General features: G+C 46.5%; 1 protein-coding gene across 1 annotated transcript; it reads left to right on the forward strand.

The window, feature by feature from the left end:
• The first annotated feature begins 55,728 nt into the window (after positions 1 to 55,728).
• On the forward strand, positions 55,729 to 121,645 carry slc6a4b (solute carrier family 6 member 4b). The gene is made up of 13 exons (XM_070888341.1): positions 55,729 to 56,059; positions 63,304 to 63,438; positions 68,311 to 68,530; positions 70,949 to 71,087; positions 76,293 to 76,427; positions 90,782 to 90,885; positions 92,196 to 92,323; positions 94,823 to 94,935; positions 103,519 to 103,650; positions 104,695 to 104,794; positions 105,969 to 106,069; positions 118,444 to 118,611; positions 121,565 to 121,645. The coding sequence occupies exons 1-13, from the start codon at positions 55,729 to 55,731 to the stop codon at positions 121,643 to 121,645; spliced, it is 1,887 nt and encodes a 628-aa protein (XP_070744442.1).
• The last annotated feature ends 251 nt before the right edge of the window (positions 121,646 to 121,896 follow it).

Consider the following 121,896-nt stretch of genomic DNA (forward strand, 5'->3'; position numbering starts at 1 on the left):
CCCTCCGAGCTCCCTCTCGCTCTGTCTCCTCTTCTGCGCATGTCATGGTGACCCTTGATTTGCAGAATCGCAACAATCGAGCGTTGTCATGACGTTGCTAAGGACGGCCACACTTTACGACAGAAGGTCAGAAAAATTTAACGCTACCACCCATTTTATTTCGCTCGCAGTAACGCCCATTTTCAAAAGTGGTTTGAGAATGAGCAAGAAGCCGGCGATCTGAAAACCCTTTTTTACCGCCCACGCAAGAAATATCGCCCAACCACGAAAGTGGAGGTTCTAGCCCCTATAGTACTGTGCACAATTTTGGTCTACTTATCTAAAGAAGGATATACTTGCCTTCGGGGCGGTGCAACAAAGGTTCACTAGATTAATTTCTGGGATGAGAGGGCTGCCTTATGATGAGAGATTGTGTAGAATGGGCCTATACTCTCTGGAGTTTGGAAGAATGAGAGATGATCTCATTGAAACATACAAGATTCTGAAGGGGATTGACAGGGTAGATGCTGAGAGGTTGTTTCCCCAGGCTGGAGTGTCTAGAACTAGGGGGCACAGTCTCAGGATAAGGGGTCGGCCATTTAAGACAGAGATGAGGAGGAATTTCTTCACTAAGAGGGTTGTGAATCTTTGGAATTCTCTGCCCCAAAGAGCTGTGGACGCTGAATCTCTGAATATATTCAAGGCTGAGAGAGATACATTTTTGGAGTCTGGGGAATCAAGGGATATGGAGATCGGGCAGGAAAGTGGAGTTGAGGTCGATGTTCATCCATGAACTTATTGAATGATGGAGCAGGCTCGAGGGGCCGTAGGGCCTACTCCTGCTTCTATTTCTTATGTTCCTATATAAAATTCTTACAGCGCTTGACAGGAGAGAAGCTGGGTGGTTGTTTCCCCTGGCTGGGGAGTCTAGAACTAGGGGTCCTAGTCTCAGAATAAGGGGTCAGCCATTTAGGACTGAGATGAGGAGAAATTTCTTCACTCAGAGGGTTGTGAATCTCTGGAGTTCTCTACCCCAGAGGGCTGTGGATGCTCAGTCATTGGATATATTCAAGACTGAGAATAATAGATTTTTGGATATCAAGGGAAATAGGGATAGTGCGGAAAGGTAGAGTTGAGGTAGAAGATCAGCCATGATTTTATTGAACGGCATAGCAGGCTCAAGGGGCACATGGCCTACTCCTGCTCCTATTTCTTATTTTCTTATGTTCCTAACACCATTGTGGAATCGCCACCACCAGCACAAGGACTGCAGTGGTTCAAGAAAAAGCCCCACCACCTTCTCACTAGGGATGGGCTATATCTGCAGCCTAGCCTGTGTTATTCACATCTTAAAGAAAATAATAACAATTATTATTAAAGAGAAACCTTGCTGATTTATAGACACCTCTGACCTCTAACCTCATTCTCTCTTCATCAAAGCTTTAATTGTCTCTTGATGTTATTGACACTACTTAGGCCATTACTCGTCCAAATGTTCCTCTCTTGATCCATTAAGCTCCAAAAATTCAAACCTACATAATTTTCTGCCTTTGCTTTTCCTCACTACATTGAACAAATCATTACACTGTCTCTTGCTCATTCTTTCCTAAGTCGGCATACCTAAGGAACTCCCTATCACCTGCAGTCTCTCCTTCCTGCTACAATCTGCAGGTTTTTAAAGCCAAACATTGGCATTACTTAACTAATACTTCTTGGTTTATCTCATCTTCTCTCCTATCTTTTCAACCTTGATGGTGTCCTATACCATGGGCCTCAGCCTTTCCATTAGGTTTCTCTAGTTAAAAAACACTTCCCTAAAGGACTCATAAGCAACCTCAGACATTTGGTCATTACTAATCGTAACATTGGTGAATAGAAAAGTCTGTTCTCTTCCTTTTCGGAGACCGTGAGGTAATACATTTTTGGAGGACAAACAAGAAATGGAATATACGTTGAATGGAAACACACTGGAGGGTGTGGATCAACAAACATCTAATTCTCTGAAGACATGAGTGGAGATAGTTACAGATGTAAAAAAAAGCCAATATGATATTGGGTTTATAAATAAGGGCATAGAGTACAAGTAACATAGAAACATAGAAAATAGGTGCAGGAGTAGGTCATTCGGCCCTTCGAGCCTGCACCACCATTCAATAAGATTATGGCTGATCATGCAACTTCAGTACCCCATTCCTGCTTTCTCTCCTTGATCCCTTTAGCTGTAAGGGCCACATCTAACTCACTTTTGAATATATCTCACGAACTGGCTTCAACAACTCTCTGTGGTAGAGAATTCCACAGGTTCACAACTCTCTGAGTGAAGAAGTTTCTCCTCATCTCGGTTCTAAATGGCTTACCCTTTATCCTTAGACTGTGATGATATATTTGTACAAAACACAGGTTAGGCCACAGTTTTGGGTACTCCATTATAGAAAGGACATTAAAACTGCAGAAATCGTACACTATAGATTCACCAGCATGATGCCAGGGAAGAGAAACCATATTTATGAGGAGAGACTTGAGATTTTGGGACTATTTCCACCAGAGCAGGTAAAGCAAAGATTTGATAGTGGTTTATAAAATTTTGAGGGTTTTTGCCAGAGGGAATAGGGAAAGACTATTTCCCATGGTTGAAATTCAGTGACAAGTTTCTTGGACAGAAAGAGACTTTCAAAACAAGTTAGAGTGAGTAAATAGAAATAATCCAATAAACAACGGCGCAGAAACCGCTGGGAAATAATGACGAGTTCATGGTGCCCGCCATGATTATGTGTTTAAAAACCCAACGATTTGTGGCGATGAATAAATAATCCATGAGTTGCGAATCACCACAAATTGCTGGACGATTTGTGCCTCTCCGCCATTAGCCTCGCAAAAGTGGAAACTCTCCTTCAACCTCCCAATGAGTGTCAAAAAATTGCTGGATTTTCATGTAAATAGGAATTAATCTCACCGCAGATATTTAGGGTTGGTAATTCATGTCATAAAGACCCTGTTAATGATGTGATTTTTGATCCTGACATGAAACTCATTCTTGGAGGCCACAAAAGGAACAACTGAAACTGTGGAGTCTCACTCCTGAAAGTAGCAAATTGTTCTTGGAGTTTTAAAAAAAATTACTTTTTTTTTCTGCCTCTTTTTTTCTTTCCCTCTTAATCCAATCTTTCTGTCCCTCTCTTTATTTCTCTTTCTGTATCTAACTTGTCTCTAATTCACCCTATTTCCTTCTTGATTGGTTGCTCTGATTCTTTCTCTGTCTTTACATTTCATTGATTCAGGAGATATACCATTAGACCCGAGTTTAGGAGGTCCCAGATGTCCCATTGACTTTGCTGTGCCATTACCAATTCACATTTCCAGCAGCTTGCGGTGCAGAAATAATACAATCTGAAGGGTGAGGAAATAAATTCAATTCAAGACGCTTGCTGTGAGATATGCCGCTCCAGCAATTTCTCAGCCAATAACAAAAAAAAATTATTGGCTTAAATAGTTATGGCAGCAACAGAGTCTGGAGTGATGTGTGTGGCATGCATGATGTGGACCTGCCTGGGCTCATGTAACATGCAGGGTGAATACATATGTATGAAATGTATGAAGGTTGCACTCATCGAACAGCTTGAGAGTCACTCTGCAACATTTGGAAGGGACAACGTTTTCTGAGTAGCAACTGCATACGTTGATAGGGGTAGAGAAGCTGGTAAGGGAGACAGGGTGACCATTGGCTGACAGGAAAGGAAGCAACGGGGGGGGGGGGGTACAAAGGGAATCATCTTTGGAGCTGGATTTGTCTAATAGGTTTACCTGTTTAGATACCAATTTTGTGGACAAAAAGAGCAAAGGGTAACCATGAGTGACTACAAAGCTCGAGGAGCAAGTAGTTATCCTTGGGGGAAGCAGTGCAGATGGAAAGAATAGGCGAGCATGGTTGTGGGGGATTCTATAGTCAGAGATAAATAGTTTCTTTTGTTCTTGTGATCCAGAGTCCCGAATGCTATGTTGCTTACCAGGTTCCAAAGTTTGGGACATCGTGAAGTGAACACCAAAAGTTCTAGAATGGGAAGGTAGAGGTCGGGGTTCATGGGCAAACCAATCACATAGCTAGGAGTAAGTTTGAGGTTCTGCAAAGCAAGTTCAAGGGAGTCAAGGATGATGGGGAGCGAGCAGGGAAGTGGAGTTGAGGGCAAGATCAGATCAGCCATGATCGTATTGAATGCCAGAGAAGGCTCAGGAGGCCAAATGGCTTATTCCTGATCCTATTTCTTATGTTCTTATGTAGTTAAATTCTACATTAAGGAGCCTAACTTCTAGGATAGTAATCTTTGGATCACTCCCAATGCCACGCACTGGACCTGACAGGGAGAGAAAGATTCGTATTGTTTCTTTCAGGTTTGGCTGTGGTATAAATCCTTCCTGTAGGGAGCTTCTCTGACTTGGAGTTCCAGCTCCCTGTGATTCAACGGCTCTTTAATTTCTATCTTCCTTTGAGCTGACTGTTGTTTATATTCTCACTTCCTTTCAAGTAAGTTGGTTTCTTTAACCTGGCCTTCTTGAGCTAACGGATGGTTAAATTCTGCCTGTGAGACAGATTCTTCAGTCTGCAGCACTTGCTGTTTTTGCTTAATTTCTATTTATGAAGCAGCTTCTCTAGCCTGGAGCTCTTGGGCCAGCTGTTGTACAAACTCCTGTGAGCCTGGGCTGGGTCCTCGGTTGATTTCTCACTCACAGAATACAGTAGTGTCGCAGCAAAGGCTGCAGTCATGGGTTATCTACCTTTAATATTTGTCATGACCAACCCGTTCATTGCCTCCTGCTGTCCCATTAAAGCAGGAATGGGGTACTAAAGTTGCATGATCAGCCAGGATCATATTGAATGATGGTGCAGGCTCGAAGGGCCGAATGGCCTATTCCTGCACCTATTTTCTATGTTTCTATGTTACTTCCCTTTCCCCAGCTGTGTATTTATTTTCCATTACTGATTTTATTTGTTAAGGTGCAGGGCTTTCTTTTGGATCCAGAACTTAAAGAAGGGTAACTTTGAAGGTATGAGGCGTGAATTGGCTAGGATAGATTGGCGAATGATACTGAAGGGGTTGACTGTGGATGGGCAATGGCAGACATTTAGAGACCACATGGATGAACTACAACAATTGTACATTCCTGTCTGGCGTAAAAATAAAAAAGGGAAGGTGGCTCAACCATGGCTATCAAGGGAAATCAGGGATAGTATTAAAGCCAAGGAAGTGGCATACAAATTGGCCAGAAATAGCAGCGAACCTGGGGACTGGGAGAAATTTAGAACTCAGCAGAGGAGGACAAAGGGTTTGATTAGGGCAGGGAAAATGGAGTACGAGAAGAAGCTTGCAGGGAACATTAAGACGGATTGCAAAAGTTTCTATAGATATGTAAAGAGAAAAAGGTTAGTAAAGACAAACGTAGGTCCCCTGCAGTCAGAATCAGGGGAAGTCATAATGGGGAACAAAGAAATGGCGGACCAATTGAACAAGTACTTTGGTTCGGTATTCACTAAGGAGGACACAAACAACCTTTCGGATATAAAAGGGGTCGGAGGGTCTAGTAAGGAGGAGGAACTGAGGGAAATCCTTATTAGTCGGGAAATTGTGTTGGGGAAATTGATGGGATTGAAGGCCGATAAATCCCCAGGTCCTGATGGACTGCATCCCAGAGTACTTAAGGAGGTGGCCTTGGAAATAGTGGATGCATTGACAGTCATTTTCCAACATTCCATTGACTCTGGATCAGTTCCTATGGAGTGGAGGGTAGCCAATGTAACCCCACTTTTTAAGAAGGGAGGGAGAGAGATAGCAGGGAATTATAGACCGGTCAGCCTGACATCGGTAGTGGGTAAAATGATGGAATCAATTATTAAGGATGTCATAGCAGCGCATTTGGAAAGAGGTGATATGATAGGTCCAAGTCAGCATGGATTTGTGAAAGGGAAATCATGCTTGACAAATCTTCTGGAATTTTTTGAGGATGTTTCCAGTAGAGTGGACAAGGGAGAACCAGTTGATGTGGTATATTTGGACTTTCAGAAGGCTTTCGACAAGGTCCCACACAAGAGATTAATGTGCAAAGTTAAAGCACATGGGATTGGGGGTAGTGTGCTGACATGGATTGAGAACTGGTTGTCAGACAGGAAGCAAAGAGTAGGAGTAAATGGGGACTTTTCAGAATGGCAGGCAGTGACTAGTGGGGTACCGCAAGGTTCTGTGCTGGGGCCCCAGCTGTTTACACTGTACATTAATGATTTAGACGAGGGGATTAAATGTAGTATCTCCAAATTTGCGGATGACACTAAGTTGGGTGGCAGTGTGAGCTGCGAGGAGGATGCTATGAGGCTGCAGAGCGACTTGGATAGGTTAGGTGAGTGGGCAAATGCATGGCAGATGAAGTATAATGTGGATAAATGTGAGGTTATCCACTTTGGTGGTAAAAACAGAGAGACAGACTATTATCTGAATAGTGACAGATTAGGAAAAGGGGAGGTGCAATGAGACCTGGGTGTCATGGTACATCAGTCATTGAAGGTTGGCATGCAGGTACAGCAGGCGGTTAAGAAAGCAAATGGCATGTTGGCCTTCATAGCGAGGGGAATTGAGTACAGGGGCAGGGAGGTGTTGCTACAGTTGTACAGGGCCTTGGTGAGGCCACACCTGGAGTATTGTGTACAGTTTTGGTCTCCTAACCTGAGGAAGGACATTCTTGCTATTGAGGGAGTGCAGCGAAGGTTCACCAGACTGATTCCCGGGATGGTGGGACTGACCTATCAAGAAAGACTGGATCAACTGGGCTTGTATTCACTGGAGTTCAGAAGAATGAGAGGGGACCTCATAGAAACGTTTAAAATTCTGACGGGGTTAGACAGGTTAGATGCAGGAAGAATGTTCCCAATGTTGGGCAAGTCCAGAACCAGGGGACACAGTCTAAGGATAAGGGGTAAGCCATTTATGACCGAGATGAGGAGGAATTTCTTCACCCAGAGAGTGGTGAACCTGTGGAATTCTCTACCACAGAAAGTTGTTGAGGCCAATTCACTAAATATATTCAAAAAGGAGTTAGATGAAGTCCTTACTATTAGGGGGATCAAGGGGTATGGTGAGAAAGCAGGAATGGGGTACTGAAGTTGCATGTTCAGCCATGAACTCATTGAATGGCGGTGCAGGCTAGAAGGGCCGAATGGCCTACTCCTGCACCTATTTTCTATATTTCTATGTTTCTATCAAGTTGGCTCACACAATACAAGTGAAGCTTTTCATTCTACAGGATTGATATTGAATTTTTTTTGTTTATTTCAGTGCCTGTTCTGTTCCTTATTTGGACCCAAGGGCCATAACTCAGCTCTCAGATTTCTAAACTGTTGCTGTGGAACCCCCACCCCTTCATCATAGGGATCTCTAAATAGTGCCGTTTTACCACTTACACAGCTGCTGCCTTAGTTAATACTTCAACGTATCAACAATCGAGAATTTAAAAATTGTACAAATACTGCAATCTTCGATTCTTCAGTAATTGTACAAGCAATGCATTTCAACTAAAAGTAAAAAATGCTGGAAATGCTCAGCAGGTCAGGCAGCATCTGTGGAGAGAGAAACAGAAAACATTAACTCGGTTTCTCTCCCCACAAATGCTGCCTGACCTGCTGAGTATTTCCAGCATTTTCTGTTTTTATTTCACATTATCAGCATCCGCAGTATTTCATTTTTGTAAAACATTTGCCCATATCTGACTGGACTTATGAACTTTTCTTCGAATCTATCCAATCTTCTCTGGCCTATAACCTCTCTTTCTCAGAGCGTGCCTGTTTGTCTGAGATTGTCTGCAACCTTCTGCCTTAGACTTAGAAATGTAAGTAATGCAGGCCTATGTCAGGGAGCTAATTACACACCAATTGTCTAAATTTGATGCAAACAGTTTTACATTGAGTTACACTTCACAGCTTGCATCAATGGAAAGCTAAAGCCACATTGCAAGGTTGCAAACGGCATATAAACAAGCCCTTACATCTTCTTGTAAGAGCATGCTTATCCTGAGATGAAAATAACATTATTGCTCTCCTGCATGATTAATGAGTAATTGAGCTGTGACTGATGACATAGACCCAAGCAAGAGTAGGAAGAGGACCAACAGAGGGAGCTGAAGGTGTAATCGAAGTAGGTTGTAAGGGGCCCAAAATTGATAAAGGCTTCCGCCCACCCAAGTGCCACCCAAAGGACCGCCAATGGCCACCGAGGTCCCTGGCGGTTCTTTGGTGGGATATTCATGAAGAAGGTCCCTCGAAGGTCAGCGGGCGGCAAATGAGCAACTTGTTATGTCTATAAGCACTCTAGTAATGACTCCACGAGGTAAGGTACTGTCCTTGACCTTAGTCCATTTATTACAGCTCCTGAGTGAGGGTACAGCATGGTGAGCTCCTTTTTATACCTGGTTACCTGTCGTGTACAGGTGACCCCTAGGTCTCCACCAGTTGCACCCTCTGGTGGTACAAGCATAGAGTATACAGTGTGAAGGTATATCCAGTAGTCTTATGTAACTGTACATTGAGTGTACAAGGAGTATACTTATGTTATACATACACAACATCACTCTCCCCTAAGTCTTGTGCCACTGGCCTTTGCATTGTGTGCTCTGGCCCTAGACTTGAGTGTCAAAGCCCTTGCACCTTGTCTATGCTTTGGCTAGACTCTCTCCCTGTTGACCCCCAAGTCCTTATTGCCACAACATTGGGAAATGGACAGCAGTGGACGGTTTGAGGTTACAGTGGGGGTTGAGTGGATTCTGGGTGTGATCCATGTGTGTCCATGGCTACATACATCCATTCTCCCCCCCCCCCCACCCATACATAGACCATGTGTATGGCTCAACACCTGCATGTGCATACATGTACAGAAAGAAAGAACCAAAAAAAACATCGGATTAATTACATCACTGTTTGGGTTCTGCAGTAGTGGAACAAGTACATTTTACATAAGGTACATACGTGGTATTATAGTCTTGCCCCTGGGTTGTGTAGGTGCAAGTGGGTGAGGACGTTAGTTCCAGAGAGACCGGACTGTGTCCAGGTTGTCTGATGGCACCGCTTTGCCCCCTACCAACTGGGTGGGCTCGGATCGCTCACCTGGCTGAGTCTCAGGGCCTTTGCCGTTGCCTAGTGGTGGGCAGAGCCACAGGAATGTGTGGCCTCCCTGTCCTCCTTTGAGGGCTGAGGTGTCTCTTTGCTGCCCTTCAGCGATAGTGGGAGCCTGGTCATCCCAGGCCCCATTGGGAGAGCTGGAGGGTGCTAACCTCTTGTTCCCGGTGCTGGCCCTGGTGGCCAGAGAGGTAGAGCCGATAGTGGTGCCTTTGCCGTCCGCTGATCGCTGGCCCTGCAGCTGGTATGCTTCCTCTGTGTGTAGCCACGTTCCCTGGGGCATCACATTGGTCCCAGAGGCGCAGGCTACATGGTCTGGTCGCCCGCTGGACCTGGGTGCTTTTGACGGGAGGTTGCCCTTGGTTTTGTCGGCATGCATGTAGAACCCGGCATCGCACATCATCACTTCGTTTACTCTCACAATACATTCGTTCCGACCGCAATCGCCTGACTTATCAAGGTTAGTTACATTTGCAAACCTGAATTTGTCAGTTACATCTCTTACATATGTATCACCGGCATCGCTGTATAAAGAGTGGAGCTGTCCCTTTAATTGTGATGGGTTGCCAGTCTCCTTTAAGAGGGCCTTGCAATCTTTACCCAAATCCGGTTCGCTGCTCGGCATCATGTATTGCTCCATCAACGCTGCCCCTTGTGGTCTGGCCGCCGCCATCGTTACTTCAGGCACTTCACCTCGTGGTTCGGGCACCATCTTCTTTCTCTCCACAAGGTAGGCTGCGGTGATCTTTTTCTCCCTGGGTTCTGTCATGGAAGCAGGGAACTTGCCTTCTGCGCCAATTTTCTTCCTCTGGAGTCCTGCCACTGGAGCCCAGAAGTTGAGGTCGGGTCGTTTCGGCTGGATCATCTCGCAGTTGGATTGAGCAGTCTGGGTCGTCTCCTCGCAGTCGAGTTGAGCAGCTGGTTTTTCAGGTGCTGTGCTGGATCCAACTTCGGAGCCGCAGCGGACGTCGATCGCTGGAGGTTGGAGGTTTTCCCAGCTCCAACAGATCTGTTTCATCCATCTTCTTCCCAATAGCGTTGGACCATCCCCAGCAACGATCCACAAAGGTAACTTGTGCATCGCGGGACACCTGGACATCCACGCTGCCAACGACTGGGATGCTGTCGTTTGTATAGGTGAGCAGCTTCATTTGGATCAGGATCATTTTATGTCATTCGACTGGATTGTCCCAGTTTCTCAAAGACCGCCTGATTCATCAGTGACTGGCTCGCCCCTGTGTCCATCTCCATCGTGACTGGAACACCGTTGATTTCGACTTCCCTTTTCAACAGGGAACTCTCGGTGGTGCAGGTAAACACTCCATACCCCTCATCGTGGGACTGAGCTGCCTCATGGACTCTCTCTTCATCGTCGCTGGAGTCCGGATGATCGGCCAACTCTTCATCGAATCGGTGAGTACGATTTCTCTTGCACATTCGCTGGAGATGGCTCTTGGTGTTACAGCCTTTGCATGTATAGTCTTTATAGTGGCACTGGTGGGCTCTATGATTTCCTCCACAGTGCCAGCAGCGTCAGGGTTGCCGGACTCGGAGTTCTGTTCTCTTTTCCCTGAGAGAGACTGCTTGCCGCAGCCCTGCCTCTAAAAGGCACCAGTCAGTTCACAGTACATGCCGGGTTAGAATCCTGGGGGTGAGACATCCGCTTGGAATCGCAGGCCGAGATCATGAACGCCTGGCTCACGTTAATTGCCTTCTGCAGAGTGACCGTGGTATCCGCAGAGAGCAGTTTGTGGAGAAAGCCCTCGTGGCTGATTCCAATAACGGAGATGTCCCGCAGCGCTTTGGTGAGGTGGTCGCCAAAATCACACGGTGCAGCCAATCGTCTGCGGTTTGCAGCATATTTTGCAATTTCTTGACCTTCGGGCTACTGGTGGGTGTAGAACTGGAGTCTGGCTGTGAGGATGCTCTCTTTACATTTGAGTTGTTCCTGTATCATTGTTATGAGCTCCACATATGTTTTGGTTGTTGTCTTTGCTGGGGCTAGCAAGTCCCTGACGAGGCCATAGACGGTGGGCCCACAACTGCTGAGCAGGATAGCTCTGCACTTATCAGCCAGCGAGATCGGGTGTCTCCTGCCAGGTCGTTCGCAACAAAGAAGTGTTCGAGCCTTTCCACAAAGACCTCCCAATCTTTCCCATCGGCGAATTGTTGAAACGTGCCAAGGTTAGCCATTTTCGCGTGGAGATTCATAATCTCGTCGCCAGTTGTTATGTCTATAAGCACTCTAGTAATGACTCCACGAGGTAAGGTATTGTACTTGAACTATGGTGACCTGAGTCCATTTATTACAGCTCCTGAGTGAGGGTACAGCAAGATGAGCTCCCTTTTGTACCTGGTTACCTGTTGTGTACCAGTGACCCCTAGGTCTCCACCAGTTGCACCCTCTGGTGGTACAAGCATAGTATATACAGTATGAAGGTACATCCAATAGTCTTATGTAACTGTACATTGAGTGTACAAGGAATATAACTTACGTTATATATACACAACACAACTTACGTTACCAATCTGGGCGGCAGCCGACGGGAGCTCCCAGTCTTAGTGGCAAAGGCGCTTGCCACCAAAATGCTGCCAAGGATGGAGTCGGTCCCACGGAAGGTCGAAGAGCTGGAAAGAAAAAGCATCAACAAAAAAAACAAAAACATCTGACGACCTTCGGAGGACTCCATCCAGGTAAGTCCCTGTAAAGAAATAAATTGCAAAAAGTTCACTAACCTTTTTTTCAGCATCTTCCTACTTACCGCCGGGGACAGACCAGCCTCCAGCCAGCGGTCCACCCCCGTTCTGCTGCCGAGTCCCACCAACTCCCGCCCGCATGAATATCGCATCTCGGCGGGCGGGAGGTCACTTGGGCAACTCGACCGTCCGCTGACGTCGGCGGGCGCTTCCCTCCCACCCGCTCCAGGCCACGTCGAAAGTGGCACTGGGCGGTTCGACCAGAGGAATGTCAGCGGCAGTGGGCGGTAAGGCCATCAATTTCGGCCCCAGGGTTTTTAAAGGTGAGGTGAGAGGTCGGAAGGGAGTTCCAGAGGGTGGGGTAAAGTTGGCTGACAGCTCTGCCACCAATTGCGGAGTGCAATGAAGGGGGAATGCACAATAGATCAGGGTTGGAACAGCAGAGGGTGCGGGCAGGGATGTAGGCCCGGAAAAGATTGCAGAGTTAGGGAGGAGCAAGGTCATGGAGAGATGTGAGGGAGAGGACTTTGAGATCAATGTACTGAGATGACAGGAAAGAAATGGAGGTCAGCATGAATAAGGGATATGTGAGTGGGATTATTTGTAGGGCAGGATGCGGGCAGCAGAGGTCTGGACGTGTTGCAGTTTATGTAGGCTGGAACTCAGGAGGTCAGCAAGGAGAAAATAAAAAGACCAATTCTATACTTTACAAATACAGAAACATGTTGGAATATTGGAAAAGCCCAGGCAATTGTTAATAAGTATTTTATAATCTATTTTGGAATTTTCCTGATAAATGTGCACAGAATTTATGCAATATCCATGCTTGCAGAGAAGGTGTCCTGGCCCTGGCCAACATTTATCCTTCAACCAACAACACAAAAAAAATGTTAACTAGTTCACAGAGGCACAGATGAGGATTTCAGCAATGGGGGTGAGGTAGGGTTGGAGACTGGCGGATGTTGCAGAACTAGAAGTAGAGAAGCTTGGAGACAAACTGACAGCAAGGGCAGAGGTGTAGGAACGGGTTCCCTAGCTGTCTTTTGGCCAGGCAATGGGTCGGACACAGAGGAACCCAACAGAAAGGAGGATAAATTAATGGAGGTAGGGGAAGAATGAAATTGACTATCACAATGCAGAGGCACAATGTAGGGGTACCTGAAGAGCTCATCAAAACTAATAACTCATCCAATACTAATCCAATAGCACTGCAATTTCCCAGCTCCCCCATACGCTGTCAGTATTTCAGCGCAGCTCTCTGTACAAACCGGCACACAAGTGAAACAAAAAGAATAGAGATTTCTTATTAATGTTGTGAGAGTTTTTGCCTCGGGAAAAGAAGAGCTTTAGCACAGGCACCGTGATCAGATTTCCATCAGTTTATTGTTCCTGAATTTTCACAATTGTCAGTCTCCTTCATACTCCAGGCAAAGTAACGTTTGATTGACAGCAGCTCACTCACATGGTAAGCACAGCAATTTAACAACTGTCCATTCCCATCATTCACTTGGTGGGAAAGGAGACTCAATTAAAAGAGACAAGAGACAAGAGCATTTGATGCCATCAAGGTAAGCTTGGCTTGGCTTACCTTGACTGCATCAAAGTCAATTGTTAAAACTTATTTCTTGGGTTAAAATCAGGTGAAGCAACATTGACTTAAATGCAAATAAAAATCAAGAGAGATGTAAAACGTGCTGCCAACTCGCTATCACCTGTTTTACACGAGCGCACAAAGTGAGGATAGACTCCATTTTGTTTAAGTCATGTCAGATGACCTACTGATGTGGGAAACTGTGCTGCGTTCTTTATTTTGTATCATTACGTGAAGATAAGTGGGATCGCTTGCACTAAATTAATCCGATCATACCTGTTCCTCTGTATGGTCATTTGCTGTGAAATAAAACAACTTAATGATGCGTATCAAGCCTTGCCCCACCAGGTGTTTATCTGGTTCACCATCAGAGAGACTGAAGAGGAACATGTGCAAGAGCAGCATTGGCAGAGACCTGGGAGTCAACCTTCTGCCCTGCTTAGGAGTAGCTTGTGGCCTGACGGAGATCATGTGTTCAAATTCCACTGTGGCAGATTGTGAAACTGAATTTAACAAATCTAGTAATAGAAACATAGAAACATAGAAACATAGAAAATAGGTGCAGGAGTAGGCCATTCGGCCCTTCTAACCTGCACCGCCATTCAATGAGTTCATGGCTGAACATTCAACTTCAATACCCCATTCCTGCTTTCTCGCCATACCCCTTGATCCCCCTAGCAGTAAGGATACATGGGCTTGCATCAAGAAAGCTGCACAGTTGTTGTCAAAACCCAACTAGTTCACCAATATCCATCAGGGAAATAAGCTAGCCCTACCTGGTCTTCCTTACATAGAGTCATAGAAATTTACATCACAGAAGGAGGACATTTTAGCCCATCGTGTCCGTGCCGACCGAAAAGAGCTATCCAAACCCACTTTCCAACTCTTGGTCCGTAGCTCTGTTGTTACAGCACTTTAATCATTTGGAAAGAGGTGACATGATAGGTCCAAGTCAGCATGGATTTGTGAAAGGGAAATCATGCTTGACAAATCCTCTGGAATTTTTTGAGGATGTTTCCAGTAGAGTGGACAAGGGGGAACCAGTGGATGTGGTGTATTTGGACTTTCAGAAGGCTTTCGACAAGGTCCCACACAAGAGATTAATGTGCAAAGTTAAAGCACATTGGATTGGGGGTAGTGTGCTGACGTGGATTGAGAACTGGTTGTCAGACAGGAAGCAAAGAGTAGGAGTAAATGGGTACTTTTCAGAATGGCAGGCAGTGACTAGTGGGGTACCGCAAGGTTCTGTGCTGGGGCCCCAGCTGTTTACACTGTACATTAATGATTTAGACGAGGGGATTAAATGTAGTATCTCCAAATTTGCGGATGACACTAAGTTGGGTGGCAGTGTGAGCTGCGAGGAGGATGCTATGAGGCTGCAGAGTGACTTGGATAGGTTAGGTGAGTGGGCAAATGCCTTTGCACTGAAGTATAATGTGGATAAATGTGAGGTTATCCACTTTGGTGGTAAAAACAGAGAGACAGACTATTATCTGAATGGTGACAGATTAGGTAAAGGGGAGGTGCAACGAGACCTGGGTGTCATGGTACATCAGTCATTGAAGGTTGGCATGCAGGTACAGCAGGCGGTGAAGAAAGCAAATGGCATGTTGGCCTTCATAGCGAGGGGATTTGAGTACAGGGGCAGGGAGGTGTTACTACAGTTGTACAGGGCCTTGGTGAGGCCACACCTGGAGTATTGTGTACAGTTTTGGTCTCCAAACTTGAGGAAGGACATTCTTGCTATTGAGGGAGTGCAGCGAAGGTTCACCAGACTGATTCCCGGGATGGCGGGATCGATATATCAAGAAAGACTGGATCAACTGGGCTTGTATTCACTGGAGTTCAGAAGAATGAGAGGGGATCTCATAGAAACATAAAAAATTCTGATGGGTTTAGTCAGGTTAGATGCAGGAAGAATGTTCCCAATGTTGGGGAAGTCCAAAACCAGTGGTCACAGTCTAAGGATAAGGGGTAAGCCATTTAGTACCGAGATGAAGAGACTTCTTCACCCAGAGAGTGGTGAACCTGTGGAATTCTCTACCACAGAAAGTTGTTGAGGCCAATTCATTAAATATATTGAAAAAGGAATTAGTTTTAGTCCTTACTACTAGGGGGATCAAGGGGTATGGCGAGAAAGCAAGAATGGGGTACTGAACTTGCATGTTCAGCCATGAACTCATTGAATGGCGGTGTAGGCTCGAAGGGCCGAATGGCCTACTCCTGCACTTATTTTCTATGTTTCGATGTTTAAGTGTGTCATGTATCTTACATTATTATATATAACTGTATCTCAACATGCTATACATGACTGTAATAAGATATGACCTGTAACCACCAGCATACCTTACCACCAGGGGTGCACTTGCAAGAGACAGGTATATAAGGACAGGTCTCAGGCAAGTGCAGCATTCCAGAGCAGTGAAATAAAGGTGCAGGTCCAGAGTGACCTTGACTTCATTACATGCCTTGTGTGAATCTGGACTGAGGGGACAGGACTTTACAGTGGCGACGAGTTACGGGATTACAGAATCCACAGAATGGCGAACAATGGATCAGATGAAAAGTACAATGCTAGAGACAATTGGGAGGACTTTATAGAAAGGCTCCAGCAAAGCTTTGTAACCAAAGACTGGTTAGGAGATGACAAAGCAGACAAGAGAAGAGCCCATCCCTTGACCAGCTGTGGCTTGAAAACATACGCTTTAATGAAGGATCTGCTGGCACCTGAGAAACCAGCAAGCAAGTCGCTTGAAGAATTGAGCACACTGGTAAGAGACCACCTGAAGCCAGCGAGCAGCCGACACATGGCCAGACACAGGTTCTACAACTACAGATGCTGTGTGGGCCAGAGCATACCCGACTTTGTGGCGGAACTTCGGAGGTTGGCTAGTTTATGTGAGTTCTCCGATGAACTGAGGAGAGAAATGCTGAGAGACTTTTTCATTGAAGGAATAGGCCATGCAGGCATATTCCGAAAGCTCATAGAGACCAAGAACCTGACCTTAGAGGCAGCAGCATTGGTTGCACAGACATTCTTGGTAGGGGAAGAAGAAACGAGGTTGATTTACAATGCAGGTATGACAACTAATGAAATATCGGAACAAGAAGTTCACAGCATTAAACAAGCTGCTACCCCCACACACAGACAAAACCGGGAGAACAGGCTCTTGACAGCAGGCAGTCGCGCCAGAAGCCATCAAAGGCCACAGGAACGGCTGTTCACACCTCATCAACCCACAATGCGAGCAATCAACTACAAACTGAGAGAAGCTCAAGAGAGATCAGCCAGACGCAGCTCATTCTTTGCAAGCAGTCTGTGCTGGAGGTGTGGGGGTGGGCACTCATCAAGGCGATGTCGATTTCAGCAGGTGTTTGCAGGATCTGTGAATATACAGGGCATTTGGCCCGCATGTGCAAAAAAACGGCAGCTCGGCTGGTATACAAATCGGATGGGTTGGAAAGCGGACCAGAAGACGGTGGGGACAGTACCCGGCACACCGATGTACAGCGGGTCAACACGATCAATGGCTGCTGCTCCTACAATAGGACGCCTCCTATAATGATGAGGATCCTACTCAACGGGATACCTGTCAACATGGAGCTGGATATGGGAGCGAGTCAATCTCTCATGGACGCTCAACAATTTAAACAACTGTGGCCGCATAAAAGAGACAGACCAAAACTCACAAGGGTCAACACCAAACTAAGGACCTATACCAAATAAATCATAGCAGTCCTCAGCAGCGCCATGCTCTCTGTCACACACAAAGGGACAGTGAACCGACTTCCCCTGTGGATTATCTCCGGAGACCCTCCAGCACTGCTGGGGAGAAACTGGCTGGCAAAACTAAACTGGAAATGGGATGATGTCCATGCCATGTCATTAGAGGAATGGACCTCCTGCTCAACAGTTACAAAGCGATTTTAACATCTCTTTCAGCCAGGTGTGGGCACTTGCAAAGGGGCCAAAGTCAAAATCTACATCACACAGGATGCTAGACCGGTCCATCACAAGGCCAGAGCTGTACCCTATGTGATGAGGGAAAAGATTGAACACGAACTAAACAGGCTTCTGCGGGAAGGCATTATATCACCTGTGGAATTTAGCGACTGGGCAAGTCCCATCGTCCCAGTCATGAAGCCTGATGGATCCGTACGAATCTGTGGGGACTACAAATCTACCATAAACATAGTCTCCCTACAGGACCAGTACCCGCTGCCCAGAGCGCAGGACTTATTTGCCACATTGGCTGGAGATAAACTTTTCTCAAAACTAGACCTCACATCTGTGCATATGACGCAAGAATTGACCGAGGAATCCAAGCTACTCACCACCATCAACACACATCGAGGCCTTTTCATGTACAATCGATGCCCATTCGGAATCAGGTCGGCAGCTGCCATATTCCAGCGCAACATGGAGAGTCTGCTCAAGTCCATCCCGGGGACGGTTGTATTTCAAGACGACATACTTATCACGGGCAGGGACACCGACTCCCATCTCCGTAATTTGGAGGAAGTACTAAAGCGGTTGGATCGGGTAGGCCTACGAGTCAAGAAATCCAAGTGCCTGTTTCTCGCACCCGAGGTTGAATTTTTGGGCAGAAGGATTGCCGCTGATGGAATCCGCCCAATAGAGTACAAAACAAAAGCAATTCGCCTGGCACCCAGGCCCCGGAATGTCTCAGAACTGCGCGCCTTTCTCAGGCTACTCAATTACTTTGGGAACTTTATGCAGAACTTAAGCACGCTGCTGGAGCCTCTTCACGTGCTACTCAGGAAGGGGTGCAATTGGTTTTGGGGGGACGCCGAGGAACGCGCCTTCAATAAGGCACGCAACCTTCTGTGTTCCAACAGTGTTTTGACTTTCTTTGACCCAGGTAAAAAGCTAGTTCTCACATGCGATGCGTCAGCGTATGGGGTCAGGTGCGTTTTGCAACATGTCAATAGTGCGAGCAAATTACAACCCATAGCTTATGCCTCCAGGTCACTTTCGCAGGCGGAGCGCGGGTACGGAATGGTAGAGAAGGAGGCGCTCGCGTGCATGTACGGTGTCAAAAAGATGCACCAATACCTTTTCGGGGCCAAGTTCGCGTTAGAAACTGACCACAAGCCCCTCAACTCCCTCCTGTCCGAGAGCAAGGCAATAAACGCCAACGCCTCGGCGCGAATTCAACGGTGGGCACTCATGCTGGCGTCCTACGACCAAACCATAAGGCACAGACCAGGCACAGACAACTGTGCCGACGCGCTCAGCAGGCTACCCTTAACGACCACGGAAGGGTCTGACGAACAGGACTGTTAGATAGTCATGGCAATCAATGCCTTTGAGTCCACAAGTTCGCCCATGACGGCTCGCCAAATCAGAGCCTGGACGGCCAGCGAGCCCATGTTATCCTTAGTAAAAAGATGTGTCCTAACCGGTGACTGGGCAGAGGCTCGCGATGCCTGCCCCGAGGAATTAAAACCCTTTCATAGGCGCATGCATGAGCTATCACTACAAGCAGACTGCCTGATGTGGGGCAGCCAGTAGTCATGCCTCTGCGAGGCAGAGAGGCATTTGTCCGGGAGCTCCACCGCGAGCACCCGGGGATCATTCTCATGAAGGCCATAGCCAGATCCCACGTCTGGTGGCCTGGTATTGACGCGGTCTTGGAGCTCTGCGTCCGAAGGTGCACCATTTGTGCCCAACTCAACAATGCCCCCAGGGAGGCTCCACTGGCGGCACCATTCAAGCCAGCCTCCAACGGCAGAGGGAGAGAGCAGTGCAAGTCATTAAACAAGGCATGCTTAAAATCCAAGGTCCCACGCTGCAGGGTCGCCTGTCGTGACTGCTGTTGGCATACAGATCTCGTCCGCACTCAGTGACTGGGATCCCTCCCGCGCAACTGTTGATGAAAAGGACTTTAAAAACAAGGTTCTCATTAATCCTCCCAGACATGCACGAAATCGTTGAGGCAAAGCGCCGTAAGCTGACTGAGTACCATGACAGAAATTCGAGGGGGAGATGGAATGAGATAGGGGACAAAGTGTTTGTACTAAACTATGGCAGGGGCCCCAAATGGCTTGCAGGGACAGTAACGGGCAAGGAAGGAAACAGGCTACTGGTAGTACAAATGGACAATGGCAAAACCTGCCGGAGGTATGTAGACCAAGTCAAAAGCAGATTTACCAATAGCACTGCAGATCCAGAGGCAGACTACAATGTGGAACTCGCACCACACCTGGTGGACAGCCAGAGGGAACAACCTGAGGAAAGGGTAATCCCAACAGACAGCCCAGGCGAGTCAACAACAATCACACCAATCGAAACAGACAGACCAGGCGAGATACCAGCAACCACACCCAAAGAAAAACAGACACCAAGGCAAACAACTGAACTACAACTCAGACGCTCCACGCGAGAGCGTAGACCACCTGAGAGACTGAACCTATAAAGACAATAAGACCTTGGGGGAGGGTGATGTCATGTATCTTACATTATTATATATAACTGTATCCCAACATGCTATACTGTAATAAGATATGACCTGTAACCACCAGCATACCTTACAACCAGGGGGTGCACTTGCAAGAGACAGGTATATAAGGGCAGGTCTCAGGCAAGTGCAGCATTCCAGAGCTGTGAAATAAAGGTGCAGGTCCAGAGTAACCTTGACTTCACTACATGCCTCGTGTGAATCTGTGCTGAGGGGACAGGACTTTTCAAAGTGCATATCCAAGTACTTTTTAAATGTGATGAGGGTTTAACACCCTTTCAGGCAGTGAGTTCCAGACCCGCACCACCCTCTGGGTAAAAAAAGTTCTCCTCAACTTCCCTCTAATCCTTCGACCAATTACTTTAAGTCAATGCATCATCGTCATAGGCAGTCCCTCGGAATCGAGGAAGACTTGCTTCCACTCTTAGAATGATTTAAATGGAAATAAAAATCGGGAGAGATGTAAAACGTGCTGCCAACTCGCTATCACCTGTTTTACACGAGCGCACAAAGTGAGGATCGACTCCATCTTGTTTAAGTCAAGTCAGATGACCCACTGATGTGGGAAACTGTACCGCGTTCTTTATTTTGGATCATTACGTGGCTGAACAGTCTAATACGAGAGTCAAATTCCTTGCCACAGGTGGGACAGACAGTTGTTGAGGGTAAGGGAGGGTGGGACAGGTTCATTCCGCTGCCTGCGCTTGATTTCGGCATGCTCTCGGTGATGAGACTCGAGGCGCTCGGCGCCCTCTCGGATGCACTTCCTCCACTTAGGGCAGTCTTTGGCCAGGGACTCCCAGGTGTCGGTGGGGATGTTGCATTTTATCAGGGAGGCGTTGAGGGTGTCCTTGTAAAGCCTCCTCTGTCCACCTTTGGCTCATTTGCCATGAAGGAGTTCCGAGTAGAGCGTTTGCTTTGGGAGTCTTGTGTCTGGTATGCGGACTATGGCCTGCCCAGCGGAGCTGATCAAGTGTGGTCAGTGCTTCAATGCTGGGGATGTTGGACTGGTCGAGGACACTAATGTTGGTGCGTCTGTCCTCCCAGAGGATTTGTAGGATCTTGCGGAGGCATCGTTGGTGGTATTTCTCCAGAGACTTGAGGTGTCTACTGTACATGGTCCATGTCTCTGAGCTATACAGGAGGACGGGTATTACTACAGCCCTATAGACCATTAACTTGGTGGTAGATTTGAGGGCCTGCTCTTCGAACACTCTTGTCCTCAGGTGGCCGAAGGCTGTGCTGGTGCACTGGAGGTGGTGTTGAATCTCCTCATCAATGTCTGCTTTTGTTGATAAAAGGCTCCAGAGGTATGGGAAATGGTTCACGTTGTCCAGGGCCGCGCCGTGGATCTTGATGACTGGGGGTCAGTGCTGTGCGGCGACGACAGGCTGGTGGAGGACCTTTGTCTTACGGATGTTTAGTGTAGAGCCCATGCTTTCGTACGCCTCAGTAAATACATCGACTATATCCTGGAGTTCAGCCTCTGAATGGTTTTCTCGACCAATATGTCGAGGAACCAACTAGAGAGCAGGCCATACTAGACAGGGTCGTGTGTACTGAGAGAGGATTAATTAGCAATCTGGTCGCTCGGGGCCCCTTAGGGAAGCGTGACCATAATATGGTAGAATTCTTCATTTAGATGGAGAGTGACACAATTGATTCAGAGACTAGGGTCTTGAACTTAAAGAAAGGAAACTTCGATGGTATGAGACATGAATTGGCTAGGATAGACTGGAGAATGATACTTAACGAGCTGATGGTGGATAGGCAATGGCAGACATTTAAAGATCACATGGATGAACTACAACAATTGTACATCCCTGTGTGGCGTAAGAATAAAAAAGGGAAGGTGGTTCAACCGTGGCTAACAAGGGAAATTAGGGAAAGTGTTAAATCCAAGGAAGAGACACATAAATTGGCCAGAAAAATATAGAAACATAGAAACATAGAAAATAGGTGCAGGAGTAGGCCATTCGGCCCTTCGAGCCTGCACCACCATTCAATAAGATCATGGCTGATCATTCACCTCAGTACCCCTTTCCTGCTTTCTCTCCATACCCCTTGATCCCTTTAGCCGTAAGGGGTATATCTAACTCCCTCTTGAATATATCCAATGAACTGGCATCAACAACTCTCTGCAGTAGGGAATTCCACAGGTTAACAACTCTCTGAGTGAAGAAGTTTCTCCTCATCTCAGTCCTAAATGGCTTACCCCTTATCCTTAGACTATGTCCCCTGGATCTGGACTTCCCCAACATCGGGAACATTCTTCCTGCATCCAGTCCCTTCAGAATTTTATATGTTTCTATGAGATCCCCTCTCATCTTTCTAAACTTCAGTGATTACAGGCCCAGTCGATCCAGTCTCTCCTCATATGTTAGTCCTGCCACCCCGGGAATCAGTCTGGTGAACCTTTGCTTCATTCCCTCAATAGCAAGAACCTCCTTCCTCAGATTAGGAGACCAAAACTGAACACAATATTCCAGGCCCTGTACAACTGCAGTAAGACCTCCCTACTCCTATACTCAAATCCCCTAGCTATGAAGGGCAACATACTATTTGCTTTCTTCACCGCCTGCTGTACCTGCATGCCAACTTTCAATAACTGATGTATCATGACACCCAGGTCTCGTTGCACCTTCCCTTTTCCTAATCTGCCGCCATTCAGATAATATTCTGCCTTCGTGTTTTTGCCACTAAAGTGGATAATCTCACATTTATCCACATTATACTACATCTGCCATGCATTTGCCCACTCACCTAACCTGTCCAAGTCACCCTGCAGCCTCTTAGCGTCCTCCTCACAGCTCACACCGCTACCCAGTTTAGTGTCATCTGCAAATTTGGAGATATTGCACTCAATTCCTTCATCTAAATCATTAATGTATATTGTAAAGAGCTGGGGTCCCAGCACTGAGCCCTGCGGCACCCCACTAATCACTGCCTGCCATTCTGAAAAGGACCCGTTTATCCCGACTCTCTGCTTCCTGTCTGCCAACCAGTTCTCTATCCACGTCAGTACATTACCCCCAATACCATGTGCTTTAATTTTGCACACCAACCACCAAAAGCAGCAAACCTGAGGACTGGGAGAAATTTAGAATCCAGCAGAGGAGGACTAAGGGTTTAATTAGGAGGAGGGAAATAGAGCATGAGAGTAAGCTTGCTGGGAACATAAAAACTGACTGCAAAAGCTTTTATAGATTTGTGAAGAGAAAAATATTAGTGAAGACTAATGCAGGTCCCTTGCAGTCAGAATCAGGTGACTTCATAATGGGGAACAAGGAAATGGCAGACAAATTGAACAAATACTTTGGTTCTGCCTTCACTAAGGAAGACACAAATAATCTCCCGAAAATACTAGGGAAACGAGGGTCTAATGAGAAGGGGAACTGAGGGAAATCCTTATCAGTCAGGAAATGGTGTTAGGGAAATTGAAGGAACTGAAGGCCGATAAATCCCCAGGGCCTGATAGTCTGCATCCCAAAGTACTTAAGGAAGTGGCCCTAGAGATTGTAGATACATTGGTGGTCATTTTCCAACATTCCATGGACTCTGGATCAGTTCCTATGGATTGGAGGGTAGCTAATGTAACCCCACTTTTTAAAAAAGGAGGGAGAGAGAAAACAGGGAATTATGGACAGGTTAGCCTGACATCGGTGGTGGGGAAAATGCTGGAATCAATTATTAAAGATGTAATAGCAGCGCATTTGGAAAGCAGTGACAGGATCGGGCCAAGTCAGCATGGATTTATGAAAGGGAAATCACGCTTGACAAATCTTCTAGAGTTTTTTGAGGATGTAACTAATAGAGTGGATAAGGGAGAACCACTGGACGTAGTGTATTTGGACTTTCAAAAGGCTTTTGACAAGGTCCCACACAAGAGATTAATGTGCAAAATTAATGGCACATGGTATTGGGGGTAATGTATTGATGTGGATAGAGAACTGGTTGGCAGACAGGAAGCAAAGAGTAGGGATAAACGGGTCCTTTTCAGAATAGCAGGCAGTTACTAGTGCGGTGCCGCAGGGCTCAGTGCTGGGATCCCAGCTCTTTACAATATATATTAATGATTTAGACGAAGGAATTGAATGTAATATCTCCAAGTTTGCAGATGACACTAAGCTGGGTGGTGGTGCGAGCTGTGAGGAGGACACTAAGAGGCTGCAGGCGGACTTGGACAGTTTAGGTGAGTGGACAAATGCATGGCAGATGCAGTATAATGTGGATAAATGTGATGTTATCCACTTTGGTGGCAAAAACAGGAAGGCAGGTTATTATCTGAATGGTGACAGATTCATAAAAGGGGAGGTGCAATGAGACCTGGGTGTCATGGTCCATCAGTCATTGAAGGTTGGTATGCATGTACAGCATGCAGTAAAGAAAGCAAATGGCATCCTGGCCTTCATAGCGAAGGGATTTGAGTATAGGAGCAGGGAGGTCTTACTGCAGTTGTACAGGGTCTTGGTGAGACCACAACTTGAGTATTGTGTGCAGTTTTGGTCTCCTAATGTGAGGAAGGACATTCTTGCTATTAAGGGAGTGCAGCGAAGGTTCACTAGACTGATTCCCGGGATGGCAGGGCTGACATATGAGGAAAGATTGGATCGGCTAGGATTATATGCACTGGAATTTAGAAGAATGAGAGGGGATCTCATAGAAACTTATAAAATTCTGACGGGACTGGTCAGGTTAGATGCAGGTAGAATGTTCCTGATATTGGGGAAGTCCAGAACCAGGAGTCACAGTCTAAAGATAAGGGGTAAGCCATATAGGACCGAGATGAGGAGAAACTTGTTCATCCAGAGAGTTGTGAACCTGTGGAATACTCTGCCACAGAAAGTTGTTGAGTCCAGTTCGTTGTTGGACATATGTGGCCCTTGCGGCTAAAGGGATCAGGGGGTATGGAGAGAAGGTAGGAGTGGGGTACTGAGGTTGCATGATCAGCCATGATCATATTGAATGGCAATGCAGGCTTGAAGGGCCGAATGGCCTGCTCCTGCACCATTTTCTATGTTTCTATGTTTCTATGAATGTTCGCAGACGCAGGCGTTGTCCGCGTACTGTAGCTCGACGACAGAGGTTGGGGTGGCCTTGGACCTGGCTTGGAGATGGCGAAGGTTGAACAGCTTCCCACTGGTTCTGTAGTCACTTAAAGACCCAGCTAAGCGAGCCCTCACAGCTATACAGCCAGTGCCTCACAGCTAACCTGGTGTGCCTTGATGACCCTGAGATGCAGAATACTCACAGTGCTTGGTCTGTCCTCCAGGCCTCCATAACCAGTGCCTGTGAAGAGACGTTTGGTCACTCAGCCAGAAAACACCAGGACAGTTTGATGAGGATCAGCAGGAGATCCAAGAACTAATAGATCGCAAGCGCAGAGCATTTTTGAGCCTTAAGCAACAACTCAACTCGGGAGCAGCAAAGCAACATTACAGGCAGCTCAAGGCTGAGGTCCAACAAATAACCTGGGACCTAAAGAACAGGTGGTGGATGAAGAAAGCACAGGAGATACAACAATTGGTCGACAGCCATGATGTGCGAGGATTCTTCATCGCAGTCAAGGCCACCTACGGTCCAAACTCCCAAAGCCACACCCCACAGCTGTCCAAGAACGGGGAAACACTCATCAAGGACACCGAGGCAGTGAGGGCCCGCTGGAAGGGGCACTTCGAAGATCTCCTCAATCGAGACTCTGCCTTTGACTCGAGTGTTCGCGACTCCATCCCGCAGCATGCAACCCGCTACCACCTCAGTGAAACCCCATCACTGCATGAGGTAGGAAAAACCATAAGACAGCTCAAGAACAACAAGGCTACGGGAACGGATGGAATCCCCACTGAGGCACTAAAGTATGGCGGAGAGGCGCTGTTGGTGCGGATACATGACCTCATCTCTCTCATCTGGAGGGAGGAGAGCATGCCTGGAGATCTCAGAGATGCAGTGATCGTGACCATCTTTAAAAAAGGGGACAAGTCTGACTGCGGCAACTACAGAGGAATCTCCCTGCTATCAGCAACTGGAAAAGTTGTCGCTAGAGTCCTCCTCAACCGTCTTCTCCCTGTTGCCGAGGAGCTCCTCCAGGAGTCACAGTACGGATTTCGTCCCCTACGGGGCACAATGGACATGATCTTTGCAGCGCAACAGCTGCAGGAAAAATGTAGGGAGCAGCACCAGCCCTTAGACATGGCCTTCTTCGACCTTACAAAGGCCTTTGACACTGTCAACCGCGAGGGTCTATGGAGCGTCCTCCTCAGTTTCGGATGCCCCCAAAAGTTCGTCAACATCCTTCGCCTGTTCCACGATGACATGCAGGCCATGATTCTTAGCAATGGATCCATTACAGACCCAATCCACGTCCAGACCGGGGTCAAACAGGGCTGCATCATCGCCCTAACCCTCTTCTCAATCTTCCTCGCTGCCATGCTCCATCTCACAGTCAACAACCTCCCCGCTGGAGTGGAACTAAATCAATGCACCCTGGTTATGGACATTTCTGGTAAGGGAAATTGTTCCTTCCTATCCACTCATAATTGTATACACTTCAATCAAGTCTCCCCTCAGCCTCCTTTGTTCCAAAGAAAACAACCCTAGTTTATCGAATCTTTCCTCATTGTGGTGTTCATGGGTTCTTTGCTTAAGAATTCACAGCTACTCATTTGCTCTGAAGAACTAGCTTGTTTATTAGCAAAGGTTTAACAATCGAACTGAACACTACCAGTTCATCCACCAGGTTCAAAACTGCACGCCTCATCGTAGAGAACCTGAACCCAATTAACTGGGGTTTTATGGAGTCATGTGAACATCACATGTGCAACAGCTCCACAAGCATGTGAGCATGCCACTCATAGCTAAAATGTTCCAGTCCTGGTGACATCCTCATAAAATCTCCTCTGTACCCCCTCGAGTACAATCACATCCTTCCCTGTAATCTGGTGACTCCAGTCCCACTCTATGTGGTTGATTCTGAATGCCCTCAGGGAATGTGGGCAATTTGGGGGTGAAACTGGTCTTGGGCAAACTGGACAATAGCAAATCAGCAGCCCAGGGAACCAATGGAAAAGAAAATCGGATGCCATATAAAGTGTCACCCACATCCCATGAACAAATATATATTTTTTAAATTAAGGATCAGATGCACTTTCTGTGCAACTAATTCCCAATAGTTTTAAGGGTGATATATATTTCAGAGTTTTTCCACCCTCCCTGTATGATCCAGAAGACTGGATGAAAATGACTTATTAACACAGATCATTTCACTTTCCTAGTTCTGCCTTTTCCCAATAGTGCCATTTAAGACAAGGGAGGGCTTACAGTTCAACTATGAATTTGTGCCAGCGCTACTAGAAGTGAAATTATTTTCAGCACCGTAGCTGATAATTACTTTTGTTGAGGTGGACCAGCACTTTTCAAACAGAGCTCGATTTGCCAGAACCACTGCCCACGTAATATCAACGTCATCCACGCCTGTTCTATGTAAAGGAAATCCTTGTTTCCTTGCAGTGCCCTTGATATGGAAAATAAACATCAATTTCGTAAAAGTGAATTCATTAGAACACTCCCTGTGTAAAACTCTTTATGCAATCATTCCAAATCTGTGCTGTTAGATGCATGAGAAATGAGTTTTGACTGGACTGAAATACTCCTTTTATACAGCTGTTGCCTGTATCAGAGTGTCCATTAATTGGCATGTGCAGTTCCCTTGAGAACAAGTGATCTAAAGTTGGGTTTTCTGTTTTGCTATTGGTTGTAATTTAAAGATTTCATGAACAAACCAATGAACAATTAAAAAAAAAATCTTGGGTTGTTGTTGTCGCTGGCAATACCGACATTTATTGCCTTTCCCATTGCCCTTAAGAAGTTGGTGGTGGGCCTTATTCCAGAACCATTGCAGCTAGTGTGGTGAAGGTGCTCTCACAATGTTGTTAGGTCTGGAGCTTCAGGATTTTGACCCAATAACAATGAAGGAATGGCGATATATGTCCAAGTTAGAATGATGTGTTACTTCAGTTGACTTCAGTTTTACTACAGCTGCCTGGTGCTACACTCGGTCAAATGCTGCCTTGATGTCAAAGGCAGTCACTCTTACCTCAGCTCCTGAATTCAGCTCCTGTGTCCATGTTTGAACCAAGGCTGTAATGAGGTCTGTAGTTGAGTGGTCCTGGAAGAACCCAATCTGAGCATTGGTGAGCAAGTTATTGGTGAGTAAGTGCCACTTGATAGCACTGTTGGTGACTCCTTCCATTACTTTGTTGATGATTGGGGAGTAGAATGATAGGGCAGTAATTAGCCAAGTTAGATTTGTCCTGTATTTTATGGAGAGGACATACCTGGACAATTTTCCACAGTCAGGTAGATGCTAGTATTGCAGCTATACTGGATCGGCTTAGCTAGGGGTGTGGCTAGTTCTGGAGCACAGGTCTTCAGCACTACAGCCAGAATGATGTTGAAGCCCATAGCCTTTGCTGCGTTCAGTGCACTCAGCTGTTTCTTGATGTCTCAAGTGGTGAATTGAATTGGTTGAAGGCTGCCATTCGTGATAATGGGGACCTCAGAAGGAGGCTGAGAAAAATCATTGGCTTGACACTTCTGGCTGAATAATTTGGCAAAAACTTCATCCTTGTCTTTTGTACTCATGTGTTGAGATTAACTTATCTCTCTGTTCTTTCAAATAATTTGGATCAAGTGTAAACCAATATGGTGGGTATATTGTGTTTAATCAGAGTTTAGGATGGAATATAACACACTAGTTATACAGCAAAAACATACGACCATGACAAGAAGCGAGTACCCGACTCAATCAGACAGAAAGCTGACGTGCACGAACAACTCTTCTTATTCCTCACTCTTCCTGAACAACCCAAGAGTGTTACCAAAGTCAACATGATATCCACCCTTAGAATCCTTACTTCACCGTCTGCACTGAGGGTTTTTCAGGTTCTTTGTTTATACCCTTTTTTAGAGATGGACCTGTGATAGAATATTGACAAGACCATTTAACCTGTAAAGGTTCCTCTTAAAACAAGGTACCCAATGGTATGTCGAATTTTTTGCGTAAGCCATGAAAAAAGGCCAATCGTCCTGTTATATCCCATCTTTCAGAGGCTTTCTGTACTTAAATCAATCATGGTCTTACAGCAAGCTGATGACTGCCTTCCCCTTATCTCATCCACCTCTGTCCTCCCAAGATTAGCGTCTCTCATACTAATTTTACAGTAAAATGAAACTTACACAGTTCCAGTAAGACACAAGTTATACATCAACCCCTTACTTCTCTAACAGAAATACACACTCATTTAAAAACATTATTATTCGCATCACTGTTTCATTTGCATAATCATATGCATTTTTTAGGCACCCCTAATTTCTAACATATGTACTGTACTTTGCCATCATTGAGGATGGAGATGTTCATGGAAAGTCCTCCTCCCATTAGTTGCTTAATTTTCCACTACTATTCACAACTGGATGTGATGGGGTACAGTGGTTATGGAATCACTTAGCTCTGTATTTCGCAAATGCTTTCCATGTTTAGCATGCATGCAGTCCTGTATTGTAACTTCTCCAGGTTGGCACCTCATTTTCAGGATTATTTGATGCTCTTCCCAGCATGCTCTTCTACTCATTAAACCAGGAAGGAAAGGAGGCAGATAGGGAACGAATAGCTTTTAAGGTAATCCATAAGACCTCCATTCCGAGGGCTCGAACTCTAATAGCACAGCACTGAATTCCTATGCATAACATCCAGCAACTTAGAAATAGAAACTCAATCTGAGGGCTCAGTAGCTTCAAATTACACATGAATTAAGATAGTATTTTTACAACCTAGTGGTTGAAGGCTTAAATCTCTGTCTTGCTGGCCAAAAAGATCCAACAACCATTTTCATGATCATGTCCATTGATGGGCCAAGTGCTATGTTTTTCTCCTGCCTCTCTTGTGGTCTCTTTGTACGCACCCCATTTGAGCGCTAGAGGCTGGGAAGGCAACCCGCTCCCAGCTTTCAATCGATGCTGCTCTGTCACTGGCTTCAGAGAGGCATGGGGATAGAAATTCACCTCCGCCCGAAACGGGCCGCACCTACCGCTTTTTTCCAGTCATTACCGCCATAATGGTTGCGGTGGCCATTGGATCAAAATTCAGCATTTTTGCTGGAAAAATAGAGCAGAGCATTATTGGTTGGCGGGAATCGGCAGTTTGCAGCGGTCTGGGTGCGGAGTGGCATTTGGACCGTGAAATTCACCGATTGCTGATTTGCTGCTAACAAGTCAGCAGCTCCCTGGCCTTCTTAAAGGGCAGAGTTTGCAGCTAGGCCCTGAGCAGGGAAGGCGTTTGAGTCAAGGACATGGCTAGTGCACCAGTAGCAAGGAGAGCAACCAGGTTTCTCAACCTCCGCAATGAGGCCTCTGTGGAGTATAGATTGAGACTCCCGGCCCACTAGCATTCAATGCCGATATGAAAAGGACGAGCGAGACAGTTTCGAGAACTCTGAAAAATTTTCGGCTTAAAAAAATGGAGATGCACGCAGCACACCTTTAAAGTCCGCTGGCGGTCTTGAGTCGCAACAGTGCACTGACACAAAAAAAACTGTTGGGGACCACCGACAGGTGACTGGTTGGCTTTTAAAAATGAATATAGCTTACGGGGTGAAGAGGCTGCGGTGCGCGGTCTGATGACGTCTTTAACGACGCACCTGCAGGAGCGGGGCGGAAGTGTGTTGAGCGGGGCAGATCTCCACACCACTGCGAGGAGAATTTTACAATTGTCAGCTATTCAACCACAAATCGGCGGCCACACGACTCCGCTTCATGGCCACCGCTTTCCAGCGGTAAAAGGCCTTATCGGAAGGCTGAATCTCGGCCCCGTGAAATGGTAACCTGCTCAGGGTAGCTCTCCTGATTCTCTCTCTTTTCCAATCGGGAAACACCTGGATTCTGCTCAGCACCTCCTGGTACCAGCACAGCTGTGGTCTGTAATGCAGTATGTGGGGAATCAGGGATGTAAACCCATGCCCTACTAGTCTATTAAGCGGTATGTTGGATCTCCAATGGTTAGGGCCACCAGGCTGTCTAATCTTGTGGGAAACTACCAAGTGTAGATTTTCCAATAGCATTTGGATTATGGGAGAGCAATGTTATTGTTTTTCTGAAGGCTCTCTAACTAACTGCTGCAGTGCAAGAAACCAATACAATGGTTCAATCTCAAATGATTTGTCGAGTCTGACCAATGATGTTACCCAGTTTGTTTCTTGCCGGAGGTGTCCTACTTTGCAGCTAAACATCACAGCTCCAGCTTTGCAAGCTCCTCACACATTTGCTGCATGCTGAGAATGAGATCATCGAAACAACCACGCCTTGAAACCACATGAATAGTGGTTTTTGTGACTTGCTGGGGTCTGAATCAGCGAGAATGCTGTCCCACAGTAAAACGGAAGCAGAGCTGACTGAAGACTGAGGTCAGGAAGCTGAGAGCCAAGGAAAACACGGCAGGAAGATTATGTCATCCTTTGGATTAACCTCAGCCGGTAGTTATTGGGGCAAAAGAGAAAATAGCAGAACCTAAGCTCAGGATTTGAATGACATAGAAACATAGAAACATAGAAAATAGGTGCAGGAGTAGGCCATTCGGCCCTTCTAGCCTGCACCGCCATTCAATGAGTTCATGGCTGAACATGCAACTTCAGTACCCCATTCCTGCTTTCTCACCATACCCCTTGATTCCCCTAGTAGTAAGGACTTCATCTAACTCCTTTTTGAATATATTTAGTGAATTGGCCTCAACAACTTTCTGTGGTAGAGAATTCCACAGGTTCACCACTCTCTGGGTGAAGAAATTCCTCCTCATCTCGGTCCTAAATGGCTTCCCCCTTATCCTTAGACTGTGTCCCCTGGTTCTGGACTTCCCCAACATTGGGAACATTCTTCCTGCATCTAACCTGTCTAACCCCGTCAGAATTTTAAACGTTTCTATGAGGTCCCCTCTCATTTTTCTGAACTCCAGTGAATACAAGCCCAGTTGATCCAGTCTTTCTTGATAGGTCAGTCCCGCCATCCCGGGAATCAGTCTGGTGAACCTTCGCTGCACTCCCTCAATAGCAAGAATGTCCTTCCTCAGGTTAGGAGACCAAAACTGTACACAATACTCCAGGTGTGGCCTCACCAAGGCCCTGTACAATTGTAGCAACACCTCCCTGCCCTTGTACTCAAATCCCCTCGCTATGAAGGCCAACATGCCATTTGCTTTCTTAACCGCCTGCTGTACCTGCATGCCAACCTTCAATGACTGATGTACCATGACACCCAGGTCTCTTTGCACCTGCCCTTTTCCTAATCTGTCACCATTCAGATAATAGTCTGTCTCTCTGTTTTTACCACCAAAGTGGATAACCTCACATTTATCCACATTATACTTCAGTGCAAAGGCATTTGCCCACTCACCTAACTTATCCAAGTCGCTCTGCAGCCTCATAGAATCCTCCTTGCAGCTCACACTGCCACCCAACTTAGTGTCATCCGCAAATTTGGAGATACTACATTTAATCCCCTCGTCTAAATCATTAATGTACAGTGTAAACAGCTGGGGCCCCAGCACAGAACCTTGCGGTACCCCACTAGTCACTGCCTGCCATTCTGAAAAGTACCCATTTACTCCTACTCTTTGCTTCCTGTCTGACAACCAGTTCTCAATCCATGTCAGCACACTACCCCCAATCCCATGTGCTTTAACTTTGCACATTAATCTCTTGTGTGGGACCTTGTCGAAAGCCTTCTGAAAGTCCAAATATACCACATCAACTGGTTCTCCCTTGTCCACTCTACTGGAAACATCCTCAAAAAATTCCAGAAGATTTGTCAAGCATGATTTCCCTTTCACAAATCCATGCTGACTTGGACCTATCATATTACCTCTTTCCAAATGCACTGCGATGACATCCTTAATAATTGATTCCATCATTTTACCCACTACCGATGTCAGGCTGACCAGTCTGTAATTCCCTGTTTTCTCTCTCCCTCCTTTTTTAAAAAGTGGGGTTACATTGGCTACCCTCCACTCCATAGGAACTGATCCAGAGTCAATGGAATGTTGGAAAATGACTGTCAATGCATCCACTATTTCCAAGGCCACCTCCTTAAGTACTCTGGGATGCAGTCCATCAGGCCCTGGGGATTTATCGGCCTTCAATCCCATCAATTTCCCCAACACAATTTCCCGACTAATAAGGATTTCCCTCAGTTCCTCCTCCTTACTAGACCCTCCGACCCCTTTTATATCCGGAAGGTTGTTTGTGTCCTCCTCAGTGAATACCGAACCAAAGTACTTGTTCAATTGGTCCGCCATTTCTTTGTTCCCCGTTATGACTTCCCCTGATTCTGACTGCAGGGGACCTACGTTTGTCTTTACTAACCTTTTTCTCTTTACATATCTATAGAAACTTTTGCAATCCGTCTTAATGTTCCCTGCAAGCTTCTTCTCGTACTCCATTTTCCCTGCCCTAATCAAACCCTTTGTCCTCCTCTGCTGAGTTCTAAATTTCTCCCAGTCCCCGGGTTCGCTGCTATTTCTGGCCAATTTGTATGCCACTTCCTTGGCTTTAATGCTATCCCTGATTTCCCTTGATAGCCACGGTTGAGCCACCTTCCCTTTTTTATTTTTACGACAGACAGGAATGTACAATTGTTGTAGTTCATCCATGCGGTCTCTAAATGTCTGCCATTGCCCATCCACAGTCAACCCCTTAAGTATCATTCGCCAATCTATCCTAGCCAATTCACGCCTCATACCTTCAAAGTTACCCTTCTTTAAGTTCTGGACCATGGTCTCTGAATTAACTGTTTCATTCTCCATCCTAATGCAGAATTCCACCATATTATGGTCACTCTTCCCCAAGGGGCCTCGCACAACGAGATTGCTAATTAATCCTCTCTCATTACACAACACCCAGTCTAAGATGGCCTCCCCCCTAGTTGGTTCCTCGACATATTGGTCTAAAAAACCATCCCTTATGCACTCCAGGAAATCCTCCTCTACCGTATTGCTTCCAGTTTGGTTAACCCAATCTATGTGCATATTAAAGTCACCCATTATAACTGCTGCACCTTTATTGCACGCACCCCTAATTTCATGTTTGATGCCCTCCCCAACATCACTACTACTGTTTGGAGGTCTGTACACAACTCCCACTAACGTTTTTTGTCCTTTGGTATTCTGCAGCTCTACCCATATAGATTCCACATCATCCAAGCTAATGTCCTTCCGAACTATTGCCTTAATTTGCTCCTTAACCAGCAATGCTACCCCACCTCCTTTTCCTTTTATTCTATCTTTCCTGAATGTTGAATACCCCTGGATGTTGAGTTCCCAGCCCTGATCATCCTGGAGCCACGTCTCCGTAATCCCAATCACATCATATTTGTTAACATCTATTTGCACAGTTAATTCATCCACTTTATTGCGGATACTCCTTGCATTAAGACACAAAGCCTTCAGGCTTGTTCTTTTAACACCCTTTGTCCTTTTAGAATTTTGCTGTACAGTGGCCCTTTTTGTTCTTTGCCTTGGGTTTCTCTGCCCTCCACTTTTCCTCATCTCGTTTCTGTCTTTTGCTTTTGCCTCCGTTTTGTTTCCCTCTGTCTCCCTGCATTGGTTCCCATCCCCCTGCCATATCAGTTTAAATCCTCCCCAACAGCACTAGCAAACACTCCCCCTAGGACATTGGTTCCGGTCCTGCCCAGGTGCAGACCGTCCGGTTTGTACTGGTCCCACCTCCCCCAGAACCGGTTCCAATGCCCCAGGAATTTGAATCCCTCCCTGTTGCACCACTGCTCAAGCCACGTATTCATCTGCGCTATCCTGCGATTCCTACTCTGACTATCACGTGGCACTGGTAGCAATCCCGAGATTACTACTTTTGAGGTCCTACTTTTTAATTTAGCTCCTAGCTCCTTAAATTTGTTTCTTAGGACTTCATCCCTCTTTTTACCTATGTCGTTGGTACCAATGTGCACCACGACAACTGGCTGTTCTCCCTCCCTTTTTAGAATGTCCTGCACCTGCTCCGAGACATCCTTGACCCTTGCACCAGGGAGGCAACATACCATCCTGGAGTCTCAGTTGCGGCCGCAGAAACGCCTATCTATTCCCCTCACCATTGAATCCCCAATCACTATTGCTCTCCCACTCTTTTTCCTGCCCTCCTGTGCAGCAGAGCCAGCCACGGTGCCATGAACTTGGCTGCTGCTGCCCTCCCCTGATGAGTCATCCCCCTCAACAGTACCCAAAGCTGTGTATCTGTTTTGCAGGGGGATGACCACAGGGGACTCCTGCACTACCTTCCTTGCACTGCTCTTCCTGTTGGTCTTCCATTCCCTATCTGGCTGTGGACCCTTTCCCTGTGGTACGACCAACTCGCTACACGTGATACTCACGTCATTCTCAGCATCGTGTATGCTCCAGAGTGAATCCACCCTCAGCTCCAACTCCGCAACGCGGTCTGTCAGGAGCTGGAGGCGGATACACTTCCCGCACACGTAATCGTCAGGGACACCGGAAGTGTCCCTGAGTTCCCACATGGTACAGGAGGAGCATAACACCCGACCGAGCTCTCCTGCCATGATTTAACCCTTATATACACAATAATGAAGATTAATTTATAGAAAATCAATAGGCTTACATTCAATATCCCAACTAGGAAGGAATTCCAACACTGACACTAGAAGCTGCTTTTTAATGTCTTTCTCTAGTTACCTTTGACTATATGGAGCGCTAATGTTATGTCAAGGGTCACAATCCCAACCATTATCTTGCACAAGGTGTACTGTTTGGTTTGCTGCATAGAGGGGTGGGATGCAGGTCAGTACCTGTGATTCCCTACACAATGGGGGTCCTGATTTCAAGCTCTTTAAAACCTCCTCAGTGCTGCTCCATATCTCCTCATGTTGCTCATCTGTATATTTCATACTCCCTCATGAAAAATTGAAAAGCTCAAAGCTAAATAAACTAGTACAAGTACAAAGCAATGCAAGAAATTATATTTAATTCTAATTACAAACTGCATAATCAGATGATGATCATTTTTTTAAATTAAATTGTATTTTACATCTTTATTTCTGATTTGAAAATGTAGAGGCTGATAATACATGCAAGAGCAAATACTTTGGTTCTGATACCACTATATCAGTAAATTAGCTTTTCAAAATCAGATTATACAAATTCCTGCATTACAACAGTGACTACACTTCAAAAAGCACTTCATTTGGCTGTAGAACACTTTGGGACGTCCAGTGGTCATGAAAGACGCAATATAAATGCAAGTCATGGGGCTAGAACCTCCACTTTTGTTGCATACTTAACGGCCACTTAACGCCAATTTTACCGCTGAAATGACATATAACGGCCATATATCGCCCATTCTGGCACACAATGGAAACTGATGGGCTTTTTTAGGAGACATATCGCCGAGCATTATTTTCCCAATGAGCTTAACGCTGCAAAAAAATATTACCGCCCGAGCACTTTTTGAGAGCGGAATCATCAGAATGGGCGAAATCAACGCCCATAATATTGCCCAGCGTTACTTTCCGCATGGAATTAACGCCGAGATTCAATATGAACACCAGCCCACTGTTTTTTTGTTGTAAAGAGCATATTTACCCAAACTAGCGGCCATCGAGATCGCCCATTGTCAATTTCACCACCTCGCACACATATCGCCCACAATATCGCTCGCTCAAAAAAAATGCCCACAAAAAGTGGAACTAGTTGGAACGAATGCCAGCGGTGTGGCTGGCATTTGTTAAATCCCACTCTTACGTGAGGAGCTGATATTGGAAAGATTTGCCTGAAAGAGCGCTGATGTGAGTGACAACGCTGACACACTGCTGTGCAGCTCAGACATCAATGGTGCCCATCACCTTGGTGCCAGTTAAAGTTTACGTTGATTGATGTTAAGTTGTATTTAACCCTTTCATGGTAAGGAATCACCAGTGTGTAACGGTCCAGCTATCTGAGACAATGAGCAACAAGATTATGTTCAATAACAAAAGTTTAATACCAACATTGGTCTGAAATCATAAGTATCACAGCCAGTAGCACCCAACCCCCGCCCACACCCCACTTTTTCCACCATTGACATAAATCACATGTTCAACATGTCCACCAACACAGAATACAAAGGCAAAGCAGGAGCATGGTCCCCAGCCCCCATACATTGCAACAAATTGCATACATCCAGATGGAGATATAACACAGTCAGCACCTGCGCACATGCACCTCACTTTCCTTCCCCCCTCTCGTTCTTCACCCCACCTCTACCCCTTCCCCTCCTCGCTCCACGATGCCTGGCCAAGGAGCTCCTCAGGCAGTGCCTCATTGGGGGGGGATGAAGGCAGATGCAGTGGTTGCACGGGTGCGGGATTGAGGGGTGCTGAGGGGGCAACATTCTCTGATGCAGAAGCAGGATCTTGGTCCTTGCTCCCATCTGTCATTCGCAGTGGTGGTGCGGAACCTAGGGGCGGAGGGCCGCGCTCGGGGACCACTGGGAGGCCTGTGGCAGCAGTGTTCCTGGCTATCGCATCCAGGGCCTCCGCCATGCACGGAATGTACTTGGTCATGGTGGCCAAGTGTCGGGATATGCCCCCCAATGCTTCGATGAGCTTGTCACCAATGTCTACAGTCCTCCTGGACAACTGTACCATCTCTCCGCTGTCATGTCGCGCTCGTGGAGCAGACCTGCCGGGTCCACGAGGCCTCCGCGGGATTGGCGCCATCCTGGGGACAAATGGGGTGCCCTGCGGAGAGGTGCTTGGGGCCGGTACCTCCAGAGTGGAGGCGGGAATGACCGGAGGACCACTCGATGGCCTTGGGGTGGAATGACTGCTGGAGCGTGACAATGCAGGTTCTTCGAAGTCAACGCTCTGATCCATCGATAACAGACCCAACGGATTGACGGGCAACAATGGGAGCTCCTCAGCACCAGATGTAGTAGAATCGTCCGCCGACTCCTGCTCCACGCACCCACCTTCTGGCCTCTGATGAGGTTCTTAAATGAGGTTCTTAGAGGAGAAGGGGGTGCTAGGGTGACAAGGTGAGTCCAGCGCTACACACAGCATATGTATGACAAAAGCACCACCGCTCTCAAAATCATCGCAGACATCACATTTCATAACAATCAACACATTGTGCATTGCAATGATTTTCATTAGGCCAGCATTATTTCTATGACACTTTTTAGAAATCATCTATCATATATGATTGTTGGGATATGAGTTGGTGTGGCATCTATTGACTTTAGGTCACACAATGGTGTAAGCTTTACTCACGTGGCATCACTTCAGAGTCTGCAGATGCGTCCGTGGCTGTCCGGGGCTGCTTCCCCACGAGTGCGAGCACACGCTCCTCCATCTCAGTGATGTCGCTGGGGACTGGTGGCCCCCACCCGTTCGCCTCTGCACGGACCTCATCGTCAATAGCTTCTTCTGTAAAAGGTGACAGGACGACATGACATGAGATCATTGTGTGATATCATTGCTAGGTACTGTCACAGAGACTGATACAACACATAACCGACAGATGTAATCATGATTATTATGATTATTATCATTCTTTACCTAAAGACGTACACCGTGACCGCAGGCTTTGAGTAAAACATTCCCGGTAAAAGTGCAAGACCTCACATCTGCTGATAGTCACTCATGACTGTTACAAATCAAATTATATAAATACATAAGTGCATGTAAATCAATGTAATACTCACTCTTGCGGATCCCACAAGGTTGTTCCATCCTTTGCGGCATTGGTTGTCCTCACGCACCTCGTTGGTCGCCGACGAGACCACCTCTGCTATCTCGGTCCATATCCTCTGGGAAGCCTTTGGGGTGGGCTTCCCACACCCTCCCTGTGTCAAATCACATAACTCGACCTTCTGCAGGAGGGAGGCATTTGCCTCGTCCGAGAACCTCCTGGCTCTTTTGCGCCTTCCAATGTGCTCCTCTCCCACCTCACTGCTCTCTCCAGCGTCAGTCTCCAGAGCGTGCTGAGATGCCTCCTCCTCTCCCTCCATTATAGGCCAAATTCGGTCAAATATGTGGCTGGTAACAACTACTTTTTGTTTGCGTACTTGCTGTGAAGCTCTAAAGTCTCTCTCCTTCCTCCCAAATCAGCCACTCCACACCCAGACACGCCTTCAGTCCCTCTGAGCTCCCTCTCTCTCTGTGTCCTCTTCTGCACATGTCATGGTGACCCTTGACCTCCAGAATCACAGGAATCGAGCGTTGCCATGCCATTGCTAAGGACGGCCACAAATTACAGCAGAAGGTAAAAAAAAATTTAACGCTACCGCCCATTTTATATCGCTCACGGTAACACCCATTTTCAAAAATGTAAACTAGATCTTTTGAGAATGGGTGAGAAGCCGGCGATCTGAAAACTCTTTTTTCCCGCCCTCGCCGGAAATAATGCCCATTTTGGGGTGATAAGCACAAAAGTGGAGGTTTTAGCCCTTTTTTCTTACAAATTCACAATTTTGCTTAATTTCTTAGTTTTCCAATTTCTCAGATTGGATTAATGTATGTGGTTGTTACTAGTCTGGTTAAATGATCTTTAGGCCAATTGAGAAGTATAAAATGAGAATTCTTACAAACATTCCAGATTGGCCAGATTTCTTGCACAAGTGTCTTCAAAATCCTAATGGGCGAACTCAGTCAGTGGTAAACAAGAGTAAATCGTTATTCTATTCATTGTTAACAGTTTCAAAGAGTAAGATTAACATTCCTATTTCTAATCATGGAAAATATAGTTCCACGGTACTATTTCGAAGAAGAGCAGTGGAGTTATCCCCAGTGTCCTGGCCAATATTTATCCCTCAATCAATATAACAAAAACAGATTATCTGGTCATTATCACATTGCTGTTTATGGGAGCTTGCTGTGTGCAAATTGGCTGCTGCGTTTCCTACATTACAACAGTAACTACACTTCAAGAAGTACTTCATTGGCTGTAAAGTGCTTTGGGGCGTCCACTGGTCGTGAAATGCACTATATAAATGCAAGTCTTGGGCCCAGGTGTACAGTGGAAAACTGACCCTCATTTGTCAATGTCAATTGATGATGACATAAGGCTACTGGCAAAGAAAATGCAGATGTGACCCACAATAGGAGGTGTTCTTCTGAGGTTTGGGCCAGGGCAAAGGAGGGGGCTTTACTCTTCAGCTTCTATGGGCTAGACTTTCCTATGAGCCCCGATTGCCTGCTGAGAAAAATGGCTAACATTTGGTGAGTAAAGCTGGTGAGAATTTCCATTTTTATGTTTAAGCTAATTAAAACTAATCGCCCAGTGAGAAAATGGTGTTGCACCTTCATTGAAGGCGGTTTTCTTGGCAGTTAAGTGGAAACTTAGTAACATGGGCGGTCGTTACCGGAATGGACGGTAAGTATTTAAAATTTAGTCTGAGGCTGCGATTGGGCCTAGGGAGGGGGGGAAACTTAAAAAAAAATTTCAAATTAAAAAAAATGTACAAAGCATTCCCAAGACACTTTTATACCTAATCGCCGTTTAAAAATTTTAAAAACATAAATAAAGAATCTTTAACTTACCTTTCTTTGCAGAGTACTCACCTCCCACCCTGTTTAAGCAACTTTTACAGGCGGTTCTCTTGGCGATCTGGACGTCGGCGGTTGAGGCCAAACTTACGCCCTGGCAGTTGTTTCGGCGTTGCACGTCAGCGGTTTGGTCCCGACGGGCGTGTTCAGATGTGGCTGATACCATGAAAAAACTTAGGGGGAAACTTTCGCCGGGCAGAAAAACAGCTGTACCACCGAGAAAATCGCTGAGAAATGATAGGAAAATCTAGCCCTGTATCTAGTCTTAGAGCGCATAATGTTGGCTCTGGATGCTTAATGCAGTAATGTTTTTACATTTTATAATGCTAACACTGTTGATCAGAAAAAAAATCACCAAACAAATTAGGCAAAATAATAAGAGCACAGCAAGAGATGGTCAGGGAGGAGAAATGAAGCTCAAAGATTTGTAAGGAAAAAAGACAAGGAAAGTGATAGTAGAGGAAGAAAAACAGAGAAACAGTAAACTCTTCAACAAAATTCTATCCTTTTCAACTTTAAATGAGTGCATATAAGAAACAAGTACAGCTAGTGTGCTGCCACTTGTAGTATTCTTTTCAGAGTTTTAAATTGAGGAGTAAACCTTTCACTGATTTGACATTTGCAGCATGAATTGAGTGTGGGTGAGTGCGTTGGGACTGGGCTGCTTGTGGGCACCATGGTTGGCTGGCATTGCGCTGGAGCAGACGTGGTTCACTTTTTCAATTTGGCCAATTCACATAGTTTTCTGATTGTTGATTGCCTGACAGCAGGCTTGCCCCAGGCCCGAACCTGTCATGGTTTGTGGTCTGTTGGAACATTGATGTTTAATCTGGAGTGACGCAGAGAGTTCTTTTGGCCGATCAGTGTGCCGATGGAGAGTGTATCGCTCAGAAAGAAAAGTTATATAACTCTTTAGAAGAGCTCTCTCATCAACCCTTTGTTGTACCTTTGCTTAGTCAAACAGTACAGTCTTATTCATCTCTGTGAATAGTGTCTGTTTGCATGCATCTAGGCATGCTTGCATGTTTGTGTGTATAAGAACATAAGATCATAAGAAATAGGAACAGGAGTAGGCCATTTGGCTGCTCGAGCCTGCTCCGCCATTCAATAAGATCATGGCTGATCTGATCTTGGCCTCAACACTACTTCCCTGCCCACTCCCCATAACCCTTGACTCCCTTATCGCTCAAAAATCTGTTTATCTCCACCTTAAATATATTCAATGACGCAGCCTCCACAGTTCTCTGGGGTAGAGAATTCCAAAGATTCACAACCATCTGAGAGAAGAAATTCCTCCTCATTTCCATTTTAAATGGGCTACCCCTTATTCCGAAACTATGCCCCCTAGTTCTAGATTCCCCCACGGGGAGAAACATCCTCTCCGCATCTACCCTGTCAATTTGTCCATGTATGTTTGTGTATTTATGCCTCCATTTAAATTTGCAAGTATGCAGTAAAACCTCATTCTTTTCTAGCACCTCAAAACTATAGAACTCCTTGTTTCCTTCAATCTTCCTTTCTCCTATAATTTATGGCCTAGAAATTCCATGAGGATTTTCCCAATCTCCTGCAGTAACTTCAACGGGCAAGTGACAGAACCGTATGGTAACCCTTCTGTGTTACCAACAGGAGTTCAGGAGAACCCCTGCGGAATTTCAGGGCTAATACACGTTCATCATCCAATCTTTGGTTTGTTGATCTTCGGTGATTGCGGAGTGTTTGTGCAAAACCTTCCCTCAGCGGGATTAACTATGTGGGTCGAGTTCATATTAGGGGAGATTGTACATGATCTCTGGAGAAATTGGTTTTTAGAAACAAAAGTATTTTTCTTAATTCCATGTGTTCTTACATTCTGATATAATTTAGAAATCTCTCTCTTGAAAATGGTTGGTATGAGGAGTAGAAAATATCACACCAATGTAACAATGTCTTCCTATGGTTCTGCTTCAGATGCATTGTTGGAGCAGAACAGAGACAGCTTCGTTCTGTTTTCATATATCTGTATCATAATTTGATGTAGAAACATAAGTTAAATATATAAATACTAATATTATGAGAACATGGCTCTGGGAATTCAACTGCTAACTCCTCGGAAGAGGGGTTAAGAAGCCAAATGGTTTGGGAATAAGTTGCCTCTTACTCGCCTGCAGCTCATCCGCGTGATGGAAATGAGGCCCGAGGCCCAATATTAGGGGTACCTCGGGCCTCACCATGGAAGGTCATCATCATAGGTGGTCCCTCGTATCGAGGATGACTTGCTTCCACACCAAAAAGGAATGAGTTCATAGGTGTTTCAATGAAGGACCTAATATTCCAGGTCCCAAACTACATGTTGAAGGGTGGAAGATGCCTGTGCGTGGATTTTTTTAACGTGCGGTGGCCGTTGCACACCAGCCACCACACGGGCTTGACAGAGCAAGGTCTTGGTCTAGTGGCAAGGATTAACCAAGACGACTGGAGACAAGCTCTGCTGCAGAGGTCTAGTGCGCACACATATCATAGGGTGGGTTGGACCGTGCTGCCCCTGGACCCTCGCCTCTTCTGGGCCCCGAACTCACACCTCTCCTGTGCCCTGATCGCATCGCTCCACGATCACTCGCCACTCCTGCGCCCCAAACTCGCCGCTCCTGTTGTACCTGCCCACACTTCAATCAGCGTGCCCAAAAATGCCTGCGATCGAATTTCAACCCCTATAGGTCCATCAAGACAACTTTCCTGCTGTCCGAGCAGTTGTAACCAATGATGTGTTTATCTTTGAGATGCTTGTCTAATTTAACCTTGAAGAGATCTAAGCTGAATGCCTCTACAATTTCCCTTGGTAAGGTAATACAAAAACTGGCCACCCTCTCAGTGAAGTACTGAAGTGCTTTTTTTTTAATGCCCTGCCCGAATCTATTCCTTTTCAGCTTATGGACATGTTCCCTATGCTACACCAAATCAAATATACCAGACTGATCCATTACATCCTTGAGCCCTATTAATGTGAATACCTCTATCATATCTCCTCAGCCTTCTCCTTTACAGTGAAAAGAGTCCCAGTTCTGTGACCTTATTATCATATGTGTTATTCTCTAATCCCGAGTCATTCAGGTAGCTCTTCTCTTCACTGTTTCCAGCTCAGCTGTCATCCATTCTGTAGTGAGGGGTCCAGACTCCAGACTACACATAGTATTTCCAGTATGACCTGATCAATAGTCTACTCTTTTCCTATTTTCACACAACCCAACAACCTAACATCAACACATCATTCTGCATCAAAGCACAATTTTGCTTATTCCCTGACATCCCTATTAGTATATGTTCCCAAACTGCGCTCGCATCATTCCATCAAAATTCCACTGTGTTGTCAAAAAGGAAATGGGCTCACTTGTCCCAGCTGAGTCACTTCCTCCCCATGATCAAAAATGAATGCTCTTTTGAAAATACAGCGAGAACCGAAAATAAAAGTTGACTTTTTTGGAATGAAACATTACTGAAGTGGAAATTTTCTTTTTCAATTTTTCTCCTGAAGATATTGACCCCATTCTTCACATATGAGCTGACAGTGAGTGTCAGTTAGCTTTTCAATCACAGCAGGCGTCACAACTAAATCTGATCCTGTCCTCATCCAATATCCACACATATGCATTTTCCAGCTGCAGTAACTAGAAAGAAAGAAAAAATATTGCAAGACTTGCATTTATATAGCACCTTTCACAACCTCAGGACATCCCAAAGCAGTTTACAGCCAATGAAGTACTTTTCGAAGAGTAGTCACTGTTGTAATGTGGGAAACGCGGCAGCCGATTTGCGCACAGCAAGCTCCCACAAACAGCAATGTGATAATGACCAGATAATCTGTTTTTGTTATGTTGATTGAGGGATAAATATTGGCCAGGACACTGGGGATAACTTCCGTGCTCTTCTTTTAAATAGTGCCATGGGACCTGTTACGTCCACCTGAGAGAGCAGACGGGACCTCGGTTTAACATCTCAGCAAAAAGACGGCAGCTCTGACAGTGCAGCACTCCCTCAGTCTAGAATTTTGCACTTAAGTCTCTGGAGTGGGACTTGAAACCACAATCTTCTGACTCAGAGGTGAGAGTGCTACCAACTCAACCATGGCTGACACTGCTTTGGGAGAAGGAATTCTGGCTGATTTCCCTTCTCTGTAGCCAAACGGCACTGAGGCAAATTACAGCACCCCCTAGTTGCTACACCAGCTGAGATCAGCTAACTCAGCACAGATAAAGGATCAAACCTGATTTGTAGAATTCAGTACAACACTGGGTGATGTCAACAAACGTCAAAAAAGTGAAGGGGGAATTGATCTCAGAATCCCTTCAACCAGTTGATTTAATGTGTGTGAAAACGCTGAAAGAAGAAATGGAAAAGCACCAGTAACTACAGATATAGCTACAAAGCAATTCAGATGAATCCACTTGTCCTTTAACTAGTGGAGCTTGCTAAACTTGCAGTGTCAGTGAAGGTAGTAATTTATAACGGATATGGGAAAGTCAGTGAGATAAATGGATTGTGTGTAATATTCCAGCAAAATTGATTGAGAAAACCATCCACACCAGCATCAGGATCCCTGTTCTCATCTTGTTTGTTCCTGTTTCAGCTCATTTTGCACCTTCCTACAAAGCGGAAGCTTTATTCAACGTGATAATAAATAGGTGTATTATAGGTGCAGGTATGTTTCTTGTTGTTTGCATTTCTGACTGAGCCAGTTGACGCATCTGTTTAAAAATTAAGGATGAATGTTTTTTGTATATTCAGTATTTTGGCTCGAAATTCCAGTGGAGTGGAAGGACAGAAAAAGGGCGCATCATTTGGCCAGGGACCAAAGATTGGGGTGGACCTCAGAACTGCCTGGATCTGCCTCATTCACATTCCAGTCAGTTTTCCACCAGTCTAGACCAGTCTAGAGAAGCACCTGCCCTCTAAAGTATGCAGCCATGCAAAGGGTGGGTTTAGGATAGGAGGATGTCACTGGTTCTAAATTGTCATTTCCACCCCATAAAGAACATTTATATGGACAGGCACTTTTACCAAGACCTGATATAGAGTCGGAGGTGTTCATAAGTTGTTTCACGCCTACTGCTGATGGGCGCATGACAATGTGCCCAGCATTATACTAATCAGCTGACTTCCGGATTTCGGATTGGGTCAGCTTCTGTGCACAAGGACAAACTCCACCCCACTGCAGTTGCAACAGCAAATTCCAGAAGCATTAGCTCATGCATTTTAATGCCTCTACTAAAGTAATGGTCAAAGACACGGCATACAAAGGTGTTTGTATGCTAATCTTTATGTAGCATAATTTCAAGGCCATGATTCTGCATATGAACAATTTGCATTTATATAGCGCCTTTAACATAGTAAAATATCCCAAGGCGCTTCACAGCAGCAATCAAAATGTGACACTGAGCCACTTAAAAATTAGGACAAGCACCCAAAAACTTGGTCAAAGAGGTAGGTTCTAAGGAGCATCTTAAAGGAGGAGAGAGTTTCCATTTTCTCCAGTCACCACTGCGTGAATGCTGACCATTTTTGTACAGGAAGAGACCAAAAAGCCAGAGGGAAATTGTCCAAGGCCAGCCTCACACAACTCACAGATGCAAAGCAGTGTTACACAAAAGCAAGGAGCAGGTTACCTGCACACCCTTGCCCAGGCATATGATACATGACAGCACGAAAGGGAAAAGAAAACATTTTAATTAAGAAATAAAATGAAATAAAACCTCATTGATGCAATGCTGGGTTTCTTGAAAATGCCATCTGAGATTACTCATGCGATATCATACTGCCCTCTGTTGGCTTGCACCATACATGTGGACTGAGCATTAACGGGATAATGGTCCCTATAAGATAGCAGAATACAGGGAAGACAAATATGGAACAAAACATCACGTTAAATTGGGGAAAGGAAAATTTAGCATCGCTGCCATGAAGTTCCTCACCTGGTTGGACTTGTAACGGACACAGAAATCTTGCAATAATTTAGGAAATGGTCAGATTCTGTGATTGGAGGGGACTGTGGGTGTGTTCTGGGTGGATGTGCTTGAATGGGTCAAATGGCCTTCCTCATTTATATTTATTCTGGGATTTTGTGGGGGGTGGGGGGGGGGGTGGAATTTGTGAACTGATCGTTGCTTAACTTCCAATAGATGCTGCAGTTCTTCATGCCAGGTGAGTGTTTTTGTGGCGGAGGAGCGATGAGGAATCGTGGAGGAGGTGCAGCGAATGAGGGTACGGGGCCCAGAAGAGCCGAGGGGCAGTCCACACTGCGATATGTATGCACACTAGGTCCGTTCAGCAGAGCAGGCCTCCTGTCGTCCTGGTTAACCCTTGCCACTGGATAAAGGCCTAGTTCTGTCAAGCCCGTGTGGTGGCTGATGTGCAACGGTCACCACACGTTAAAAATATCCATGTACTGGCATTTTCCACCCTTTCAATTGGAGTTCAGGGCTGGAATATTGGGTCCTTTATTGAAACATCTGTGAACTCCTGTGGAAGTAAGTCACCCTCATTTGAGGGACCGCCTACGATGAAGAAGGTATACACCGTGGTTAACGAAGATAGCAGCATTTGAAAGTGTCTTTTCTGATTACTGTAATTATAAAAGAAAACATTGAAACATGCAAAACTAGCTTAGACTGTAAATGCACTACCTAATGTGGTACGCAGCCATTCAGACCAGAAGACCACAGCTTTGATCTGGATTTGTAGTTACTTCATTTAAGCTGGGGTGGAGTAATGAGCAGTACAACTGGCCTAACAGTCTATGGACTAAGGAGGGGGCAATCAGCCAGGGTTCTCCAACACTATCCAGTGAGCCCTCTTAGAAATTGCATGCATGTGGTAGCATTGGGCTGTGCTGTGCCCTCATGATCCAATAGCCTCACTGATTATATTCACACATATGAAGAAAGGCTACTGTGGCAAAGCACTCGAGGGCTGCCAGCATATATGAAAGAATCGTTGCACTTAGGAGGGAAAAGAACAAAAGTGGACAAGAAATAAATAAGATTTGCAAAAGGACTCACTTGTTCATCAAAAAGTAAATTGTTAGAGAGACCTGTGTCTGTAAACCGTACCAGTTTGCACCCGCTGTCATTCAGTGCTTTACTGTTCAGAGTAAATGACCAAGTCCTACTGTGAATCAGGACCCTTTTCCTCTTTATGGTCAGGAAACATGCAAGACTAAATTTGTTCAGCTGGCAAATGACAAATGAAACCCAACACAGCTTTAGAAAGCGTCACTAGATTAAAAGTAGCAGAATAGCACACTGTATAATGTAAACATTTGTTCATTAACTACTTTGTCATCCAAGGGCTCAGCTACAGTGATTTCAACACACCCGTGAATGCATCATTACCCCAGTTTCCTCTCACAGGCACAGTATGACCTCATGTCACGGGCAGTGAGTTTCATTGCTGTACACCTGTGACTGACAGACTGCTGTACAATAAGCCTCTCCCTAATGATGGCATAAGAATATAAAAGCAAAAAAAAGTATTTTAGAATTCTGATTCTGTTCTTCACCAACTTTATGAAATAATCTTAGATAAGATGAAGAATGTTATTCAGCCCATCTAGCTCAAACTTCCATAAAAACATAAGAATTAGGAGCAGTAATAGGCCATACAGCCCTTCAAGCCTGCTCCGCCATTCAATAAGATCATTGCTGATCTTCGACCTCAACACTTTCCCACCCGACCCCCATATCTCTTGATTCCCCTAGAGTCCAAAAATCTATCGATCTCCACTTTGAATACACTCAACGACTCAACATCTACAGCCCTTTCGGGTAGAGAATTCCAAAGATTCACAACCTTCTGAGTGAAGAAAGTCCTCCTCATCCCAGTCTTAAATGGCCGACTCCTTATCCATAGGAATCAACTCTCCCCATCACAGGATCTAACTGTATCTTGAATGTTTTCAGAACTTTAGTCAATAACTGACCTCCGCAGAAGACCATTCCTGGTATGAAATGAAGAAGTACTTTCTGACATTATCCTCAGCTTGCTTTTAATCTTATCTTACCTACCCAATTGTGGCCAGAGCATCTCCAGCAATGGCTTCTCTTCCAGCCCCCACACAATTAATTCTAGAGTCCTTCAAGGATCTATCTTTGTCCCCTCCTCTTCTCCATCTATAAGCTACTCCATACCAACATCATCAGAAGACATAGTGTCAGCTTCCACGTGTACGCTAACGATACCCAGCTCTACAGTCCACCAATGTTGCAACCCGTCCTCCATTGCCTCTGTGTTTTCAGCCTGCTTGTCCAAATCCTGAATGAGCTGCAATTTCCTCCAGTTAAACTTTGTGGATTTGGCTAATGGAAGGAATTGTATCCAGGCCAGAATAAGTCAAATCCCGAATCCCCCACCATCAACATCCTAGGGGTTGCCATTGACAAGAAACTTAACTGGACCAGCCACATAAATCATCATCATCGCCATAGGCAGTCATTCAAACTGTGGCAACAAGAGCTGGGTATTCTATGGCAAGTGGCTTACCTTCTGACTCCCCAAAGCCTTTTCTACCATCTACAAGCAGGAGAGTGATGTAATACCCTCCACTTGCCTGGATGAGCGCAGCTCCAACAACAATGAAGAAGCTTGACACCATCCAGGACAAAGCAGCCCACTTGATTGGCACCCCACCACCTTAAACATTCACTCCCTCCCCCACCGGCGCACCGTGGCTGCAGTGTGTACCATCTACAAGATGCACTGCAATTGCTTGCCACGGCTTCTTCAACAGCACTTCCCAAACCTGCGACCACTACCACCTAGAAGGACAAGTGCAGCAGGCGCATGGGAATACCATCATCTGCAAGTTCCCCTCCAAGCCACACACCACCCTGACTTGGAAATTTATCGCCGTTCCTTCATCGTCGCTGGGTCAAAATCCTGGAACTTCCTTCCTTACAGCACTGAGGAAGTACTTTCACCACGTGAACTGCAGTGGTTCAAAAAGGCGGCTCACCACGCGGGTAATTAAGGATGGGCAATAAATGCTGGCTTTGCTGATGACGCCCACATTCCAGGAACGAAAAAAGAAAAAAATACAGTAGTACTCCAGGAATTTTAACATGCACCTAACCAAGGTTTAGCATCTTATTCAAAAGATGCCATCTCTAACAACAACTCAATGAACACCAATATAAACAGATTAATTGGTCATTCATCTCACTGCTGATTGAGAAATTTTGCTGTCTACAACAGTGGTGGCACTTCAAAGTAACTCCTAAGCTTAAATACTTTGGGACATCTGTCAGATAGGCAATAAGATGCTAAAAAATGCTATTTTTTGGGGGAAAGGGACATTAAACAATGAAAGGGTAAATCATGAAAAGTTGTAACCTATAATATAACATTCAAAACTCCAGAAAATGATTGGAATCAGGGATCTTGCTATACTGTAAAAATCTGATCAATTTCTGAATATTGCTGTGGTTTACTTTATACATATGTTTACAAGGTAATAGTTGTTTCCTCAGAAAATTAGTGAAACCAATCCTGAAATGGCATGGACATGATTTATTTCAGATTCCATTGGCCAATCAGCTTGCATAAAAGCAACACTTACTCAAGATACTCATGAAACTCAGGGCAAAGGTTAAAGGTGTATTTATTCAGTTTGGGGGTCAATTTTAATGCAGGTAATTACCATGAGGGAAAATGGGCTACATATAATTGCCATTACTACAAGTTTATTAACAATTAATTTGCATTTTATTTCGAGAAAATGATATTGCCAGAATATATTAGCAACATTAACGTTACCACTATTAAATGTTATGTTAAGTATACCCTAACAAATTGTGCTGTGGTACAATGTAGTTCATTGGTCCCTCTCTGCCCTTTGCCACAAATAGGTTTGGCACATACTTTTGGTGCCAACTCATTGTTCAGCACATTCTTATCTGGGGTGTGACCCAGGTGCTACTGGCAAGATTCTCTATATAGATAAATAGATCGATTGAAAGATTACATAGGATTACACAGGATATACGGCATAGAAACAGGCCAGCATTTAAGCTCCACTTGAGCCTCCTCCCGTCTTTCCTCATCTAAATCTATCAGCATAACCCTCTATTCCCTTCTTCCTCCTATGCTTGTCTAGCCTCCCCTTAAATGCATCTATACTATTCACTTCAACCACTCCCTGTGGTAGCGAGTTCCACATTCTCACCGCTCTCTGGGTAAAGAAGTTTCTTCTGAATTTCCTTTTCTTGGTGGCTATCTTATATTGATGGCCTCTAGTTATGCTCTTCCCCACAAGTGGAAACACTCTCTCTGTATCCACTCTATCAAAACCTTTCATAATTTTAAAGATCTCTATTCGTTCACCCATCAGCCTGTTTTTTCCAAGAGAAAAGGGACCCAGCCTGTTCATCCTAGATAAGACCTAGGTGGTGAGTGTGCCACTGTATTTGAGTGTATGATTCTTTCTGTCAGTTGATCCTGCTGCACAGAACATCTGTTGCTATCGTGCTTCTCCACTTTTATGTGCTTATTTGTTTGTTGGTATAGTCTCCTCTCTGCTATTTAAAATCTTTAGGGCTGACACACACTGATTATCCGAGTTGTTACAAATGTTGCCTTGAATCTCATCTGCCCTCTCCGCCTTCCCCGCCCCCGCCTTTTTCTCTCTCAAATCACTAGCCATGCAGCTTGTACAAACACATTTCCATTGCGGCTCTACGCGGTGCATTTCGGGGTTAAGCTGATCTGTGGTGGCTTTGTTTGGTCCTTAAAGAATGAATAATTCTGGAAGACGGGAGCAATTCCGGGTTTGTCAGTCGCTTCTGAATTTTACTCTGTCACAAAACAATTAATAATTTGCACCCATTTACTTTCTTCTTATTTATTTATATTTATGAAGGTCCAATGCAAAAAAAAAACACGCGTCACAAATTACTAATTGTATTTTCGTTTAAAACAAAACCCAGCTCGGGTTTAATAAACAGCGTCTCTTCATTTCAGATCTTGGGAGTGTCAGACCTGAACAATACACTTCCCTCGTAGGTTAATGTGCACTGGTTACCGTGAACACAGAAGACAAGCCCTTCATTTGTTGCCGTACCGTGTAATATGTTTTAAATTCAAATAGAATGACACCTCCTTTTCGGGCCTTTTTGTATAAATGGGAAAAACCTCACCGAAGGACCCAAACCCTCAGTGCTGATTGACATTGCCAAGTTTGAAGAGTTGAAGATAAGCCCAGGTCACTCAAACTAGTATTGATTAGGGGAGGCCAAACTTGAGCGTAGTATTGTGCAATGGGGTTGAGGACTCTAAAGTGTGTTACTTCTGTTTGTTCTATTTTAAAAATTCGTTCCTGGAATGTGGGCGTGGCTGGCATGGCCGGCATTTATTGCCCATCCCTAATTGCCCTTGAGAAGATGGTGGTGAGCCGCCTTCTTGAACCGCTGCAGTCCGTTTGGTTGTGTTCTGGGACTGCTTGATGCTGACACTAGATGCCAAGAACTCTCCTATTCTTCAGCTCTCTCCATCGCTCCCACTGATTCTCTCTCCCAAAGTTGAAAAATGGTTTCCAAAACCCATTTCCAAAATGGTATTCCAGGGCTTTGAGAGTGTATATTTAAAGCTATATGAAGGCTGAGGGCAAAATCATTTAACTGTTGAGGTTTCACAGATGTGTAATTAATTTGCAGTCTAAACGGCCAGGAAATAAAATACAGATCCATGAAGCAGGACGTGTTTGACTCCGTTGGTCTTTGTCCATCTCAGGGACCTTTGAAGAAGAATATTGAATATGTCTGGATGAAAACAATAAAGATAGACAAAGACTAAATCAAATCTTCACAAGCTGCAGCAACGCAGGTTCAACGCTAAATTCTCATGGAAGGATCAATTTTTTAATTTTCAGTTCCCATTGTGATGTCCACTTGTTTGAACCATTGTCGGTGAATGATTGTATTTCACAGCCAGATATTGCACCGCAAAGGTTGACTGAACGAATGAATTACCAGATCAAGAAAGTATTCGCTTCTGGGTGGACAAATCGGCATATATGTGAAACGGTGGCTATTTAATCAGAGTAGAAATAAAAGCAGAACATGCTGGAAATACTCAGCGGGTCAGGCAGCATCTGTGGAGAGAGAGAAAGGTTTCAGGTCGATGGCCTTTCGTCAGAACCCAGGGTCACTGACCGGAAACGCTAACTCTTGTTTCTCTCTCTCCACAGATGCTGCCTGGCCTGCTGAGTATTTCCAGCATTTTCTGCTTTTATTTCACATTTACAGCGTCCGCAGTATTTCGCCTTTCTATGTGTGGAAATTAAAAATAAGCCTGGAGATCTGAAATAAAGCAGAAAATATGGAAATGTAAGGAGAAAAGACAGGTTAGCGGTAGAGGTGTAAACACTTCGTTGTGAGTCAGAACTTCAAGGGTCAACCCCGAAATATTGACCTGACTCTTTCTCTTTCAGGCGGTGTTCCACTTGCTGAGCATTTCCGCCTTTTCTAAGTTTATATTTTTAATCAGAGTGTTAAGTCCAGCTCTTTGTGGCTAAGAGATTGGATTTTAATTCAGCGCTGTTCCCGGGATAGAATGGGGTTTCTTCATGGGGACATCCTGGTCTGAAAGGTAGTACATCTCTTGCAGATCACTGCAGGTTTGGATTCCTTATAATTAGCCGAGCAGGAACAGGAACGTGAGAACTCTGCACACTTCGTATTAACACCCACATGTTCTTTCCGCGGGACTCGGTGCATATCCAGCGGCTAAGATATGGGGGGAATGAAACAAATGAATGAGATGAGATGGGTCGAATGGTCTTCCTCATCGACCCCCCCCCCCCCCCCCCGCCCCGATCTATCTTGTAATCTTATAAAATCAAAGTGTATGTGTGTGTGGGGGGGCTCAACAAATAATTCAACCCAGTATGGCTGAAGTCGTTTTAATTCAGGGCACGCGAAAACAGCAAAAGAGTGTGATCGAGAGGGGAATGTGGTTTATGCAGAACGAACCGCTTTGGTGTCCAAATGTCCGAAGAGTTGTTTTTGATCCAGTGTATTCCGTTTGACAGCGAACTGTTCATTTCGGTCACACTGGCCCGTCACTTCCCAACACTATGTGACATTTCAGCGCCATTTCCTGGTTACCACCGCAATTAAAATGCGTTTCATTTTAATTGTTCTTTCAATCTGTAAATTTCATACATTTAGAGGTATTTTAAAGGCAAAGGAAAGGTCTATTTGTGTTGGATCTGATGCGGATCGTGACTTGGATTTGGAAACTGAGAATTTGTTTTAAACGGCTGGAGTTTCACCTGGAATAATTTGTTGAACAAGATAATTCTGATTCCTCAACCTATGTGCTTGACAATTGAGAATATGACATATTGTTTTCCAGACACTGATTTGCAATTTCCTCAGTGTAACTGGAAAATATCTGCAAATCCGTCATCATCAGAGAAATATTAAGAGCAAAATTGCTGAGAAGAGTAAGACAGGTCACAGCCCCATTGAAATACACGGAGCTGTGTTGATATTTAAAAGTGAAATACATCAAAACGGATTATATTTTTTGAGTGAGTTTCAGTCCAAATGCGTCCGACGCGACACCTGTTGCCGACGGAAGAGAACCCGATTTGAACATCTCTATGATAGACACGTTTTAAATTGTTGCAAAGCCGACAGGTTCTATTCATTCCTCAACATTTCCAATGCAAAATTTCGTTTTATATCATTTCTAAAGTGCGCTTTTTATAAATTAATATTAGTGCGTTTAAATAATTGGTCAATTCAGCTGTGGATTTGCTCTTCAGACGATATTCTCTCCGTCACCTTTTCTGGTTCCACTATCCACCCGTCGCTGTTCGCTCTTTCTCCTGTTTCGTATTGTCTCTTCTACCCGTGAACATATACATTCTTATAAATTCAGCTCTGTAAGAATAAGCTTTCAAACTAGAAATATTTCCTGATATAGAGCGTGCAATGTAAAGGTGCGATCATCAGGTAAATGTCAGTCTCGAAGATATATTTAGACTTTGCAACCCGTTCAAAATAACTTAAAGGAAGATGGAACTAATATTCACGCCATCAAACAGAATGCGATTTAATGTCGGTTCTGTATATTTAAACCGGTTCATATGTGGATATTCGGACGTCAAGGATGTGTTTTGTCACAAATATAAATAGGAACTATTTCTGTGCGTAATCTAGCAACTTTTATTAAATGCAGTAATAACTTGCAGTTCTGCGCGCTTGTTAAAAAAATTAATTCTAAATATAAGGGTGAAAAAATGAAAAACAAGTTAACTTCTAGACAAAAACAACATATAAAAAAAATCTCATTAAATCCTGCACAAGCTTTTTGAAAGATATAATGGTGAAAACATGGGGGAACTCTACTTTCTGTGCCGCGGTACTACAGCATATGTCTCAAGTTGCTATGGTTTCGCTCACAAATAAAGAAGGATCACTTGTTTTTGTGTTCTGTCTCTATAGATGGACCCCCTCAGTCAGAATTTAATTAAACTTCGCGTTACAATCACAGTGACCACAGAGAAATACACTGCAGAGAGAGGGATGGAAACAGGCAGCGAGGAGAGGGAGAAGACCTGAGTCCATGATCGGATCAGCCATGATCGTATTAGATGGTGGAGCAGACTCGAGGGGCCGTATGGCCTACTCCTGCTCCTATTTCTTATGTTCTTATGACCTTTATTTCTCACTGGTCTTCTGCAATTGACCTGTTGATCTGAGAGTTTAGAAAGAATTTATTTTGAAAACAATTTGATGTTTTTTTTTACATTGCAACCGGGACTTTTTCTTTTTTTGGGTGGCGCGGGGTGGGGGGGTTATTTGCTTCGCATGTGTCCATGCACAGTGTTGCGAGAGGTCCATGCACAATGTTGCTAGAGGTCCCTGCAATGTTGCTAGAGTTCCTCCAGGTGTTCCTGTGATGTTGGCTGTTTCAGATTATTTACGTCACGTCGTCATGGAAAACTATGTTTGTAACAAGCTGTATTTTATTTGCCTCTTTTGTTGGTGCTGTAGTTACAGACCTGGGGGCGCTGGAAGAGCCGGGGCTGGATCTTGCAATCCCTTGAGAGTTGGAGTAGAAATTGATGCGCCTGCACCTCCCCTTCTCCAAAAAAAAAGGAGGGGATAGTGTGTGTGTGTGTGCGTGTGTGCGATCCACACTCGAACATAAAGCTTTTTCACTTGGCATCTTGCAGGTGAACAGAGTGGCGAGGGGTCCATATGGCGAGCAACCGGCACAGCAACACGCCGGATCGCGCGGACTTGGTCACCGGGCAAAGTGGCTCTACTCCAAGAGAGACCCCGTCAGCCAACGGCGGATCCGGATCCGAGTCGTACAAGACCCGCCCGGGTAAGAACGGGCTCCCGATGACAGCCAGGGTCGAATCGCTGGCAGTGCCGGGCGCCCCCAGCCCCGACTCAAACCCCCGTGCCCCGGTCAAGCGGGACAAGTGGGGCAACAAAATGGACTTCATGCTATCAGTTATCGGGTTTGCGGTGGATTTGGGAAATGTCTGGCGGTTTCCTTATATCTGTTATCAAAACGGTGGCGGTAAGCTTGTAGTTATTGTATACAAACTTCTTCTGCAAACACATCTCACAGGTGTTAATATGTCTAAACAAATGCGTCTAACAAATAATGAATTGAGCAGATTTCTCGGAACATAAACACATTTTAAATCAATTTAAAACATTCCAGCATTGTTCTTGCTTTTGGTTAAACTTACCTTTCTATTTTACTTTTAATATTTATAAAAACATTTTTTAAACTTTTGCAAAAAAAACATTGTGTCCCTAATATTTTCAAATGTTACAAATAACAGTTTCCTGCGGCACTGCTACATTTTATATGATGATTTGTCCTGGTACAGGTTTGTATTGATTCCTCTTCTGTCCATAAGTGAACGCAAAGGACAAATATGAGTTATCACAAAACTGTAAACATTACTTTTAATTTGGGTAAAAAAAATGGTCGGCGTGTATTGCACTGTCAGAATGTTTCGGAATGGCCACGCAGCCCAGTCACCTTCTGATCGCCACTGATCAGTTTCCATCTCCTTGTGCTCAGTCCTTGACCAGTTCGCTTTTCATTTATTTTATTAATTGTGTCGTTACACTTTGGCACCCGTGTCTTTACAGCATTTGCAGCACAGTGTTGCCGGTGTAAAGCTGGCGGGCGCAGAGTGGGAGCGAACCCCTCCGGAGTACAGGGTCAGTGAGCAGCTCTGTTTCCATCCAACTGGTGTCCCCTCCGCACCTGACGGGGCGAGGTCATCTCGGCTCTCGGCACTTCTTCCTATCAACACTGGGCAGGACACACGGTTGGCATGCTGAGACTCCCAACGCAAGCACTCTACTCGGAACTCCTTCACCGCAAACGAGCTAAAGGTGGGCAGAGGAAACGTTACAAGGAAACGTTACCCTCAAGTACAACATCCCCACTGACACCTGGGAGACCCTGGCCAAAGACCGCCCTAAGTGGAGGAAGTGCATCCGGGAGGGCGCCGAGCACCTCAAGTCTCGTCGACGAGAACATGCAGAAATCAAGCGCAGGCAGCGGAAAGAGCGTGCGGCAAACCTGTCCCACCCACCCTTTCCCTCAACGACTATCTGTCCCACCTGTGACAGGGACTGTGGTTCTCATATTGGACTGTTCAGCCACCTAATGACTCATGTTTAGAGTGGAAGCAAGTGTTCCTCGATTCCGAGGGACTGTCTATGATGATGATGATAATGAGGTCAGTGCAAAGCAGTCTTGATTTCCATTAGTTAAACACGTAATACATGCAGCAGTGTGTTGGGAAGTATAGAATCATTGAAATCCAGCATGTTACAGGTAGGTAGGTAGACGACTAGACGGGTGATGGATAGACAGATCGTGCAGATGGATAGATAGATAGATGGATGAACAGGGATAAATAGATCGGTGGGTAAACATAGATAGACAGATGGACGGAGAGATAGATGGACAGATAGACAAATGGATGGTTGGGTCGATAGAAAGAGAGAGAGACTTCCATTTATATAGTGCCTTTCATGACACCGGATGTCTCAAAGCACTTTACAGCCAATGAAGTACTTTCGGAGTTGTAATGTAAGATAGACTGTTGTAAGATGGACGGGCAGATAGGTAGACAGCACGGCCAGGTAGATGGAAGTAAGTGCAATGCTCAACTTAACCATTATTATTGACCAGTAAGCGGCCATTCCTGATCCCACTGCGTTAGTATTTCTGTTCCCAGGGAAATGCCCCAACCAAAGGAAACGGGAATCGCCAATTCGGTGATAGTTTGGGTCATTATAGCTGGAAAATTTGTTCTAGTTGCTTAACTAACATAAAACATATTTAGAAAAGATCGGGAGTGTAAAATCTAGGAAACGGGGCTACACAGATTACTGCTATTGGTGTCTATATAAATACTAGCGGCGTCACAGTCGGAAATGATCCACTTACAGTCTCCATGTACGCTCCTATCATCTGTTGCTGCAGAAGATTTCATTCTAAAGGGTAATTTTTACGATGTAGAGTGGGTACCTTTGATCTCACACCCTGCGGCATATTCTAGGCTATGGATGTGACAATTACAACATATATAGTATCTTATATATAACAGGGCAGCATGGGCCAGCCCACACTGCGATATGTGTGCGCACTAGGCCCGTGCAGCAGAGCTGGTCTCCAGTCGTCTTGGGTAATCCTTGCCACTGGACCAAGACCGAGCTCTATCAAGCTCAAGGCTGGGGTGCAACGGCCACCACACGTTAAAAAAATCCACGCACTGGCATCTTCCACCCTTCAACATGTAGTTCGGGACCTGGAATATTAGGTCCTTCATTGAAACACCTGTGAACTCATCCTTTTTTGGAGTGGAAGCAAGTCATCCTCTCTTTGAGGAATTGCCTATGATGAATATCTTATACTATATACACAGACACATGTCACTGACAATATGGAGAGTTCATATCGGCTTTAATAGATACAAGGTGAAGCGGACCCTGTGGATTTGCCCTGAAGAGAATGTAAATTTGATAGGGTGTGTGGGCTCACTGGGCATTTAACAACTCCCAGCCCGAATTCTACCTATCTCCTTCCCCTACACACGAGCCGGAGCTCTTGGCCGGTTTTTCTGGGCGATATTCCCCATAAACCTGTGTCTAGGAGCAAGCTGCTTGTACTTATAATGATCCCAAAGGAGCAGGAGTTGAATCTTCGTTTGGAACTGACTGAAGCGGTGCTTATAATGATTATAATTGTTGCTCACATTGAAAGTAATGTCTGCAAGAAAATAACCAAATTACTAAAAAAGAGTACTTGTTCTACCTTGTTTTTTTACCGGAATCTGAAAATAGTGTATTGGAGTCTTTTTTGGTCGTATCTAATACATGTAACTTTCAGATTACATGTCCTGAGATATAGTTATAGAACTATTTCCCTATCTCTAGCTCTGCTATTAAATGTAAATCTATATGTGATTGAAAATGAACACTAATCTCCCAATTGCATGTCTTTGTGTCCATTTTTCCTCATAAAATGTTCCAAATTAAACATCATAGCCCGGACAGTGGTCAGTTGCCATTGTACACGACACCAGATTACATAGGATATACGGCACAGAAACAGGCCATTCGGCCCAACCAGTCCATGCCAGTGTTTATGCTCCACTCGAGCCTCCTCCCATCTTTCCTCATCTAAATCTATTAGCGTAACACTCTATTCCCTTCTCCCTCATAGGCTTGTCTAGCCTCCCCTTAAATGCATCAATACTACTTGCTTCAACCACTGTAAAATGGCGATTGATTGCTAATATAGATGGAGTTTCACTGGGGAAATAATTTTTTGGAGACAATTGGTGATGTTAGGCTGATGGGTTGAAAATCTCCTGTCTCTTAAGGGTTCTACATTAAATCAATTTGGATTGTCTCCACCCAGTTCCTAACGTACACAGTCCACAGCACAAAACTATTTGTAACTTAGCACTAATCTGCCAGTTTCACTCAGACAGACCTCATGGATGGTCAGTGGAGGAAGCTGAAACATCACACTAGTGCAGTAGGGAGTTCTGATCACAATTTGGGGTTAAAACATATTGTTGGCACAGAGTAGAGGGACTTTTCCCTCACAATCAGCTCATAGTATGCCTCACCAAAAGTTTTTTAATGAGAGGGTGCAGAAGGAGCTTTTCTTTCGACATAGACCTAGGATTGCTTGATGTTGCCACTGGATTGAAAGAACATAAGAACATAAGAATTAGGAACAGGAGTAGACCATCTAGCCCCTCGAGCCTGCTCCGCCATTCAATAAGATCATGGCTGATCTGGTCGTGGACTCAGCTCCACTTACCCGCCCGCTCCCCGTAACCCTTAATTCCCTTATTGGTTAAAAATCTATCTATCTTTGACTTGAAAACATTCAATGAGCCAGCCTCAACTGCTTCCTTGGGCAGAGAATTCCACAGATTCACAACCCTCTGGGAGAAGAAATTCTTTCTCAACTCGGTTTTAAATTGGCTCCTCCGTATTTTGAGGCTATGCCCCCTAGTTCTAGTCTCCCGACCAGTGGAAACAACCTCTCTGCCTCTATCTTGTCTATCCCTTTCATTATTTTAAATGTTTCTATAAGATCACCCCTCATCCTTCTGAACTCCAACGAGTAAAGACCCAGTCTACTCAATCTATCATCATAAGGTAACCCCCTCATCTCCGGAATCAGCCTAGTGAATCGTCTCTGTACCCCTTCCAAAGCTAGTATATCCTTCCTTAAATAAGGTGACCAAAACTGCACGCAGTACTCCAGGTGCGGCCTTACCAATACCTTATACAGTTGCAGCAAGACCTCCCTGTTTTTGTACTCCATCTCTCTCGCAATGAAGGCCAACATTCCATTCGCCTTCCTGATTACCTGCTGCACCTGTAAACTAACCTTTTGGGATTCATGCACAAGGACCCCCAGGTCCCTCTGCACCTCAGCATGTTGTAATTTCTCCCCATTCAAATAATATTCCCTTTTACTGTTTTTGTTCCCAAGGTGGATGACCTCACACTTTCCGACATTGTATTCCATCTGCCAAACCTTAGCCCATTCGCTTAACCTATCCAAATCTCCTTGCAGCCTCTCTGAGTCCTCTACACAACCCGCTTTCCCACTAATCTTAGTGTCATCTGCAAATTTTGTTGCACTACACTCTGTTCCCTCTTCCAGGTCATCTATGTATATTGTAAACAGTTGTGGTCCCAGCTCTGATCCCTGTGGCACACCACTAACCACCGATTTCCAACCGGAAAAGGACCCATTTATCCCGACTCTCTGCTTTCTGTTCGCCAACCAATTCTCTATCCATGCTAATACATTTCCTCTGATTCCGCGTACCTTTATCTTCTGCAGTAACCTTTTGTGTGGCACCTTATCGAATGCTTTTTGGAAATCTAAATACACCACATCCATCGGTACACCTCTATCCACCATGCTCGTTATATCCTCAAAGAATTCCAGTAAGTTAGTTGAACATGATTTCCCTTTCATGAATCCATGCTGCATCTGCTTGATTGCACTATTCCTATCTAGATGTCCCGCTATTTCTTCCTTAATGATAGTTTCAAGCATTTTCCCCACTACAGATGTTAAACTAACCGGCCTATAGTTACCTGCCTTTTGCCTGCCCCCTTTTTTAAACAGAGGCGTTACATTAGCTGCTCTCCAATCCGCTGGTACCTCCCAGAGTCCAGAGAATTTTGGTAGATTATAACGAATGCATCTGCTATAACTTCCGCCATCTCTTTTAATACCCTGGGATGCATTTCATCAGGACCAGGGGGCTTGTCTACCTTGAGTCCCATTAGCCTGTCCAGCACTACCCCCCTAGTGATAGTGCAATGTATTCCATTCCTCAGAACTCACATCTCTCACCTTCGTGAGCATAAAAATTCATTTCAAAATGTCATCATCATCATAGGTAGTCCCTCGAAGTCAAGGATGATTTGCTTCCACTCTAAAAGTGAGTTCCCAGATGGCTGAAGAGTCCAATGCGGGACCTACGGTTTCTGTCACAGGTGGGGCAGACAGTGTTTAAAGGAAAGACTGGGTGGGGAGCCTGGGTTGACGCATGCTCCTTCTGCTGTGTGCGCTTGGTTTCTGCTTGCTCTCAGCGATGAGACTCGAGGTTCTCAGCGCCCTCCCGGATGCTCTTCCTCCACTTTGGGCAGTCTTGGGCCAGGGATTCCCAGGTGCCGGTGGGGATGTTGCACTTTATCAAGGAGGCTTTGAGGGTGTCCTTGAAATGTTTCCGCTGCCCCGCTGGGACTCGCTTGCCGTGACGAAGCTCTGAGTAGAGCACTTGCTTTAGGAGTCTCGTGTCAGGCCTGCGGACGATGTGGCCCGCCTAACAGAACTGATCAAGTGTGGTCACGTGCTGGGGATATTGGCCTGAGCGAGAACACTGACGTTGGTGCATCTGTCCTCCCAGTGGATTTGCAGGATCTTGTGGAGGCAGCGCTGGTAGTACTTCTCCAGCATTTTGAGATGTCTGCGTGTATATAGTCCACGTCTCTGAGCCATATAGGAGGGCGGATATCACTCCTGCCCTGCAGACCATAAGCTTGGTGCCAAATTTGACATCTTGGACTTCAAACACTCTCTTCCTCAGGTGACTGAAGGCTGTGCTGGTGCATGCTCTATGTCATCACATCATGTGTCTGTGAACAGATTAAAACAAATTCCAAATATTTTTCCATGAAGAAACTGCCTTTTGTAAATTAAATTGGATTACATAGGATATATGGCACAGAAACAGAATATTTGGCCCAACCTGTCCATGCCGGCGTTTATGCTCCACTCGAGTATCCTCCCGATTTTCCTCATCTAAATCTATCAGCATAACCCTCTATTCCCTTCTCCCTCATAGACTTGTCTAGCCTCCTCTTAAATGCATCTATATTATTCGCTTCAACCACTCCTTGTGGTAGCGAATTTCATATTCTCACCACTCTCTGGGTAAAGAAGTTTTTTCTGAATTGCCCATTGGATTTCTTGGTGACTATCTTATATTGATGGCCTCTAGTTATGCTCTTTCCCACAATTAGAAACACTCTCTCTGTATCCATTCTATCCAAAACTTTCATAATATTAAAATCCTCTATTCGGTCACCCCTCAGTCTTCTTTTTTCAAGAGAAAAGAGACCCAGCCTGTTCATCCTTTCCTGATCTGTATACCCTTGCTTTTCTGGTATCATCCTTGTAAATCTTCTCTGCACCCTCTCCAGTGCCTCTATATTCTTTTTATAATATGGCGACCAGAACTGTACGCAGCACTCTAAGTGTGGTCTAACCAAGGTTCGATACAGGTTTAGCATAACTTCCCTACTTTTCAATTATATTCCCTACTTTTCAATTACATACAGTGGGTGGTTGTCATTGTACCTTAGGGTAGATATCACAGTGCACTGGCTAGTTGTCATTGCACATTTGGGATGCTTGTCTTTGTACATTGGGACATTGGTCATTATACAGTGCAGTGCCTGTCATTCCACTGTGGACTTGTTATTATACTTTGGTGTATTTACTACTGTATTTTGGGTTAAATATCAATTCACATTGGAGTAGTTGCCACTGTACACTGGGCTAGTTATCATTAGTACATTGCGCTTTGTATAGGTATATTAGAAACTGGACAGTTACCATTGTACGTTATGTAGTTTCTATATTTACAGAGTCCTGGACCCTGAGTTTAATAGATTAATGCTCGATGACTTAATTATTTCTCATACTATTTTCAGAAATGTGGTTCCTGTTGTTAATTCCAGGTGCTTTTCTCATTCCCTACGTCTTAATGGCAATGTTTGGGGGAGTTCCTCTGTTCTACATGGAGCTGGCCTTGGGACAGTACCATGCGACAGGAGTCATTCCAGTTTGGCAGAAGATATGCCCAATATTTAAAGGTGAGCACATCAAAAGCAGGCATCATTATAAGCATACAGCAGTTATAAAATCATAGCATCCTGTATACAAACTAGTCACACCGGAAACAGCACTGAAACAATGGGCCCAAGTTTCCGCCCTCTGTAAGAACGGTGTACCCCCGTAAGGTGCGCCGATTTTCTGGAATAAAAAGGGCGCCGAAAACTTACCTTGTGATTCTCCGGTCTCTTAAGGACGTCTTCGTGCTCGGCGTGGCTCAGCACAAGGGTCGGGGGCGGAGCCAGGACCCTGCGCTGAAAACAGTGCCGGGATCTCTGCACATGCATGCTAGAGTGTGCGCGCATGTGCAGTAGCTCCTCGCCCCCGAGGCTGCGTGGGAGGGGCCCAAAGCACACAGCCCCTAGCCCTGGCCGAATGGGCTCCCAGGGCGAAGATCAGACTCGGGCCTCCCTCCCTCCCTTCTGTTCAGCTCCCGCAACCCCCCCTCCCTCCCTCCCGTTCAGCTCCCGCTCCCCCCCGTTCAGCCATTCCCCCTCCCTCCACGTCCTCCGTGGGGCCCGCCCGCCCGAAGTCTTCGGCGGCCCGGCTTCTACGTCCACCCTCTCCTCTCCCCTCCTTCTCCTCTCCCCCCCCCCGTCCTCTTCCCCCTTCCTTTCCCTCCCTCCCCCTCCTCTCCCTCCCCCTCCTCTTCCCCCTCCCCCTCTTCTCCCTCCCTCCCCCTCCTCTTCCTCCCTCCCGCCCTCCTCCTCCCGCATCCTACCCCCCTCCTCTCCCCCCTCATCCTCTCCCTCCCTCTCCCGCCCCCCTCCTCTCCCCCCCCTCCTCCCTTCTCCCCCTCCCTTCTCTTTCTCCCCCTCCTCTTCCTCCCCTCTCCTCTTCCCCCTTCCTTTCCCTCCCTCCCCCTCCTCTCCCTCCCCCTCCTCTTCCCCCTCCCCTCTTCTCCCTCCCTCCCCCTCCTCTTCCTCCCTCCCGCCCTCCTCCTCCCGCATCCTACCCTCCTCCTCTCCCCCCTCATCCTCTCCCTCCCTCTCCCGCCCCCCTCCTCTCCCCCCCCTCCTCCCTTCTCCCCCTCCCTTCTCTCTCTCCCCCTCCTCTTCCTCCCCCTTCCTCCCCCCCTCCATCCCCTCCCCTCCCGCTCCCCTCCCACTCCCCTCCCCTCCTCTCCCCCTCCCTCCCCCCCTCCTCTCCCCTCTCCTCTCCCCTCCCCCCTCTCTCCCCCCACCCCTCGCTGTCAGAAACACAGAGAGATACTGACAGAGAGAGAGAGAGAGAGAGAGACACTGACAGAGACAGAGAGAGAGACACTGAGGGTGGCCCTGTCCCAGCATGCTGTTGGAGGGCTCCCGGTGCTGCAGTCAGTGAGTAGAAATTTAATTTTTTATTTATTGATTGATTTTTTTTTTAATTTTTAAATTTTTAAATTTTTGATTGATTTATTGATTGATTTTTCATTTATTATTGATGATGGCTCTTTATTTGCAAAAGTGAAGTGTTTAATGTTTGTAAACCCCCCCCCATCTCTCGTTCCCTACGCCTGATTTACAAGTGTGGGCAAGGTTTTTCTGAGCTACAAAAATCTACAATTACTCCATTTTAAATTAGTTTGGAGTAAGTTTTCGCTGCCTAAACTTGTAATACAGGCGTAAGTGGCTGGACACGCCCCCTTTTGAAAAAAAATCTGTTCTAAAATGAAACATTTCTAACTCACTAGAACTGGAGCAAACCAAATGCTGAGAATTGCAATTTCTAAGATGCTCCATTCTAAACTAGTTGCTCCAAAAAAATAGGAGCAACTCAGGCCGAAACTTGAGCCAAAACTAGTCAACTGGTATACTGAAGTTGTGTTTACAGGAACTAAAGATTCTAACAGTTCAAACTCGGGATTTTAAGAAGTGCAAGTTTTTTTCCCCAAAAATTAACAATTGAAACATGTACTTATATCTGATCTATGTTCGGTCCTTTTAATGTATCCATAAGTATTGTTACTGAGTAAAAGAAAACATGTTTCTACTAAGTTACTCTCTTCCTGTCCGCTGACGTTATGATAATCCAGACTCAATATTGAAATCTAGTTAAAAAAATGCTCCCTGTGCTCCCCCTAAATGGCATTGTGGGTAACTACGGCATGTAGATTTGTAAGGAGTCATACAATCAGGGAGGGCCCAGTGTTGATCCTCCCAAACTGTGCTGAGTTAGCTTATGATAACCAGGACAGCAGTGGTGGCATTAAATTGTCTTCAGCACCCCTGGGCTAGAGAGGTGGGGAGGGAGGAGGAGAGGGACACTCAGAGTTAGCGATCTTGGATACAGGGCTGACAATAAAATAACTTCTAAACAACATAACTGAAGGTTAAGCCCCGAGTACAAGAAGAGAATGGAACAATTTTTGACTCACCTGGTCTTCCATTGGAGAGATCTTCTATGAGATATTATGTTGCAGGTAAATCAACTAGCTGTACCCACTAATCATTCAGCAAGGGCCACAAATGTCTTCCTTGAGAGCTACTTTCAAGAAATATCCTCCATCACACATGATGGGAAATGAGTCTATGCCTGTGATTTTCGGCATGGTGGACAACTGATCTCAGTCAAGCCACTGTGGGGTGTTTCCATATGGAGGCCATCAGGGGAAAAATCCTGTTACATAGAGTTACATAGAAGCTACAGCACAGAAACCGGCCATTAGGCCCAACTGGTCTATGCCGGCAATTATGCTGCACACAAACCTCCTCCCACCCTCTTCATCTAACCCTATCAGCATATCCTTCTATTCCTTTCTCCCTCATGTGCTTATGTAGTTTCCACTTAAATGCATCTACGCACTTCGCCTCAACTATTCTTTGTGGCAGCGTGTTCCACATTCTTTTTTTTATTCATTCTGGGATGTGGGCATCGCTGGCAAGGCCGGCATTTATTGCCCATCACTAATTGCCCTCGAGAAGGTGGTGGTGAGCCGCCTTCTTGAACCACTGCAGACCGTGTGGTGAAGGAACTCCCACATTGCTCTTAGGGAGGGAATTCTAGGATTTTGACCCAGCAATGATGAAGGAACGGCAATAGAAACATAGAAACATAGAAAAATAGGTGGAGGAGTAGGCCATTCGGCCCTTCAAGCCTGCACCACCATTCAATAAGATCATGGCTGACCATTCACCTCAGTACCCCTTTCCTGCTTTCTCTCCATACCCCTTGATCCCTTTAGCTGTAAGGGCCATATCTAACTCCCTCTTGAATATATCCAATGAACCGGCATCAACGACTCTCTGCAGTAGGGAATTGCACAGGTTAACAACTCTCTGAGTGAAGAAGTTTCTCCTCATCTCAGTCCTAAATGGCCTACCCCTTATCCTTAGACTATGTCCCCTGGTCCTGGACTTCCCCAACATCGGGAACATTCTTCCTGCATCTAACCTATCTAGTCCCATCAGAATTTTATACGTTTCTATGAGATCCCCTCTCATCCTTCTAAACTCCAGTGAATACAGGCCCAGTCGATCCAGTCTCTCCTCATATGTCAGTCCTAATATATTTCCAAATCAGAATGGTGTGTAACTTGGAGGGGAACTTACAGCTGATGGTACTCCCATGTGCCTGCTGCCCTTGTCCTTCTAGGTGGTAATAGTCACGGGTTTGGGAGGTGCTGTCGAAGAAGCTTTGGCAAGTTGCTGCTGTGCATCTTGTAGATGGTACACACTGCAGCCATGCTTTGGGTGACAAAGTTTCTCCTGAATTCCCTATTGGATTTATTATTGACTATCTTATATTTATGGTGTCTAATTTTGGACTCCCTACAAGTATTAATAATCACTAATATTTTTGCTACATCTACCCTATCAAACCTTTTATGATCTTAAAGACCTCAATCAGGTTACTGCTCAATCTTCTCTTTTCTAGAGAAAAGAGTCTGAGGCAGTTCAGCCTTTCCTGATAAATATATCCTCTCAGTTTTGGTATCATCCTCATGAACTTCTCCAATGCCTTTTTATAATATAGACACCAGAACTGTGCTCAATTCGCTGGAGAAATACCACTAACGATGTCTCTGCAAGATCCTACGAAACCCCTGGGAGGACAGACGCACCAACATTAGCATCCTCGACCAGGCCAACATCCCTAGCATCGAAGCACTGACCACTCTTGATCAGCTCCGCTGGGCAGGGCCACATTGTTCGCATGCCAGACACGAGACTCCCAAAGCAAGCGCTCTACTCGGAACTCCTTCACTGCAAACGAGCCAAAGGTGGGGAGAGGAAACGTCACAAGGACACCCTCAAAGCCCCCCTGGTAAAGTGCAACATCCCCACTGACACCTGGGAGACCCTGGCCAAAGATCACCCTAAGTGGAGGTAGTGCATCTGGGAGGGCGCTGAGCACCTCGAGTCTCATCAAAGAGCGTGCTGCAGTGTGTCCCACCCACCCTTTCCCTCAATGACTATCTGTCCCACCTGTGACAGGGACTGTGGTTCTCGTATTAGACTGTTCAGCCACCTAAGGACTAATTTTTAGAGTGGAAGCAAGTCTTCCTCGATTCCGAGGGACTGCCTATGATGATGATGATGATGACGCACAGTACTATGGGGTGACTGGACCACTGTGGGGTGACTAGGTTTCTTCACTTCCTTTATCAAAACTGGTTTACCAAGGGCAAGCCTGCCTCCTAATAATGTTTTCTTGTCTTCTTTTGTGAAAGAGCAGAAAAGGAAAAGGAATAGTATTGAATTTAAGTGTGGACAATATCAGATAGTGGAAAATAAAGCAGTAAGGTGGTTGGGAGCCACAGAGAGAGGCAAAGGCAGGTTGCAAATGGCTCCCAGGACACATTATGAGTACCAAGGTTCTACTCCATTGCTAAGTTCAGCCTCTCCAAATTACGAATATGTATTGTTTTTTAGGGATTGGATACACGATCTGTGTCATTTCTCTGTATGTCTCCTTTTACTACAATACCATCATATCCTGGGCTCTCTACTACCTCTACTGTTCATTCTCGGAGACCTTGCCCTGGACTAACTGCGACAATCCTTGGAATACCCCCAACTGCACCAACTACTTTGACAAGGCTAATGTCTCCTGGAACAACTTCTCCAAATCTCCAGCTGAAGAGTTTTTTATGTAAGTTGCATGTAAGTGGTAGTGTTTAAGCAATTATACTAATTCCAAAGGGCTGGGTTGGGGGGGTGGGGGGAGGGGGGAGGGGTACGGGGTAAGAATAGGGAGGTTGTTGTATTTGTCAAGATGGGATATAAGTTCTGGGGAATGAAAAATTATCAATTTTTGCCTCAATGTCAGCATGAAGAATTCACCCAAGTGGCCATTCCACATGTGTGAATCAGAGAGAGCGCTGTCAGGCTATTCATCATATGGATCCTTGCAGTTGAACAGATTTCTGTACTCACTCAACATATCTACGTATTCACTTTCTAATCAGAAGTGGGATGCTGGCTGATTTTACTGGCCCCTTGCCAAAGGGCACTGAGGCCAATTGTAGTGTTTGGGCTGAGATCAACGAACTGAGAACAGACTGGGAATAAAAACTGGTACCTACCTGCTCTGCAATGCTGAATACCACATTGGGTATTGTGTCTGACCACTAAGCTATCATGGGAGCATGTTAATCAGCCATGTTCTGGAAGTGGCTCAGTGGAGATGCATACCATTGAGTGAAACCATTGAAATGGTGCCAACAAGGTAAACCACAGTGACATTTCTGCAGTGTCAGTATGTAAACTGCTCACTGCACATGGAGTCAAATAATTTTGTCACTTCGGAGGTCGTGGTTGAAATCTAGCTCTCAGGAACAACTTGCGTTTATATTGGGGCCGAAATTGCGCAGCCACTGATTTCGAAGGGTTCCGTCCGCCCCAATGCATGGGGCAGACAATCTGGAGAAATTCAGAGGGCTGAAATTAACCCTTTCTATCAGGCCCGTGGTCGCCTGAAAATGGCGGCCATGGGTCGTTGCGGACTGGCCGCTGAGTCGTCTCCGAGGGGCCACCATTTTGGATATTGCCTTCCTTTAGTTTTGGAGCGGTGTAGAGGACCACCCCACCCGTTTTCTCACCATGTCATGGCATGCGCTGAACCTTTACCGACTGGCGGCGACCCCTTTCAGAAATTGCCCCACGGGAGCGGAGCCGGCGCCAGTCGGTGCCACTGACAGCTTTTGCCGTCAGTGCCCTTTCTGTGGCTGGGCAGCGTGGCTGCCCTTAAAGGGGAGATGGCACCGCCGGCGACTCCGTTTTATTTTCTTATTGTCGGCCAACTGCCAGGTCGGTTCGGCCGCGGGTTCGGCCCAGCCGAAACCCTCCTTGGTGGCCCAGTGTTTGCCACTAAAGTGGCTGCAGAGTTCACAGCGGCCCTCCCCTTTAATTGAAGGGGAGGGGTGTTGTGACGCGCCAGCGCGATGACGTTGTCAGCGCGGCTGATGACTTGGAGCGTCGGCCACTCCGCCCCGACCCCTCAGCCACCCCGCTAGTGGCGGCTACTCTGACCCAACCGCACTTCCGCCCCGATGATGAGGACACCTCCGCCCCTCTCCCCACATCAACAATTTCTCCGGATTGTCCGCCCCGTGCATTGGGGTGGACGCAACACTTGAAAAGCAGCGGGTGCGCCCCGTTTCAGGTGGAGGGCAATTTCAGCCCTCAGGTCTTTGTGGGTTTCTTTGCAGCGGGGCAGAAGTAGTGTCACCATCGGGGCGGAAGTGCAGTCGGAACAGCATAGCCACCCCTAGCAGGGTGGAGACTCAGTGGCCAGTCTGCACCAACCCGTGGCCGCCACGGGCCTTATAGAAAGGGGCAATTTTAGCCCCGTTGTGTTTTCTCACATCCTCAGGATGTCCCAACATGCTTCACTTCCAATGAAAAGGGACCTTACATTTATATAGTGTGTTTTTATGTGCTCATGACATCCCAGAGCACTTTCCAGCAACTTAATTACTTCCTGAAGTGTAGGCACTGTTGTCATGTAGGCAAACATGCCAGCCATAAAACATGGCCCACCAATAGCAAATGACTGAATAGTTAGATAGAACGGCAAAATACTGCGGATGCTGTAAATCTGAAATAAAAACAGAAAATGCTGGAAATACGCAGCAGGACAGGCAGCACCTGTGGAGAGAGAAACAGAGTTAAGATTTCAGGTCCATGACCTTTTGCCAGAACATTTCGTCAGAATCGTTAGAGAACCTGCTCTTGGTTGAGGGAAGAATGTTGGCTGGGAAACCTCCCTGCTCTTCCTCAAATAGTACCGTGGGATCTTTCATAGCCACCTGAGCTGGTAGATGGTTTAACATCTCACTCAAAAGACAGCACTGCTGAGAATGCACCAGTCCTCAGTACTGCACTGACGTTTCAACCCGGATATGTGGTCAATTCAGCAGGGGTCCTTGTTACCACCACCCTCTGAGTCAGAACCGAGAGTGCTGCCTAACTGACACTGACAAATCAATTACTTTTGAAATGTGATTACTGTTGTTCTGTAGAAATGAGTGATGTATATTCTTTGTTTATGTTTTTCTCTTGCTTTTAGACGGAATGTTCTGGAGCTTCATAAATCCAAGGGGCTGAATTATGTGGGTCTGATCCGCTGGCAGCTTTTCTTATGCCTCTTTGTCATATTTACTGTGGTTTACTTCAGCATCTGGAAGGGAGTCAAAACATCTGGAAAGGTTTGTTTATTGCGTGAAAAGATCTGGTAATGTCTTTTTGACAAGATAGCTATTAGAATCTGTTATGTTCAGAATAAATCCACAAGACTGTACATTGTAACCTCAAACTGTTGTGACCTTGGTCTCTTTAACGTAACTCCAGAGTGAGGAAGCAGCATGGTAGACTGCCTCGTATATCTGCTTGCCCACAGGTGCACTCCTGGTGGCAAGTCTTACACATTGGTAATGTTTACATACATAACATCATTCCCCCCAAAGTCTTAGATACAAGTTATTTACAAGTTGAGGCGATCCAGGGCTCTGTGTTCCCGGGTTGATCGCCTGAGTTGAAGTCATGGCATAGGTGAGTCGGTTGGATCATTGCTGCACGGCAGCGCGGCTGGTCTGATCGGACTGTTGGGCATGGTGGGTTCATCCTCGTGGTTGGCCGCGAGGTCGATTGCTGGTTGGGTGTGTGTGGGTGGATCATTGATGGTAATGTCCTCTTCAAACTGTTCTTGCTTGTCAGTGAACCGCAGTTTGGTCTGATCCAAATGCTTTCTGCACGTTTGTCCATTCAAAAGCTTGACAACAAACACTCTATTCCCCTCCTTGGCTAACACAGTGCCAGCAACCCATTTGGGACCATGACCGTAATTAAGAACAAACACAGGGTCATTAACCTCAATGTCACGTGATACAGCCGCGCGATCGTGGTACACATTATGCCGGTGACGCCGGGTTTCTACGTGATCATTGAGATCTGGGTGGACTAAGGAGAGCCTGGTTTTGAGTGCTCTCTTCATTAGCAATTCTGCAGGGGGAACCCCGGTAAGCGAGTAGGGTCGCGTGCGGTAGCTGAGCAGAATCCGAGATAACCGTCATGTGTTTCAAGCTCTGCTTGATGGTTTGGACTGCCCGTTCCACTTGGCCATTGGATGCGGGCTTAAATGGCGCAGACCTGACATGCATGATGCCATTGCGGGTCATGAACTCGTTGAATTCCGAGCTGGTGAAACATGGCCCATTGTTACTAACAAGGACGTCGGGCAAACCATGGGTGGCGAACATGGCCCGGAGGCTTTCAATGGTGGCAGTGGACATACATGACGACATTATTATGCATTTAATCCATTTAGAGTAAGCGTCCACTGCTACTAGGAACATCTTTCCGAGAAAGGGGCCAGTGAAATCTACGTGGACCCTGGACCATAGTTTGGAGGGCCATGACCACAGACTCAGTGGGGCCTCCCTTGGTGCATTGTTCAACTGTGAGCAAGTGTTACATTGGTGTATGCATGACTCCAATTCTGAGTCAATGCCAGGCCACCAAACATACGACCTGGCGATAGCCTTCATCATGACTATGCCTGGGTGGGTACTGTGAAGGTCGCGTATAAACATTTCCCGGCTGTTTTTTGGCAAAATTACATGATCCCCCCATAGGAGACAGTCTGAATGGATGGACGTTTCATCCTCGCGTCGGTGGAACGGCTTAATTTCGTCTTGCATTTCCCCTGGAACCGCCGACCAGCTCCCATTGAGGACGCAGCTTTTTACGAGTGATAGTGCTGGGTCCTGGCTAGTCCAGGTCCTGATCTGGCGAGCCGTGACGGGTGACTCCTCACTCTCGAAAGCATCCATTACAGGAAGCAATGTACGGGTTGCGCCATTTCCACCCCGGCGGTGGGCAATGGTAGCCGACTGAGGGTATCAGCACAGTTCTCAGTGCCTGGTCTGTGACGGATTACATAATTATACGCAGATAACGTTAGTGCCCATCTTTGGATGCGGGACGAAGCATTGGTGTTATTCCTTTGCTTTTTGAAAACAATGAAATGAGCGGCTTGTGGTCAGTTTCGAGCTCGAACCGGAGTCCAAATAGGTATTGGTGCATTTTCTTAACCCCGTATACGCATGCTAATGCTTCTTTCTCAACCGTACTGTAGGCTCTTTCAGCCTTAGATAAGCTTCTGGATGCATATGCAACCGGTTGCAGTTTGCCTGACCCATTGGCTTACTGTAACACACAACCGACCCCGTACGAAGATGCATCACAAGCTAGCACTAAACGTTTGCACGGGTCATACAATACAAGTAACTTGTTAGAACATAGCAGGTTTCTGGCCTTGTTAAAGGCTGTCTCTTGAGATTCTTGTGTAGCAATAAAGGCAATGGTTCCAGCAAAGTGCTCAACCCAGGTAGAAAGTTACCAAAATAGTTGAGGAGTCCCAGGAACGAACACAGCTCCGTCACATTCTGTGGTCTGGGTGCATTCTTGATGGCCTCCATCTTGGAGTCCGTGGGTCTGATGCCGTCCGCCGCAATCTTTCTCCCAAGAAATTTGACCTCTGGCGCCAGGAAAACATACTTGGAGTGTTTCAGCCTGAATCCCACTCTGTCCAGTCGCTTGAGAACCTCTTCCAGATTGTGTAAGTGTTCGGTGGTGTTGCGGCCAGTGATCAGGATGTCGTCTTGAAACACCACGGTGCACGGAACCGATTTCAGGAGACTCTCCATGTTCCTCTGGAAGATGGCCGCAGCCGAGCGAATCCCAAAAGGGCATCTGTGGTATATGAACAGTTCTCTGTGTGTGTTGATGCGCGTCAATTTTTTCGAAGGTTCAGCCTGCTCCTATGTCATGTAAACAGAGGTTAGATCCAGCTTCGTGATCGACTTCCCCCCCTGCTAGCATTGCAAACAGATCATATGCTTTGGGTAGTGGGTACTGGTCCTGTAACGAGACTCGGTTGATCGTTACATAGAAACATAGAAACTTAGAAAATAGGTGCAGGAGTAGGCATGCAACTTCAGTATTGCATTCCTGCTTTCTCTCCATACCCCTTGATCCCTTTAGCCATAAGGGCCACATCTAACTCCCTTTTGAATATATCTAACGAACTGGCCTCAACAACTTTCTGTGGTAGAGAATTCCACAGGTTCACAATTCTCTGAGTGAAGAAGTTTCTCCTCATCTCGGTCCTTATCCTTAGACTGTGACCCCTGGTTCTGGACTTCCCCAACATCGGGAACCTTCTTCCTGCATCTAACCTGTCCAATCCCATCAGAATTTTATACGTTTCTATGAGATCCCCTCTCATTCTTCTAAATTCCAGTGAATATAAGCCGAGTCGATCCACTCTTTCTTCATCTGTCAGTCCTGCCATCCCGGGAATCGGTCTGGTGAACCTTCGCTGCACTCCCTCAATAGCAAGAATGTCCCTCCTCAGATTAGGAGACCAAAACTGTACACAATATTCAAGGTGTGGCCTCACCAAGGCCCTGTACAATTGCAGTAAGACCTCCCTGCTCGGATACTCAAATTCTCTTGCTATGAAGGCCAACATACCATTTGCCTTCTTCACTGTCTGCTGTACCTGCATGCCAACTTTCAATGACTGATGTACCATGACACCCGGGTCTCATTGCACCTCCCCTTTTCCTAATCTGTCACCATTCAGAGAATATTCTGCCTTCCTGTTTTTGCCACCCCACTGGAACTAGTATTTTATACAATTCAAGCATAACCTCTCTGCTCTTGCATTCTATGCAAGTATGCAATAAAGGCAAGTATTCCATATGCCTTCTTAACCGCCTTATCTACTTGGTCTGCTACCTTCAGGGATCTGTGGACATGCACTCCAAGGTCACTTTATCCCTCAACACTTCTCAGTGTCCTACCATTTAATGTGTATGCCCTTGCCTTATTAATCCTCTCCAAATACATTCCCTCACACTTCTCCAGATTGAATTCCATTTGCCACTGTTCTGCCCAACTGACCAATGCAGTCTACAGCTTTCTTCATTATCAACCACACAGCTGATTTTTGTACCATCTGCAAACTTCTCAATCGTACCCCTGACACTCAATTCTAAATCAAGATCGATACTTTCAAAGTTGTGGTCGTCGTCCTGCCAGCTTTTCACAACCAACTAGGTTTGGCGACAGTAAACCAACAAATGCATTTCTGCTAACTTCTGTACATTGTTAAACAATTTAATCTTGGGAAGCTTTTCTGATACGGTCTGACTGGATGTGGCTGTGATTAAACACTGCAATGTTGATACTGGTAACCCCAATACTTATAAAAGGGTAGAACCCCATCAAGGAAATCAAAGTTCCAAGTCTTAAATTAATCCAAATACATGTCCAACTTTCATTACACATTACAGAAAGGCTCCAACATTTCGTTTTTTAATCAAATATCTTGCGAGTATAACGTAGCCATATTTGCTGATGATACAAAGATGGGAGGCAAAGCAATGTGTGAGGAGGACACAAAAAATCTGCAAAAGGACATAGACAGGTTAAGTGAGTGGACAAAAATTTGGCAGATGGAGTATAATGTTGGAAAGTGTGAGGTCATGCACTTTGGCAGAAAAAAATCAAAGAGCAAGTTATTATTTAAATGGAGAAAGATCGTAAAGTGCTGCAGTACAGCGGGACCTGGGGGTACTTGTGCATGAAACACAAAAGGATAGTATGCAGGTACAGCAAGTGATCAGGAAGGCCAATGGAATCTTGGCCTTTATTGCAAAGAGGATGGAGTATAAAAGCAGGGAAGTCTTGCTACAGCTATACAGGGTATTAGTGAGGCCACACCTGGAATACTGCATGCAGTTTTGATTTCCATATTTACAAAAGGCTATACTTGCTTTGGAGACAGTTCAGAGAAGGTTCACTAGGTTGATTCTGGAGATGAGGGGGTTAACTTATGAGGAAAGGTTGAGTAGGTTGGGCCTCTACTCATTGGAATTCAGAAGAATGAGAAGTGATCTTATCGAAATGTATAAGATTGTGAGGGGGCTTGACAAGGTGGATGCAGAGAGGATGTTTCCACTGATGGAGGAGACTAGAACTAGAGGGCATAATCTTGTATTGTACATCATACTTCTAAAATTGTCTGTAAACTTCTGGAATGTTCTTTGTCAACATTTGTTAAAACTGAGCTGAGGAGAAATTTCTTCCCTCAGAGGGTTGTAAAGCTGTGGAATTCGCTGCCTCAGAGAGCTGTGGAAGCTGGGTCATTGAATAAATTTAAGACAGAAACAGACAGTTTCTTAAACGATAAGGGGATAAGGGGTTATGGGGAGCGGGCAGAGAAGTGGAGCAGAGTCCATGATAAGATCAACCATGATCTTATTGAATGGCGGAGCAGGCTCAAGGGACCGTATGGCCTACTCCTGCTTCTATTTCTTACATTCTTATGTTCTTATCTGTTGCAGGTAGTCTGGGTGACTGCCACAATGCCATATCTGGTGCTTTTCATCCTTTTAATACGGGGAGTCAGCTTACCTGGAGCATGGCGAGGTGTGATCTTTTACCTCAAACCGACCTGGAAGAAGTTGTTGGACGTAACTGTGAGTACAGATAACGAAGGAGACAGAAGAGTTCTAAATTATTGAAATCATTTTTTTGAGATCGAGGATTATTGTAGCTATCAGCCTTATATCATACTGCAGTTTTAACACCTGATAAAACCTACATTTTTGGTTAGGATATATAAGTTCCAATTTCTGTCGGGGTGCATAGGCATACAATCTTATGTTATATAGAAGGTAGTATGGTTATTCACTCTAGCCCGATGACTGTTTTTATGGGAGCTGTTTTGAAGGTTGTGGTGTTATCGAAGACAAAGGGTTAGACCAGTATCAAAATGTACTCATCTGGATAACCCTATACTTTATATTCCTGTACTACTTTGGAATGGTATTAGTTCCAGAACATCTTTAGAGGAAATAGGAAAGAGATTGAATGTTACCATTTCTTGGAAAGTTGGAACTTTTCTTGTCATGGTCTTACAATATAATCCAAGTATTGTCTATACAGGTCAGGTACTTGTGCAATCTTCTGCAACAGCACTTCAGCCAGCTTGAGTAATTACACCGTGCACTGTGCTCCATTCTTACAGGCACAGACCCTCTTATTTCTGGATTATTTAACAGTTGCACAGTTAGAAGTTCAACTACAACAACAAATAACAGCAGAAATAGCAGCAGCATTTTATGTTCCTGTGGATGGGTCACAAATGGTGATGAACTTGCCATTCTGATCACTGACGAGCTAAGCTGCTATATGAGAAAGATATGAAAAAGAAAAGAAAGAAAGAACTTGCATTTCTATTGCACCTTTCACAGCCTCAGGGCGTCCCAAAGTGCTTTACGGAAAGTATCGTCACTGATGTAATGTAGGAAATGCTGCAGCCAATTTGCGCACAGCAAGCTCCCACAAACAGCACTGTGGTGATGCCCAGATCATCTATTTACAGTGATGTCGATTGAGGGACAAATATTGGCCCTAGGGCACCGGGGAGAACGCTCCCTGCTCTTCTTCAAAATCGCAGCCATGGGATCTTTTACGTCCACGTGAGAGGGCAGACGGTGGCCTTGGTTTAACATTTCATCCAAAAGGTGGCACCTCCGACAGTGCAGCGCTACTTCAGTACTGTCCCTCCGACAGTGCAGCGCTACTTCAGTACTGTCCCTCCGACAGTGCAGCGCTACTTCAGTACTGTCCCTCCGACAGTGCAGCGCTACTTCAGTACTGTCCCTCCGACAGTGCAGCGCTACTTCAGTACTGTCCCTCACGACAGTGCAGTGCTACTTCAGTACTGTCCCTCCCGACAGTGCAGTGCTACTTCAGTACTGTCCCTCCAACAGTGCAGCGCTCCCTTAGTACTGTCCCTCCAACAGTGCAGCTCCCTTGGTACTGTCCCTCCGACAGTGCAGCATTACTTCAGTACTGTCCCTCCGACAGTGCAGTGCTACTTCAGTACTGTCCCTCCAACAGTGCAGCGCTCCCTTAGTACTGTCCCTCCAACAGTGCAGCTCCCTTGGTACTGTCCCTCCGACAGTGCAGCTCCCTTAGTACTGTCCCTCCCGACAGTGCAGCGCTACTTCAGTTCTGTCCCTCCGACAGTGCAGTGCTACTTCAGTACTGTCCCTCCCGACAGTGCAGCGCTACTTCAGTTCTGTCCCTCCGACAGTGCAGCGCTACTTCAGTTCTGTCCCTCCGACAGTGCAGTGCTACTTCAGTACTGTCCCTCCGACAGTGCAGGGCCGCCGTCTGCCCTCTCACGTGGACGTAAAAGATCCCATAGAAAATAGGTGCAGGAGTAGGCCATTCGACCCTTTGAGCCTGTATCACCATTCAATAAGATCATCGCTGATCATTCCCTCAGTACCCTTTTCCTTTCTTTAGCCGTAAGGGCCATATCTAACTCCCTCTTGAATATATCCAAGGAACTGGCATCAAGAACTCTCTACGGCAGGGAATTCCACAGGTTAACAACTCTCTGAGTGAAGAAGTTTCTCCTCATCTCAGTCCTAAATGGCTTACCCCTTATCCTTAGACTATGTCTCCTGGTTCTGGACTTCCCCAACATCGGGAACATTCTTCCTGCATCTAACCTGTCCAGTCCCGTCAGAATTTTATATGTTTCTATGAGACCCCCTCTCATCCTTCTAAACTCCAGTGAATACAGGCCCAGTCGATCCAGTCTCACCTCATATGTTAGTCCTGCCACCCGGATAATCAGTCTGGTGAACACTCCCTCAATAGCAAGAACGTCCTTCCTCAGATTAGGACACCAAAACTGAACACAATATTCTAGGTGAGGCCTCAATAAGGCCCTGTACAAATGCAGTAAGACCTCCCTGCTCCTATACTCAAATCACCTAGCTATGAAGGTCAACATACCGTTTGTCTTCTTCACCGGCTGCTGTACCTGCATGCCAACTTTCAGTGACTGATGTACCATGACACCCAGGTCTCGTTGCACCTCCCCTTTTCCCAATCTACCGCCATTCAGATAATATTCTGCATTCATGTTTTTGCCACCAAAGTGGATAACCTCACATTTATCCACATTATACTGCATCTGCCATGCGTTTGCCCACTCACCTAACCTATCCAAGTCACCCTGCAGCCTCTTAGCGTCCTCCTCACAGCTCACACCGCCACCCAGTTTAGTGTCATCTGCAAACTTGGAGATATTACACTCAATTCCTTCATCTAAATCATTAATGTATATTGTAAATAGCTGGGGTCCCAGCACTGAGCCCTGCAGCACCCCACTCGTCACTGCCTGCCATTCTGAAAAGGACCCGTTTATCCCGACTCTCTGCTTCCTGTCTGCCAACCAGTTCTCTATCCACGTCATACCTCCAATACTATGTGCTTTAATTTTGCACACCAATCTCTTGTGTGGGACTATGTCAAAAGCCTTTTGAAAGTCCAAATACACCACATCCACTGGTTCTTCCTTATCCACTCTACCAGTTACATCCTCAAAAAATTCTAGAAAATTTGTCAAGCAAGATTTCCTTTTCATAAATCTATGCTGACTTGGACCAATCCTGTCACTACTTTCCAAATGCACTGCTATTTCATCTTTAATAATTGATTCCAACATTTTCCCTACTACTGATGTCAGGCTAACCGGTTTGTAATTACCTGTTTTCTCACTCCCTCCTTTCTTAAAAAGTGGTGTTACATTAGCCACCCTCCAGTCCATAGGAACTGATCCAGAGTCAATAGACTGTTGGAAAATGATCACCAATGCATCCACTATTTCTCGGGCTACATCCTTAAGTACTCTGGGATGCAGACTATCAGGCCCCTGGAATTTATCGGCCTTCAATCCCATCAATTTCCCTAGCACAACTTTCCGACTAATAAGGATTTCCTTCAGTTCCTCCTTCTCACTAGACCCTTGGTCGCCTAGTATTTCTGGAAGGTTATTTGTGTCTTCCTTAGTGAAGACAGAACCAAAATATTTGTTTAACTGGTCCGCCATTTCTTTGTTCCCCATATGAATTCACTGAATCTGACTGCAAGGGACCTACGTTTGTCTTCACTAATCTTTTTCTCTTCACATATCTATTTATGTTCCCGGCAAGCTTCCTCTCATACTCTATTTTCCCCGTCCTAATTAAACCCTTTGTCCTCCTCTGCTGAATTCTAAATTTCTCCCAGTCCTCAGGTTTGTTGCTTTTTCCGGCCAATTTATATGCCTCTTCCTTGGATTTAACACTATCCTTAATTTTCCTTGTTAGCCACGGTTGAGCCACCTTCCCCATTTTATTTTTACGCCAGACAGGGATGTACAATTGTTGAAGTTCATCCACGTGATCTTTAAATGTTTGCCATTACCTATCCACTGTCAACCCTTTAAGTATCATTTGCCAGTCTATCCTAGCCAATTCACATCTCATACCATCGGAGTTACCTTTCCTTAAGTTCAGGACCCTAGTCTCTGAATTAACTGTGTCACTCTCCATCTTAATAAAGAATTCTACCATATTTAGGTCACTCTTCCCCAATGGGCCTCGCACAATAAGATTGCTAATTAGTCTTTTCTCATTACACATCACCCAGTCTAGGATGGCCAGCCCTCTAGTTGGTTCCTCGACATATTGGTCTAGAAAATCATCCCTAATATACTCCAGGAAATCCTCCTCTACCACATTGCTACCAGTTTGGTTAGCCCAATCAATATGTAGATTGAAGTCGCCCATGATAACTGCTGTACCTTTATTGCACGCATCCATAATTTCTTGTTTGATGCTGTCCCCAATCTCACTGTTTGGTGGTCTGTACACAACTCCCATTAGCGTTTTCTGCCCTTTGATGTTCCGTAGCTCCACCCATACCGATTCCATATCATCCAAACTAATGTCCTTCCTTACTATTGCGTTAATTTCCCCTTTAACCAGCAATGCCACCCCACCTCCTTTTCCTTTCTGTCTATCCTTCCTGAATGTTGAATACCCCTGGATGTTGAGTTCCCAGCCTTGGTCACCCTGGAGCCATGTCCCCATGATGCCAATTACATCATATCCATTAACTGCTATCTGCGCAGTTAATTCGTCCACCTTATTACGAATACTCCTCGCATTGAGGCACAGAGCCTTCAGGCTTGTCTTTTTAACACACTTTGCCCCTTTACACTTTGCTATAATGTGACCCTTTTTGTTTTTTGCCTTGGGTTTCTCTGTCCTCCACTTTGACTTTTCTTCTTTCTATCTTTTGCTTCTGCCCCCATTCTACTTCCCTCTGTCTCCCTGCATAGGTTCCCATCCCCCTGCCATATTACTTTAACCCCTCCCCAACAGCACTAGCAAACACTCCCCCCTAGGACATTGGTTCCGTTCCTGCCCAGGTGCAGACTGTCCCGTTTATTTACTCCAAACTAACTTAGAATGGGGTAAGTGTAGATTTTTGTACGCTCAGAAAAACCTTGCCTACACTTATAAATCAGGCATAGGGAACGAGAGATGCGGGGGTGGGGGAGGGAACAGGGGTTTACAAACATTAAACACTTCACTTTTTCAAATAAAGAGCCATCATCAATAATAAATGATAAATAAATCAATAAATCAACCGAAAAAAATTAAAAAATTAAAAATAAAAAAAATAATAAAAAATCAATCAGTAAATAAAAAATTAAATTTCTACTCACCGACTGCAGCACCAGGAGCCCTCCAACAGTGTGCTCGGTTGCCCCCCCTTCCCCAGTCTCTCTCGCTCTCTCTCTTTCTTTGTCAGTGTCTCTCTGTGTTTCTGACAGCGAGGGGTGCGGGAAGAGAGGGGGGAGTGGGGGAGGAGGAGGGAGATGGGGAGGGGGGAAGAGGACATGGGAGGGAGAGGAGGGGGTAAAGAGAGGGGGAGGGAGGAAGGGAGGGAGAAGAGGGGGAGGGAAGGAGAGGAGGGGGGAGGGAGGGAGAGAGGGGGAGGAAGCGAGTGGGGAGAGAAGGGGGGAGGGAGGGGGGAGAGGAGGGGGAGGGGGAGAGAAGGGGGGAGAGGAGAGGAGGGGGAGTGAGGGGGGGCGAAGAGGGGGGGGGAAGAGGGAGGCTGAACAGGCCCCGACGACGACGACGCAGATGTTTGGCCATGCTGAAGGCTTCGGGCGGGGACTGCCCCCAGCAAGATGCCGGGCGGGCGGGCCCCGCCGAGGACGTGGAGGGAGGGAGGGGGGAGAGGAGGGGGGAGGAGGGGGAACGGCTGAACAGGAGGTGGGGGGGGGAGCAGGAGCTGAACGGGGCGGGTGGAGGGGGGGCGGTTCACAGGAGGGAGCGAGGCCCGAGTCCGATCTTCGCCCGGTGAGCCCATTCAGCCAGGGCTAGGGCCGGCGTGTTTCGGACCCCTCCCATGTAGCCTCGGGGGCGAGGAGCTACTGCACATGCGCACACACTCTAGCGCGCATGTGCAGAGATCCCAGCACTGTTTTTAGCGCTGGGACCTGACTCCGCCCCCAACCCTTTGTGCTGCGCCATGCTGAGCACAAAGAAGTCCTGAGGAGCTTGCAGAATAACAAGGTAAGTTTTCAGCACCCTTTTTATTCCAGAAAATCTGCGCACCTGTGGATGTGCGGCGTTCTTACAGAGGGCGGAAACTTAGGCCCATTCTTCTAAACGCTAGAGAATTGTCTACTCAACCAGGTCAGCTATTTCTACACATTCATGGAACACGCATGTCGCCCCTTTTTTCTTTAGATGTACATTGTTTTACACATGTCTGCATTAAGTTTTATCTGCCATTGTTTTGCTCGCATATGTATTTTTTCCAGCTCATTCTGTAGTTTCTGAGCTGCCTCTCTGATTTGGTGTACAAGGCAAGAATGACAGTCGGAAATGGAGCAATGAATTGGGTTTTTAATACAGTGAGATTTCAGGAGAGTGTGTATGTCAGCATATTTGTAGGTTATGAGGAATAAGAGATAAATAAAAAAATAACAATAACCATAGTACTCTTGTTAAAATAGAGAATGAAAGAACCGAGAAAAGTTGCAATGGAAAGAGAGGCTGGAGACTAAAATTGAGAGAAGGATCATCGATAATGCAATTAGCTTTTCCTGCACAAGTTGAGCATCCGAAATATTGAGTTCCAAAATTCGGAATGTTTCGAAATCCGGACATTGCGCTGATCCATGGAGGGGTCGTCCAAAATCTGGAAAATGTTCCGAAATCTGGACTTTTTAAAAACGGCGATAGCAGTATTTTTTCGCCAAAAGTACCGCTATTTTTTTAAAGATGCAAGTTGGGCCTAGGGAGGGGGGAAAACAGCTCCCCCCCTCCCCACAAAATATTTTAAAAAGCAAAAAAAAAATTCACAAAGCATTCTGAAAACCCTTACCTACTAAATCGCTGAAAAATAATTAAAAAATAAAAACTTTAACTTAGCTTTTTGGCAGGTCTTCAACGCAGGTTTTTCCCGGCCACCGACGCTGCCGGCCCCGGCCCTGCCTTCCCCCCCCCCCACCCCACCCTCCGCTGCCCCGGACCCTCCACCTCCCCCCCACTGCTGCCGCAGCACCCTTACCTCAGCCCAGGTGTTTTTGGGTTCGGGACTCGGAAAGACGTTCCGAAATCCGGAAATACCCGAAATCTCTGTATTCCATTTATCTGGTCTCTACTTCTGTACTGCCTTTTCCTTACCTACTTTTAAGAGTGGCGCTCTCTTCATAAATATGTGCCACATACATGTGCCATTATAGATATGAATCACATCAATACAGAACATCATATTGCATTCTCTTAATGCCGACATGAAAAGAATGATCCATATCTCTTGCAGCTCTACTTTCTCACGGGGCAATAAACTTTTTCAATCAAGATATAGGACTAGACTTTCCACTTCACATCGCTGGGCTAGTGCCCATATATCACCCAAAAAGGCCTGCTATCGCCCATTTTGACACAAAAGTGGAAAGTTGGGCCAGCACATCGCCGGAAAATTGACGTCTCAACTTTCGGCTCACATCACTGAGGTGATTGCTGAGGTGATCGCCCACACATCGCCCAGCCCAACTTTCGGCACATCGCCGGCATATCGCCGGGCTGATCGCTCACCGAGAACATCGCTGGCCTTCCTCACAGAGCTCGGCCCTACGGACACCATTTTGAACATCGCAGGAAGAGAGGAGGCTGCTTAGATAGTTTGTGAATTATTTAAGGGCCTTTTAAATTTAGATCCACTCACAATTAGACGTTTTATTATATTTATATTAATAAGTGACATTTCATCCTTACTTGGTCTGGCCTGGCCATTGTTTTACAATAGTTGCATTCATGTTTTATTAAAACTTAAGTTATTAGAAGACACTGCACAACAATTGTAAAGTGAAAGAAATTTGTTTTAATAAAATAACAGTGCTTTTAAACGTGATTTTTAAATAACAAACACAAAAACACCCTCCCACTAACAACCCCACCCCTCCCCCCCCCAACCAAATAGTGAAGCAACAATAAAAACACCAACAAGAAACAATGTGAACAATATGTACAACATAAAAAAGATTATACCCCCCCTCCCTACCTGCGGCCACCTTTCCCTCCAGATCCTGGACCCCCCTGTCTCCTGACCTCACCTACACGTTTTGGTCCCCGGGTACTGCTACGAAGCTGGGGCACAGTGGGCAAGAGCAAGACTTCCTGCCATGGTGGGCATGATGGCCTGTTGGGGGACTGTTGGAGGGAAGACAAAACAGGGGGATGGCCTTACGAGTCAGGAGGTGGTGCTTCCTCCAGACCCGCCTGTGTGCCGGTGGTTGTGGTCACGGGACCTTGGGGTGCAGCGCCGTGTACCGCCAAGAACGCATGCTGCAATGCATGGGAGGAGGCGGTGTTTTCACGCATCTCGTGGATCATCTGCAGCGTCGCCTCCGCTTGGCGAGCAGACACCCGGGAGAATTCCTCCGTGAACCCCACAAACACCTGGAGCTGCTCGCGATTGATCATGACAGACTCCTCGCACAGTCGTGCCAGGCTCTTTACGTGATCGTCTTGGGTAGGCCTTTGCTCAAGCCGCTGACCCGGCCTCCGTGGGGTCTGCGCCCAGCACCAATATGCGCCTTGGCATCGCCAACTGCATGCCACTTGTTGCCGCTATCCCTTCGGTGGAAATCAAAATTGTGGCCACAGATTCAACAGACAGAACGATGCAAGGGGCATCCTCCTCTGTTTCCAAGTATTCCTCCTCCTCGGGCTCGGTGGTCTCCTCCTCTTCCCCGCTTGTGTTGAATGACACATGCAGTGGGGTAGGGACATGTGGGGGTATGTCCTCCATTGGCGCCTCTGGAGCTGGGAGTCCTTCAAAACACAATTGAGCTTATTAGAACAGAAGGGATTGTTGTGCCGCGCTGGTATATGTAGGAGGAACAGCACTAATCTAATGAATGTAAGCGAGAGATGTTACATATTAATGCATCATATGGTGGTACATCTATGTAGAATTCACTGCGCCAGAGAGCTGTGGAGGCTGGATCAGTCGCAGATAGACAGACTGATAAGGGAGCGAGGGTTTATAAGATGCGGACAGAGAAGGGAACAGACGGCCAGATGGCCTGCTCGTATGTTCTCATGTTATCAACCTGAGAGTAGCACAGAGGCTACATGCATAACATGACATCATTCGTCTATTCTATTATAATGAAATGATGTTACATTTCTTTAACACTGCTTGACACATTACTCACGTGGTGCATGAGAGGGTGCGGCAACACCACAGGTGGTGACTGCGTGACTGTGGGCCCCCACTAGTGCTGCAGCACGTTCCTCAAGAATGATCAGTGGCTGTATTACAGCAGGGCTCCTCCGGTGCGCCTCTGCTGCACCTGATTATGGGATATCTTCCTCTGTAAACGTGAAAAGAGCATGGCATAAGCTACTTGACTAGGTTATATAATTTATAGACAACAGTTTCCAACGTTATATGCTAATAGGGTTTGTGTCCACAATTGATGCATGGTTATAACAAAGAACGGTGTGTTTAGGAGCTAATGCTTGACACAAACATCTCTCTCGAATACAATCTACATTGAACTCAGCAATGACAGTAAATAATTGTCCCTTGTCAGACTGTGAGCAAAGGCAGCTCTCCCCCAGTCCATGCTGGGTCCCTGTGTAAGTGACAGCAGCCAGAGAGACTTAAAAAGGGCACAGGTTCATAGCCATGTGCAGTTCTTAGTGAGGATGATATATTTTATATATGTTCGAATAACAAGCTTACATTCAATCCAGGAGTTGACTATTATAATTAAAATTGTACTTAGTATTTGCATCATTACAGTATAAAATCGTACTTGCTCTTGCTGAAGCCACAAGGCTGTTCCAGCACTTGCGGCACTGGTCGGATCCCCTGGCTTCGTAGGACGCAGACGAGACACAGACAGCGGCGCTTTCACTCCATATCGGACGATACGCCCGTGGTGCTGGTTTCCCACCATGCTCCTCCACCCCCCCCCCCCGGTCAATTGGGCCCACCGGGAGTGGACCTCCGCGACGAGGGCCTTATTGGCCTCATCCGAAAAGAGTTTGGACCTCTTCCTCCCCATCTCCACGTCTCCAACACTTTCATCACTGTCAGACATATTCTTTACCTTTCTCTATCACTCTCTTTTCTCTCTCCTCTCTGTCTCTGCAATCCTCCTCTCTATCTATCTCTCTCTCTCTTTTCTCTCTCCTCTCTGCCTCTGTCTTCCTCCTCTCTCTCTATCTCTCTCTCTCTATCCTCTCTTGATCTCTCTCACCCTTCTCCGCATGTATGGATAACCCCATACCTCCCGAGACACGGGAAAACATGTCCACCAAAAAAAACCACGCATGCGCAGAAGCTCGTTGCTAGGGAAGCTTTTGCCTTCACCATCGCTGCGCTATTGCTGGGCGATGTCACATCGCTGGGCTCTTGTTTTGCTCATTTCACATACTGGGCTATCGCCGAGCCGAAAGTCGCGATCCAAAAAATAGGCGATGGTCCAGCGATCATGAAGACTGAAACATTGCTAAGGCTGGAACATCACCCATTTTTTGGGCGCTAGCGAGCAAAGTGGAAAGTTTAGACCATAGTATATCACAAATCTATTTAACTTGCTGCACATGCAAATGATTTCCAGCATTGCTTATAGCAGAGGCGAGAGCTGGTATTGTTGCCATTGCAAACGCATTTGTTAAAAAATTATTTTAGTGAGTCTTTCTAATTACAAAAAATGTTTCTATGACATATTGACCAGCAAAATCCTTACAATGTCATTAAACATTGCAAAATGAGCCATCCTTTTTCAATGTTGCTAATCATTTCCTCCAAATATTGATATTTTTTGATAAAATTAAATGAAATCTAATTGCACAATCCGGCCAGGACTGTGGCTCTCGTTACTGTTGCAATAGCACTCTTGCTCTCACGTTCATTATATGCTTCATCCTTGCAGACAGCTGGGCTCTTTTATCCATTAACCACAGCCTTAGCTACAGACAAGTGCTCATCCCTGGTTGGATGGGAGCTCTAAAAGGTAAATGAGTTTATTATTCCGTCGGAACAAGAGAGAGGCCCTTGCAAATGTAAATCATAGATTGAAGCACACATCTGGTTTATGTGCAGCCTTTGTTCATGCAGTCCTTGCTTTGTGATGACCGTTTTTATAATAGATTTGCTTTCTGTAATTAAAGACTGCTACCTGAGAATTTCTCAACTTCATCTCCCTGTCTTTCCTTCCTCCAACAGTTTACAAATTATACAGGCATTTAAGGCACAATCTTCGTGTCACCTAGCCATGGTTTCCTGATTTATGTCATCTTTTTTGCTACTCTTTTCAACCTTGGTGATGTCCAGCAGTATGAGCCTTGGTCCTTCATCTCGATTTCTCAATAAAAACCATTTTTTTTCCGGATTTAACTCAACCTTTGTCCACCTGGAATCTGCAATAGGGCCGACCTTCAATGCCTCCTCATGGAATACTACTTTTAGTTTCCATTGGTGTGGCTGACTAGATAACTGACCAGCAACAAAGTCACAAGCGAGTTGTAGCAATCTCAAAGAATTGGAGACTGTTCCCTCAAATGATGTTGCGGCTAAATCCACCTTCTAGCATAATACCGAAGTGTACAGACTAGAATGCCTTATGTTTGAATCTCAGTCTGTGTTTAGTTAGCAAAATCAGGCAGAGTCCCTGCTCCTGATCACCAGCCAGTCCTGGAAAGTGTGCATGTGTGGACATTGGCTGTGAACAGGATTGGACTCAGCTATGATGTGTATAAAATTTTGAGGGACCTGGATATAGTGGATAGCAAGGGCCTATTTACCTTGGTGGAGGGGTCAATTACGATGGGGCATAGGTTTAAGGTGGTTGGTGGAAGGTTCAGAGGGGATTTGAGGGGAAGCTTCTTCACGCAGAGGGTTGTCGGGGTCTGGAACTCACTGTCTGGAAGTGTGGTGGATGCAGAAACCCTCACTGCATTTAAAAGATGCTTGGATGGGCATTTGAAGTGCTGTAACCTGCAGGGTTACGGACCTAGAGCTGGTAAGTGGGATTAGACTGGATAACTACTTGTTGGCTGGTGCAGATACGATGGTGAGTATCACAGGGAATTGAATATGGCCAGGGTGATCTCCTGGACTAGTTTTGATTGCCTGGATGGGTCGGAGAGGAGTTTTCCCAGATTTTTTCCCCCCAATTTGCCTGGATTTTTATCATTTTTTTGCCTTTCCCAGAAGATCACATGACTCCGTTTGGGGTGGAGTGTAGAATGTTGCGGTGCAAGGGGTGTCGCAGTTGTGTGAGGTGGACTGGTGGGCCGGATGCTCTTTACCTTTCCACCATTGTTCATTGTTCATAGGTTTATATGTAACCTTCAGGGCTGCTGACCGAGGGCCGTGTGGTTCTGTGTCGGCCGGCGTGGACACGATGGGCTGAAATGGCTTCCTTCTGCGCTGTAGACGTCTATGTTTCTATAATGCCTTCCACAGTCAAATAGCCTGCCAGCACTGACTGTCTAGGGCCACCATCTGAAGAGGAGAGGACTTGTAAGGCTGTTGGCACTTATGAAACCATAATGCGGCAAGAGTCAGCACCTTCAGGGCGGAGAGGAGAAAATCAAAAGGGGAAAGGGACACTAGGGAAGATTTCCTCAGATTGCTACGTACTGGCCACATTGTAAACACAGTGAGAGGGTTTCCTTTGTTTGCTATTTCTAGTGAAATAGTAAATGCATTTTGCAACATGTTAATGATTTTGCTAGAAACAGTAACCAGTGGAAATCTTCCCTCACAGTCTGCGCCTAGAAAGAGAGCAGAAAAGATGCACCTCACCTTTATCATGATGGTGCCACATGTAAGTAGCGCAATTATATTTTTGTGACGCAGCAACATGCTTTGTTGCAACATCACAACACACTGTTTAACAAACACGTGAAGAAAGCACAGTCTGGAGAACACCCAGGTTTACGACGAACTGATGGTGCAACTTCAAAGGAATTAGCTTACGTGGTTTATTCATTTATAAATGTCACTTACATTCATGCATTTTGTTTTACTCTCCTCTAATTATTTAGAGCAACAATGTGTGGCTAGGATGTTAACGGGCACCCTTCCCCAAGTTCAGCTGTACATGGTTCTCTTTCCCCAGGTGGTAGTGGAGAAGGCTAACGGATCTATGGGTCACCTATTTCAAACAATAGGCGAGCAAGTTAAAGGTCACATGGAGCTCCTTTTCCAGGTTGTAGGGAAGAAGGCTTGGGATACAACAATAACAGCAACTTATATTTATATAGCGCCTTTAACGTAGTAAAACGTCCCAAGGCGCTTCACAGGAGTAATATAAGGCAAAAAATTTGACACCGAGCCACATAAGGAGAAATTAGGGCAGGTGACCAAAAGCTTGGTCGAAGAGGTAGATTTTATGGAGTGTCTTGAAGGAGGAAAGAGAGGTAGAGAGGTGAAGAGGTTTAGGTCGGGTGTACCAGAGCTTGGGGCTAGGCAACAGAAGGCACGGCCACCAATGGTTGAACGATTATAATCAGGAATGCGCAAGAGGGAAGAATTAGAGGAGCGCAGATATCTCGGGGGTTGTAGGGCTGGAGGAGATTATAGAGATAGGAAGGCGCGAGGCCATGGAAGGGTTTGAAAACAAGGATGAGAATTTTGAAATCAAGGTGTTGCTTAACCGGGAGCCAATGTAGGTCAGTGAGCACAGGGTGATGGGTGAGCGGGACTTGATGTGAGTTAGGACACAGGCAGCTGAGTTTTGGATGATCTCAAGTTTACATAGGGTAGAATGTGGGAGGCCAGCCAGAAGTGCATTGGAATGGTCAAGTCTAGAGGTAACAAAGGCATGGACGAAGGTTTCAGCAGCGGATGAGCTGAGGCATGGGCGGAGACAGGTGACGTTACGGAGGTGGAAATAGGCGATCTTAGTGATCCCGCGGATATGTCATACATAGGTCTTCCTCACACTCAAGAGGACAGAGGTCTCATATTTCACCTGATAGGGGAGGATGTGAAAGGGTCCATGGGACTCCTTCTCCCGGGGAAGAGGTATGATTTAAGCACGATGATGTGGATGATACAAGCTTCCTTTCTACCTATAAACTTTTCCTTTATTTAAAATGGGGACCATCAGAGTCATGTGGTGCCCCATCCAGCAGCTCAGCTGAAATCTAGGTAAGACAAGCAAGCTGAAGTGACAGAAGGCCCAGGACAAGAACTTGCTGCTTTGCTGGCTGGGAATCAAGTGCTGAAAAGTTACTTGGCAATCAGCAAGTAGAAATTCCCAAAAGAACATATACTATCTATCCTCTACAAGTCAGTCAGCTGCTCACAAGGTCGATTACATGTTAGGTTGTAAATTCCAGACGTTATAAATTAGTCTCTCCAATATTAGATGTGATGGCTATCCTTCCACCTGCACAGGTAATTTCTGACCTATTACTCTTTCCTTTAGGTGTGGGTGGATGCAGCTACCCAGATTTTCTTCTCCTTGGGCCCTGGATTTGGAGTCATCATGGCTTTAGCGAGCTACAACCCGTTCAATAATAACTTTTACCGGTAGGGCTAAATAATAAACCATATCCAAAGTGTTTACAATCATATTACATACTTCTCCAACTGTTCAAGGATACTGTTCCAAACAGGCTAGGAATGTTCCAAGTTCAACTGTTCATCTGTGCTGAGATAGCTGATCTCACACGCAAGTGAGGGAAGTACAGCTTTTATGGTGTTATTTCCAGTGCATGAAGGACATCTCCAGGGCTCACCCTGCTGGAGATCCATCCCAATCAAGCAGGAGGGAGCAGAAAGCCTTGGCCACCATAGTTGGAGTTGGAGTTGGGCAGTTCACACGTCCAATCCCATTGAATCTGATATCATGGAAGGAAGAGGGATTGGCGATGACACGACATGTGGGAATTCTCAGAAGTCCCGCCTCTGGTTCGCACTGCAATGTTTTTGCTTCCTGGGTTCTTTGCTTAAGAATTCATAGCAACACATTGCTATTAAGAACTAGTTGGTTTATTAACAAAGGTTTAACAATCACACTACACATTACCAGTTCATCCACTAGGCTCACAACTGCATGCCTCATCATGGATGACCTAGACCCAGCTGACTGAGGTTTTATTGAGTTTTGTGAACATCACGTGACTGGCTAAGCCACTCACAATACAACAGGTCCACATACCTGTGAGCATGCTCACAGGGGCATACATTACACCCACAACATAATACAACAATACAATACTTCAAGAAAGCTGAAGTGGGGTCTACCAAATTTAGAAAGGTTTGAAAGTAGTCAGTTGCTGTCAGGAAACTGACCTTCATGGAAAAGGGCCAATTTAAAAAATATTCTTCAACACTTGACCCCAGTGGATGGTGAACGCCACAATTCCTACCCTCCCCCACCTAGCGAGGGCCTTAGCTGGACTGGTACTGGTGTAGACACCTGCCACTTTATTTTAAATTGCTTGATCCAGGGAATTCTCATGGGGTCAGCATGTGAATAGCCAGAACAAAGGAAGTCATGCTTGCTTATTGCTGTGGCGGTGGAGTGGAATCACGAGCCCTCAGTCTTCAGCCAATCAGAGTGTTAATTGATAATATTGTGGAATAATACACATGGGAGGAAATTTCCCGAGTACACTCTGCCAGGCCAACAGGGATCCTTTCCTGTCCGTTGTACATATCAAGAAATCTCAGGTGTGCATTGAAATCAATGGATGGAAACCAAGGGCACTGCTCCGCAACTTCCTGTCAGGCACAACCATCGGGCGAAGTTTCTTGCCTCATAAAATGGCACCTGTGTGGAGTCAACAGCATTTTCTTGTTGGTTTGTCAATTTGACTGCTTTTTTTCCCTTGCAGAGACGCAATTATCACCAGTTCAGTGAACTGTCTGACTAGTTTCCTGTCCGGCTTCGTAATTTTCACAGTGCTGGGATACATGGCTGAGAAGCGCAGTGTTGAAGTGGAGGATGTGGCAAAGGACATAGGTGTGTGAATTTGGCCGACTCTGTAACAAATCTCTGGCAAACACAGAACGAGACTCAGAATGAAGCCATGAATGGGTTGCAAAAATGCCACTTTCCTGAAATGAACGAAACTCTTTTGTGATGGAAGGATCTATGTGCGTTATAACACTGAACTTGTAGCACAGATGGAGGCCATTCGCCCCACTGTGCCTGTACCTGTGCTAGCTCTTTAACTGGAGTTTGCTATTTTGATCAATGTTTTTGTTCTTTCTCATATCCTATTATATTCTTTCTTTTTCAAACAAGATCCAACATTTTAAACAATGGGAAGTCGGCCATCCAGATTTAAATGAGGGCCGCGAGTATTAATAGAGCGCATTTACTTGCACTATCAAAATGGTCGCATTGCCTCTGACTGGTTCTCCATTATCACATGACCTGATTGCTGATTGGTCTCCTTGGAGGATAAGCCACGACCAGAAGTTTTTCTGGCATGTGTAACTGGAACCGCCGAGCCCAAGTTCTGACTAACTTTGCAAAGTGTAATTCGATCCATTCTAATTTCAGAAGCCAGAGAGGATAGATCTCCACCAACCCAGCCAAAGTCTCCCAAGTTCCAGCTGAAGAAGTCCCTTACCTCAGCAGAAGTGCATGCCTCTACCAGCCAAAGTTCCTTACCCCAGCGCAAATGCATGACCTTACCGCCCCCCCCCCACACTTCTACCCCTGCCATAAATGTGTGTGGGTCACAGATTGTTAACAGGTATATTGGGTATACAGTGTTGTGACTTCTGGATTTCATCCACTCCAACCATGTCCCTTGTAACACATGCACCGAGTCTGAGAAATCGGGTGTGGGTGTAAAGGGGTTTGGAAGAACATGATCCATCTTCCCTGAGTTCCCTCTCTCCCCTCTCCCTCTGCCCCTCTCTCTCCCCCAGCTCCCCTCCCCCCCCCCCACTGTGTCTCTCTCTTCCCCCCCCCTCCCCGTGTCTCTCACTCTCTCCCCCTTGTGTCTCTGTCTCTCTCTCCCCCGTGTCTCTCTCTCCACCCCGCCCACCACCCGTCACCTCTCTCTCCCCCCCTCACACAACGCCGCCCACCGCCTCTCTGTCCCTGCTGCCCGGCACCTGTCTCCCCACCGCCCGCAAGCTCGGAGGAACAACGTGGTCAATTGCGGGGGCCACACTTCCGGTTCCGGAGGCGGGAGGCGTTGGGCGGAGTCCAGAGGACGCAGGCGCAGAAGGACAGAAAAAGGACAGTACAAATAGTCACTCTGGTTTAAATACCCCAGGCCTAATTCCTGGAGCGCCGGATGAGTTTCTAACTTACACCATTACGCACCCAGGGAAAACTGTCGTGGAGTTAACATCGAGGCTTTGGCTTTTCAGCAGACCATCACTTCCCAAAAAGCTATTTCTAAAGTCACTCTCCCACATCCAACCCAGGTTACAGAAACACTCTACATCCTCTGTACCCAGTTCACAGAGACAGTGTACCCCAATCAACTTCTTCACAGAGGCCTGCAATCCCACTGGTACAAATTGCCGCTCATTACCCTCTGTCCCCCTCAATCCAACCTGGCAATCCAACCCCTCCAACACAGCTCAATTTGGTACGGCTCTTCCACGTCCCAGTGCAAGCTGGCAGGCTTCCCTCTCTTCTATTCATATTGAAATGTCTCTCCCCTCAGTTTATATCGGCACTCTTTCCCTCCCCCAATAAATGATCTTCCGTCCTCACCCCAAAATGCTGTTTCCAGCTTTCCCCTTCTTTCACCCAGAGCACCACTCCCAACCTCTGGCTCCTCCTTTTCATTTCCCATTTCTCCCTTCCTTCCACTGCTATCAATTTCTCTTTTGCCCTTCTACAGCATGGCTGAGATGCAAATTCAATAAGAAAATAATAACAGTATCTCATCTTTCATTTCGGCCCTTTACAGCCTTCTAGACTCAATATCGAGTTCAACAATTTAATTTATTTATTTATCTATTTTTTTCCTATTTTTTTATTTTCCTCACGGTAGCTGTTGATGAATCTGCCATCTCCATTTACACCCTATCTCGACTCATCTTTTGTTTCTTAACTTGCCCCATTACCATCTCCTTTTGCCTTGCACCATCATCCCTTTCGTCTCTCTAATCTCTCCTGTCTTCCACCCTATAACAGACCTTCCCTTTTGTTTTTTCCTCACCCACGCCGCCCCCCTTTCCCTGCTCCTACTTGCTTAATACCCTGTTACATCTCTAACTTTATCCAGTTCTGACAAAGGGTCAACGACCTGAAACATTAACTCTGTTTCTCTCTCCACAGATGCTGCCTGACCCGCTGGGTATTTCCAGCATTTGCTGTTTTACTTCAGATTTCCAGCATCTGCAGTATTTCGCTTTTTTATTTGAGAAAATAATAACACCTTCACTCAGTACAGGACCTTGGGACCTCCGACTTTACTAACCTGCTGTACATGTTTTGTATCTTTATACAAAAATAATAGGTCTGCATGTTTTTTTGGGTGTGCAGGTTCCAATCTCCTGTTTATAACCTATCCTGAGGCCATCGCTAACATGGATGCTTCCCCCTTCTGGGCAGTGCTCTTCTTTTCAATGCTGATAACTCTGGGCTTGGATAGTACAGTAAGTAAAATCTTTAGTAAAGCTAATTGGAAAGGAAGCTTCTACAGTTAGAGTGTCACAATTGGAAGAAAATAGATTCCAATTGAAGAAGTAATATTTCAGATGGAGTTTTTCGTGAGATCTGTGCTTGTTGTAATAAAGGCTAACCATAAGAAATATCTGTGTTGGCAAATGTATTATTGTCACCAAGAGTCAGCATTCAGCGCTCCCAGAGCATGTAGAGCGGTTGCCACCCAGAGATCCTTACTGGAAAATGCATGACATCAGCACATCGGGCATTTTGAATGGAGGCTATTGTGGGGGCTCAAAAATTGGCGCATCTTTAATGGCACCAGCAGGATTGTAACAGCTGCTAGTGCCCAGTAACCCACCCCCTTGACTGAGGCACCCTCACAGGGCCTCTCCCAATGCAATGGAATCTTGGCCTTTATTGCAAAGAGGATGGAGTATAAAAGCAAGGAAGTCTTGCTACAGCTATACAGGGTATTGGTGAGGCCACACCTGGAATACTGTGTGCAGTTTTGGTTTCCATATTTACAAAAGGATATACTTGCTTTGGAGGCAGTTCAGAGAAGGTTCACTAGATTGATTCCGGGGATGAGGGGGTTGACTTATGAGGAAAGGTTGAGTAGGTTGAGCCTCTACTCATTGGAATTCAGAAGAATGGGAGGTGATCTTATTGAAACGTATAAGATTATGAGGGGGCTTGACAAGGTGGATGCAGAGAGGATGTTTCCACTGCTGAGGGAGACTAAAACTAGAGGGCATGATCTTAGAATAAGGGGCCACCATTTAAAACTGAGATGAGGAGAAATTTCTTCTCTGAGGTTTGTAAATCTGTGGAATTCGCTGCCTCAGAGAGCTGTGGAAGCTGGGACATTAAATAAATTTAAGACAGAAAAAGACAGTTTCTTAAACGATAAGGGGTTATGGGAAGCGGGCAGGGAAGTGGAGCTGAGTCCAGGATCAGATCAGTCATGATCTTATTGAATGATGGAGCAGGCTCGAAGGGCCATTTGGCCTATTCCTGCTCCTATTTCTTATGTTCTTATATAAGTGTAGAAGTCAAGTCAGGGCACAATCAGGCTCAGCTATGGTGTTGTCTATAATCAGGTAGTCTGCTGACACACTAACTCGGCATGAAGAACAACCACCTGGGAGAATGTAACCAGTGTGCAGGAAACAGCAAGGAGTCTGTAATGTACGCACCTGTGTGTATGCTAACAGGTTTATATGTCCGGCGCGCGGCCAATACCATCGAGTCGCTAAAAACAGCTCTGGGCCCTGACTCCGTTAGGTGTGCCGAGGAGGCTCAAGCACGTGGGGAGATCCCGTCCGAACTGACCCCCGTCCGGACGGATTACCTCATCGGCGCCAAGCCCCAAAACCTCCCTCGGGAGCCGGCGCCTCACAACTTGAGCCGCCTCGGGGAAATCCCCTCCGTGCCTTTCAGTTCTGCGCGGAGGGGTTTCCTACACGGGCTGCTCCTGCACACTCTCCACCTTGCCATCCTCGTCTGCCGTCCGGACACGCCATGGCGCAACACCTTGCCGTCCGGAGGAGGCGGGGGTCCCCGATGGAGTGCACTCTACGCGGGAGTCCTCCCACTATTTATCGGGGACTTGGCCTGGAGGGTGGTGCACGGAGCAGTCCCGTGCAACAAATTTTTAAGCCGGTTCACGGGCTCCCAGGCCGCCTGCAATTTCTGCGGTCTGGAGGAGTCCGTGTTCCACGTTTCTATGGAGTGTGCGAGGTTGCAGCCCCTGTTTCATTATTTAAAGGGGCTGCTCCTCAATTTCTGGCTGCACTTCAGTCCCACACTCCTGATCTTTGGGCACCCTGTGCGGAGGGGAGCGGGTAGGTCCGAGGGCCTCCTCGTAGGACTGCTCCTGGGCACGGCCAAGGGTGCCATCAGCCGGTCCAGGCAGCAGGCGGTCGAGGGGGTCGTTCAGCTTGACTGCCTGCCTCTTTTCCGCGCCTACATCCGGGCCAGGGTGTCCTTAGAGATGGAGCACGCGGTGTCCACCGGTTTGCTCGCGGCCTTCCGCGAGAGGTGGACGCCAGAGGGACTGGAGTGCATTGTCACCCCGGCAACCAAATTTTAATTTGACTTTATATGTTTTAAGGTTTAATTTGTTTTAATTGCCGGGTTTTTAGTGTCCCCCTCCCCTTTTATAGGGGGCACTTGTAAAATATACGATTTTAATGCCCAGAAAAAAAACACAAAAAAAAACTACAAAAATACAAAAAAAAACAAAAAAGGGCATTGGAAAATGTTTGGAGTGGCCCCCCAGATTGGGGGGTACTTGATTTAAATGTTTTATTTTGTCTCCTCTAAAAGAGTTGTACGTCCGGCGCGCGGCCAATGCCATCGAGTCGCTAAAAACAGCACTGGACCCTGACTCCGTTAGGTGTGCCGAGGAGGCTCAAGCACGTGGGAAGATCCCGTCCGAACTGACATATGTCCGGACGGATTACCTCATCGGTGCCAAGCCCCAAAACCTCCCTCGGGAGCCAGCGCCTCACAACTTGAGCCGCCTCGGGGAAATCCCCTCCCTGCCTTTCAGTTCTGCACAGAAGGGTTTCCTGTACGGGTTGCTCCTGCACACTCTCCATGTTGCCATCCTCGTCTGCCGCCTGGACACGTCATGGCGCACCATCTTGCCAGAGGAGGTGGAGGTCACCAATGGAGTGCTCGCTATGCAGGAGTCCTCCCTCTATTTATTGGGGACTTGGCCTGGAGGGTGTTGCACGGAGCAGTCCTGTACAAGAAGTTTTTAAGTTGGTTCACGGGCTCCCAGGTCGCCTGTAATTTCTGCGGTCTAGAGGAGTCTGTGTTCCATGTTTTTATTGAATGTGCAAGGTTGCAGCCCCTCTTCCCAATATTTGAAGGGCCTGCTCCTCAAATTCTGGTTGCACTTCAGTCCCACACTCCTGATCTTTGGGCACCCTGTGCAGAGGGGAGCAGGCAGGTCAGAAGGCCTCCTCGTAGGACTGCTCCTGAGCATGGCCAAGGGGGCCATCAGCCGGTCCAGGCAGCAGGCGGTCGAGGGGGTCGTTCAGCCTCACTGCCTGCCTCTCTTCCACAGTTACATCCGAGCCAGTGTGTCCCTGGAGATGGAGCTCGCGGTGCCCACCGGCATGCTCGCGGCCTTCCACGAGAGGTGGGCGCCGGAGGAACTGGAGTGCATCATCACCCCCGGCAACCAAATTTTAATTTGCTCTTAATGTCTAAAGTTTAATTTGTTTAAGCTGACTGTTTTAGTGCCCCCCCCCATTTTATCCAGGGGGCACTTGTATTTCTAGTGCCCTCAAAAGCTCTTCCCCCAAAAAAAACAAGGGGACACTTGAGAAGTTTTTGGACCCTCCCTTTAATCAGGGGGCAGTTGATTACTGATACAACTAAAAATAGTTGTAGAGCTGTTGAATGTCCGGGCGTGGCCAATGCCATCGAATTGCTAAAAACAGCACTGGGCCCTGACTCCGTTAGGTGTGTCGAGGATGCTCAAGCACGTGGGGCGATCGCGTCTCAACTGACCCCCGTCTGGATGGAAATCCTCATCGGCGCCAAGCTCCAAAACCTCCCTCGGGAGCCGGCACCTCACAACTTGAGCCTCCTCTGGCAAATCCCCTCCGTGTCTTTCAGTTCTGCCCAGGGAGGATTCCTGTACAGGCTGCTCTTGCACACTCTCCACGTTGCCATCCTCGTCTGCTGCCTGGACATACCATGGCGCACCATCTTGCCGTCTGGAGGAGGCGAGGATCCTCAATGGAGTGCTCTCTACGCGGGAGTCCTCCCTCTATTTATTGGGGACTTGGCCGGAAAGTTTTGCACGGAGCAGTCCCATGCAATAAGTTTTTAAGTCGGTTCACGGGCTCCCAGACCGCCTGCAATTTCTATGGTCTGGAAGAGTCCTTGTTCCATGTTTTTACTGAGTGTGCGAGGTTGCAGCCCTTCTTCCATCTTCAAGTTCTGGTTGCACTTCAGTCCCACGCTCCTGATCTTTGGGCACCCTGTGCAGAGGGGAGCAGGGCAGGTCAGAAGGCCTCCTCGTAGGACTGCTCCTGGGCATGGCCAAGGGTGCCATCAGCCGGTCCAGGCAGCAGGCGGTCGAGGGGGTCGTTCAGCCTCACTGCCTGCCTCTCTTCCGTGGTTACATCCGAGCCAGGGTGTCCCTGGAGATGGAGCTCGTGGTGCCCACCGGCATGCTCGCGGCCTTCCACGAGAGGTGGGCGCCGGAGGAACTGGAGTGCATCATCACCCCCGGCAACCAAATTTTAATTTGATCTTAATGTCTAAAGTTTAAGTTGTTTAAGCTGACTGTTTTAGTGCCCCCCCCCCATTTTATCCAGGGGACACTTGTATAATTTGTGTTTCTAGTGCCCTCAAAAGCTCTTCCCCCCAAAAAAACAAGGGGACACTTGAGAAGTTTTTGGAGTGTGACCCCCACTTTAATCAGGGGGCAGTTGATTACTGATACAACTAAAAATAGTTGTAGAGCTGTTGAACGTCCGGGCGTGGCCAATGCCATCGAATCGCTAAAAACAGCACTGGGCCCTGACTCCGTTAGGTGTGTCGAGGATGCTCAAGCACGTGGGGCGATCGCGTCTTAACTGACCCCCGTCTGGATGGAAATCCTCATCGGCGCCAAGCTCCAAAACCTCCCTCGGGAGCCGGCACCTCACAACTTGAGCCTCCTCTGGCAAATCCCCTCCGTGTCTTTCAGTTCTGCCCAGGGAGGATTCCTGTACAGGCTGCTCTTGCACACTCTCCACGTTGCCATCCTCGTCTGCTGCCTGGACATACCATGGCGCACCATCTTGCCGTCTGGAGGAGGCGAGGGTCCTCAATGGAGTGCTCTCTACGCGGGAGTCCTCCCTCTATTTATTGGGGACTTGGCCGGAAAGTTTTGCACGGAGCAGTCCCATGCAATAAGTTTTTAAGTCGGTTCACGGGCTCCCAGACCGCCTGCAATTTCTATGGTCTGGAAGAGTCCTTGTTCCATGTTTTTACTGAGTGTGCGAGGTTGCAGCCCTTCTTCCATCTTCAAGTTCTGGTTGCACTTCAGTCCCACGCTCCTGATCTTTGGGCACCCTGTGCAGAGGGGAGCAGGGCAGGTCAGAAGGCCTCCTCGTAGGACTGCTCCTGGGCATGGCCAAGGGTGCCATCAGCCGGTCCAGGCAGCAGGCGGTCGAGGGGGTCGTTCAGCCTCACTGCCTGCCTCTCTTCCGTGGTTACATCCGAGCCAGGGTGTCCCTGGAGATGGAGCTCGTGGTGCCCACCGGCATGCTCGCGGCCTTCCACGAGAGGTGGGCGCCGGAGGAACTGGAGTGCATCATCACCCCCGGCAACCAAATTTTAATTTGATCTTAATGTCTAAAGTTTAAGTTGTTTAAGCTGACTGTTTTAGTGCCCCCCCCCCATTTTATCCAGGGGACACTTGTATAATTTGTGTTTCTAGTGCCCTCAAAAGCTCTTCCCCCCAAAAAAACAAGGGGACACTTGAGAAGTTTTTGGAGTGTGACCCCCACTTTAATCAGGGGGCAGTTGATTACTGATACAACTAAAAATAGTTGTAGAGCTGTTGAACGTCCGGGCGTGGCCAATGCCATCGAATCGCTAAAAACAGCACTGGGCCCTGACTCCGTTAGGTGTGTCGAGGATGCTCAAGCACGTGGGGCGATCGCGTCTTAACTGACCCCCGTCTGGATGGAAATCCTCATCGGCGCCAAGCTCCAAAACCTCCCTCGGGAGCCGGCACCTCACAACTTGAGCCTCCTCTGGCAAATCCCCTCCGTGTCTTTCAGTTCTGCCCAGGGAGGATTCCTGTACAGGCTGCTCTTGCACACTCTCCACGTTGCCATCCTCGTCTGCTGCCTGGACATACCATGGCGCACCATCTTGCCGTCTGGAGGAGGCGAGGGTCCTCAATGGAGTGCTCTCTACGCGGGAGTCCTCCCTCTATTTATTGGGGACTTGGCCGGAAAGTTTTGCACGGAGCAGTCCCATGCAATAAGTTTTTAAGTCGGTTCACGGGCTCCCAGACCGCCTGCAATTTCTATGGTCTGGAAGAGTCCTTGTTCCATGTTTTTACTAAGTGTGCGAGGTTGCAGCCCTTCTTCCATCTTCAAGTTCTGGTTGCACTTCAGTCCCACGCTCCTGATCTTTGGGCACCCTGTGCAGAGGGGAGCAGGGCAGGTCAGAAGGCCTCCTCGTAGGACTGCTCCTGGGCATGGCCAAGGGTGCCATCAGCCGGTCCAGGCAGCAGGCGGTCGAGGGGGTCGTTCAGCCTCACTGCCTGCCTCTCTTCCGTGGTTACATCCGAGCCAGGGTGTCCCTGGAGATGGAGCTCGTGGTGCCCACCGGCATGCTCGCGGCCTTCCACGAGAGGTGGGCGCCGGAGGAACTGGAGTGCATCATCACCCCCGGCAACCAAATTTTAATTTGATCTTAATGTCTAAAGTTTAAGTTGTTTAAGCTGACTGTTTTAGTGCCCCCCCCCCATTTTATCCAGGGGACACTTGTATAATTTGTGTTTCTAGTGCCCTCAAAAGCTCTTCCCCCCAAAAAAACAAGGGGACACTTGAGAAGTTTTTGGAGTGTGACCCCCACTTTAATCAGGGGGCAGTTGATTACTGATACAACTAAAAATAGTTGTAGAGCTGTTGAACGTCCGGGCGTGGCCAATGCCATCGAATCGCTAAAAACAGCACTGGGCCCTGACTCCGTTAGGTGTGTCGAGGATGCTCAAGCACGTGGGGCGATCGCGTCTTAACTGACCCCCGTCTGGATGGAAATCCTCATCGGCGCCAAGCTCCAAAACCTCCCTCGGGAGCCGGCACCTCACAACTTGAGCCTCCTCTGGCAAATCCCCTCCGTGTCTTTCAGTTCTGCCCAGGGAGGATTCCTGTACAGGCTGCTCTTGCACACTCTCCACGTTGCCATCCTCGTCTGCTGCCTGGACATACCATGGCGCACCATCTTGCCGTCTGGAGGAGGCGAGGGTCCTCAATGGAGTGCTCTCTACGCGGGAGTCCTCCCTCTATTTATTGGGGACTTGGCCGGAAAGTTTTGCACGGAGCAGTCCCATGCAATAAGTTTTTAAGTCGGTTCACGGGCTCCCAGACCGCCTGCAATTTCTATGGTCTGGAAGAGTCCTTGTTCCATGTTTTTACTGAGTGTGCGAGGTTGCAGCCCTTCTTCCATCTTCAAGTTCTGGTTGCACTTCAGTCCCACGCTCCTGATCTTTGGGCACCCTGTGCAGAGGGGAGCAGGCAGGTCAGAAGGCCTCCTCGTAGGACTGCTCCTGGGCATGGCCAAGGGTGCCATCAGCCGGTCCAGGCAGCAGGCGGTCGAGGGGGTCGTTCAGCCCGCCTGCCTGCCTCTCTTCCGTGGTTACATCCGAGCCAGGGTGTCCCTGGAGATGGAACACACGGTGTTCACCAGTATGCTCGCGGCCTTCCGCGAGAGGTGGGCGCCGGAGGGACTGGAGTTCATCATTTCAACAGGGAACAGAATTTTAATTTGATTTGATTTAATAAAGGTTCCCATTATGTTGAATTGTTAATTTGTTATTGGTGCCCTCAAAGAAAAAAACAAAAAAACAATAAAAAACAAGGGGGCACTTGAATGAAAGTTTCTGGAGTGTGACCCCCCCCCCCACACACACACACACCTTTAATCAGGGAGCACTTGATTTAAATTTAAAATTGATCTACAGGTATAACAAAATAGTTGTAGAGCTGTTGAGTTGGGAATAGCTTAGCCAGTCACGTGATGGCCACAAGACTCAATAAAACCCCAGCCAGTTGGGTTCGGGGGATCCATGACGGGGCAGATGGTGGTGAGCCTGGTGGATGAACTAGTAATGTGTAGATGTGCAGTGGGATTGTTAAACCTTTTGCTAATAAATCAACTATTTCTTAGTAGCAATATGTTGCTATGAATTCTTAAGCAAAGAACCCATGAAGCAAATACATTCGAGAGTCAAACTCCAGGGCAGGAGGAGAATAGGGAACAAAAGAAAATCTATCCACTCCATGTTCTATAATCAGTCCAGACTACTAGGTGACTTTATATATATATATTTATTTTGGGCAACAAAGGCAAGGCAGTCATTATTGTCCATAATTAGTTATTCTGAAGATATTAAGAGTCAACCACATAGTGTTGGACTGGAGTCACATGTAGGCCAGCGCAAGTAGAGGTGGCAGTGAGTGGAGTGAGGAAACCAGTTGGGTTTTTAACAATAATCCAGCAGTGTTCAAGGCCATTTTTTTATGCCAGCCATGTGCAAGGCAGTGTTCAGGCACCCCAGACTTCATAAACAGTCCTCACTTTAGATTCTGCAACCAGGTATAAAACAAGGTGACATTCCAATCTTGTTGATTCAGTAGTTTTCCCATTTTCTTGTTTCTGTCCTAGTTCAAAATAATATTCCTGTAAACTATTGAAAACCTGTAGGGTCGACGAAAATGTTGCTTTGTTTCTGTGACCTTCTTCCGTATGGAGGGGGAGCAACAGACATTTGATTTTTTTGGAATGAGACACAGGATAATACATTGTGCTATTCTTGTCAACAGTACGGAGGCCTGGAGTCTATCATCACAGCAGTGATAGATGAGTATCCTCATCTGTTTGTTAAAAAGAGGTCGCTGTTTGTTTTGGGACTGGTCATTGTATGCTTTATGGGCTCTCTCAGCACTCTTACTTATGTAAGTACAATCCTCAAAAAATACCTTATGGTGATTTCCTATTTATTTAATTTCAGATTGTCTGCAATATCAAAGAACACCCAATGTTAGTCGTTGAATTGTAGAACTTACCTGGTGTATGAAAAGAGAGAGTGTGCATGTGTGTGTTTTTGGAGGGATGACAGGACAACAAACTTGTTGTAAGGCCTTAGCACATCCTCAGGATGTTCCAAAGACCTTTCACAGCCAATGAATTACTTTTCAAGTGTAGTCACTGTTATGTATGCAAACATGGCCAGCCAATTTGTGGACAGCAAGATCCCACAAACAGCGATGTGATAAATGACCGTTTAATTTATTCGGGTGGTGCTGGTTGAGCGATAAATATTGGCCAGCAAACCAGGAGGATTCCCCTGCTCTGCTTCAAATAGTGCTGTGGGATCATTTACTTCCACCTGGAAAAAGAGAGAAGACCTTGGTATTACATACCATCCAAAATGCAGCCATTGCCAACAATGCATCACTCCCTCAGTATGCTCGTGAGGCCTAGCCCTGAAAATGGACCGGGCCTCTAGCTTGCGGACGACTGGCGGTTGCGTTTTGCCAGCTGGTCACCCTACGGCCACACCAAGGGAATTCTACCCCACCGATTCAACACTCTCAAATCAGGCACAGCCTCAGGCCTCATCTGAGTCAAAGTTACCGCTACTCTGTGTAACAAAGCGCCTCAACCCCAACTCTTTCTATGTCAGTGTGCCATTTTTAGTTTCCCACATCACTCGTCCCTGCGGGCTTTTTGAGTGGAATAGACAATTTGTGCAGAATGACGCACAATTATAATTGTGCCAATGATCAACTGGGTTGATACAGATGGAAACTTTTCTACATAGGGCATTTATACCCAGCAAAAATAAGACCTTCATCCCATCAGTTTGTGCTGTATTCAAGGCTTTGTCTCAGAGTTACAAAAAACAGTGTATTAACGAATTGTATCTCTCGCTTCCCCTATTATTTTTTTTTTAGTTATAACTCTGGTCTGATTTGAAATGCAATTGAATTTTTCAGGGAGGTGTATACGTGGTCAAACTGATGGAAGAATTTGGATCTGGCACCAGCCTTATTGCTGTGGTATTATTAGAATCCATAGCGGTGTCTTGGTTTTATGGTAAGAGATCCACCATCACATCAATTCCTATGTTAGGTTAAATAAACGTAGGAAATTAAGCAAAAAAGGCCGCTAGAAATTGTTCCTCGGGCCTCATCTAAATATTCGGGCCAAGCAACAGGAAACTTCAATTTCGGCCTTTGCGTAAGTCCCAGGTAGGGAGGGAGGACAGCAGGGACAGCAGCCATCAGGAGTACTGTGGAGCCAGGAGGAGCACACCTGGCTCCACATTAAAAAATACTTGCATTTATATAGTGCCTTTCATGACCACCGGACGTCGCAAAGCGCTTTACAGATAATTAGGTACTTTTTGAAGTGTAGTCACTGTTGTAATCTTGGAAACGCGGCAGCCAATTTGTGCACAGCAAGCTCCCACAATCAGCAATGTGATAATGACCAGATAATCTGTTTTTGTTATGTTGTTTAAGGGATATGTATATTGGCCAGGACACCGGGGATAACTCCCCTGCTCTTCTTCAAAATAGTGCCATGGGATCTTTTATGGCCACCTAAGAGAGCAAACAGGGCCTCGGTTTAACGTCTCATCCGAAAGACAGCACCTCTGGTAGTGCAGCACTCCCTCAGCACTGCACTGGGATTGTCAGCCTAGATTTTTGTGTTCAGGTCTCTGGAGTGTGACTTGAACCTACAACCTTCTGACTCAGAGGCGAGAGTGCTACCTACTGAGCCACGACTGACACTAAGTTTTAAAAATATTATACTTATATTTTTGGCAGCGGCCACTTGCTAGGCTGAATGGATGACTACAAAACCTGAACGGAGCAGGCCCCGCTTAGGACAGCGTAATCTGGCACATGGATCCTTGGACAGGTCTTAGGCCCTTAATTACCATGTACAAGGACTTAACGTCTGTTTTAGGCGGCCACCTGAAAAGACTAAAAAATGGGCCTGTCGAATTTAGCAGTGATATTGATGTGATTTTCACTTATAACATGTGCCATTTTACATTGGAAGATGAACCCAAACCCCAGCTGAGGTACATGCATGTTATCGGTAAAATGCAAAGTATATACACAGGGTATTACTACTACTTCGAGTGCACACTAAGAGATATTACCATTGCCCAACTGAGCTGAGAATCTTTAAGATTTTATTGTCAGTATTTTTACGAGCTCTGAGAAATTCCCACTTTCTCTCCTTGATTTATGTGCAGGTGTCCAGCGATTCTGCAATGATATCCAGGAAATGTTGGGCTTCTCACCGGGACTGTTTTGGAGAGTTTGTTGGGCGGGCCTCAGCCCTGCCTTCTTAGCCGTGAGTAACAAGCCTAATGCCACCCGTTGGTTTGTATATCATAAGGAAGTATCCCTCCACTCCCCACTAAAGACTATTGCTCCTGCAGTATTGCTGATACTGTATCTGTTATGTCTTGGATAAAGAGTCAGACTAGACACTGCAAGCTCAAAGTAAGTGTGACCATAGTCCTTTATTACAGATCTCAGAGTGCCTCTCCAGCCTGTGAGGCCTCCTTATATACAGGTGCTCCCAAGGGATTGTGGGATCCCTTGGGACTCCAGGGAATAAGCTCTCTGGTGGTTAGACATGGTAATTACAGGTTTACATACATAACAACACTCCTCCCCCCAAAGTCAATAGTGTTACTATTTACAATGTGAGTCGATCTGGGGCCTTCCTTTCCCTGGTTGATCGTCTCGGTGCAAATGCTGGTGATGGTGAGTCGTTTGTTGGGCCTTCGCTGGGCTGCTGCGCAGCTGGCTTTGCTGGACTGCTGGGGGTGGTGAGTCTTGCTGGGCTGCTGCGGGTGATGGGTTCTGCTTCGTGGTCAACCGCTGGGTCGATTGCCACTTGTGTGTGTTTTGGAGGGTCGAAAAAGGTAGAGTCTATTGTGGGCTGTTCTGCATAGTCCGTAAATCTGAGTTTGGTTTGGTCCAAGAGTTTTCTGCAGGTGAGTCCATTTGTAAGTTTGACCACAAACACCCTATCCCCTTCTTTGGCCAAAACAGTGCCAGCAATCCAGTTGGGACCTTGTCAATAATTCAGCACAAATACAGGATCATTTACTTCAATTTCGTGTGACACATTTGCGCGATCATGATATGTATTGTGTTGAAGCCGCCTGCTCTCTACCTGTTCGTGTAGATCAGGGTGGACTAACAAGAGCAGTTCAGCAGGAGGGACCCTGCTTGTGGGGGCTTGTGCGTAACTGAGCAAGACTCGGGATAAGCGAGTCTGCAGTGAGCCTTCAGTTGCCCTTTTCAAGCTCTGCTTGATTGTTTGAACTGTTCGTTCTGCCTGACCATTGGACGCTGGCTTAAACGGGGCAGATGTGACATGTTTGACCCCATTGCGGGTCATGAATTCCTTGAATTTGGCACTGGTAAAGCACGGCCCATTGTCACTTACAAGGACATCAGGCAGGCCGTGTGTGGCAAACATGGCCTGTAGGCTTTCAATGGTGGCAGCGGATGTGCTTGCCGACATTATCACACATTCAATCCACTTAGAGTATGCAGCTACAACCACTAAAAACATTTTTCCCAAGAATGGGCCTGCATAGTCGACATGAACCCTTGACCACGGTTTGGAGGGCCAAGACCATAAACTTAGTGGTGCCTCCCTGGGTGCATTGCTTAATTGGGAACATGTATTACATTTGTGCACACAGGACTCTTAAGTCTGCATTGATACCGGGCCACCACACGTGGGATCTGGCTATCGCTTTCATTATTACAATGCCTGGGTGGGTACTGTGGAGATCACTAATAAAAGTGGTCCTGCCATTTTTTGGCACAACTACCCAATTACCCCATAGGAGGCAGTCTGCCTGTATACTCATTTCATCTCTGCGCCATTGGTACGGCTTTATTTCTTCCTGCATCTCTAACGGGACACTAGACCAACTCCCGTGGAGCACACAGTTTTTTACTAAGGACAGTAAGGAGTTCTGGCTCATCCAGGTTCTAATCTGTCGGGTGGTAACAGGTGATTGCTCACTCTCGAATGCTTCCATTACCATAACTAAATCTGCAGGCTGTGTCATCTCCACCCCGGTGGTGGACAATGGTGGTCTATTGAGAGCGTCGGCACAGTTTTCTGTGCCTGGCCTGTGGCGGATGGCGTAGTTGTATGCGGACAACGTGAGCGTCCATCTCTGGATGCGGGCCGATGCATTCGTATTTATCCCCTTATTTTCAGAAAAGAGAGATATAAGCGGCTTATGGTCGGTTTACAATTCAAATTTGAGCCCGAACAGATTTTGATGCATTTTCTTTACCCCGTAAACACACGCTAACGCTTCTTTATCGATCATACTGTAGGCCCTTTCGGCCTTAGACAGATTTCTAGATGCATAAGCAACCGGTTGCAATTTCCCAAATTCATTAACTTGTTGCAATACACACCCGACCCCGCACAACGACACATCACATTCCAGTACCAAACGCTTACATGGATCATACAACACAATCAATTTGTTTGAACATAACAGCTTCCTAGCTTTCTCAAAGACATTTTCTTGGCTTTTACCCCATACTCATTCATCTCCTTTACGCAGTAAAGAATGCAGGGGTTCTAACACTGTGCTAAGACCCGGTAAGAAGTTACCAAAATAGTTCAGGAGTCCTAGAAATGACCGCAGCTCCGTCACGGTGCATTTTTTATTGCCTCCGGCTTCGAATTGGTGGGCCTGGTGCCGTCCGCCGCGATTCTTCTCCCCAGGAACTCCACTTCAGGCGCCAGGAAAATGCACTTCGAGCATTTTAGCCTGAGCCCCACATGATTAAGCCGACTAAGAACCTCCTCCTGGTTCTGCAGGTGTTTGACGATGTCCTGACCTATAACCAAGATGTTGTCCTGGACGACCACGGTGCACGGGACCGACTTCAGCAAGCTTTCCATGTTCCTCTGGAATATCGCCGTGACCAATCGAATCCTAAATGGGCATCTGTTATAAATGAAAAGACCTTTGTGCATGTTGATGCAGGTGAGGATTTTCAAAGATTCCTCCAGCTCCTGCGTCATGTAGGCCGAGGTTAAGTTCAGCTTCGTAAACTTTTTCCCTCCCGCCAGCGTTGCAAATAGGTCATCTGCTTTTGGTAGCGGGTATTGATCCTGCAGTGAGAAACAATTGATAGTTACTTTGTAATCACCTCAGATTCTGATGGTGCCGTCTCCCTTGAGGACTGGAACAATCGGACTGGCCCACTCATTGAATTCGATCGGCAAAATGATGCCCTCTAGTTGCAGCCTGTCCAGCTCAATCTCCACCCTCTTTCTCATTATGTAAGGTACCACCCAAGCCTTGTACTGGATAGGTCGTGCCCCCGGACTCAAATGGATCTGCACTTTTGCTCCTTGGAACTTCCCGATGCCAGGTTCGAACAGCGAGGGGAACTTGCTTAGGACCTGGGCACATGAGGTGTCATCAACGGACGAAAGCGCTCAGATGTCGTCCCAGTTCCAGTGTATCTTCCCCAGCCAGCTCTTGCCAAACAGTGTGGGGCCATCGCCCGCTACCACTCAGAGTGGTAAATCGCGCACCGCTCCATCGTAGGAGACCTTTACGGTAGCACTGCCAATTACGGAAATCAGTTCCTTTGTGTACGTTCTAAGTTTGGTACGAATGGGAGTCAGGGCTGGCCCTGAAGCCTTGTTGTACCACAACTTATCAAAAATCTTTTTACTCATTATGGACTGGCTTGCGCCCGTGTCCAGCTCCATGGACACCGGGCGTCCATTTAATTCCACCTTCAGCATTATCGGGGGACACTTTGTGGTAAATGTTTGCACCCCATATACCTCTGCCTCCTCGGTCTGAGGCTCTGGTTCGTCATGATCCATCGTGGATCTGTCCTCCTCTGCAACATGGTGGTTTGCAGGATTAGCAGGGTTTGCAGCTCGCCTGCACATATGTTGGAGGTGTCCCATTGTACCACAGTCCTTGCAAATGTATCCTTTGAAGAGACATGAATGGAATTGATGATCACCCCCGCAGTGCCAACAAGGTGTTAATTGCCTTGTATTCACCACCCTTGATGGTGGACTCGGAGTTATCTGCGGATGTGCAGTTACAGGCGTGCAAGTCCTGCCATGTACATTTCGATTCGAAAATAACGTTATTTTGTTCACAGTACTTGCAGCAGCACTAGTGTGCTGGGAACTTTGTTTGATATTGTCACTGGTGGAGATAAATGCCTGGGCTATCGCTATGGCTTTGCTCAAGGTTGGGGTCTCTACAGTCAAATGCCAAGTACAAAGAAGTCGCTGAGCATATGCACCAAGTGTCCTTCAAATTCGCAATGTCCTGCAAGGCGCCTTAGCTCGGCGACGTAGCTCGCCACTTCCTGGTCTTCAGACCTCTTCCACGTGTAGAACCGATACCTCGCCACCAAAACACTTTCCTTAGGGTTTAGATGCTCCCAAACCAGTGTGCACAACTCATCGTACGACTTGTCTGTGGGTTTTTCTGGAGCGAGCAGATTTTTCATGAGGCCATACGTTGGTGCCCTGCAAACGGTGAGGAGGATTGCCCTTCATTTGGCAGCGTTCCCTTCTCCTTCCAGCTCGTTGGCCACGAAGTATTGGTCAAGTCGCTCCATGAAGGTTTCCCAATCATCTCCCTCCGAAAATTTCTCCAGGATATCCACAGTTCACTGCATTGTTGAGTTGGGGTTTGTAATCTGTGTCTCGTTGCCAGTTGTTATGGCTTGGATAAAGAGTCAGACCAGATACAGCAAGCTCAAAATAATTGTGACTGTAGTCCTTTATTACAGATCTCAGAGTGCCTCTCCAGCCTGTGAGGCCTCCTTATATACAGGTGCTCCCAAGAGATTGTGGGATCCCTTGGGACTCCAGGGGATGAGCCCTCTGGTGGTTAAACAAGGTATTTACAGGTTTAGATACATAACAGTATTGATCCGCCTCTAAGGTCAGAGCACATCCGCACTGTTAATTGTTCCATAAGGAAGATACAAACAACAGGCCCAAAATTTCTGGGATGTTGAGCGCACTTCAAAAGCATAAGTCATATTTGTGGGGGAGGGGCGGGGGGGGGGTGGGTTCCGTCATTTATTCCCCATGAGAAATTCTGATGGGGATGTAGACGCTTCTTGTCATTCAGCCCGACTGCCTGCTTCTCTTGCGCGGTTACACCCGAGCCAGGGTGTCCCTGGAGGTGGAGCACACAGTGTCCACCGGTACGCTCGTGGCCTTCCGCGAGAGGTGGGCGCCGTAGGGAATGGAGTGCATCATCACCCCCGGCAACCAAATTTTAATTTGATTTAAGCTGACTGTCTAAAGTGTAATTTGTTTAAGTTTGTCGGTTTTAGTGCCCCCCTTTTAATCAGGGGGCACTTGTATTAATGTTCAACAACAAAATAGTTGTAGGCGCTTCTTGAGTTTGCCCTTGTGCTGTTGTCTGAAGAGGAGGTTCTAACTCCTTTGGCCTGCATGCAAAGTGCACCTGCATCCTGCAGTCACACTTGCATGCCGTCCTGGCAAGAACTGGGGCCATAATTGATCGATTTACCATTTGGAAAGCGGTTATCATGAAGTATATCTGCTTTTAAAATAAATCTGCCTTTCTTCAGGTGGAATGGCTCACCCTCTGTGACTGAGTGGCAAAGTGCCACTCAGAAATTTCTGGTCCCTCACAGGGCAGATTGCCAGGGGACATTGCAAATAGCACAGGTACCCACCCACTTTATAGCAAAGAACCCTTCTCGAGGATTTGGGATGGGATGTCAAGGCTGCACATCTGGTGGGGGAACAGGCCCCTATTCTTCCATCCTAACTCATCCATCCAGAAAGGTTCACAGTACACTCTACCCCAACACTTCAATTATAGTTTAGGCTTCATCTGTACAGCTTGATTACTGTTTCCATAAGCAGCCTAAGTCTGCATATTCTGCCATATTTGGGCTAATGTACAGTACTAATAGTTAATCCCGATCACAGTAAATTGCTTCATGGAGAGTGCTGACTACATCTTCTATCACCTTGAATGTCAGAAATATTGGGCCCAAGTTTCGAGCCGCGCCTAGAACGGCGCAGTCCCGACCTGGACGCCCGTTTTTCGCGCCACAAAGTGCGCCTAAAATTTTTTTCCAGATTCTCCAGCTCCCTGCAGGTCCTCTGGCCCTCGGCGCAGCACAGCATGAGCTGTAGGGGGCGGAGCTAGGTCCCTGCGCTGAAAACAGTGCCGGGACCTCTGCACATGCGCGCTACAGTGGGCGCGCATGTGCAGTAGCTCCAGGCGCCCAAAACTGTGTGGGAGGGGCTGAGGCACGCAGCCCCTAGCCCTGGCCGAATGGCCTCACTGGGGCTGCGTGAATAAGGCTCCTCCCACGGCCAGCTCCTGCTTCCTCCCGACCCGACTCGACTCCCGCTTCCCGCCCCCAGCCTCCGGACCGGACCCGACACCGACCCCCCGGACTGGACCCGACCCGACTCCCGCTTCCCCCCCCGCCTCCGGACCGGACCCATCCCGACACCGACCCGACTCCCGCTCCCCCCGCTCCTCTTCCGACTGGACTCGACCTGACCTCCCTCTCCCCGACCTGACCTCCCCCTGACCTGACCTCCCTCCCCCCTGACCTGACCTCCCTCCCCCCGACCTGGCCCCCCTCTCCCTCCCTCCCCCCGATCCGAACCGAACCGACCTCCCACCCACCACCCCACCCCGACCCGCGCTCCTCCCAACCCGACCCAACGCCACCTACCTGTAAATCTGGTGTTGGGGACGGGCCCTGCCCGAAGTCTTGGGCCCTGCCCGAAGTCTCGGGCCCAGCCGGGCCCGGCCCATTCAGCCTCCCTCCCCTTCCTCCCCCCATCTCCTTTCCCCCCCCATCTCCTTCCGCCCCCCCATCTCCTTCCCCCCCATCTCCTTCCCCCCCCATCTCCTTCCCCCCATCTCCTTTCCCCCCTTCTCCTTTCCCCCATCTCCTCCCCCTCCCCCCCTCATCTCCTTCCCCCCCTCCCCCTCCCCCCCTCATCTCCTTCTCCCCCTCATCTCCTTTCCCCCCCATCTCCTTTCCCCCCCCTCCTCCTCCCCCTCCCCCTTCCCTCCCTCTGCTCCCCCCTCTCTCCCTCTACCCCCCTCCTCCCCCTCCCCTCGCTGTCAGAAACACAGACACTGACAGACAGAGAATGAGAGACACACACACAGACAGACAGAGAGATAGAGACACTGACAGAGACACACTGGAGTGGGGGGGGGGGCATCCCAGCACGCTGTTGGAGGGCTCCCGGTGCTGCAGTCGGTAAGTAGAAAATGTTTTATTTATTGATTTAAAAAAAAATTATTTCTTATTAATTTTTTTTGATTGATTTATTGGTTGATTTATTGATGTTTTTATCATTTATTATTGATGATGGCTCTTTATTTGTAAAACTGAAGTGTTTAATGTTTGTAAACTTCCCTTTAAACCCCCCCCCCCCATTCCCTACGCCTGATTTGTAACCTACGCCTGATTTTCTAAAGTGTAGACAAGGTTTTTTCGAGCGTACAAAAATCTTCACTTACTCCATTCTAAGTTAGTTTGGAGTAAGTTTTCACTGCCGAAACTTTGAAAGCAGGCGTAAGTGGCCGGACACGCCCCCTTTTGAAAAAAAAATTCTGTTCCAAAGTGAAACTGTTCTAACTGACTAGAATTGGAGCAAACTAAATGGCGAGAATTCCGATTTCTAAGATACTCCGTTCTACACCAGTTGCTCCTAAAAATCAGGAGCAAATCATGTCGAAACTTGGGGCCAATATACTGTTAGATTACTTTATTTTATACAGCTAAACTACAGATCCAAATTTATTTACAGATAAAATAATAAATAGAAGCAAAGAGATATAGGCAAAATACTAAACAACTCCATTATTATACAAGCATGTTATGGATATGGTAGCATAGTGGTTATGTTACAGGACTAGTATTCCAGAAGTTTGGACTAAATAGTGAGTTCAAATCCTACCATGGCAATTTGAATTCTGTATTTTTAAATCCGGAAAAAAAACCCGGTATCAGTAAAAGTGACCATGATGCTATCGGATTATTGTAAAGACCCAACTGGTTCACTAATGTTCTTTAGGGAAGGAAGCCTGCTGTCCTTACCTGGCCTGGCCTGTATATGATTCCAGTCCCACTCCAATGTGGTTGATTCTTCACTAGCCTCTGAAGTGTCCAAGCAAGCCACTCAGTTATAACAAACTGTTCAGGAAGACAGCTCACCACTATCTTCGCGGGGCAACTAGGGGTGGTCAATACATAGAAACATAGAAAATAGATGCAGGAGTAGGCCCATTCGGCCCTTAGAGCCTGCACCACCATTCAATAAGATCATTCACCTCAGTACCCCTTTCCTGCTTTCTCTCCATATCCCCTGATCCCTTTAGCCGTAAGGGCCATATCCAACTCCCTCTTGAATATATCTAACGAACTGGCATCAACAACTCTCTGCGGGAGGGAATTCCACAGGTTAACAACTCTCTGAGTGAAGAAGTTTCTCCGCATCTCGGTCCTAACTGGCTTACCCCTTATCCTTGGACTGTGAACCCTAGTTCTGGACTCCCCCAACATCGGGAACATTCTTCCTGCATCTAACCTGTCCAGTCCTGTCAGAATTTTATATGTTTCTATGAGATCTTCTCTCATTCTTCTAAACTCCAGTGAATACAGGCCCAGTAGATCCAGTCTCTCCTCATATGTCAGTCCTGTCATCCAGGGAATTAGTCTGCTGAACCTTCGCTGCACTCCCTGAATAGCAAGAACGTCCTTCCTCAGATTAGGAGACCAAAACTGAACACAATATTCCAGGTGAGGACTCACCAAGGCCCTGTACAGCTGCAGCAAGACCTCTCTGCTTCTATACTCAAACCCCTAGCTATGAAGGCCACCATGCGATTTGCCTTCTTCACCGCCTGCTGCACCTGCATGCCAACCTTCAATGGCTGATGTACCATGACACCCAGGTCTCGTTGCACCTCCCCTTTTCCTAATCGGCCGCCATTCAGATAATATTCTGCCTTCATGTTTTTTCCACCAAAGTGGATAACCTCACATTTATCCACATTATGCTGCATCTGCCATGCATTTGCCCACTCACTTAACCTGTCCAAGTCACCCTGCAGCCTCTTAGCATCCTCCTCACAGCTCACACCACCACCCAGCTTAGTATCATCTGCAAACTTGGAGATATTACTCTCAATTCCTTCATCCAAATCATTAACGTATATTGTAAATAGCTGGAGTCCCAGCACTGAGCCCTGCAGCACCCCACTAGTCACTGCCTGCCATTCTGAAAAGGACCCATTTATCCCGACTCTCTGCTTCCTGTCTGCCAACCAGTTCTCTATCCACGTCAATACCTTACCCCCAATACCATGTGCTTTAATTTTGTACACCAATCTCTTGTGTGGGACCTTCTCAAAAGCCTTTTGAAAGTCCAAATACACCACATCCACTTGTTCTCCCTTGTCCACTCTACTAGTTACATCCTCAAAAAATTCTAGAAGATTTGTCAAGCATGATTTCCCTTTCATAAATCTATGCTGACTTGGACCGATCCTGTCACTGCTTTCCAAATGCGCTTCTATTTCATCTTTAATAATTGATTCTAACATTTTCCCTACTATCGATGTCAGGCTAACCGGTCTATAATTACCTGTTTTCTCTCTCCCTCCTTTTTTAAAAAGTGGTGTTACATTAGCTGCCCTCCAGTCCCTAGGAACTGATCCAGATGCCAGCAACGTCCACATCCTAAGAATAAATATTTTACAGATTGGAATTAGTCTACAAGGGGTTAATACAACTTCAAATTGGAATGTCACTTCTTTAGTTTCTGGCCATGCAACAGTTCCTTTGATTAAATCCACAGAACCTTCCCATTCTTTCGTAAATGGGCTGCAGCTGAAGTGCATCTTTCAAAATAAGAGGTAGAATATGAGTTACAAGCCTCCAGGGAGCCTGAATTGTATCTTACAGAATTGCTGACTAATGAACTCTTCACACATACCCTTTTTCCCTTTGAACACAGAGCTGTCAATCAATCACAATTCATGGAACATCGCCAAAAAAACAATGACATGAAATGCTAATGAGCAATTAAACACACACCGTCTGGGGCTCGATCACCTGTTAAAGCCCTTGCAAAGTATACAGTTCTATTTAGTAGTAGTATTAGGCAATCCCTCGTGTCGAGGATGACTCGCTTCCACACTAACAAGGATGAGTTCACAGGTGTTTCAATGAGAGACCTGACACAGTTCTATTTACACCGAGATGAAGGCACCTTTATCAAAATTGATTTCTGATCAATGAGTTTTTCCTTTCTCATAGCCTGACTGACTGCTGCCTTTCATTTGGTATCTAGCAAAGCAGCAGCCCACGTTTTAAATCCTAGTTATTAAAACAATGTAAGATTACAGATAGAAACCCTTATCTATCACATACCACCACAGCTGTTTTTTGACTCTAGTACCCTATCCACTTGTCCATTCTATACATTGATCACTCTCTATGAAGACAAATATTAGTCCTAAATGTATCTTTTGTCAGTGTGCCCTTGACCTGTTGTGTTTAATTTGAAGTTGTGTTGATGATTTACCTTTCCTGTACCGACTACAACTATCTTATACACTTCTATGAGCTCCCATCTCAGGTTCTTCCTTTCAAGGAGGAAAACCCCACATTTTCTCAAGCCTTTCCTCATAACTCAGTCTTCTGGCACGAGGGATTCATCTTGTTGCCCTTCCTTTGTGGTTTCAGTAGCTCTCTTAGACAGAGTAAATAAACTGTTTCCAATGGCTGAAGGGTCGATAACCAGAGGGCACAGATTTAAGGTGATTGGTATAAAGAACCAGAGGAGAAACCTTTTTACGCAACGAGTGGTTAGGATTTGGAATGCAGTGCCTGATAGGGCGGTGGTTACGGATTCAATAGTAGCCTTTGAAAGGAAATTGAATAAATACTCGGAAGGAGAAAAAATTGCAGACATATGGGGAAAGAGCGGAAGAGTGGGACTAATTGGATTGCTCTTCGAAAGAGGATCTCCTTCTGTGTTATACTTTTCCATGATTCTTGTGCCTTAAGTGACCAGAACTGGACACAGTACTAAAGCTTTTTGTCATTTTCAAACTGAAGCTCAGTTTCTTCATAAAACATTCTAACCTGGAAATCTTGCTGTGAAATATTATTATATGAATGTTCTTCATGTTTATTTTAAATGAGTTATAACACCCGTTTTAACAGGTTAAAATAGCAGACAAAGGAATTTGATGGGAATGCATTAAGCATTTGTACGATAATATTGGACAATGTAATACAGACTAAAGTTTCTATCCATGTTGAAAAGAATCTGCTCATAAAATAAGATTGTTTCCAAAAGAGCTGTTCAATACAAAGGCAGAAACCCTGTAATGTGGGCAGGGTGAGGTTGCTGGGTCTGGAGCCATGTGCAAGGCTTCATAGTGAATGAAGAAACATCTTTAGGAGGCAAAATCCTGACTGACCCTGTTTCATTGCATAGTTTGAATTTGTGTTTATCTTTGCAAGTTAATAACTATTGTTGTGCTTCCTATCACATTTGCTTAATTAATTTATTTGTCATTCAGTATTGTTATGCTGCCCACATTCACACAGTCGCAACACACAATGGAAGACAATCAAGGAAATGGTCAGAGACCACACTTCGCTGACAAGCAGTTGAAGGGGAAATGAGACAGCATCAGAAGGTAGATTTTTATCATTCATTCTCAGGATATGGGCATCACTAACAAGGCCAGAATTTATTGCCCATTCCTAGTTGTCCTTGAGAAGGCGGTGGTGAGCCTTCTTCATAAACTTGCAGTCCGTGTGTTGAAGGTACCCCAACAGTGCTGTCAGGTAGGGAGTTCCAGGATAAGGATGTTAAGCTCGTCTGAGCTCCAAGGAGATCCTACAGTTCGACATCAGCCTATATAATGGTCTCTTAAATAATTACAGGGTTGTAGTCTCCACTGCCCTACTTTGCAATCCACTCCATCCTCATTGAGTCATTCCTCTAGATGTTCAAACCAAGGATGCTACTGTTGCCAGTCTAGGAACAGTGCATCCAATTATCATCATCATCATAGGCAGTCCCTCGAAATCGAGGAAGACTTGCTTCCACTCGAAAAGTGAGTTCTCATGTGACTGTACAGTCCAATACGGGAATTACAGTCTCTGTCACAGGTGGGACAGACAGTGGTTGAAGAAAAGGGTGGGTGGGGAGTCTGGTTTGCCGCACGCTCCTTCCGCTGTCTGCGCTTGCTTTCTGCATGCTCTCGGCGACGAGACTCGAGGTGCCCTCCCAGATACTCTTCCTCGACTTAGGGTGGTCTTGGGCCAGGGACTCCCAGGTGTCAGTGGGGATGTTGCACTTTATCAAGGAGGCTTTGAGGATGTCCTTGAAACGTTTCCTCTGCCCACCTGGGGCTCGCATGCCTTGTAGGAGTTCTAAGTAGAGCGTTTGCTTTGGGAGTCTCGTGTCAAGCCCACGCAACACATCCAATTATACTCTTCATATGAGAGAGCAGTGGCTTAAAAATACCTACAAAAGGATAAAACTGGAAAACTCTAAGCATCCACCCTCATTTAAGAAAAAAATATGGTATTGTTTATTTGATCTGGGCTTAAGGTGTCCATTTTCTGTCTGCTTTGCAGTTCATTACAGTGAGCTCAATTGCGTACCAACCTGCTCTCAGTTTATTTGGCTATGATTATCCAGACTGGACTATAACAGTAGGATATCTGATGGGAGTTTCATCCTTTATATGGATCCCAGTATACATGGTGTATAAACTGGTATGGACCCCCGGATCTCTTAAACAGGTAAGAAGTTCACACTTGAAGTAATAACACTTTCCCCGTGCTCTCTTTATACCAATGTAACTGTGGTCATTGCTTCTCCGAAGCTGGATTTCTTGCTCCTCTCAGACTGCAGAAAATGCACTCTTCATCCTCACATTGTTGAGATCGAGACTCATCACATTGTCTTCAACTCTACCTCACTTTTTGTCGGGACCTCAAAACTGTTGAGCTCTACTTCCTTCAGCCTTCCCTTCATCCGGCAACCAACAGCCTTTTAAAACCAAACCTTAGTTTCATCTACTACTGCCTCACGTGTTACTCATGTCTCTTCTACGCTGTTCATTCTTGATGGTATCCTGCATCATGTCGTTCAGGAAGGATTCTCAGTACAAACATAAATATATCTCTCTATTCCCTGTTTTTCTCTCTTTCCAGTAGTATAAGCAGTACACTCACAGGGAGTGGTTGAGCGAATAATATAGATGCATTTAAGGGGAGGCTAGACAAGCATATGCGGGAGAAGGGAATAGAGGGGTATGCTGATGGATTTAGATGAGGAAAGACAGGAGGAGACTCAAGTGGAGCATAAACGCCGGCTGGCTGGCTGGGCTGCATGGCCTGTTTCTGTGCCGTATATCCTATGTAATCATATGTAATTTACAAAAGCTAGCCTCTTAATGGAAAAATATTTGGAATTTGTTTTAATCTGTTCACAGGCGCATGATGTGATGACATAGAGCAAGTTGACATTTTGAAATGATTTTTTGTGCTCATGAAGGTGAGGGATGTGAGTTCTGGGGAATGGAATACTTTTCAACCCAGTGTCAACATCAAGCAATCCTAGGTTCATGTCCAAAGTAAACCTCCTTCTGCACCCTCTTGTTAAAAACACTTTTGGTGAGCTAATTGTCAGGGAAAGGCCCCTCTACTCTGAGCCAACAATGTGTTTTAACCTCAAACTGTGATCAGAACCCCCTACCGCACTAGTGTGCTGTTTCAGTTTCTTCCACTGACCATCCAGGAGGTCTGTCTGAGTCAGACGGGAAGGTTAGTGCTAAATTACAGATAGTTTTGTGCTGCGGACTTTGTGTGTTAAGAACTGGGTGGAGACTATCCAGATTGATTTAATGTAGAACCTTTAAGAGACACTGGGGGCCGAAATTAGCCCCTTCCATATCCGCCTCGGGAATGGAGAGGCCTCTCCGACCAGGGGCAGACGGTGGGCCGACCCGCCCGAAATTGCCCCCCGGGCCGAAAGCGGCGGGTATGGGCTTCCGCTCTGCCCGATTTCCCGCCGCATCAGCCACGCACCGACCCCTTACCGACTGGCAGCGACCCCCTTTCCGCCACCTGCGGGAGCAGCATGGCCGCCGGTCAGTAAGGGGCCCATGAGTTGGGGCAGAGAAAAAAATAAAACAAACGGAAGGTGCGCCCGGTTTTGGATGGCGGAGGGGGGGGGGGCAATTTCGGCCCCAGGAGATTTATCACCCCATCAGCCTGGATTGGAGACAACCCCAGTTCTTTGGGCCCAAGTTTCCACACGCGCCTAGAACGGCGCAGTCCCGACCTGGACGCCCGTTTTTCGCGCCACAAAGTGCGCCTAAAAAAAATCCTCGGTATTCTCCACCTACTTGCAGGTCCTCTGGCCCTCGGCGCAGCCAGCACGAGCTGTGGGGGGGCGGAGCCAGGTCCCTGCGCTGAAAACAGTGCCAGGACCTCTGCACATGCGCGCTACAGTGGGCACGCAAGTGCAGTAGCTCCAGGCGCCGAACTGCACAACCCTACCCGCGCTCCTGTTCCCGCTCCCCGCCTCCCCGACTGGACCCGACCCGACCCGCGCTCCCGCCCCTCGACCCGACCCCCCCCCACCCCCCCCACTGGACCCGACCCGACTCCCACTGGACCCGACCCGACTCCCACTGGACCCGACCCGACTCCCGCTCCCGGACTGGATCCAACCTGACCTTCCCCCCTCCCTCCCTCCCTCCCTCCCTCTCTCTCTCTCTCTCTCTCTCTCTCTCTCCCTCTCTCTCTCTCCCCCCCTCTCCCTCTCTCTCTCTCTCTCTCTCTCTCTCTCCCTCTCTCCCTCTCTCCCCCTCTCTCTCTCTCTCTCCCTCTCCCTCTCTCTCTCTCCCTACCGAACAGAACCGAACCTCCCCGACCCGACCCAACCCAACGCCACCTACCTGTAAATCTGGTGCTGGGGACGGGCCCTGCCCGAAGTCTCGGGCCGGCCCGTTCAGCCTTCGGTCCCGAAAGGCCTGCCTGAAGCACTTTCACACAGGTAGGAAGATGGTTTATTTAATCTTTTCTTTGCTTATAAATGTTTATTCAGGTTGGATTTATTTGTATAATATTTGTATAAGTATAAATAAGGATTTATTATAGAATTTAATGACTTCCCTCCCCCCCCCCACCTCGTTCTGGACGCCTAATTTGTAACCTGCGCCTGATTTTTTAATGTGTAGAACAGGTTTTTTCAGTTCTACAAAAATCTTCACTTGCTCCATTCTACTTTAGTTTGGAGTACGTTTTCACTGTGGAAACTTTCAAATCAGGCGACAGTGGCTGGACGCGCCCCCTTTTGAAGAAAAAATTCTGTTCCAAAGTAGAACTGTTCTACCTGACTAGAACTGCAGAAAAAAAAATGTGGAGAATTGCGATTTCTAAGATAGTCCGTTCTCCACCAGTTGCTCCTAAAAATCAGGCGCAAATCATGTGGAAACTTGGGCCCATAGGGTGCCAACTAATTATATCACCCAATTTTCTCCAAAATTATTTCCCCATTGAAACTCCATTTTGTATTACCAATCAATCGCCATTTTACATTGTGCTATCCAGTGCTCCCACTGTAAATGCTTTTAGAGATTCTGTACATATTCCACTCTGCACCAAGTTCTAAGTTTAAGAAGCAAAGCTGCTAGATTCCATGCCATTTTTACCATGAACATAAATATTGTCTTTGTCCCCACAGCGCCTGGCAGTCTGCATCCGTCCAGAGAAGACAATCAGACGCCAGAAGCTTGGCTCCTTCTCCATGAAAACCATCCCATAATTCCTTGTACATATAGAAACATGACTTTGGGATTTACATGGATATTAAAAAAAATCCATGACAGAATTTGCGTAACATGGAAAATGAAGAAGCTATCGTTGCTATAATTCACACTCCACCTTCAGCAAGAACAAAATTATGAGCTGGATCAAGGAATTCTGCAAAAGCCCCAAAAAAGAGTTTGGATATATTTATAAACTAATAATTGGTATTTTATAAAAACGGCAGGACATTTCATGTTGTTCCTTTGT

The sequence above is a fragment of the Pristiophorus japonicus genome, chromosome 8, assembly GCF_044704955.1.
Source record: "Pristiophorus japonicus isolate sPriJap1 chromosome 8, sPriJap1.hap1, whole genome shotgun sequence".
In the NCBI taxonomy this organism is placed as follows: Eukaryota; Metazoa; Chordata; class Chondrichthyes; family Pristiophoridae; genus Pristiophorus; species Pristiophorus japonicus.

Bases quoted from the DNA above. Each gene is read 5' to 3' on its own strand.
- slc6a4b (XM_070888341.1), top strand. From the start codon at position 55,729: ATGGCGAGCAACCGGCACAGCAACACGCCGGATCGCGCGGACTTGGTC. The intron at 68,531-70,948 runs GTAAGTTGCATG...TCTTGCTTTTAG, and splicing joins CCAGCTGAAGAGTTTTTTAT to ACGGAATGTTCTGGAGCTTC. The intron at 76,428-90,781 runs GTGAGTACAGAT...TCTTTCCTTTAG, and splicing joins AGAAGTTGTTGGACGTAACT to GTGTGGGTGGATGCAGCTAC.